This window comes from Pipra filicauda, unplaced genomic scaffold (assembly GCF_003945595.2).
Source record: "Pipra filicauda isolate LSUMZ 115617 unplaced genomic scaffold, ASM394559v2 scaffold364_size791107_pilon, whole genome shotgun sequence".
Lineage (NCBI taxonomy): Eukaryota > Metazoa > Chordata > Aves > Passeriformes > Pipridae > Pipra > Pipra filicauda.
Window position 1 is genome coordinate 235109 of NW_024104492.1, and position 136810 is coordinate 371918.

General features: G+C 50.5%; 9 protein-coding genes across 12 annotated transcripts in view; 5 read left to right on the forward strand and 4 right to left on the reverse strand.

The window, feature by feature from the left end:
• Positions 1-6563: 6563 nt before the first annotated feature.
• Positions 6564-12604, reverse strand: TMEM230 (transmembrane protein 230). 2 transcript variants are annotated; one of them, XM_027736656.2, is made up of 4 exons: positions 12290-12604; positions 9785-9912; positions 9256-9378; positions 6564-7747 (listed from the first exon to the last, which is right to left on the reverse strand). In XM_027736656.2, exons 2-4 carry the CDS (start codon positions 9881-9883, stop codon positions 7607-7609), a joined length of 363 nt encoding a protein of 120 aa, XP_027592457.1. In that variant the 5' UTR covers positions 9884-9912; positions 12290-12604; the 3' UTR covers positions 6564-7606. The 2 variants fall into 2 exon arrangements, with proteins under 2 accessions (XP_027592457.1, XP_039240566.1); XM_039384632.1 differs by lacking the exon at positions 12290-12604 and adding an exon at positions 11240-11744.
• A 2992-nt stretch (positions 12605-15596) lies between these two features.
• On the reverse strand, positions 15597-20327 carry PCNA (proliferating cell nuclear antigen). The gene is made up of 7 exons (XM_039384630.1): positions 20240-20327; positions 19741-19962; positions 17684-17781; positions 17194-17261; positions 16820-17014; positions 16213-16336; positions 15597-16111 (listed from the first exon to the last, which is right to left on the reverse strand). The coding sequence occupies exons 2-7, from the start codon at positions 19959-19961 to the stop codon at positions 16029-16031; spliced, it is 789 nt and encodes a 262-aa protein (XP_039240564.1). The 5' UTR covers position 19962; positions 20240-20327; the 3' UTR covers positions 15597-16028.
• A 432-nt stretch (positions 20328-20759) lies between these two features.
• Positions 20760-46324, forward strand: CDS2 (CDP-diacylglycerol synthase 2). The gene is made up of 13 exons (XM_027736632.2): positions 20760-20851; positions 33388-33530; positions 34490-34586; positions 34979-35076; positions 36285-36424; positions 36813-36871; positions 37917-37999; positions 39037-39124; positions 39483-39551; positions 40114-40266; positions 40536-40655; positions 41249-41352; positions 41995-46324. The coding sequence occupies exons 1-13, from the start codon at positions 20789-20791 to the stop codon at positions 42122-42124; spliced, it is 1347 nt and encodes a 448-aa protein (XP_027592433.1). The 5' UTR covers positions 20760-20788; the 3' UTR covers positions 42125-46324.
• A 3049-nt stretch (positions 46325-49373) lies between these two features.
• Positions 49374-68735, forward strand: ARHGAP25 (Rho GTPase activating protein 25). Of its 2 annotated transcripts, none has more exons than XM_027736630.2 (11): positions 49374-49916; positions 54468-54652; positions 57175-57262; positions 57677-57796; positions 60004-60211; positions 63005-63137; positions 63544-63617; positions 64189-64310; positions 65168-65361; positions 65858-66432; positions 67013-68735. In XM_027736630.2, the coding sequence occupies exons 1-11, from the start codon at positions 49511-49513 to the stop codon at positions 67221-67223; spliced, it is 2316 nt and encodes a 771-aa protein (XP_027592431.2). In that variant the 5' UTR covers positions 49374-49510; the 3' UTR covers positions 67224-68735. The 2 variants fall into 2 exon arrangements, with proteins under 2 accessions (XP_027592431.2, XP_027592432.1); XM_027736631.2 differs by having other exon boundaries at positions 49614-49761.
• Positions 68736-82197: 13462 nt separating this feature from the next.
• BMP10 (bone morphogenetic protein 10) lies at positions 82198-87272 on the reverse strand. The gene is made up of 2 exons (XM_027736640.2): positions 86939-87272; positions 82198-83454 (listed from the first exon to the last, which is right to left on the reverse strand). The coding sequence occupies exons 1-2, from the start codon at positions 87270-87272 to the stop codon at positions 82511-82513; spliced, it is 1278 nt and encodes a 425-aa protein (XP_027592441.1). The 3' UTR covers positions 82198-82510.
• A 13003-nt stretch (positions 87273-100275) lies between these two features.
• The window catches only part of GKN2 (gastrokine 2), a 39649-nt gene continuing 3114 nt past the window's right edge, over positions 100276-136810 (reverse strand). The window contains exons 2-8 of one of the 2 annotated variants that reach the window (XR_005564796.1): positions 110358-110477; positions 104659-104712; positions 104066-104197; positions 103459-103569; positions 102556-102709; positions 102137-102310; positions 100276-100335 (exon numbers count right to left, since the gene is read on the reverse strand). Coding sequence is in view for 1 of the 2 variants with exons in the window: in XM_039384631.1 (XP_039240565.1) it covers positions 102219-102310; positions 102556-102709; positions 103459-103569; positions 104066-104197; positions 104659-104712; positions 110358-110360 (546 nt within the window). In the remaining variant the exon portion in view is untranslated. Of the gene's footprint in view, positions 100336-102057; positions 102311-102555; positions 102710-103458; positions 103570-104065; positions 104198-104658; positions 104713-110357; positions 110478-136810 lie in introns of those variants that run through there. The other variant, XM_039384631.1, reaches the window with a different exon arrangement.
• LOC120323888 (gastrokine-1-like) lies at positions 110823-114315 on the forward strand. The gene is made up of 6 exons (XM_039384633.1): positions 110823-110903; positions 111789-111842; positions 112406-112504; positions 112915-113022; positions 113782-113923; positions 114251-114315. The coding sequence occupies exons 1-6, from the start codon at positions 110823-110825 to the stop codon at positions 114313-114315; spliced, it is 549 nt and encodes a 182-aa protein (XP_039240567.1).
• LOC113996024 lies at positions 115429-125121 on the forward strand. The gene is made up of 12 exons (XM_039384634.1): positions 115429-115479; positions 117325-117489; positions 117710-117820; positions 118959-119097; positions 119930-120021; positions 120471-120629; positions 120850-120960; positions 122099-122237; positions 123070-123161; positions 123610-123768; positions 123991-124101; positions 125020-125121. The coding sequence occupies exons 1-12, from the start codon at positions 115429-115431 to the stop codon at positions 125119-125121; spliced, it is 1431 nt and encodes a 476-aa protein (XP_039240568.1).
• The window catches only part of LOC113985006, a 13470-nt gene continuing 1858 nt past the window's right edge, over positions 125199-136810 (forward strand). The window contains exons 1-16 of the mRNA XM_039384635.1: positions 125199-125325; positions 125603-125694; positions 126143-126301; positions 126524-126634; positions 127189-127327; positions 127976-128256; positions 128705-128863; positions 129086-129196; positions 132307-132445; positions 133017-133108; positions 133557-133715; positions 133938-134048; positions 134604-134742; positions 135321-135412; positions 135850-135990; positions 136213-136323. Of these exons, the coding sequence (XP_039240569.1) occupies positions 125199-125325; positions 125603-125694; positions 126143-126301; positions 126524-126634; positions 127189-127327; positions 127976-128256; positions 128705-128863; positions 129086-129196; positions 132307-132445; positions 133017-133108; positions 133557-133715; positions 133938-134048; positions 134604-134742; positions 135321-135412; positions 135850-135990; positions 136213-136323 (2163 nt within the window). The remainder of the gene's footprint in view (positions 125326-125602; positions 125695-126142; positions 126302-126523; positions 126635-127188; positions 127328-127975; positions 128257-128704; positions 128864-129085; positions 129197-132306; positions 132446-133016; positions 133109-133556; positions 133716-133937; positions 134049-134603; positions 134743-135320; positions 135413-135849; positions 135991-136212; positions 136324-136810) is intronic.

A 136810-nucleotide genomic window follows, 5' to 3' on the forward strand; every position in this document is an offset into this window, starting at 1 on the left:
CAGGGATGAGCACAGGGCAGGGCTCAGGATCCAACCCAGGTACAGTGTGGAGGAAGGAAGTGTCACTTCCTGATCCTTATCAGAGCTGAGCTCTGTCCAGTCAGGCCACAAACAGATCCCAGTAACTGCCCCACTTCCCATGGAAAGGAGTTTCTTAACACCTTCCTTGACATGGAGAGAGCAGGTAAGGAAAGGCCTCAAGGTAACAAGAACCAAAACAACACAAAACGAAATCTGCCCAAGCCCAGAGAAGCAAATCAGTCAATTAAATCATTTGGGAACAGTAATTCCTAATCCACAATTAAGTTCCCCCCCCCTTGACCCTTGGCTCCATCTCAGGACAAAGCCAACTCTCTTGGGAGGCAGGAACCTCTCATGGCCTTGCTGAACTGTCCAGGCTGTTTTTAGTTAAATCCAACATTCCTAAAAACCCTCAAGCTGTTTGTGTACTGAGGAAGGAGAAAGGAACTGCTGTGCACGTGCACATCCACATTTCCCACGGGAGGCTGGAACAGAAAGTGCCACCTGCCCTGGAGCATGGAAGCACAGCTGGGATTAACTCAGAGCTCTGGGAAAAAGGCAAGGAATGTTTCTTTTCACCAGGTTGAGAAGGCAGGAAGTGAAGGCAGGACTGCTGACTTCCCTGAGCTGGGAGAGGGGAACCAAAGGTTCTGCTGGTGGTTGGGAGAGCAGAGAGAGCCGAGGGCTGGGTGGTTTCACTGACCTGCTGAAGGGATGCAGCTCCAAGGGCAGCGACGAGGAGAGACCGCGTGGAAAGGCAGGATCAGCCAAGGAGTCCTGGAGGGGCTTTGCAAGTTGGGAAAAGTTCTCAAGAGAAGGGCCAGGAGAAAGCTCAGGGCTGGTTCAGGGACAGGCACAAGGCGTGAGGAGCAGTTGTATGAACGGGCTGATGTTGGGACTTTTAAGGATCAGGCACGAGGGGGAGGAGTGTGGAGAGCACGTGGAGACACGCATTTAGGGCAGGATTGAAGCACAAATCCCATTAGAAGGGACAGAGCTGTTGTGCTGAGTCATTTCCTCCTGCCCCAAGGGGTTTTTACGTGTCTTTTATGCCACACAAATCCCATATTTCTGTCCCGAGCCTTTCTGTGCAGCATGATGCTGAATTTGGCTGATTGGAGCTGACAGAAAGCAAACCCAGGCTGGGCTGTGAATGTTCCTGCAGGATGGGCTCCAGGGAAGCACCAGGGATGCTGCTGCTCATTGTGCTTGTGTGTTCTCACCCAGGCTTTGGGTTGGGGCTGTATTTATGGCCCTGACATTGTCTCTCCCTCATTTCCACAGGTGTTTCACACAACTTCCACTGAAATGTTTGCAGGAGCAAGGTCAGGAACCTGCTGCCCAGCCCAGGCTCCTCACACCACCCCAGGTAACAGGACAACACCCAGGAGGAGGAAATAGAAATCACTGCAGAGAAAACATCAACAAGGAGTTACAAACTCATGTTTCCTCTTTCTACATCACCATGGGACCAGTGAAGGGCTTTGTTCTTCTCCCCATCCCATGAACCTCCATGTAGTGGTTTGAACCTTGTTCTCCCCAGAAGCTAAGAGAAGTGGTAGACCCCAAGGGGTGGAAACCCCTGGAAGTTTTGAAATTCTGCCCAATGGACGCTCCTGCAGAAATGTAAACATACCACAACCAGACCGGAAAAGAAGAGTTGTAGTTGTTTGGTTGTAGGAGAGGTGGCCATGTTGTAGAGCCACGAGGTAGGGGCTCTGAGCCCCTTGGGGCCTCTGGCCCCCTTCCCAGCCCCTGGCTGGGGGCTGCAGGGACCTGGAACAGCATAAAGCTGGGCTAGGTGCCTGTAGTTATGCCGGGAGATGTTTTCTCCATGGGCACAGAGCAGCAGCCGACGCTGACCAGAGAAACGGTGGCAGAGAGCCAGAGATAAGAACCTGAACTGAAGGAGCAGAGAAGCAACATGCAGCACTGCAGAGGAGACTCCTGGAAGGAGAGTCGAGGAAAAGGAGAGCCAGCAGCTGAGAGCTACAGAGTTCTTGGGGGTAAGACTGATACCAGATCCCCAAAACTCCTTTGAGACCTCCTGGAAGGAGGAAGATGATGGACTCTTACTTGAAAGAGCCTTGCAGTGCGACATGCACTGTAGAAAGGAGCTAGAGAGCTCCGAGAGGAATGCAGGGGGAGTTGACCTTGGCTCCCCCCCCCTCGCACTGCTGCCACGGTGGCAGCCTGAGAGACAGGGCACAGAGGCCCTGCAAGAGATACCAGACCGTCACGAAGACCCCCCTGTGTCTTCGTGATATGACCTGGTGAAACGACCTTGTCTGGGGTTACGAAGCCCACGGAAGACCCCTCGGTTGTGAGGCGATGGGGCCAAGAGAGAGGCTTGGATACCTCCCTTGTGGATGCTGGCAGAAATCCAGCTATCAGCTGCTGCATGCATGAGAAGAAGAAACCTGCTGCCTTAGAAGATGCTGCTGTTCAGAGACTGGAAGGGATCTGTCCTTCTTTCCCTCCTGGACTTTTATTTGGAGGGGAGAAGAGATCTGATCCATTGTAAATACTATATGTCATGGTAGAGATAGTTATGATCATGTGTATAATGTGATATGGTATTTATTTGTACAGTCATTGTAATATATTCCCTTTCCCCACTTTGAGTCTGGTGTGTGTTTTGTCTGGAAAAACCCATCTCACATTAGGTTGAGATGTGGGAGGGGGAATGGAGCTAGGGAATTGGATGTTGGGGCTATCTCAAACCATGACACTCCACCTGCACAGGGAGAATCTCAGAGAGAAGGATCGACAGGGAGGCCAAAACCATCCATAGCACAAGTCAAGTTGCTGCCTGGAGGACTTGCACCTGCTTTCCCAGGATTGGGCTGCAGTGCCTGCAGCTGCTTCCCTGCACAGGGAATTCATGGCTGGACTCAATGATCTTAATTAAAGGTCTTTTCCAGCCTAAGTGATTTTATGATTCTGTCTTTTACAAGGCTCTCTGTATGGACAGAGGCAAAATCCTGAGTGTGTGAGACTCAGCATTGAGGCTCCCCAGCCTGAAGTTGAGACTGAGAGCCCAGGACAGGGTGAGGGTCTCCCCAGGGCTGTGGCCTCGAGCTCACACAGTCTCCAGGCTGGTGACACTCCTCACCTTCCCCTCATCACTTCGGACAACCTCCAGAAGCACAAGTTCTGCCTCTTCCTGCAAGGGTTTCTGGGACCATTCGCACACCACCTCGGGTAGTTCTGGCCTTTCCTGCTGCTCCTTCCCACTGCTGAGGTTTCCCCCATCCCTCCTGCTTTTGCCATGTGTAGAGGCCCCCTCTGGGGCAGGGTCCTCCATGGGCTCTCCCAGCGGGGCATTAGCCATGACCCTGGGGAGCAGCACGGGGCGTGGGGCTGCAAACCCCTGCTGTCCCCACTGCCCCCCAGTCAGCAGCATCCCAGCACGTGGAGCCTCTCCTGGAAGCTTCTGTGTGGGCAGCAGGTCCCCCCCTTGGCTCTGCACTTCAGTGCCACCACGTGGTACCAGTTTGGGGCCAGACTGGTGGCAACGAGCTGTGGGAAGGGTGAGAAAAGGAGTCACACATGGGATCTTGGAGCCAGGAGCCACTGGTGGCCACATCTCTGGGCTGGTGGCCACAGAACCCCCAACAACAGTGAGGAGCCTCCTGGAGAGGAGGGGGAGAGGCCCCACTGTGCCCTGGGGAGCTCAATGTGCTGTGAATGAGCTCCTGCAAATGGGGAGCAGGGAAAGAGCCCCTTTGGACCTCCAGGGCTTGTAGTTCATGTTTGCAGCTCCCCAAGACTGTTTCCACCACTGCCCTGAGTCTCCCCCCTTTATTCCCCAAGATGTTTCACCCAGCTTTGCTACAGAAGAGAGGTCTCCTCTGCTGTGATGGTGCCTGGGAACTCCAAATAGCTTTGTTCACTCAAGAAAAGTCATGAGATTGACTTAAAATGAGTCTTTGCTTTTATATAAGAATATATATATTCTTTATTATTTATATCTTATAATATATAATTATATAATATATAATAGATAAATGTAGAAAATAAATATAAATATATATTTATAGATCTAAAAATCTATTTTTATATAATATATATAAAATATAACAGATAATAAAGAATATATAGAATACAGAATATATATACAATAAAGAATATATATTTTATTTATATATTATATATTATATATTATATATTATATATTATATATTATATATTATATATTATATATTATATATTATATATTATATATTATATATTATATATATAGGAATACCCCAGGGGAGTTTCTCTGGGGCTGCTGAGGCCAGAGGGCTTCAGAGTCACGTTTCCAACTGTCTTTCCAGCAACTTCATGGTATTGAATTAAGCAGGTAATTGTGTAACTACTCCCTGCAACAGCAACAGAAGAACATCACCGAGGAGACACAAATCCAAGTCCTCAGAAACCAGGGAAAAGCCTGGAATGTGGCTGCCTGTTCTCTCTCCAGAGCTCCTGTGCATAATAAACCCCTCAAGCTCTCTAAGTGCTGGCTGGTTTTCCCTGAGACAGCTGCCCTGCCAAGGGCCCAAGTGGAGGATGCTCCACAACGGGGATTCAGTGTTATCCTCATTCGGGGCCTTATTTGTCGTTCCAGCCCTGCTCCAGAACCAGAAACTCCTTCCCAGGCCTTTCCCTGTTCCCCTCATCCCTGCAGTGGGTCAGTCAGGGCTCCCCAAACCCACAACACCCAGGATTTGGGTGCAGAAGCTGGGCTTTGGCAGCAGCCCCGGGACGCTCCTCGGGGAAGAGGCAGCTCCACGTGCAGGGAGCTGGGGCAGCAAAGGAGCTGAGCCAGGTGTGCAAATCCAGCAGGTCCAGCGGGGCAGAGTGGGAGGGAAACCCAAAGGACCTCACTGAGATGTATCAGCACAGAGAGACTGGACCAACGGCCCCCTGGGGAGGAGACTTCATCTTTCTGAGGCGTTTTGACAGGAAAAAGAGCTGCAGCACTGAGCCCCTCAAACCCACCCCAGCAGGAACCAGGCTCAGGGAAACGACGTGTTTGCAGAGAAGTTTCTGTATCTCTTTAAATAAATGTGAACTCATGCTATATTGCAAAGAAGTGTGAAGCCTGGCTATGAGGTACAGTACAGCCAGAAAATTAAGAGAGATTTGAAATCAATAGACAGGGAGACTTTGCTCTGGAGGAAAACTGCTTCAAATGCAGTGTGTTAACTCAGAGGATGAAGTCCTCTGGACCCACATATTTCCAGGGTTCAGAATCTCTTTTTTTCTTTTCCAGAAGTGTTTCCTTTTTTCCAAATTAGATTTAAACTGACCCCTGCAAAGGATTCTTCCCTGTGGTCACCCCTCACTGAGCCCTGGGAGCATGAGGGCAGGCCCTGCTTTATTTATCCACTGAGGACTTTGCTTCTGTCAAATAAAAGTAAATTCATTGCTTGCCTTTCCTCCAGGAATGTCAGCATGTTCTTAGAACCACAGAATATCCAAAGCTGGAAGGGACCCACAGGGATCATCAAAGTCCAGTTCCTTCTCCTGTCCCCTGCATTCATTTATCCTATTTGACTTCTATCCCACTTCCCAACTTTCTGCATCTCAGCCCCACTTAAAACATCTCCCTCCCCCTCTTTGCTTTTTCCATCTAAACTTCCCTTCTACTCCGTCTCCCCTTTCCCCAAACCCAAACAAACCCACGTTCCCATCCCCTAATAGAGGCTGATTCATGGTTTGACGTCAGCAGTTGCTCTCCTGGCCAGACCCAGCTCTAATTGACACGTTCCAGCTGCTGCCAGCAGCACGTGTCCCATCTGGAAGCTGGGCAGAGCTGGGAATGTGGGGGCTGGAGTGACACAGCACAGAGGGAACTGCTCAGTTGTGCCTTCAGAGGAGGAAAGGGAGATCCTGAGTTTGATCAGTTATTTCTCCAAGTGCAGCACTGGAATTAAGGCAAATGAGGGAAGAGATGGGGGTTAAAAAAAGAACTTGGCTCGGGGTTTGGGTTTAATCCAGAACACTGAAGGAGGAAAAAAGGCAATTTTAGGAGTAGGTTCAGAGCAAGGCTTTTATCCAGCACTGATCTCATCCCCTTCTCCATGGACTGCTCGGCACCAGCAGCCACACCTGCCCCCTTCCTTCCAAAATGTTCAGCCCACCTGGGAATTGTGGAGCATCACATTCCAACAGACACTGCTCCTGCTACCCTGTCCAGCAAAAGGAGCTGGGTGCTTGGACCCTGAAACAAAGCAATTCCAGCTCTGGGGTCTTTCCCATTGAACCAGGACTGAGGGGCTCAAAAAGCAAACCCTGACCTTCCGAGGCAGCACCTTTTCCTGCCCCCCCAGGGCAGGCTGGATTATCCTCCCTGGTGCAGCAATCCCAGCCCTGCCCAGGGCAAGCTGAGGCTCCTGGAGCAGATGGAGCTGTTCCAGAGCTGCCCAGCAGAGCCCAACACCCACCCCATCAGCACTGGGGAGCTGGAGGCAGCAGCAGCTGCAGGTAAAGCTCAAATCTGGTTGCCCAGAACAGTTTTTAGTGCCCTCTGAAACCTGGGAATGACAACAAACTTAAGGTTACACAGAATATAGAACTTTATTCATGTTAAATGCACCCACTTGCACTCCCACTTGTCACACGTTCTCCAGGACACCGAGACATTCCCACCTCAGAGGAATGGAGCTGTCCCTCTGCCCTCCCTGAATGACACATCACTGATGCTGGCAAAGCAATCCAGAGGGAATTTGTTCAGCACAAACTATACAGGGAATTCCTTTTCGCTGCTCTGGGCAGCTCTGCACAGAATATTAGCTACACAAGGACTCCAAACATACAGACAGCTGGAATTCAAGTGTCTCCAATAACGTCTCCAATATCCACATTAGTCAAACCCAAGATTTTTGGCATTTAGACACTTGAGTCCTGGTCTAGATTCCAACCCTTCTCCCGGTATCCATTCAGTTGTTTAAAATAATAATCAAAATCCTTGTGAGGGGTAAGCGGATTTGGCCTGGGAAAAGCTCTCCTGGGAAGAATGTGTTTGTGGGGAAATGAGCTCGGTCAGCCTGACAAGGAGCTGTGCAGCAAGTGCAGCCTGTAAATCTCTCCCTACAAGTGCTGTTCTCCCCCTCCCGTGCACATCAGACTTTAGTTACTACAACGAAAGCTCAGCACAAGAACTCTGGAAGCATTTCTGATGGACAGAGAGCAGAGGGAGAATTGAACTATGGTGTTTGTCTGCAAAGGTAAAGCCAACAATAACCACAATCTCGTGGAAAACTAAACTCTATAAAATAGTCAGAAAAAACAAGGATCTGCTGCTGAAAGCGGCTCAGCTACTTCTGGAAACTGCAAGAAGTGCCTCCCCCAGGAAGGACTTCCCAGCAACAAGCAAGAGGAAAAAATACCATAAATCTCAAGTTCTTTGCAATTCCTTTTGGTCAATTCTGTGTTCCAGCCCCCCCCAAAACCCCCCAAACTGGACAACCTGCAACACCTCAAACCCAGGAACCGTGTGAGGGACACACGTGAGCGGGGACCTGCCAGGCCCCCGAGGCCCAGGGGGACAAAAACCAGCTCTGAGCAACTACTGAGGGTGGGATGGGCTCGTTGTTCAGTCGTCAAAGTCGGGAATGTCGTCGTAGGAGTAGCCCCGGTAGCCCTTGGAGGCGTAGTAGGCGATGCGCAGGTGGTAGAAGCCCGGCAGGAACACCAGGATGCCGATGATGAGCACGGGGATGGCACGGTCCGTTTCCTGCAGGGACACACGGCCCAGGCCAGTGGGAAGAGGTCTGCATGAGGGGCTTGCCTTTCTCTTACATCCTGGGCTAGTGGAAGGTGTCCCTGTCCATGGCAGGGGGTGGAACTGAACGGGCTTTAAGGTCCCTCCCAACCCAAAGCGTTCCAGGATTCCATGATTATCTGTGCCCAAGGCAGGACACAGAGGAAGGGCTCAGACTGGCTCTGGGCTCCTGTCTCTGAACTGCTGTGACCTGTGTGAGCACAGGAGCTGTGGGGGAGCAGAACTCCACCAGCCCTGTCTCACACACCTGAAGGACATGGATATAATATAATAAATATAACAGAATAATAATAATAAAGAAATATAATAGTGAGGGCAAAGCAGGGAGAGAGGGAGGAGATTCTCAGGATGACCATCCAATCTGGTCTAGTGGAAGGTGTCCCTGCTCATGGCAGTGGTTGGAACAGGATGATCTGTAAGGTCCCTTCCAACCCAAACCATTCCATGATTCCGTGGTTCATCCCCAAGGCCTTGCTGGCTGAGAAATAAAAATCCATCCTAAATCAGAAAAATCAGTTGTCATTAGGCTGAGCCTTTAATCCTCTCCTGGCATCTCCTCCTTGCTGCAGGAACCCCTCGAGGGACCTTCTCCTGATCCCCCCTGGATGTGCAGCCAGGGCTGGGAGCTCCCTGTGCCTGGAGAGCTCCCGACAGAGCCCAGACCCTGCTGGTGCCACTCTGATAAGCAGAGCTGCCGACTGACAGCGATTCCTGCAGCCAAGGGACAGGGGGAGAAGCACCCAGGCAGCTCCAAAGAGCAGATCCCCTTCCCATGGATCTACAGAGGTGGGAAAACTGCTGCTGTGTCCCGGACAGGCTCTGGCATCTCCTGCCTGAGTCACGAGAAGATCTGCACTGGAGGTGATGACCCCAGGCTGAGGTTTTCCCAGGACAACGAGCTGGACTCTGCAGGGACATGAAACTGGACCCCAGGGAGGGCAGGGACACTCAGCCCTCCCTGGCAGGTCTCCAGCCCAGCTCTGAACCTGCTCCAGACTGCAGGGATCACAGGGATCTGCTGCCAGGGAAATGGCACAGCAAGGCCGTGGTGGGAATGACTTTCCAGGTCTTTGGCTCTGGATTTCTACACTGAACATGATCACAGAATCATGGAATTGTTAAGGCTGGGAAGGACCTTTGAGGTCATCAAGTCCAACCATAACCCACCACCATGTTCACCATTGAACCATGTCCTCAAGTGCCACATCCACATGTTTTTTGGACACTTCCAGGGATGGTGACTCCACCACTGCCCTGCACAGCCTGTTCCAGGGGTGAATAACCCTGTCCATGGAAAAACCTTTTCCTAATATCAAATCTAAACCTCCCCTGGTACAACTTGAGGCTGTTTCCTCTGGTCCTGTCACATGATGGTTCATGAGGGCTCACGGCAGCCTTGAGGGCAGGGCAGGCAATGCAAAACTGATAACAAGTGTAATTAAAGTAATTAAAGCACTCACTCCTTTGCTGATGTACCCTGCCAGCAGCAGGGCTCCAATGATGATGAGGAAGGTCCCAATCATGAAGAGCACAACAGCCAGGGCGATGGCCTTGTAGGGGATCTTTGGTGGGCTCTTCTTGAACTGGATGGCAAAACCCCAAATATTGAAGAGGTTAACTCAGCACAGCTCCCCTCCCAGCAGGGCAGAGCTGGGAATCTCACAGGGACAAAGGGCTGAGGCAGCTCTTCCCCGAGGAATCCTGCCCATGGAGCCCCTGCTGAGCCAGCCCTTCCACCCATCACCTCACATCTGCTCCAGATCTCACCTCCCCCCATGGAAATGCATCTGTTAAGCAACCAGTCTTGTTTCCAGGGAAGCTCTATGGGTTTTCCAGAGGGGAAGGGCCGAGGTGGTGGCTCCCACCCGGCTTTGTCCCTCTCTGAGCTGCAGCTGCTCTACCAGAGATGCACAAACAAGCAGCTGCCCACCAGTGCAAAGCTACAGCTGCCTGTCCTCCTGCTTTACCATTTCCTTCCCCTTTTCTTACCTGCAGGTCAATGTACCCATCATCAGTGCTGGAGAGCTTGGAATATTTGACTTTGCTACTGGGAATCCCAGCAGAGAGGTTGGTGCGGGACGGCATCATTCCATGGAGGGCTGGGCATCACCTGGGACCTGGGAAACACAGGGAAGAGCAAAAACATGGGAGGAAACTGGGTGGTGGAGTCTGGGAGCAACAGATCAAGTTTCTGAGGAGAAACTAAAGAGTCCAGGCTGTTCCAACTAAAAAGGCATAAATCTGTTCTTCAAAAATTGTTCTTTGTAAATTAAAACTTTTCAAACAAAGTATTTAAGCATTTTATTTTAAGCTTAAAATGCAAAATGGATACAGCTGCAAGAGGGTTTACCAATTCTGAAAGCAAAAGCCAAGCTAAGGTAGAACCTGTGCTTAAAACCAGACTGAAAATCCAGAATATCCTCCCATGTCCAGCCCAGCTCTCGTTTCGCAAGGGGATCCCACTGCCAGCAGGGAGCTGTCCCAGCTCCAGCTGCTTCCAAACAGGGACATCAGCAAAGAAACCCAAACCAGAGTGAAACAAAGCAGCTTTTCAACCACCAGGATGTTTTGCAACAGAGCAATTCTGGGAATTAAAAAACAACCAGCCACTGGAGACTGGAATGAAATGGAGGTGTCGTGGATCCAGCAGGAGCTGTGACTCAGGGGGAGCATCTCAAGGGGATGGAGTGAGTGGGATGAGGTCACCAACACTCCAGCAAGGAGCTTGTCCCTTGGAGCCCACCTTCCCAGGGGCTGGAGCCAGGATCCATCCTGCCAACACCCAGGAACAGGGCCCAGCAGGACCTGGGTGTCTCCTCAAACACAGCCCAGGGCTACAATTCCCAGGAGAGGGGCAGGAAAGGGCTTCCCACTCTTTCCAGCCTCAGTGGTGCTTTTATTTGCTGAGAAAGTGTGGAATAAAGAGAACAAAAGTGCATATTCCAACTGTGCCAACAGAAAGGGATAAAGACACTGTTTCCATAACAGGATTTAGCATTAAAGGTGATGCATCTCCACAAAATCCTTTGTGCCCCCGTTGTTAATCACTGGCACGTTCCCAGGAACAAACTCAGGTTTGTTCCTCCTGCTGCAAATTTGACTTTTATAAAAGAACCAACGCCCTCTGATCTTAAACCCCCACAGCTGAACCTTTGGTTTGAACTCCGGGGCTTGTTTTGGTAGCAAAACCCAAATATAGAAAGAACGTCTTTAGGAAATACCTCCTACCCGCAGGGTGGTATTCCCAGCTCCTCACATATCCCTGTTTTTCAGGTCCCAGCACCCAAACACCCCCAGGGTCTCCTAAAAACTCCCCACATGCCTGGGGGTGGATGTGCAGGAGGGGAAGAAGCCCAAATAAATGAGCATTTCTGAAATGAAAGTCACATTTCCTGACTCTGCCCCATTTCCCCCTCTTTTCTCACCCACCACCCCATTATTTACCAGTTTTTTTAGTGACTTCTTAGGAATTATTTCTAATTTACACCTGCACAAGTTGTCTGCCTTTCCCATTACATCACCTATGAACAAGAAAGAAGCTATTCATGACAAATGCATAAAAAAATACTCTCTCAGAGAGTTTAAAGGCCAGGTTTGACCCCATTAAGCCTCATATCAAGCCTACAGTGCATTAAATCGTGCTCTGCAACGGTCCAGCAGCAGAAACAAGAATATTTACTTTATAAAAATAAACAAGCAGGGCCTAAGCAACTTGGCCAAGACAATTAAGGCTCCAATTCCAGATTTCAGTTGTGTTTTAAACCCGGGGAGGATCCGGGAAACACAAACCCGGATTCCCGATTATCCCCTACAGCGGAGCAATGTTCCAGCGGGACACGCGGAAGGGCTGGGGGGTCACTCCGGCCCTTTTGGGAGCTCAAACCTCAGCGGGGACACCCGAAGCACAAGAGCTGTGAGGAGAGGCTGAGGGAGCTGGGGGGGCTCAGCCTGGAGAAGAGGAGGCTCAGGGGAGACCTTCTCACTCTCTGCAACTCCCTGCCAGGAGGGGGGAGCCGGGGGGGGTTGGTCTCTTTTCCCAGGAACCATCAGCAAGACAAGAGGGCTGGGTCTGCAGCTGTGCCAGGGGAGGGTTAGGTTGGAGATTAGGAAGAATTTCTTTGCAGAGAGGGTGCTCAGCCATTGGAATGGGCTGCCCAGGGAAGGGGGGGATTCTCCATCCCTGGAGGTTTTTAAGCAGAGATTGGATGTGGCATCAGTGCCATGGGCTGGGAACCACGGCGGGGTTGGATCAAGGGTTGGACTGGATGATCTCAGAGGTCCCTTCCAGCCCAGCTGATTCCATGATTCTATGAAAGTGTCCCCGGACATCCCCAGGTGTCCCCGGGCCGGTCCCGCCTCTCCCGGGCGCTCCCCCCGCGCTCCCGGCCTCGCGTCGCTCCCAAACACCCCCAAACCCACCCCAATCCCCCCAAACCCACCCCAAATCCCTCCAAACCCACCCAAAATCACCCCCAACCCCCCCCGCCCCGTTACCCGGTGCCGGCCCGGCCCTTCCGCGCTGCCCGGGAAGTTTATCCCGGTGACGGCGATTTCCTTCCAGGTCACGGCCGCGCCCGCGCCCCGCCGGCCTTTCCCGGCCCGGCGCTCCAGGGAAACCCGCTGGAATTCCCGCGTTCTTGGACGAGGGTGGTCCAGGCCGTGTCCTGCGAGGTCCAGCGGGGCTCATCTGGGGTTCGCAGGGGCTTTATGGACCAGCGGCTTCGTCCGCGCCTTCCAACAAAGCTGCTTTTCCAGAGGATGCTCCCGGCTCTCTTCCAGCCGGGAACGTCCCGGGACATTCCTGGGGGCGTTGGGAAGGGCTGAGAGGGGACCCACACACAGCCAGGGCGTTATTTCAGCCCCGGGAATGTTAACTCGGGTGGGGTAGTGTGGGGATGTGCCTCCTTCGGGGAGCTTCCCAAGGGAACTGCTTCCTGTGAATTAATAAAGTACGGGCTGGATTTGGAGCCTGAGAAGCCCAATCTCCTTAAATTCCTGAGAATTATCCCTCCCCCCTTCTTATGTATTACCTCCTTGGTGAGAAAGTCTAAATATATAAACTTCTAAAACTTCCTCTCTCAAACGGGGAGAAAAACACGGCATTTATTAACCCTCCCAGGCATTTTTTTGCATTTGGTTGGGGTTTGGGGTTTTTTTTGTTTGTTTGTTTGTTTGTTTTGTTTTAAAGGGAACATCCTTTAAAATTTTCATTATTTGGGCCTGGCAAAGTAAAGGTCCAGCTGCTTTCAGGATTTATGCAGAGACCAGACAGGACACAAGTGTGTAAGGACCGATGTTAAAGGATGTTTCTTGCAACAACAGGCTGCTCAACTTGGTCATTTCAGCTGTAAAAAAAAGCAATTAAACAATTTGGCTGATTTTTACAATGTGTTTATGGGTAGAACAGCACAAAGGAAGAGTTTGGTGACCTCTGCTACAGCTGGAAGTTGCACCAAAAAGAATTTGCTTCGATCACTGGCTTTACACCCCAGAATCCTTCCCTATTTCCATGTCACAAACCTTGGATTCCCCGCTGAAGCCAAAGTTTCCACAAAATTCTTCCAAAGCCAGTTTGCCATGGGCACCACAGGGCTGATCCCGTCCCAGCACCACATTTGGAGGGACAAAAAGCTCCCTGGTTATTTAAGGCTTCTACCACTGCTCTGGGCAAGAATTCTGTGACTGTTGAAAAACTTCAGGGTCAAAGATCTTCCTTTCCAGACTTTTCCTGAATTAACCAGCCAAGGAAGTTGAGGATAAATGGAGACACGAGACAGCTCAGCATGGGAGGCACCTGCAGCACAGCAGCAAATCGGGGTCTAAACCACAGAATCCCAGACTGGTTTGGCTTGGAAGGGATCAGAAAGATCCTCTTGTTCCACCCCCTGCCATGGGCAGGGACACAGTCCACTAGCCCAGGTTGCTCCAAGCCCCGTCCAGCCTGGCCTTGGACACCTCCAGACCATCCCCAGGAGCAAAGCAGTGCTGCTCCCAACAGGATCAAGGTCCAGGGCACAGGGAAATCCTGTCCCCAGCTCCGAGCAGGGCCCAGTGTCCATCCCAGGGCAGCACCACCGCTCTGACCCAGCGGGATTCGTTTCCTCGCCGGCACTGCCACCTTGTGCCATCCTCCTGCTCCGTGACTCGGGGCTTCCAAGGGACTGGTTTTCAGGCAGTTTAAGCTCAAGCTACTCCTGAGTTGCTGAGCAGTGGGAAGGACACAGCCCCCTGAAAAAATATACTTAAAATCATGGGATTGTTTGGGTTGGAAAAGACCTTTAAGATCGGCAGGTCCAACCATCAGCCAGCACCACCACCGTGTTCACCATAACCCATGTCCTCCAGTGCCACATCCACACGCTTTTTGGACATTTCCAGGGGTGGGGACTCCACCGCCTCCCTGGGCAGCCCCTTCCAATGCTTTACAACCCTTTCCATGAAGAAAGCCTTCCTGAGGCCCATTCTGACCCTCCCTTGGCACAGCTTGAGGCTGTTTCCTCTTGTCCTGTCCCTGGTTCCCTGGGAGCAGAGTTGGACCCCAGCTCCCCCCTCCTGTCCTGGATTGCAGACCCCAGAGCCCCCTCAGAGCCCGAGTCCCCCGGGCCCCACAGCCCCGGCCGGGCCGAGCAGCCCCACAGCTCTTGGTGGGTCACTCGGGCTCAGCAGAGACCAAAGGGTTTGTGGAACCAACAGTGAAGAAAAACAGCAACTGCCTGGAACTGCTTTGAAACCGTTTTTCACGATCAAACACCTTCAGGTGTTAACTGTCACCCACAGCAAGAGGGTCACAGACACCCTGGACGAGGGCAGGGGTTGCTGGTGCCCAGGGTGGGGACAGCAGCAGGGGGAGGGGTGGGAGAGGCTCCCACTGACCCACCACAGACCTTCCCCTCAGAGCAGCAGAGGCAGAGCCAGGAGGGGTCCCCGTGTGACCTGTGGGTCCCAGTGCCACCAGTGCCCTCAGGGGAGTCCCCAGGGCAGCCACAGGGACAGGGACAGCCCGAGGCAGCTCCGGCACCCCCAGGGTGATGGTTGTTACAGAAACCTTTCACAGAACCCCTGCCCTTGAATCACAGGCAGCAGGTCACGGGAGGTGACTCTGCCCCTCAGGTGAGACCCCACCTGCAGAGCTGCTCCAGCCCTGGAATCCCCAACATCAGAAGGATTTGGAGCTGCTGGAGCGAGTCCGGAGGAGGGCCTGGAGCTGCTCCCAGGGCTGGAGCCCCTCTGCTCTGGAGCCAGGCTGGGAGAGCTTGGGGAGTTCACCTGGAGAGGAGAAGGCTCCAGGGAGAGCTGAGAGCCCCTTCCAGGGCCTGAAGGGGCTCCAGGAGAGCTGGAGAGGGACTGGGGACAAGGGGTGGAGGGACAGGACACAGGGAATGGCTTCCCAGTGCCAGAGGGCAGGGAGAGATGGGATATTGGGAAGGAATTGTTGGCTGTGAGAGTGGGGAGGGGCTGGGCTGGAATTGCCAGAGAAGCTGTGGCTGCCCCTGGATCCCTGGGAGTGTCCAAGGCCAGGGTGGAGCAACCTGGGCTAGTGGAAGGTGTCCCTGCCCATGGCAGGGGGTGGCACTGGAGGAGCTTTACAATCCCTTCCAACCCAAACCATTCCAGGATTCAGGGAAACAGCATCAGGGACCAATTAATTATCCAAAGTGTAACCACACCCTCCATTCACAAATTAAATGACCAAGGCTGGGAATTCTGGGTCTGCAGTGCCGTGAGAAAGGAGCCCGAGCACCTCAGCACCTGACAAAGATTTGATTCACTCCCCCATCCACATTTCAACAGGACAAACCCCATGAAATTATATCTTTTATTTCCAAGTATCAGTTTGAATATCAGCTTCAAAAATAAATGAAGTCAAAGTCACACAAACTTGTGGCATAATAAAAACATCAACCCTAAACTACAGCTCCACAGGTGAAACTCCAGGAGTTGACTCATTAAATATTGTCCCCCTTCTCCTACACAAGTTGAGAGGAGTCAGAAATTTCACCTTCAGACAGCATCCAAGAGATTATTGGGAGTACAGGAACAGACTAGAAAAACCCAAACAATTCCTATTTCCAAAGATGCCAAGGATAGCAAAAGAGTAAGTTGAAAAATATTTACAAAGATATCTACAAGCCAAGCCTAACAGTGCTCCCAGGATGCTCCAAGGCACTGGAATTGCTATCACCACCATTCCCTTCTCCAAGCCACGAGCAGATCCCCCTCAGTCCTGCCCCAGTTAAGAGCCTTCCTGCTGGTCCTCGATCTTTGGAGCCAGGTAGTACTTTAGGTGTCCCATGTCAGCGATCTTGTACTCCACCACTGGGAAAGAGAGAGGGGAAAAAAGGGTCTTCACAAGGTTCTACAGCAAATTCAAGTCACAAGTTCTAATCCTACAAGATTTCTCTGGCAGAGCCACTCACCCAGAGGAACGTCTGCAGACATGCTGAGTGTGACTGTAGGGGACAGGGGGGTGGCTTTGGTGAAGAAGTTCAGGTACCTCAGGGCAAAGGTCAGCTGGACTGGCTCGTTCATCTCTATTGTAACCTAAAAAACCAAGGCAGACCTCAGGAAATGCAGCTGCAGGAGCTCCCTCCACAGAACAACTCAGACAAGTAACTCGGACGTGTCGGGCAGAGGTCAGCACTGCTGGGGCCCAGGGCAAGGACCTCACATGGCAGGGACTCGTGGTCCACAACCCACAAGCCAGGGGCAGAGACAGCTCTGTCCCTGCTCATTGCAGGGGCTCACAGAATGTGCTGAGCTGGGAGGGACCCACAGGGACCATCAGTCCAACCCTCAGCCCTGCACAGGCCCATCCCCACCAGTCCCACCCTGTGCCCCAGAGGATCAGCCAAACCCTCCTGGAGCTCTGGCAGCCTTGGGGCTGTGCCCACTGCCCTGGGGAGCCTGGGCAGTGCCCAACCACTGTCTGGGTGCACCAGCTGCCCTCTGAAGGTCCCTTCCAACCCAAACTGTAACTCTCTGACCCAACCCCGCAGCTTCAGAGAACGAGTTGTGTGCACTCACAGCCTCCTCCTCCTTGTCCACGTTGCTGGTCTGGGACAGTTTGATGTTGCCGTTGCCCAGCTCCCCGTTGGCCGAGAACTTGACGCCGTCCTTGGCGCAGGAGATGACGACGGCGTCGCCGATGTGACTCAGGTCCCGGCAGATCCGCGCGAACTCCGCCGACGGCATCTTCACCACACAGCTGTACTCCTGCTCCTGGGGACACAGCGTCACTGCCCTGCAGCCTGGGCACTGCCCTGCAGCCTGGGCACTGCCCTGCAGCCGGGGCACTGCCCTGCAGCCTGGCTGCCCTGGCAGAGCCACATTCACTCACCCTCGAACCCGACACTTATTGTCAACACGTTTAGGAATCGGCCATTTGGGCCCCGACTTACTGGAATCCCGAGCTGCTCCACATCCAGATCCATCAGCTTCATCTCGTAATCAGAGACCTTCTCCTGATCTAAAGGAACAAAGCACAGTGTGACCAAGTGTTCCCAAGAAGTTACCAACCTGAATTTGACTTTTGTTACTCTTCCCCCACCCCAAAACCACCTCAGTGATGACAGTGTGATCCACCTCGTTTCCTCAGAGAGGAAACCTGGAAGTGCCCCAAACAGCCTTTTATAGGCTGAAAAAGTACAGATAAGGGCATTGGAGCATGGCCTAAAAAAGTCTTCTTCTTACAAAGAAATTACTGGTCAAGTTGACTAAGTTTCAATTCCCAGACTGTTCAAAGAGTTTGAGTATCAGGTGTCCCCTCCCACTTCCCTGCTATTTATTGTTATTTCCTTCCCTCTGTGTGGTTTATGAACCCTGTGTGGGGTTTGTGAGGCTGCCTGAGAACATCACACCAACAAATGAGCCCCCAAATTCAACACTCACTTGGTGCCTCGAACACCAGAGCCAAGGTGTCTGCGTTGTCCTCTGCCCGCAGGGTTATGATGTCCTCATTCCCTGCACACTTCAGGATTTTGGACATGCTGGAAGGGAAAAAAAGGCAGGTGACCCTCAGCACTGGAAGCTGTGATGTTACAGTTGTCTGACTAAAATACTCCAATCTGTGTTTTCAGCTTAGGATGATGTTGTGACTGTCAGATTCAGCAAAACATGAGATTTCCAAGTGCCAGACACAGCAGGGCAGGACATGACACCTGTTGTAGAGCAGAACTTGCAACCAGGAGATGCTTTGTGACACAAATTAGAACTGCAGTGTCAGTAAAGTAATGACTTATCTTTATTTATATCAGCCAAGATCTGTGATTGAGTTTTATTAAAATTTATTATTTGCTGATTGGGATAATTCCTGGGTGGAATTTTCAAGATCCATTTGATAGTTAGATTTGTATGAACTTTAATAAAAACTTTAAAAATATGAACTTTAATAATTCTTTTTAGGAATCAACCTTTTGGATGCTGCATTCCCAGAGAATCTCAGCTATCAGTGACAGCTCTCCTTTTAACCCTGTTGGAAAAACGGGGGGGGTGGGGACTTTATTCCATGTCAAATCCTGATGTTATTCAGCCTTCAAAGTGCCTCTTGCCCCAAGAGCAGCACAGGGCTGGACAGGCAGAGCACAGGAAGACATTCAGCTGGACAGTGACAGAGTTGATTCACAGAGTGGGTGAAGTTTGCAGGGACCACAGAGGGTCACTGGTGCCACCTCAGTGCTCCAGCAGGGCCATCCCAGAGCACCTGGAAGAGGGTTGTGTCCAGGTGGTTCTGGAATATCTCCAGTGAGGAGACTCCACAGCCTCCCTGGGCAGCCTCTTCAGTGCTGGGTTACTGCACAGCAAAGAAGTTCTTCCTCACGTTCAGGTGGAACCTCCTGGGCATCAGTTTGTGCCCCTGGCCTTTTGTCCCATTGCTGCCCCCTCACCCCCCTGCAGCAGAGCCTGGTCCAGCCTCTGACACCTCCTTTAGGTATTCATCTCCCACTGAGGAGGTCCCTTCTCCAGGCTGAGCAGCCCCAGCTCCCTCAGCCTTTCCTCTGAGGAGAGAAGCTCCAGTCCCCTCATCACTTCTACAGCTCCAGGAGCTCCATGTGCCTCCTGTCCTGAGGAGCCCAGACCTGGACACAGCACTCCAGGGCTAAGCAGAGGGGCAGGATCAGTCCCTGACCTGCTGGCCATGGTCTTCCTGACACCCCCCAGGATTCTGTAAGGACCAAAGAAGGGCAACGAGGCTGGGGAAGGGACTGGAGCACAAGTGCTGTGAGGAGAGGCTGAGGGAGCTGGAGGGGCTCAGCCTGGAGAGGAGGAGGCTCAGGGGAGACCTTCTCACTCTCTGCAACTCCCTGCCAGGAGGGGGGAGCCGGGGGGGGTCGGGCTCTGCTCCCAGGAACCAGCAGTGGGACAAGAGGGCACAGCCTGGAGCTGCCCCAGGGCAGGTTTAGGTTGGCCATGGGGAAGAAGTTCTTCCCAGAGAGAGGGATCAGATACTGTAATGGGCTGCCCAGGGAGGAGGTGGAGTCCCCGTCCCTGGAGGTGTTTAAACAGAGCCTGGATGTGGCATCAGTGCCATGGGGGGGGTGACAAGGAGGGGTTGGGTCACAAGTTGGACTCGATGATCTCAGAGGTCTTTTCCAATCTAAGTGGCTCTGTGATTCTTTGACTTTAGAGCCGTAATTAGTCTCTCCAAAGGTCCATGGCCGCGGCTCCTCCCGCCCCGCACCAGCTTTTCCCGCCACTCGGCGCCGGCAGTGACGTCACGGCGCGCGCCACGAAAAAAGGCGCGAGATCCGTGAGGGGAATTTGGGGGGGGAAGGGCTGAGGGGGCTCTGGGCGCCCCCCACACCCCGGGGCCGCTCCCTCGCCCCGCATCCCTCCTCACACCCCCACACACCCCTCACACACCCCCTTCCCTGCCGCCCTCAGCGCCTCAGCCCCCGCTCGGCCGCCCCGTCCCAGCGCGTCCCGCTGAGGCCCCGTCGCCGGCCGACCTGGACAGGTTGACGCCCATGGCGATGTTGCGGTCGCAGCGGTACGTGTCGAAGCCCTCGGAGCGCAGCGTGAGCTGCACCAGGGAGACGTGCGAGGAGTCCATGCTCTGCAGGCTGATGCCGCCCGAGCCCAGGTCCCAGCAGGCCTCGGTGATGAGGTCCTTGAGGGCCTCCAGCACCCGTTTGAGCACCGAGCCCTGCACCAGCCGCGCCTCGAACATCCTGCGCGAGCAGCAGCAAAAGAAAACAGACAGTCAGCGATCGAAGACTGAACGGGGCCTCACGCCAACAGCCCCCTTTACAGCCTCTGTCGCCCCGCCCACTGCCGCGCGACAGCCAATCGCCAGCGGCGCTCTCCTCCTTCTGCCCAACCCCATCCACGCTTTCATAAAGCCCCCCCACTGCCGGCCAATCACAGCGCCGTTCCGCCGCGTAGTCCCGCCCCGCCCTGCGTCTCGAGCCAATCACCGCGAGCGTTACACAGCGCCGCGGTCCCCACCTCGCTGCGCAGCAATGGCGGCGGGGCCCGGCTGCTGAGGGCGGGACCGATCCCTGCAGGGTCCCCCCGGGAGGGTTCCGGATCCCTGCAGGGCCTCGGCTAAGGGGAGCGCTGACCCCTCAGGGCCCGTCCGCAGGGACAGCGCGGCGGGCGCGCCCCTCCTCAGATACGGCTTCCTGACGGGAACTGCGGGCCGGGGTGAAAACCGTCCGCAAGCCAAGCCCGTTAGTGCCGTTAAAATAAACACCTTCCCGCGCGCGGGGCTCCCCCCCCGCTCCCTCCCTCAGTGACGCACTCTCTCTTCCATCATGGCGCCCCCCAGCATCCGGGTCGGCTCCAAGCCCCGCCCCCTCGCCCATCCCGTGCCGCCCATTGGTCGCCGGCGGCGCCGCTCCCTCCCCAACATGGCGCCCATCATGAGCCCGCCACACCTGGGCGTGGCCAGCGCCGCACAAATCCCGCCCCCCAGCCCATCCCGTGCCGCCCATTGGCCGGTGCGCGGCGCGGTGTCGCCCCCTGTCGGCGGCGGGCGGCGGGCGCGGGTCCGGCATGGCCGAGGTGCGGCAGCGGCCCGGGCGCGGCCCCGGCGGGGCCCGGGACCCCCAGGACAAGGTGCGGGGCGGCCCGGGGGGACGGGAGGGGGGGCGGAGGGGCGGAGGGTAGGGGGGCAGCGGCTCGTCCCGCCGCCTTGTGTCGCGACCGCTGCGCGACCCCCGCGTGGCGGGGGCGGTGGGGGGGCGTTTATTTGCCCCTCGTTGGGTTTATTTGAGCCCCCCCGAAGGAGCAGCTCCCGCCCCCGGGGGGATCGACAGCCGGCCCCGGGTCCGCTGTGTGGGAGCGCGGAGATGGGGATGTGAACTGTGTTTGTGGGGTATCCCGGGTACAAACCTTCCCTTGGGGGGATTTGGTACCCCCGAAATCACCCCCCGGGAATGAGGGGGGGTTACAAACCTACTCTCGGGGGGGCTTTGGTGCCTCCCGAATCGTCCCCAAGGAATGAAGGGGGTTCCCAGAGCTTCCCTTAAGGAAAGACTTTGGTACCTCTGAAGTCATTCCCAGGGAATGAGGCTGGGGTTCCAGACCTTCCCTTAGGAATAGCTTTGGTCCCTCCCAAATTATCCCCAGGGGATGAGGTGGCCGGGGGCGGTTACAGACCCTGCAGGTTCCCTTTGGGAAGTCTTTGGTACCTTCTAAATCATCCCAGGGAATGAGTCTGGGGCTCCAGACCTCCCCTTAGGAAAGATTTTGGTACCTTTTAAATCGTCCCCAGGGAATGGGGGGGCGGCGGGGTCACACACCCTGCAGGTTCCTTTTGGGAAGACTTCAGTACCTTCTAAATCATCCCCTGGGAGTGAGTTTGGGGTCCCAGACCTTGCCTTAGCAAAGACTTTGGTACCTCCTAAATCACCCCCAGGAAATGCCCTCCCTGGGTGGGCTCTGTGGGAGTTCAATGAGGAATGAAGTTGTGTTTCTCTGAAGGAAAAGGTTTGTTTTTCCACAGCAGATGAGCCATGGAAAGCCAGCCTGGCTCTGTTTTCCTGTACCTGAGCCTGGCTGGATGCTCGTGGTCACTCTCTGTTGTCACCCTTGTCATCTCTGTTCCTGCTCCTCCCCGAAGAGGAAAGGACCAAGAGGAATAAACAGCCAGGGAAAACTTTGTAAATAACATTTGCAGGGTCACAGAGAGCAAAAACTGGAGGGAAATGTGGTTCTTGCTGCCTTGGTGTTTAATGCATCTGTGTTGGGAGAGGCCCTGGGCCCTCAGCACCATCACAGGAGTGTTTTCTCTGTTGCTGCACCAAGGATGCAGTTCAGAGCAGCAGGAAACCATTAGACTAAACTCTTCTGCAATTTAAATGCGATTTTAATGCTATTTTAATGCTGTTTGAGTACCAGTGAAACACCTGCAGGAGCTGTGCAGGCAGGATGGAGGGAGGTTTGTTGTGCTGATGTGATCAGAGGGCGACCTGGCACACACAGAAGGGAGAGTGGGTAGCCTTGATGTAGATCTGGAGGCTCTGCCTTTTTCAGAGTTCCCTGGAGCTCTCTGATCCCAGGTTCCCTGACCTGAGTGAGGGGAGCACCAAATGGCTCCTGGGTTGTGGTTGTGCAGAGGATGAAACCGTTGTCCTCGACATAAGTACCTTTGTCCCAGCTGGAATTTTCTTTGCAGCAGAAAATCTTCAGGGAGTTTTCTATTCCAGAACTTTAGTGGGAGTTGGAAGACCTCCCTCAGCAGGCTGGGGGGGCTGGTGCTGCTTAACTGGAGCACAGCCAACCCCCCTGAGCCAAGCTGGGATCCGCTTTAGCTCCTAAAAGGAGTTCAGAGGCCACTGTTCCCAGTGCAATCCTGTTATTTCCAGGCAAGTATTGTCATGTGCAAGGAGACTTCTGAAGGACTCCTCAAATATTTCCTTGGAGGCAATGACTTGGAGTGTCCTTCCTAGAGAGAGGGAACGTTTCTGTTTTGCTGCTCCTCCTAAATCAGCTCAAATGAATTGCAGGAGGGAAAAAAATAGAAAGATGTTTCCAAGCAGTGAGGAACAGCTCCTCCGAGGTGCTGAATGTGATGTTTCTGAGGAGAGAGGAGTGCTGGGAGCAGGGAATTTCCCCAAATTGTTCAATCCAGCTGCTGGGAGGTGTTACCTGGTGACTAATCCTGCTGCTGTGAATCCCTCTGGTGCCGTGCTTTCCATGGCAGCTCAGGGGCAGGATTTGCTTTCCTCCCCTGAGATCCAGCCCTTGGGTTTTGAAATGCCTGGAAAAGCCTGGGAATAACAGCAGGGAAGGGCCAAGGCAGCAGAACTGCTCGTGGTCCTGGTGGTCTCGGCCTGCCCAGGGCTCTGCTGCAGGTGCTGCTGGGAGAGGGGACATTCCCATTCCTGCTTTGTCATGCACTGAGCCCTGCCAAGGAAAATCACTTAGCAGCAGATATTTTATTCTCCAGAAACCCTTGTGGCTTCTGGAAAGAGCTCTCAGCATGTTTAAAGAAACGAGATGTAAACACCGAGGCGGGTTTCAGGTGGTTGTGTTTTGTGCTTGTTCTCACTTCTCTGGTTTGAGAGTGGGAATAGGGAGGTTGGTTTCATTCTCTGCTCCTCTTGCCTCTGCCCAGGGTCCCAGCTTTGGTGTCCCTCCCTGCTGGCACAGCTGCCCCTGAGCTGCCCCAGTTGAGCTCCTCATGCCAGAGCGTTTGAAAATCGATTTTTGTTCAAACTGTTGTGCAACACAATCTTCATCTCAGAGGGAACAAGGCAACATCTGTTTGTTCTGCTCAGTGAACTCCCCCTCATCTCCCCAGTGAAAAAACAGGCAAAATTGCCCTGGTGTTGTTTGTACCCATTTTCTAAGCCCAGAGCACTGGGGTGCTGTTACCTGTTGGTGTTTGTGTGGTGATATCTGAGATCGTGGAATCCTGGAATGGGTTGGGTTGGAGGGGACCTTAAAGACCATCTCATTCCACCCCCTGCCATGGGCAGGGACACCTTCCACGAGCCCAGGTTGCTCCAAGCCTCGTCCAACCTGGCCTTGGACACTTCCAGGGATGCCACAGCTTCTTGGGCAACCTGTGCCAGCGCCTCACCATGAGAGAAGTTGTAATTGTTGCCTTGCAGGTCCTTCTCCCTTGGTCTCTGTAGACTCGCTCCTTTGCTCCATAGCCTCATTCATTACCCAAACCCTGAGGTCAGTGCCTCTCTCCTGTGTTCAGTGCATCCCAGGAAACCACGTTTTCTCTTCCAGCTCCCAAGGAGAACAGAAGTGCAAAATAAAACTGTTTCCTGATGCCTGCAGAGCTCCTGAAGGCTCCTGCTGCTTTAGGGGGATTTTATGATCCTTTCTCAGTAGCTGTTTGTGCTTTGTGTGACTGCACAGTGAGGACTGAGGGATTTTTCCTTTTCCATCCTTTTGCTGGGATGTTGCACTAGTAGTTGAAACTGGGGGGGTTCTCAGACATCCCAGGGCCTCTGCCCGTGGAAGGGGGGGCTGCAGGTCACACCCCCCATCCCTTTGGCTTTGTTTACCAACCCCTTTGTCCCCTGCAGTCAGTGCCTGGCTGGAACTGGAATGATTCTGTACTTGAGAAGTGTTGGCTGATGGAAACTCTGGTTCTTTCCAGCCCAGCTTTGCAGTGGACTGACAGTGTGACTTTTATCTGGCTGCATCTGGTTCGTGTGGTACAGAAAGTGAAAGACTGGCATCCAAGCCTCGTGATTTCTTGTGCTTCCAGGCATTTATTTCTCGTGTTTCCAGGCATTTTGCAAGAATTCCCTGGTGATCTAAGGGCTTTGAAGCTGCTGAGGCAAGTGGATGCCATGCTGTCCCTTAGGTCTGCTTGGGAGGGTGAAGGGTGGCAGGGAACAGCTGCCTGGGCTGGGCTGGAGCAGCAGCAGCAGCTCCAGTTTTGGAGTTCAGCTCAGGAGAGGGTTCAGGACACAGAGAAATAACAGTGCAGGTGCTCTGAAGGTTTAGGCAATTTCAAATCCCGTTACTTCCCATGTTCCAGGAGAGCTCAGAGCTCCCACTAGTTGGGAGTTTGTGATAACAAGATGAGGTTCTTGTAGGACCAAACCCAGTAAACTGCTGCAGTGATGCTTCTCTTGATCTCATCAGGATTAAGAGAGGCTGAACAACAAGTCTGCTTCCAGACCCGCTCCAAAAGCTTAATTTTTAATAGCTCTTAATGTAATTTTAGGCTCAATTCCAGGCACCAGTTTGCTTGGCTTCTGCTGAAGCACGAGCCTCGTTTATTGTGGAGAGATGTTCACAATCCCAGCTCTGCTGGGAGAAGACACTTCAGCCTTCCCTGCTCTTGGATGCTGAGCTCTGTGTGTGCCCGACAGCTCCTGGGCATCCTTAGTTGTGGCCTGGAGGGACTGGACTCACTGTGTTCCTGATGGAAAAGGGACTCAAATTGGACACCTTTGCCATTGTTTCCTTTGGAAGGGCTTTGACTTGGCCTCTACTCCTTTCACCTGTGTCCTTCTCATTTGTGGTGATGGCAGAGAAGTTTGATCCCAGGAAGATTTTGTCATTTTAAGGGTTGGGTGACTCTCCTTGGGCTGTGAGGAGATCCTTTCCTTCCCTGGGAGCAGCTCCTCACGGGCACTCTCAGTGCTCTCATCAAACCCCCCAAGCACACCTTGCTTTTCCTGTTCCTCAGCCCTTTGGATAGTGCAGGCCTGGCTTCTGTTTCCCATCCTTATTTACTGAGTAGATTTATTCCTGGCTGGTCTGGAGGGCCACACAGGTGAGTGTCCCTCTCAGCAGTGTCTGGAAGTGGCTGTTACCCCCAGACCTCCCTGTTTTCCCAGTGTTCCTGCAGGATCTTTGTGGATCTGTGAGCTTCTTCCCAAGCTCCCTCTTGCTGCTCCAGTGGTCTGTCCTCAATTCCAGTCATTTGTTGTGCACAATATGGTCAGGATAGCATGGGGTGATGGAGGGAGGCACATCCATAACTCCCTAGGGATACTCCTCTGGCTTTGACCCCGTTGCAGGTTGAGGTCAGTGCTCAGATGAGTTGCTTTGTACAGAAGTGATGTCTCTGCTGAGGCTCCCAAAATCCTGTGCTCTCAGTGATATCTGGGAGTGATTCCTGTGGGGGGAGGGATGTTTGGTGCCGAGAAGAGGGAAGTTGGGATGTTTGTGTGTGTCTTCCAAGCAGGAAAAAATCCTAAGGACCAGTGTTACTGTCTGTCAAGCACAAACCACAGGTTAAGTGGCAAGAAAACCATTTTCTCCTCCTGCCTGCCTTTGGTGAGCAGTGATTAACACCAGAGGTAAAAGTCCTTGCAGGTAAAACCTATGGAATCATAAAATCCCAGACTGGTTTGGGTTGGGAGGGACCTCAAAGCCCCTCCAGTGCCACCCCCTACCATGGGCAGAGACACCTTCCACTAGCCCAGATTGCTCTAAGCCCTGTCCAACCTGCCCTTGGACACCTGTGACTTCAGCAAAGCACTGATGTGGGTTCATCAGGATCATGTCTAAAATATTCATCCAAGTCCTGCGTGGTTCCTTTCCTTGATTAGTTCAAATAAAGCCAAGGGGATTGACTGGCAGGACAAGATTGTGGCACCACCTCACAGTCAGCAAATTAAATGGCCTGGTGAGATTTTTTTTTCTGATTGTGTTTTGGAAAAATATGTGTTAACACCAGAGGAATTGAGGGTCAGAAGCCACTGGCCTTGGTGTGATGCAGACTCTCATTTCAGAGGCCAAAAATAGCCTTTTCCTGCACTAACCTTCAGAGTGAACAGTTGCTCCAGAGCTGTTTGTTCTCCCTCTTGTTTGTCCCAGCTCTTCCAAACAACAGCAGATTGAAATGTCTGTGCAGGCTCCAGCAGACACAGCTCCAGCCTCTCCCAACACCAACTCCCAGAGGCTCTTGGAGCTTTGCTTTCCTGTTCCTGGCCATGTTTCTCTGTCTCTGCAGGGGTGACAAAGTGCCAGTGTGGAAATGCCAGGAGAGCCCAGGGATGCCAGTTAAATCCAGGAGAACCCAGGAGCCTCTCCCCAAAACATCTCCATCCATGTTTCAGAGGGGGAGGCAGGTTCCTTTCTTAGCAGGAGGAGATTCTGGGGGAGTGCCAGAACCACGGAGCTATTTTTGTGCCCGTTTGTACACAATAGCTGGTCCCTGCTGCGTTTCCCTCCTGGATTCCCTGGAATCCACAGACCCTGGGGTGGGTGCTGGGGGTGCGGGCAGGGGATGAACTGATGAGTCAAAGGGAGGTGTGACTTCACAGGGATCAGATTTGCTGACATGGAAATCAGGCTCCTGTGCCAGGCTGTTGTTGTGCTGGCTCTGAGCACATCCCACTGCTGAGGGATGGACTCCCTGTCCAAACAAAGCAGGAGCTTTGGGAGAATGAGATGAGTTTTCTTTGCTCTTTCAGCCACTGTACAAACATTTCTGCTTTTTGTGATGTTATTTTAGGCATGTCCCAATTTCCATTGCATGCCTTCAACTGGAATATGGCTATTTTGGGATGGGGAAGGGAGTCCTTTATCAACATAAACGAAACCTGAGCTTTGTTGGGTTGTTTGAGACAACAAATCTCGCAGTCAGCACGAGATGCCAGCTTGGAGTGGGACATGACAATCTTGAATTTAGTTTTCCTGCAGGTGACCTCCCAGCCTGAGAAGTTCAAGCACTTTCTGCAGCACTTGCAACAAAACCAGTGTCTTTTTGGGCTCTTAGTACAAATCAAACCCGGCTGGTTGCTTGGTTCTTCCTTCCCGTGTTAATGGTCTCCAAACTTCTCCCTTGTTTCACCCTCCTGAGCTGTCAACCTCTGAAAGAGAATCTCCTGTGATTTGGGAGTGCTTGGGTGATTTGTCACCTTGATCTCGCCCAGAGGGGGGTTTGGTGGGGCCCAGCAGCTGGGGGAGGTGGGCAGGTGCCGTGTAGGAAAGCAGGGAGAAGGGGAGAGAGGAACAGCAGTTCTCCTGGATGTAGGAATTAAAACCCCTTCTCAAAAGCACCGAGATTTTCATAACTGAGGCTGCTGGGTTTGTGTTCATTAAACTAATTATCTTGGCTTTGATCCTGCCGATGTGCTCGGAGGTGAGAACAGCAGAGGCTGTGGTGCAGTTGGTCCCTTTTGTTCCAGCTGTCAGGTTTTTTTGCCTGAAAAAGCAACTCTGTTTCTCCCTTCAGCTTTCATTTCATATTAACATTTTCTGTCACAGCTTTTTGTTAAAATCTGGCAGGAAGTCTAAACTAACCAGCTCCTGGCTCTGAGGAAGGTGCCCAAATAATGGCATTTCTTGCACAAATTTAATCTGCCAGCATTGAATGCTTAACTGTGGATCTGTATTGGGCAGATTTTTGGCAGGGAGGGAGCTGACTCGTTTCTATGACAACCGAGATCGTGTCATGGATATTTGGGTAAAAAACCTGAGCTTCCTCTGTGAGAAAACCATTGAAATGTGAGCGCAAATTTTGTACCACAGGGTTGATGGAGTTGGGTTGTTTAAAGAAAGCTCAGACAACTCATTTCTCCATGTATCTTTCCTCAGGGTGATAAAATATTTGTTGACAAATGTTGCTTAGATCTGCTGATTTCATAAATGTAAAAAGTGAGCAGGTATCTGGTTTTTCCCCCATCTGCTCTGGTTCACCAGGAGAAACATCCCTTGCAGAGATTTGGGGTTTTACTCTTTCTTCTCATCATGACTTATGTAGAAATCAATGAATTAATATAAAATGGGTCTTGTTATCTTGACTTTATTCCCGCATTCCTTTTGCCCTTGATTCAGTAAGAAGCCTTCAATATTGAGATGATCAATTGAAGAAGGAGCCTTGGGCTTGCCAAACCTCCCCCGTTCAATTTAGTAACTCCATGTTGGGAACAAAAGCCAGTAAAAGCTGCTGATTGTGTTTTAATAGATTTAATGCTTGCCCTGTAAAATAAATGGAAAAATAAAGCCAGATCCCAAGGTAACCAGAGAGAAGATTTGCTTTGCTCTTACTGAGGAGTTTTAACTGTTTCCCAGCTCTGCATCCTGCAGGTGGATGTCTGACATCCTGGGAGCTCTCACGTGGATGTCTGACATCCTGGGAACTCTCACGTGGATGTCTGACATCCTGGGAGCTCTCATGTGGATGTCTGACATCCTGGGAGCTCTCATGTGGATGTCTGACATCCTGGGAGCTCTCATGTGGATGTCTGACATCCTGGGAGCTCTCATGTGGATGTCTGACATCCTGGGAGCTCTCATGTGGATGTCTGACATCCTGGGAGCTCTGCCCTCCTGCCTGGGAGGAGAAGAGCAGAGGGAATATCAGGAACCAACAGGAAAAATCAGCCAGGGAGAGCTGTGGTAAGGGAATATGGAATAACTACAGCTGGAGAAGCTCTGTGCCCTGCAGGAGCAGCAGTGGGAAGTGCTGGGATTGCTGGGAGGTGTCTGGGCTGTGTCTGGCTCAGCGGGGTGGAAGGTTTTAGGCTCCAGTGTCGTGCTGTGTTAGTTGGTACCTCAGAGTCACCACTGGGTCAGGTGTGATCAGGACCTCATTGTGAGGTCCAGCCTGGGGCTGAAGAGCTTTGACTGTGGGCAGAACCTAAACAACAACCAAAAAAAGGCAGAAAAACAGTCCATGGAGGGGTAAAGGAAAGACTATGGGAGAGAGAACAGTCCAGTGGCTGAGGAAGGAGACAAGTCATGATTTCTGGGGTAACTTTCTGCAAGTCTGAGTCTCTCCAGGCTTTTTTTTTCAAGGGCAGGAACAGGAGAAAACAGATGAGGCATGAAAAAGCTGCTGTTTCTGTGACAAAATGCCGTGTATTAGACCCAGCTCCCCTGTCAGCCCTGGCATTGCAGGGCACTGTTGGCAGTCCTGGGCAGTCACAAACCCTTTGCAGCAGCACTGACTGTAATGAGCTTTAATGTGCCCCGGGGAGCATCAGTGCCTGGGAGAGCAGTGCCAGCTGATGGGATCTGTCTGCTCAGATGGAGCCCTGGAAAGAGCAGTGGGAATAGGCAGGAGGGTGTCACCAGGGCAGTGCCACAGCTGGGTTCAGTAGCCCAGCCCAGGATATATCAAGCTCAGGCTTAAATGAGTTATTTAGCATCCCTTCAGCTGCTTAAAGTGGTGATTTGTAGGCTGATGGGGGCAATTTGCATAAAATGTATAAAAATAGTGTCAATTCCTGAGTCCTCTCCGTAGCCTAAATCTGGCACAGTGTCCTATATAATCTTAATGCTCTGATTCAGAGAGAGCTGAGCAGGGAGGAGAGCTGATTCCTGATGCTGCTCAGCTGTTTGCAGCGTAGATGTGAAATATCTGCCAGCCCTCACTGTGACTGGTGATTTCTTCCATCAGGGAAAATGTTTTCTTCCTCCTCCCATCAGGCTTAAACTGAGCAAGGAAGGCATGGCAGGAATGGGTCCTGCATTTCATGTTGAACCCTGAGAACGCCCCTTTATTGTGACAAACCTCTGGATTGCCTTTGTTGTGCTCCCTGGGAACAACCTGGCAGTGTTTGTGGGGCACTGTGTGTTTGGTGCTCGGCCTCTGCTGTTCCTCTGCTGGGGATGAACTGGGGACCCGCTGCACTGACCCAGGGGGGCTTTGCTCCTGCTCCTGGAGACCCAAACTCTTTGCAGCACAAGGGTTGGTTTGGCCTTCACTGCAGGAAGTGCATCAGGGACCTGGGGATGTGCTTTACATGGATTTACCTGCAATGTCTGTGTCCTGAACTGGGTGCAGGGAATCATGGCAGGGAACAGGCTATGGCAGGGATCACAATCGGGATATGGCAGGGATCGGGATATGGCAGGGATCAGGCTGTGGCAGGGATCAGGCTATGGCAGGGATCAGGATATGGCAGGGATCGGGATATGGCAGGGATCAGGCTGTGGCAGGGATCAGGCTGTGGCAGGGATTGGGATATGGCAGGGATCACAATCAGGATATGGCAGGGATCACAATCAGGATATGACAGGGATCAGGCTGTGGCAGGGATCACAATCAGGATATGACAGGGATTGGGCTATGGCAGGGATCAGGGCTGCCAGTTCCAGCAGCTGTGGGATCAGCTCAGTTGTAGCATCACATTCCTCAGTCCCCTGAGCTTTACCTTCACCCCTTGTGTCCTTGGCAGGAGTGCAGGGCAGGAAGGCCCGGGAGGGGAGGGCAGGAAGGCACAAGTGCTCTTTGCCTTCCTTTTGGTCTCTGAGCACTTTGCAAAACTTCTGATCCTCTGGGCTGCACCCAGGAATGATTTGCCTGCTTTGCACTTGGCCTTTGGGGAGTAAAACCTGGGAATGCTTGGATCTGCCTCCTCCTTTCAGTGCTGGGCCTTTCACTGGGCTGGTGACCTGTGTGAGGTGCTGGGTCCTTGGACTGCAGGAGGAATCTGCCTGAGGCTTTTGGGTTTAGCCTGTACAGAGGAAACACTGATTTTGGCCAGGCTGCAGCTGTTTAGATTGCTCCCAGGGGAATTCTGCAGGGAATCCTTTCATTGGAGAAAGCATGGATTGCAATGGAAACGTGGATTGCAGCTAAATAAGTGCAGTGATTTCCCAAAACCTGACTGTGAGATGCCAAACTCGTGGTCTCCAGGGAGTTTTATCATTTCCAGTCTCTGCCTGCTGCCATTTGCAGCTGCCTTATGGATTTGAGTTCTCAGCTAAATGGCACTAAATCTCTCTGAAGTCTGAGGGCAGAGTGGATTTCACGGGTCACTTGAAAAATAGCTGAAAAAAAGCCAAGTTGCATTTCACTGCCAGCTCTCCAGACCCACGTGGGGGCTGACAGCAAGTTTGGTTGAAAGCAAACCCAAACTCTTCCTTCCCAGCTGATGGGAATGGAAAGGAGCGTGGAGGGAGGTGAGGAGGAGCTGACACCAGGTGCTGCTGGTGTGGTGGCCAGAGCTCTGCTGTCCCTGGGAGTAATCCCTGACATCACTGTTGTATTTTTAGCTGCCTCCACCTGACGATGCCTCGCTGTCCTTGCCTGATTTAAGAACCTGGCCTGCAGCCACTGACAGTTCCAGCTTGGGCAGTAATTATCTTTTCCTGCTTTAAATAAGGGAGCTGCTCCAGCCTTCCTGCTCCACTGAACTACAAATACCACAAACCACAGATTACACCGGAACAGTCCCCTCACATGATTGTTTTGGGGGGGGGGGTCCAGTGGGGCAGCACTGCCTAGGACCCAAAGAGATGAAGTCTCTTTGGTTACAGAGCTGGGACCCCAGAGGGATGGAGTCCCTTTGGTTACACAGCTGGGACCCCAGAGGGATGGAGTCCCTTTGGTTGCAGAGCTGGGACCCCAAAGGGATGGAGTCCCTTTGGTTGCAGAGCTGGGACCCCAGAGGGATGGAGTCCCTTTGTTTGCAGAGCTGGGACCCAAAGAGATGAAGTCCCTTTGGTTACAGAGCTGGGACCCCAAAGGGATGGAGTCCCTTTGTTTGCAGAGCTGGGACCCCAGAGGGATGGAGTCCCTTTGGTTACACAGCTGGGACCCCAGAGGGATGGAGTCCCTTTGGTTACACAGCTGGGACCCCAGAGGGATGGAGTCCCTTTGGTTACAGAGCTGGGACCCCAGAGGGATGGAGTCCCTTTGTTTGCAGAGCTGGGACCCCAGAGGGATGGAGTCCCTTTGGTTACACAGCTGGGACCCCAGAGGGATGGAGTCCCTTTGGTTACAGAGCTCCCAGTGTTTGTCAGCTCAGCTCCCTCGGTGCTTTTCCTGCAAACATTCTCCCTTTTCTGGGAGTTTCCAGTGCCAAGTGCAGGCTCTGCCTTGCCTGAGTGCTCCCCAGGGAGTGGCCTTTTCCTTCCTTGCTTCAAGGAGCCAGGAGCAGGATGAAGCTGTGCTGCTGAAATGAGGGGCAAAATGTTTAAGTTTGGACTTGTCCTGTGTTCAGGATCTGGATTGGAGTGAAAACTGCCACTGGGAAGAGGCACAGGACTTCTGGGGGGCCAGAACTCACCTGGAATCCTTTTCCCACCACCGTTGCAGAGCCCTCAGTCACCTGCCTCACCTGTACTTATTTCCCCCTAAACCCGGGACTTTGCTCTGAGCTGAGTGCTGGAGCAGTCCAAGGGGCAGGGAAGGCACAAAGTGTCTCTTGCCAGTATAAGGTTTCCCCTGTGCCAGAGAGGATGTTGGGCCTGGGTGATAAGCTGGGCTCTTCCTCTTCAGCTGCCTGAGGATGGGCTGGGTGTTATTTTTAGTGTCCCGTGCAGTCAGCACTTCAAAAGTCTGTCTGGAAGCCTTGAGCCCTGTCTGCTTGGAGGCCTTTCTTCCTGGCTAATTTGGGCAGTGTTACATTCTTGGAGATCTGCTTGGGGATTGGGAGGCCTTGTAAAAATTCCTGCTAACAAGGCTGTTTCCCTGAAGCACTTGGAGATACTCGTTAATCAACTGCGAGGCATCTTTGGCTGTGCAGAGGGAACACACCCTTTTCTGTGGCTGCTGCTGAGACTGAGGGACATCCCACCCATCATGGATGGCGCCTAAAACACTTGATGATGTTTCTCGTGGGTTTAACCTCGTGTAATACCCAGAATATTTTCTCCTCCCCTTTCTCCAATGCAGAAGCAGAGTGGTGGTTGGTGTTACACCCAGTGGGCTGCCCTGAGTTCCTTCAGAGTGTGGCTGGTAAAGCTCCTTGTCTGTCTTTCACTGGCAGGAGTCAGAGTCTGAGAACAGGCTGGATGGAGAGACAGCATCAGACAGCGAGAGCAGATCGGAGTTTGGAGGTTCATCCACGGTGCAGACATCAGATGACACCCCAGAGGTCCTGAACAGAGCTCTGTCCAACCTGTCCTCAAGGTAACACTCCCTGAGCATCATCCCCCTCCTCTGCCAGGGCCCTGCATCATCCCCCTCCTCTGCCAGGGCCCTGCATCATCCCCCTCCTCTGCCAGGGCCCTGCGTGCTCCCCGTGCTCTCCTGGCCCAGCAGCACTTCGGGGGCTGCTGGAAGTGGAAGGAGCAGCTCTCCAGCTCTTTTCCTGCCTCCAAGGCCACGGGAAGCAGCAGGGAGCAGGGTCAGGGCTGCTGTAGGTGGGAGGGGAGGGGGCTGTGGGAGGGTCTGGCTTCCTGCTGGGTCCTGACAGGTGGAGGGGCCTGAGTGGGACAGACCACAGAGGTTGTGTGTGGCTTTCACAGCACTCAGCAAAGATTTGAGCTGCAGAGGTTTTTAACCAGCAGTGTGACTGACTTGTGCAGGAATGCACAAGAAATCACGCTGGGGAGGACAGGAATTAACAACAGACTGGATGTTCTCTACAGACTGTAGTGGGGGGAAGTGTCTTGTTTTTATCACAGGCACAGAAAGTGTCTCTCCTGGGTGTGCTGTGAGGATGGGACAGGCTCGGGGCAGGGCAGTACTGAGGGTACAACACCTCACAGCCCATCTCTCCTCCTTGAAAGGAGTGCAGAGAGGGGAGGTGGTCCCTATTTTATTTAAACTTGTCCTGCAGCTTGTCCGGGATGTGGGAAACCTGTAGCAGAGCAGGAGCAGACGCTCTCCTGTCCCATTTTCAGTGCCTTGGAGATGCCCAGCACCTCTCTAGTGCTTTCTGCAGTCAGTGAGGCTGAACTGAAGCCTTGCAGCTGCTGCAGCCAGGCCTTTGGCAGCAGCCTGAGCTCTCTCTGCAGCCCTGAGAGGAAACTTGGGGTTTCCAGGGCTCAGTTTCCTTCCTGTGACACGCAGAGAGCAGAGGTGCTGTTCGGCTGCTTTGCTCTGCTTTGACTTATCTCTGACATCTTCCCTTCTCTCTGGCCCAGATGGAAGAATTGGTGGGTGAGAGGAATCCTCACGCTGGCAATGATCACCTTCTTCTTCATCATCATCTACTTGGGGCCCATGGTCTTAATGACAATAGTAAGTGCTCCAGAGAAGTGTCCTGATGTTCACAGCAATGGTGGGGAGGTTACTGGGGCCACTGCTGGGGTGGGAAGCTCAGAGCCTCATGCCTTAGAAGTCCCTATTCATCTTGCTGGATTTCTCTCTCTGTGGATAAAGCCTGGCAGGAATCTGCTGGTCAACATTTGGCTGCAGTTGGAACCAAGACAAGAGGTTGTTGGAAACCTCCTGCAGAGGAAAGGGGGGGGAAGAACAGCGTGGTGAGATTCCTGTGTTGGATTAGGAGGCTCCTGCCAGACTGATATCGACTGTTAAAGTACCTTTTGCTCTGCACATGCATGGTTTTTGTTTCCCTGCAGAAAAGCTGTTTAATCACAGTGGATTACAGCTCTGCATGTCTTTCTGTGCAGGTGATGTGTGTCCAGATCAAGTGTTTCCACGAGATCATCACAATTGGCTACAACGTGTACCACTCGTACGACCTGCCCTGGTTCAGGACACTCAGCTGGTGAGTGAGGGGGTGCTCCCCTGCCCAGGCCTGTGCAGCAGGAACAGCCCATCCCAGGGCAGGGGACACCCCCAGAGACCCTGGGGTTGTGTGTGTTCTCAGTGATGTGTGTTAACAGCTCTTGTAAAGGAAAATCACAGAACCATGGAACAGTTTGGGTCGGAAGGGGCCTTAAAGATCATCTCATTCTACCCCTCTGCTATGGGTGGGGACACCTCTCACTAGAAGGAAAAGCCCCCACGAGTCTTGATAGATCAGTATCTTAGGAGAGCCCTTACTGATGAAGTTTGTCCTGTTGTTAATGAAGTGCAGAGATGAGAATCCTGTGATCTGTGCAAGGGACAGCACTGACAGGAGTCACCACCTGGAGATGGATGTGGTTGCGTGGGTGGGATGGTTGTGAAACAGGGCTGAACATGGCACAGAATCACAGAATGCCAGAATGGTTTGGGTTGGGAGGGGCCTCAAAGCCCATCCAGTGCCACCCCCTGCCATGGGCAGGGACAGTTTCCACTAGCCCAGGTTGCTCCAAGCCCCGTCCAACCTGACCTTGGACACTTCCAGGGATCCAGGGGCAGCCACAGCTTCTCTGGGCAACCTGTGCCAGGGCCTCCCCACCCTCACAGGGAGGAATTTCTTCCCAATGTCTCACATAACCCTGCCCTCTGGCAGTGGGAAGCCATTCCCCCTTGTCCTGGCACTACATCAGGGCTGGGGAGAGGTCAGGAGTGGGGCTTTCAGGATGCACAGAGTGGGTGCTTTTGGGAGCCACAGGATAGGAGGCACGGGATGAGGGATTTTGGGAGGCATGGGATGGGGGATTTTGGGAGGCATGGGATGAGGGATTTTGGGAGGCATGGGATGGGGGATTTTGGGAGGCATGGGATGGGGGATTTTGGGAGGCATGGGATGGGGGATTTTGGGAGGCAGAGGCCAGTTGAGCTGTGCCACATAAAGGCAGAGTCTTTGTGCATCAAGGCCAAACCCAGACCCCAGCTGTGATCCATCCCAGAGCAGAGCTGAGAGATGCACCCACTCTTTGAAATGTAGGTGACATTCCCAAACTGAGGAAATAAAGTTCAGGCTGTCACCTGAAGGAGTCCTGTTGGCACTGTCGCAGGGCAGTGATCCTCAGGGATCAGTCACTTCCCGTGTTTCTCCAGAAGCTTTCCAGGGTTCCTGCTAACGAGCACCCACGTCCTCCACAGGTACTTCCTGCTCTGTGTGAACTATTTCTTCTATGGTGAGACTGTGACAGATTATTTCTTCACCCTGGTGCAGAGGGAGGAGCCCCTGCGCATCCTCAGCAAGTACCACCGCTTCATCTCCTTCGCCCTCTACCTGACAGGTACACACACTTCTGCTGCTTCACCTGGGGAGGGAAGCCTGGAATTACTCTTACCTTGAGTGCTGTGTCCAGTGCAGTGTCCATGGCAAACCATCTCTGCTCTCCAGGGATGCTGTGACTTGGCTCAGGGGGAGAGCAGTGGTGGCAAATCTCCCACACAGGGCTGTGTAGGAAAAAACTCCATAATATGTATGGGACAACCAGATTGTTCCTCTCTCCAAGGGATACCTGTAGGCAATGGTGTGACTTCCAAAATAGTGCTTTCCCTACTTAACATTGTTCTTTTATTCAAGTAAAATCCTCATCAGCTGTACGATGTCACGGTACAAAATTATTTGACTGTAGAAGGTACATTCCCACCTTTGACTTTTCTTCTGTCTCTCCTCAGGTTTCTGTATGTTTGTCTTGAGCCTGGTGAAGAAACACTATCGCCTCCAGTTCTACATGGTAAGGTTAAATTTAGGGCCTGATAGGTTAAGTTCAGGGCCTGGTAAATTCAGGGCCTGGTGAGATTAAATTCAGAGCCTCGTAAGGTTGAGTTCAGGGCCTGGAAAGGTTAAATTCAGGGGCTGGTAGATTAAATTCAGGGGCTGGTAGATTAAATTCAGGGCCTAGTGAGATTAAATTCAGGGCCTGCTGGGTTAAGTTCAGGGCCTGGAAAGGTTAGATTCAGGGGCTGGAGAGGTTAAAGTCAGGGGCTGGAAAGGTTAAATTCAGAGCCTGGTAGGTTAAATTCAGGGCCTGGCTATTTAAATTCAGGGGCTGGTAGGTTAAATCCAGGGCCTGAATGGCTGGCCCCATTTGGAGGCACAGGTAGGAATAATTTAGGCTGTTTGAAAACACGTGGAGGTCTGTGTGTCAGCAGATGCTCCTAAGCTGGTTGTGCATTGTCCTGCTGCCTGGAGGGAAGGTGACTGAGAGCAGACTGTGTTTTTAGGAAGCTGACTGAAAGAATTCCCCTTCAGACATGTATTCCCTTCCCTCTGCACTTGTGGATGCTGTGAAGAAGCTTCCTGCAAGCTTAGAGGGCTGTACAGGGCTGGTCCTGAGGATAGGTTGACTTTGTCTCCCTCTTCCCAGACATCAGTGAGGTGTTTCTCATGTGTGACCATTGACACAGCTGGCTTTGCTCTCCAAAATATTCAACAAACAGGGATGCAGCTTGGATATCTGTTAAGTCTTCTGCTCTTCTTATTTAGTCAGAAATCTGAGTGAGGTGTATGGGATAGGGTGGGTTAAAGGGCATTTGCTCCAGCAGAAGTTCCCAGTGAAGGTCACAAGTGGGATTGAGCTGGAGAACTTGCCCATAAGTTCCTCAGGGTGACTGTCCCCTGATCTTTGTGACTGTTGCTGTTGGTCCTGGCAGAGGTGCCTGCCAGGAGTGCCCTTTGCACGAGCAGCTCTCTGAGGGAGCTCACAGCCCCTGAGCTCTGCCCCCAGAGCAGGGCAGTGTCCCTGGGCAGGCTGGACTCCACCCTCTCTTCTCTTCCAGTTCGGATGGACCCACGTGACATTGCTGATCGTTGTCACCCAGTCCCACCTCATCATTCACAACCTGTTTGAAGGGATGATCTGGTGAGTTTGCTCTGACTTCTGAGTGCTTTATTTTTTGCAGCCTGAGATGACTGACTGTGTTTTCATAGAATCCCAAGATGGTTTGGGTTGGAAGGATCTTAAAGCCCATCCAGTGCCACCCCCTGCCATGAGCAGGGACACCTTTCACTAGCCCAGGTTGCTCCAAGCCCAGTCCAACCTGGCCTGGAACACTTCCAGGGATGGAGAGTCCACAACCTGTCTGGGCAGCCCGTGCCAGTGGTGTGCCAGCTCCTCATTTCATCCTAATATCTAATCTTTTTTTAATCTTAATACTCAGTTTTGAGTTAAAACTGTTCTTTTACAAAAGCAAATGGCTGAGGAGAAGGTGCTCCCTGTGAGGGACCTGTCCAGAACAGAACAGCAGAAGATTGAGTGACACCTCAGTGACTTAGGACTTGCTTTGTGCCACTAGAGAGACGTTGTAAAGGAGCATCTGACAATATGTATGGGATGCAGGGACCTTTCAGGTGGCGTCAGGCCCGGGTAGATGCTTTCTCTTGATAGCCACCCCTGGCAAATGGTTGGGAAATGCTGCTGGGTTTGGGGCTGGGCTGTGGAAGGAGGGAGGTGGAACCTCCCACCTCACTCCAGCTGCTGTGCAGAGGGGAAGCCCCTTTGGTGGTCTTGCCAAAACCAGCAGGGCCAGGAACTAATTTGGGCCACTTTAGTACTGCACGTTCCTCTGTGTGTCACAGCCAGCCCAGGGGACTCGGGAGCCTCCTGCTTTCTGCTCCAGTGGGGTAGGGAGGTCAGTGTCCAGCAGCATGTCGTGTGTGACGAAAGACAGTGTGCTTGAAACAGGCCATTCTGGGTGCACAACCCACTCTTTAGTCCAGAACACTTGAGTAACCCCCAGATTTGCCTTGGAGCTCCAAGTGGGTGCTCCTCGCATTGCCCAGGAGGAGGAAACGTTGGTGTGCTGGCCCTGCAAAGCCCCTTGTCATGGCAGCTGCTCGTTAAGTCTTGGAGTTGTCTGGTCTTGGCACTTCCAGTGGTTTGATCCCTCTGCCCTGCAGGTTCATTGTGCCCATCTCCTGTGTGATCTGCAATGACATCATGGCCTACATGTTCGGGTTCTTCTTCGGCCGCACGCCGCTCATCAAGGTCTGTGACACTTCGGGGAGCAAAACATGGATTTGGGCTTCTTTGGGCCTTGGGCCTGTGTTCCCTCAGCTCCTGCTGTGGGTCTGAAGCAAGCCTCCAAATTAAACCTGATGTGCATCCCAGCCTGGGAGGCTATAAAATTAAATAATAGAATATTGAGGTTGGAAGGGACTTTTAAGATCATCGAGTCCAACTGTGAATGAATGAGAGGTTTAAGACTGAAATGTTGGTGGCAGCTTCTGACCAAACTCTTATTTGGGGATGGTGGCACCAGCTTGTATTGGCCTCAGCAGTTCACAAGTGAGGAAGGGCTGCAGAAGTGTGTAAATAATGACCTCCTCCTCTTTCTCTCGGGCAGCTCTCCCCAAAGAAGACCTGGGAGGGTTTTATTGGAGGATTTTTTTCCACTGTTTTGTTTGGATGGCTGGTAAGTTGGTGCTTATTTCATTGATCTTTTCCCTTCATGGAGTGACAGTGTTTTGTTTTAAAAATGCAGTCAGGCTTTAATCTCTGCCAGCTCTTGTCAGAGACTTCACCTTTTCGTTGCTGACCAGAGTCTGAGTTGGTCCATGGCTGTGTGCAGACACTGGGGGAAGTTTTTAGTCCCTGATAAACCCTGTGACATGTTCACTGCAGGGGGAATTTGGATGGGTGCTGTGCATCGTTTCACAGGCTGTGGAGGGAGTTCTGCACTCTTGGAGTGTTCTAACTAGTTTTATGACCATCTCTGACTGCCTGTTGCTGTCCCCTCAGCAAGGGGGTGCAGCCTGGCTCAGCTCTGACACTCCTTGCTGAGCAGATGCTCTTACTCTGCCTTTAGCCAATTACTGCTGCTCAGGAGGGTAATCTCCTTAGGGAAGCTGGAGTGTGGCTCCCTCCTCTCCTCATCTCCTTGCATGGCCTTTTCTGTGAGATCAGCTCTGCTGCTTCCCTCAGGAAAATATTAATCCTGTTTTCTTTGCCACGTCTCCCCTCGTGTCCCCCTGGAGCTGTCCTATGTGATGTCTGGGTACCGCTGCTTCACCTGCCCCGTGGAGTTCAACAACGACACCAACAGCTTCACGGTGGACTGTGAGCCCTCCGAGCTGTTCCAGCTCCAGGAGTACAACATCCCCCTGGTGCTGCAGTCTGTGGTGGGCTGGGTATGACACTCCCTGTTTATCACATCTTATTTATTGGGATAGGAGCCCTAGGAAAGGAGAACGGGGTTTTATTTTGATGGTGTGTGAAGGAACACGACAGGGGATGATGGTGGTGGTCTGTGTTGGTGGACATCCCGAAGGAGTTGTCCTGGGTCTGGTGGGACACTTGAAAACAGCTGAGCTACAGCCTGGGGAGCAGAGAAGGAGGGGCAAGCAATGGACAGTGCTGTTCTCGTGGAAAATCCCTCTCTGCCATGTCTTTCCTGCAGAAGACGGTCCGGATGTACCCCTTCCAAATCCACAGCATCGCCCTCTCCACCTTCGCCTCCCTCATCGGGCCCTTCGGAGGCTTCTTTGCCAGTGGGTTTAAGAGGGCCTTCAAAATCAAGGTGAGGATGGGGAGGGTCAGTTCCATTTTAGGAAGGGAAAACCAAATGGCTGCTGCCGCTCGGAGCAGTGCCAGGAACAGCAGGGTGGTGCTCTGGGAAGGGAGGGGCATTCCTTCAGTCACAGATAAGATGGAGCAGGATCTGGGTTTTTTCGACTGAATGGGAAGAGACCTTAAAATTTCAGCTGTGATGTTCTAAATGCTGCTGTGGTGCAGAAATTGGAGTAGAGGAGGAAAGACCCAGCCAGGAAATTTTGCAATCTGAGGCTTCCCTTGATGTCAACAGGCTGTTTTTACATGTAAACGGTCTGTGATCAGTTAAGATGCCTTGAAAGGCAAGACAGGGTGACAGGAGATAAACAGCAGCCTTCCCTGACCTTTGAGTGACAGTTAAGCCTCACTGTCCCTCAGGCACCAGCAGCTTCATACAGGAGAAACTTTTAAAACCAGGGAGAGATTAAACAAAATGTCTCCTTAATCTGACTTTGCCTTCTGGGAAGAACTGGAGCGCGGGGATGAGTGCCATGTGGGGAGGCACAGAAGCAAGTTACAGGTATTTGGAACTGCCCAATGCAATCCCTCTGCTTTGCTCAGGACTTTGCCAACACCATCCCGGGGCACGGAGGGATCATGGACCGCTTTGACTGTCAGTACCTGATGGCCACCTTTGTCAACGTGTACATCGCCAGCTTCATCAGGTCTGTGCTGCTCTGGGGGCCCTGCAGCTCCCAGGGCTGGACAAGCTGGGAATAAGAGGCAGTTTCCTCCTAGATTAACATCTAAAAATAACAAGACACAGAGGAAAGGCTTGAAGAAAGGAAGGATCTTTTAGTGGGGTCATGCAGAGCTAGAAACACAACCCTCGTTCCCTGTTATTCCAGTCCCACTGAAACTCCTCCTTCTGCATCCCTGTGAAGGTTGGACAGGGTTTCCAGAGTCAAACAAGCAGGGAAATCTAATTTTGTAGCATTAACAAGCATTCTGTAGCCAAGCACAGAAGAAAACCTGTAGGTACATCAAAGATGCCTCAGGGAGCCGAGGAACTGTCTGTATGTGGCTGCTTGGATTTGTGAGGGGGAGCATCTGCTGCTAAGATGCACAATCCTCTTTAAACACACTGGATTTGGGGTGTTATTTTGTGTTTACAGTTCAGCATCCCGTGCCTTTTGAAATGATTTCCACATCCCAAATGGAGTTAAGCTCCCCATGTAGAACTGGTGAGGGAATGGACAATGTGGTTATTAATTTAAGCCCATTATTTTGCTGAAATGGCACTTGAGCCCCCAGCTCACTGAGATTCAGCCACCTGCCTCACAGATAATGATGATTTTGTGTTTCAGAGGTCCCAACCCAAGCAAACTGATCCAGCAGTTCTTGACCCTGAGGCCAGACCAGCAGCTCCACATCTTCAACACGCTCAAAGCACACCTGGTTGACAGGGGAATTTTGGGGAGTCTGGAGGACGCGTAGGCACCAGGAGAGTGGGACAGGACTGAGCACAGACAGGCCTCCAAGAGGAAATCCCTGGCTTGCCTGATTTAAGACAATAACAAGGCCTCATTTCACTGTAACTTTTCTTCCTTTCTTGGTAAATGTTTGCATTTGTGGTTTTTTTAAATAATATATTTATAGAGCTTTGGTTCAAACGAGCAAATCTTGGGTTTGGAGCTGAGGAGGAGTAAAGGTTTGGAAGGACTGCAGGGTGAAGCAGGAGGGTAGGACTGTCCTCAGGGACTGTTCTGAACCTTTGCAGTGTTTGGGCAGTGCTGAGCTTTTCCTGTGAGTGAGTTTTTGCAGGGAATACAGAGCGTTGTCCGTGTGGAGCTGGCAGGGAAGTGACTCCGTGCCCTCCCCTGGCTGCTGTGCCAGGCTGGTGGCAGCTCTGGGGACCATCCTTCTCTCCAGTGGGACCTGGGAATGCAATGGGAATTCTCCCAGAAAGCTGGGGGAATCTCTTGCCCAGGCTCTGGTAATTGGAAGAGGATCTTATACTAACCCAGCCCTGTTTCCTCTGCCCAGCCAGGCACCTGCAGCTGCTCTCACTTGCTGGTTTTTGCAGTGCCTCTCACATTCCCTCCTTTTGTGGCTGATATTTTGGCAAATGAGACTTTTATAACTAATTAAACCAGGAACAGACTGGGGACAAGGAGCCAAGGAACTGGGAGTTGCGTGTGGGAATGTGGGAGGTTCAAATTGCTTCAAAACTGCTTGAAGTAAATAAGTTTTAAAGAACATTAAAGCTTCATTAATTCCTGCCAAGAACAACCCTTAAATAACTTGGTTCATTTTCCCCCGTTAAATAACCTTTAAGAACCACCCTTTTCCATTTCTTGATGGTTGGAACCCCCTCACTGGGATATTTTAAGTAATTTGGGGAGCAGTTTCCAGCCTGTTCTCTTGCTGGTTGGGCTCCAGCTCTGCTGGGGCTCCACTGGGAGTTTTGTTTTCTTTCAGGGATCATGTCTGTTTGTTACTTGAGTTGTAGATGTTGTGCTGCTGAGTTTACCACGGTCTGTGTTGCATTTCAGTCTGGGTTCATTTCTCTGCAGGCTTCTGTCCTGCTTTGCTCACTGAATCTTGTCAGAAATAGTTTGTACTTAATAGCTGCAGTTTTTATTGAAGTACTTTCCTTTATTTTGTCATACTTTTTTATTATTTAAAATTGAGAGCCCTAAAGATTGTAAAACTTCTCTTTTTTCTTTTTTTTGTGCTCAGATAGCAAAAATATCCCCATTTCCACCTTATGCAATGTTCCCAAACACGAGGTGACTCTGATTTTCCTTCTTTCCATAGTTTGTGCATGGGAGAGAGAAACTTTACCTTTTTTTAACCTGGGGAAGGAGTGACAGGGAGAGTTAATACAGAAGTACATTGGTGTTTTGCAGCAGTTGCTGACACAACCCTTAGGCACAGACCCCCCATAAGAGACCTGTACCTGCTGCAGCCTGGCTTAGCCTCGACAGAAAATAAACCGCCTGAAAATACCCCAAAATCACTTTTTCCTCCATATTCTGGTTCTGCCATTGCTTCCATTTCCCCTGAGTGTGCAAGAGAGCTTGTGTGTGTGTGTAAATATATTGAACAGATCCAGCCTCTCCCCTGCATTTCTGTAGGACCCTGTGCTGGGCTCTGCTTCCTCTCCCCAGACAGGATCCACAGGGCAGGAATTTGTACAAATGCAGGGATTTGATGGAAAGCACAGAGGAAGGGGCTGTTTCCAGAGAGTGTTTTCAGTGTGGTGCTGGCAAAGCTGCTGAACTGGTTGTAGTGTCTGTTCCTTCCCAGCTTGAATTAGGCAGGGATTTATTTTCTGTCCTCTTAGAGAATATTGGTCCAAGCCCCTCATTTGCATCCTGGAGAGGAGGATTAAGGTGCTTCCACCTTGCTTTGCCCAGGGAGAATATTTGGGCTGTGTTTCATCACATTTTGGGTGATTTCAGCAAGGCAAAGTGAGGGCACCTGCCAGGAGCATCCATGGGAATAGGTGTGGGGGTGCTTTGTGCAGTCCCTGGGATCATTTTGCCCTGTGGGGTTGGACCAGCTGGTGCTTTTCAGGGTTCCCCTGCCCACACCTGCCAAAACCCCTTGTGGGTACTGTGGGGTCACAGGCAGAGGTGATGGTGTTGGTAAATATTCCAAAAGTGTGCTCTGTTTATATTGAGAAGTTTTTCCAATGGGTCTTTAGTCTCCTGCTCGTCTGCTTTGACCCTTCTCTGTACCTCTTCAGTTGTGATTAGTGGGGCAAAACCCGACCCAAGGCTTTGCTTCAGGCTTTGGTTTGAGGCAGATCTGGGCCTTTCTGGAGGGTGCAAGTGCTGTGTGTGGGCACTGGAGGGCAAAGTGGTTCCGTTCAGAGGCTGCCCGGGCTGGGAGAGCAGCAGCAGCTCTGCCTGTGGGTGGCTTCCCTGATCAGCTTTATTCCTACTTCCTTCCCAGCAGTGCAGGAAAAGGGTGAACTTCCAAGCCTCTGCTGATCTGAAGAAGGCTGAGTGGAAAGGGTTTAGTATCCTGCATGGAAGTTTATTAAACTGAATGGAAACAGTGGAGCCACAAAGGAGGAAGGGAGGGAGATGGGGGTTGTTAACGATATTTGCAAGTTGTACAGCTGGACTTAGAGAATCCTGGGATGCTTTGCGTTGGAAGGAGCCTGAAAGATGATTTTGTTCCAACCCCTGCCATGGGCAGGGAACCTTTCACTAGGCCAGGTTGCTCCAAGGCACATCCAGCCTGATCCTGAACACTTCCAGGGGTGGGGAGTTCACAACTTGCAGAGAAAAAATGAACAGCTGATGTTTCTGGCCTTGGTTGTCCCTCAAGGGATGTGCACGTGGCCCCTCTTTTCCATTGTGTTAGGCCTTGCAGGACCTTGGTGATGCTGCAGCTCTCAAGAATTCCAGTTTGAGGGGAGGCTGATGTAGAGAGGCCAGAGTGACCCCAGGGATGGCTAAGAAGGAGATGCTCAAGGGAAGTTTCTCCAGCTCAGGGCTCGAGCTCAGGTTGCACCATAGTTTTGGTTCCCAGTGGGCTCCAGCACTGGAGAAGTTCTTCCTGCTTGTGCCAAACAAATAGGAAGAGCAGAGCAAGGGGGAGGTCCTGTGTCAGCTGGAATGTGTGCTTGGATTGAGAGGAAGAGGCAAGTCTGATTTGGCCAGTGTGGAGCTTCTGAGGGCAGGAACAGGCTGGTGTGGGAGCCACCCCTGCGCCAGTGTCACCAGAACAGGCAGAGAGGCATGTGGGAGTGTTATAAAGGGATGGCATGTGGCTGGAAAGCTGCTGTTGTGTGGAGTGAGGGGCTGGCTGTGCTGGGGAGGGCACTGAGCACCCCCAGCTCTGTTTGCCAGTGGATGGTTTGGGTGGAACTTTTGGTTTGGCTGGGTTTGATCCCCAGCCTGAGCTGGCACGGGCTGGGTCTGCGAGACAAGCACTTGGCACGCTGGGGTAGGAATTTGCTTCTCCACGTCTGGTTGTGTCCCAGATGAGTTTGCAGATGGGATGCAGGGCCAGCCCATGGCCCAGTGCTCAGGGAAGCCCCAAACCTGGTTTGTGCAGTCGTGTTGTGTCCTGTGTGATCAGCCTGTGTTAAATAGATCCTTTGGGGTGAGGGGCTCAGCAGTGACACCGATTCCTGGGGTTCCTGGTGCCCCGTGTGGCTCACGGAGCTGGAGATCCCCCAGCATCGCCTAAAGCTCGGCACCAGGCTGTGAGATGCCAGTAACATTTTCCAGGGGATGTCTCCTGTTTCCAGTATGTGCAGTGAGCTCCCACAGGCCTGGCTGTGGTGGGATCCCACCCTCTCCTCCTCCCCCAGCTCTCTGTGTGGGAGCAGGGCAGAGCTGTGTGTCAGCGCCCAAACGGCCCCTCCAGCCCCTCCTGGCACAGGTCAGTCACAAAAGGCATCATGGGGAAGCTCCCGGGGTTCCTCCCTCCGTGCCCAGCCCTGGGGTGGCACTTTGTGCTCCTGTCATCCCTGTGTGCCCTGCTCTCCAGCCCTGGCGTGTCCCCACCATCGGCTTCTTTCTCTGTGCATTGTTCTTTTGGTTCCTGTTTTAGCTGCACACGTAGAGTTGCCTTCCTTTGACCGAATGTTCGAATGTGATATATTGTATATTTTAAAGTATTTACCCTATTTATATACTGTATGTTACTGTTAAATAAATATAAGTTCCATTATCCGCAGTGGAGTTTTATTCAGTGGGATGCTCCAGACCTCCTTTCCGTGCTCTGTAGAGCAGATCCATCTGTTCCAAACTCACATTCCCTCATTCCTTGCTCCTCCCTCAGGGATTTTCCCAGGAGCAGACCTGGTTTTGGCAAAGACACAGGTGGGCTGAGCACATGGGCATCCTGCATGAGAGACAGGCACAGCCACATTCCCAGCGGGATTTGCAGTGACCCTGGGGTCAGATCATCCAGGCCCTGTTTGATCAATGGTGAGGGAAGTGTTGGCACTGCTGCCCCTGTAAATCAGCTCATTTTACCCCAAAGATTTCACTGGGAATGTGAAGAATACTTAGTATAAAGTATTCCTTCATTTCAGCTGTTTTTCCTGACCTGCCTGGGGTTGGGAGGGCAGAATCCTCTGTTTACCCAGAAAAAGGCTATTTTTAGCTCTGGTGTTATTTTGACTGTTTCTGACTTATCAGCTAAGCCAAACCAGCCCCTGAGCAGCCCTTTTACAGCTTCCTGTCACACTGTGTGGGCACTTGCAGACAAATTCATCCTCCAGCAGCACCACAACCTGCCACCCTCTCGATGGCAGCGGTGCAAAGTGACTCCAAAGCCCCAAATCCCACATTCCAGCGCCTCACACCCAGTTAAGCAGGAGCTTGCTGAGACCCACCGTGCAATATTCAGCAATGTGTGACGCAATTCGAGGTCTTAAATGATTCCTTGCTGTTAAATCTGTTGGCGAATGGACTCTGAAGCCCTGAGGCAGCGGGGCTGTGCTGTGACCCTGCTGTGAGTCAGGCACAGCTGATGGGGCCCAGAGCCATGTCAGCCCTTCAGCTGCAATCCCACCTTGTTTCTCCCCATCCCGGGCCAATTTAATTAAACATGGAAAACTGCACGTTCCCAGTGGAAATCCTGGTGCTGGCTGTTCTCCAGACCCAGACAGCCCATGAGCCTCAAACCAAAGCTGCCTCTGTGTGACCCCTGTCCAGACATGTTTTCCATGAGATCCTGATGGAAGAGGGTTGTAAAAACTAACAATGTTATGGGCTGAGATTTGCCTTTTTAAAGTTCCCCTGTGGCATGGTAGGTTTAAGTGGGATATTGGGAAGAAATTCTTCCCTGTGAGGGTGGTGAGGGGCTGTGATGGAATTCCCAGAGAGGCTGTGGCTGCCCCATCCCTGGAAGTGTCCAAAGCCAGGTTGGACAGGGCTTGGAGCAACCCGGGCTAGTGAAAGGTGTCCCTGCCTGTGGCGGGGGTGGAATGAGTTGGTCTTTAAGGTCCCTTCCCAACCAAACTATTCCATGACTCAGCTCAGGAATTCAGCTTGATTGCTAATTAAAAAAGCAATCTTGTGTTGTCCTTTCCCAAACCCAGAGGCAGCCAGCGGGTGCCCGAGGGGCCCAGGCAGGAGGCAGCTGAAGGGGCTCTGGGGGTGCTGGGAAGGGCTGTTTTGGGGCGTTGGGGAGGGCTGAGCCCTGTGGTGTGACCGCAGCGCTGGGCTGAACGGCAGGATTTGGGGCTAAAACAGTTTCCGTCCTGGAGGAGGGGAGAGGACCATGTGACATCCTGCTCACACAGCGCGGTGGGAAAGGGCTGCTCCAGGCTGCTGTAAAAAGACCAGGCTGAAGGGAAAAAAGGGTTCAAAATGTGTGAGCCCCTGGAGCTCCTGTAGCTGGCTGCTGATATTATTAAGAGGAAAAAACAGTGTTTAATTCAGGGCTCCTTCAGTACTCTCTGCTTGGGGCACAGCAGAAAGGGAGCTGATTGAGGAGTTTGAGTCCCAAGCAGGATATTGGGTTAATCTCGTTCACTCTGGGCTGCTCTGCTGGGTTGTTCCACAGTGTCATGTTCTCTGGGCTCTGGGCAGTGGAATCTGTGAGCTGGGGATCCCTGAGCTGGCTCCAGTCACTGCCCAAAGCAACAAAGTGGTTTTTTGGCTGTGATTAACCCAAATTAGCCCAGAGGGTCCACCATGGTGTGACCTGGGCACCCAGTGCAGGCTCCAGCTCCTTCCTTTTCTCAACTTATGCTACAAGACTAAAAAAAAAACCCTTTGCAAGTGGCTCAGAGCATCCTGGGCACAACCCTAGGCTGGAAATCACAATGGGAACCAGTGGCCACGTCCTTGTTCGTCCCCCTGCGCTCCCCCCGTTGCTGTTCCTGATTCTGCCTGGGGCAACTTCCCTCTCCACAAGGTCTGGGCTTTCCCAGGATGGGGGGAGACGGGGGCTGGAGCCTCTGTCAGGCCTTGGGGGAACCCTACATGGCCTGGAGCCCCCTCACTGCTCATTTGGGTGTTTGTAACAACCCTCCTGTGCCTCCTCCCTGCACCTCAAGAGCTGCAGCTCAGTCCAACCACATCCCAGGCTGCTTTGGGGATGCACAGCCAGTTCCTTGGAGGAAAACCAACACCAAGCAGGATACGCCCGCTGTTGTGGGCAGGGATTTTGCTTGATCCAGTGCTCCTGGTGTGTCCACATCCTACATTTGCCCAGAGAAGCTGTGGCTGCCCCATCCCTGGAAGTGTCCAAGGCCAGGTTGGACAGGGCTTGGAGCAACCTGGGCTCGTGGAAGGTGTCCCTGCCCATGGCAGGGGGTGGCACTGGATGGGCTTTGAGGTCCCTTCCAACCCAAACCATTCCATAGTTCTGTGAGCCCCTGGCCCTCACTGCTCGATCCCCACAGCCTTTCCTCCAAGAGCTGCCTCATTTCATCCCCATCTGGCTCACGCTGCTGTCACAACGTGGGTGTAAAACCCTAAATCAGCTGTGGGGACTCAGCAGTTAATAAGAAAGATGAAAGGACGCCGTGGTGTGCACAGGGGGATGCACCAGGACAGGCACATCATCCTGAGCCACAGCCGGGTCTGCTTTGCTGCCGAGCAAAACATTTCCCGAAACTCCGGGCTGGGCCGTGTCCTCGGCGAGCGGCTCCCGCTGCCCCACCGGCCCCGGCAGGCCCCACTTCCTCAAATGCTCCGAGCCGAGCGCGGGGAGCCCCGGGCAGCGCGTCCTGGGCAGGCCGGGCCGGGCCCTCAGAGCCATCAGAGCCCTCAGAGCCCTCAGAGCCCTCAGAGCCCTCAGGACGGGCGGCCGGGAGGGGAGCGCGCCGGGCATCGCCCGAGCGGCGTCGGGGCAGCCGGGGCAGAGCTGTGCGGGGAAGCGGGGCAGGAAGGTACTTTTATGGGGTTGTTCTCGGCCGCTCTCGGAGGGAGGAGGAAGTTCGTTGGCAAATCAAGCCCTGCCGAGCTGTTGCTCTTCGTGGGGGCATCAACCCCCGGCGCAGGATCCCCACGGGACCACCGGAGCTGCGGCTCAGCCCATCTCCTAAGCAAGCCCACCTTGGAAAAAAAAGAGCCCTTCCTGGTCCAAAATGTCCCTCAAGCTGCCACGGAACTGGGATTTCAACCTGAAAATGGACGCTGCAAAAATAGGTACCGTCGGTGTTTCCTCGTGCCGGGGTCAGTGTGCAGGGGCCGGCAGGGGCTGTGGGGTGTCTGTGGCCAAGCCCGGCTGCCATTGCAGCCGCGGCCTTGGAGGGGGGACCCGGCCCTCAGCTGCTGCCTTCGAGACAGTGGATGGTTCGCAGGTGATTTGCAAACGATTTGCAAGAAGTGATTTGCAAAGTTGTCCCCGAGGGCCGTTGCGGGAGCAGGGCCGGGGCTGCGGCTCGGTGGGGGGGGGGGGGGAGACCCGGCAACGTGGGGCTGCTGCCCCTCCAAAATCCGGGCTCGGGGGGGTTTAAAGCACAGGGGCTCGTTCTGCTGGCCAAGCCTTGCAGGGGGAGCAGAGCAGGCCGAGGGGCAGCGGGACAGCACCGGCTGCAGGAAACAATCTCGCCCTGGCTCAGGGATCTGCGCCCACTCCGGCATCACTGCTTCCCTCTCACGGGGGCCAGGAGCCCTCTGGCTCCCACGGAACAGCCTCACCCTCTGACTCCCATGGCCACGGAACAGCCTCACCCTGGGATTTCCTGACCCACCTCCCACCTCTGCCCAGGCTTTGCAGGGCTCTCATCCACCATCTCCAGCATAGGAACCACTTGGGAACCCCTTTGGGAAGGAGTGTGGGATCCCTGTGTGGGCTCTGAGGCAGGGCCTGGTCTGGGGTCAAGCAGCCAGAGAGGGGGTTCGGGGTGAGGATGGGTTGGTCAGGGAAGGGGCGCAGGAGCCCAGCCTTGTGCACACACTGATGCCAAGGCCCTCCGTGCTCCTGGCACTGGTGCCAAACTCGGCCCAGGCACACACTGGATTTCTCCCTGTGCAGAGGTTTGACCCAGCTGGTCTCTGCCAGGCTCTGTCTCCTCCCCACTGAGACAGATTCCAAGGCTGACCTGCCTGGATTTTCCTGCAAGGTTATTTCAATTTCTGCCCACTTTTCTGGGAGTGGCCAAACCCTTCCCTTCACACAGAGCCCCAGATGAAGGGGCACAGCTCTGACTGGGCTGGAGACACCCAGTGATGGGCAGGATGAGACCTCAGGTGGCCCAGAAACTCAAGGAGGACAAAGAAATCCCCACACAGTTATCATCGAAGCATCCTGGACTCCTGCATTGCCCATTCCGAGGATAATTCATACCTTTTTGCCCAGAGGCTGTGGAGAAATGGGTAAAGTCAATCAGCAGCTCAGAAAAAAAGGCCAGGGGACACCGAGCCTGCAGGGGAGTGAAGGGTGGAGATGGGACGGAAGCTTGAACTTGTGTTGGTACCAGGAATTTCTTTTTTTCCAAGAAAATCTACTTGTGATGAAATTCCTGGTGCTTTTTGCAGCCTCTAGCTGCTGTGAGCTGCTGGATGAGGGTGTCTGTTTGTATCTCCAGGGGTGCTGTGACTTTACTTGTGGAAATGTAAAGTCATATTTGCAAACATTTGCAATAATTGCAAATGAGCTGTCACTGCTCTCACTGGCTCCTCCTGGCTGTCCCCTCCTCATCCCCAGCCCTGGCAGCGGCACAGGCAGCTTTTGGAAGCCCCAGGACAGGGCACCAGCTCCTTCCTTGTGCTGAGGAAACTGCAAAGCTCTTTATGTCAATTGGGATTTCACTGTGAAACCTCCTGTGGCCCTTTCACTGGTTTTTATTCCAAGTCCCCGCTATCCTTCCTGCAGGGCAGGAGCAACAGGAGGGCAAGGAGGGCTCTTGCCCAGGACAGGGTTTGGAGAAGGAGCCAAATGTTCATGTGGGCACCAGGGTGGCACCTTCTGCCATTCCTCCTGCAAGTGCCCTCTGACAGGGCTCCTCTTTCTGGGGGGTGGGCAGCAGGACAAGGACACCCTGCTGTGGCCAGTCCCAGGGCTGGAGGGAGAGTGAGGATGTTTTGGAGGAAATATTCAACCTTAGAGGTGGTTGCCACAGGAAACGCTTTGGGGGCACCACGTTTGCTCTTGGTGGCTCCTTCCTGCCCCGTGAGAGCGCAGAGAAGAGCAGAGCTGAGGGTGCAGGGCTTGGCAGGGCGAGGAGAGCCTGGGAAAAAGCTTTGTGCCCACCTCACCTAAAATGTTGAGCTGGGCATCACACCTGAGCTGGTTATCACAACTTAATTGGACATCACACCTGAGCTGGTTATCACAACTTAATTGGACATCACACCTGAGCTGGTTATCACAACTTAATTGGACATCACACCTGAGCTGGGCATCTCACCAGCCACAAAAGGCAGAGATGTATAAAAGTGGTGAGGAAGGAGCCCTAGCCTTGGTGGTTCTGGTTCTGTGAGTGCAGAGAAGTTTCCACTGGGCAGAAAAACCTCATTTTGTGCAAAGCCAAGGCCCAGAGCAGGGCCCTCCCCACGCCCCCGCTCCAGCCCTGAGGTGGGGCTGGGCAGTGACACTGCTGGGGAGGAGGTAAAAATAGCAAAACTGCTCTTCTGGCCCTAAACAAGCCCAAAGTTCGGGCAGAGCTGCCTCGTGCAGAGGGAAAATACAGCCCCATGTTCACACGGGGGCACATGGATGGGCACAAACACAGCTAAGCCAGGGATAAGGCCAGGCCTCCAGCTGTACCTTGATCCTGGAAGGGCTGATTCTAAGGAAAAGGGACCCCAGGGGACCCCTCTGAACCCACAGTCCTGATGGGCCTGGGAAAGGCTTCAAGGAGGGAGAAAATAAACCTGGTTTCCAGCAAGGATGGACAATTTAAGCTCCAGGCTGAGAGCAGGAGGGACCCCCAAGCAGCAGCACCCACTGGGTGCTTCCTTTCCATCTGCAGACCCTGATGGGCTTAGAGGGAGGTTGATACCTCCCATAAAAAGTAGAAAACCATTGCATTTTTCATAAAAATCCCAAAATTTCTCCTTCCAAGCCTTGTGCTACTCGAGTATCAGCACTGCTGGGCTGAGCTCTTTGGGGAAGGCTGGACACGGGGGTGGATGGAGCAAATCCCTGATTCCCACCCGTGTGAGTGAGTGTGAGTTAAGGACCCTCTGAGTTGAACAGGTTCACTTTGGAATAAGCCCCCACAGGAGGCAAGCAGGGCCCTGAGGATCGTTCCCCAAAAATCCTTCGTCCCCAGGAGTCGGCAGCAGCCACAGGACATGAAGGGATGTGATTTATGGAGGGGAGCGATGCTGCTCCTGAGCACTTTGCTGGGAATCACTAATATTTAGGAGATCTGAGTAATGCAGATGTTTTGGCAAGGAGCAGAGAAGGTGCCAGAGCTGGAGGAGCAATTTGGAAACCCCGCTAGGTTTTTCATCAGGGTAATCCCCAGTACCAGCATTTTTCTGGGGAGCTCACTGGCAGTTCCCTTTGGAAGGTCCCTGCTTCCAACCTCATCCTCTGCAGGACCACACTGAATGTGCAGCATCCTTGTGGCACTTTGAAGGCTGATTTTGGCATTCACAACCCTTTTTGGGATTTTTGGGGAAGTGATTTGCAATCCTGTGACAGGTTTGTAGTGGAGGGTGAGCTCAGGGTGCCTACCCAGGGTGAAGGGAAAACACAGGGGGTTTCTTGCTCTGGGGGATTTTGGAAGGGAAAGTGGGGACACACTTGAACTGCAGCACCCCCTGAAGCACCTGCCCTGCTCGGCCCTGGGGGCCAAGTGTTCTCAGGCTGGTGCTCCCTGGGGCTGTCTGTGCCATGTGCCATCTGCTCAGGTGTCCCCAACATCACAAGGCAATGACAGATATTTTGAATTTGCACTTTTTTCAGGTTCTCCTTTGCACTCAGGCCCAGGCCAGGATTCCTGATGCTCATATCTAATGCAGCTCTTGCAGTTCTCTGCTCCACTGGCCAACATGGGGAGAAGAGGGTGTCTGGGGGCAGAGATTTCTCCATCCCATAGTGTCACACCCCTTCCCCCACAGCTCTGACTGTGCCCAGATCTCCTCTGCCAGGAACCACCACGGGGCTCTGGGGCCCAAATCCTGCACAGTCCTCACCTGCAGGACCCAGCCAGGTGCCACCAGCCCCATTTTAGCAGGGGAGATGCAAAACCTCAGGAGATCACCACGGGCAGAGGCCAGGGAAGCCCAACTCCCCTGGAGTCAGGAAATGGCTTTTGCCCTGCCATAAATGCTGGCTCTGCCCAGCTGGGTTGGCACTGGGGGGCTGCAGTGCCTGGTCCAGAGGCAAAAATCCCTTCTGGAAATGATCCCTCCCAAGGCATTTGCTGTCACAGAGGCATTGAGAGGTGGCACAGGGTCCCTGGCACCAGTGGGGCTCATCTGTGCAAACAGGAGACAGGAACACTGCTCTGCCCAGTGGTAAATCCACACTGGCACTTTTGCCCTCCTTGGAGACTTTCCAGTCCCATAGTGTTGAGATCTTCCCCGCTGGGAACATCAGGTTCTCCCACAGCAACTTCCAGGCAGTTTTTCCCAGCCAGGCCGGGGTGGGTAGGAAAAAACACAAACTCCCATTTAAAAAACAAACAAACGAGCAAAAAAATCCACCAAAAAAAAGCTAATGATTTTCTTCTCACTTGCAAGACAATTACTCCCACGCAGGAAAAAGGAAGCACAGCCTGACAGATAGTGCAGCCACTTCCTCTGAGCACTCAGCCAGTTTGCTCGGTGGGGCCGCGGGGCCGAGAGCTGCTCTCCCTGCCGGCGGCTCGTCCCCGGTGTCCCCTGTGTCCCCCACTCCCCGGCACTCCCCAGCACGCCCCCTGTCCCATCCCAGCCCTCTGTGTCCCTGGCAGCCCGATCCAGGAGTGTGATGAGCGGGGACCCCCGCCCGGGCTCCCCCAGTGCCCTGGAGCGGCCCCTGAAGCTGGGCTGGCTCAAGAAGCAGCGCTCCATCGTCAAGAACTGGCAGCAGAGGTACTTCGTGCTCAAGGGCCAGCAGCTCTACTACTACAAGGATGAGGATGATGCCAAACCACAGGTAGGACGAGGCCACTGGGCTTTGCTGGTTCTCAAACTCCCCCCATGTTGGGAAATTCAGGCTGAGAGAATTGGGGTTGTTCAGCCTGGAGAAGAGAAGCTTCAGGGTGACCTAATGGTGGCCTTCCAGTGCCTGAAGGGAACCTGAAAGAAGGAGGGGGAAGGACTATTTACAAGGGTTTGAAGTGACAGGGCAAGGGGGAATGGCTTCAAACTGACAGAGACTAGATTTAGATTAGATATTAGGAAAAAAGTCTTCCCTGGGAGGGTGGGGAGGCCCTGGCACAGGTTGCCCAGAGAAGCTGTGGCTGCCCCATCCCTGGAAGTGTCCAAGGCCAGGTTGGATGGGGCTTGGAGCAACCTGGGCTAGTGGAAGGTGTCCCTGCCCATGGCAGGGGGTTGAATGAGATGAGCTTTAGGGACCCTTCCAACCCAGATCATCCCATGATTCTATGATATGGTTTGGGATGGATCTAGAGTTGGGTATTAAAGGAGTTTTCTGCCTCTGGGCAGTAAGAGAGATGAAGGATCCTGATCAGGAACTTCATCTATTCTCTGAAATTCTTTGGATGCCTGCAAGCCCTGTCGAGGCCTGGATGCCCCTGTGCCCAAGAATTGGGGTGCTGGGAAAAAACAAACCAGTCAGCAACTGCAAAGCTGTTATCTTTTCCCAGGACAGGAGAAGGGAGCTGAGAAGACCTCACTTCCACACTGGGTGCACAAGGGGATGGGAGCTTTGGGAGAGGTTTTAGCCCTGCTCTTGATGGGAAAGGCACCTGACAGGATGCTTGTAGGGAAAAACCACAGGACTTCCAGCATAGCCTGGGTGTGAGGATCGGCCCAGGCCAGAGCTCAGGGCAGGGCTGAGGGCTGGGCAGGGGCCAGCCCAGGGCAGCTGCTTCCGTGGGACCTCCTGCCATGGGAGAGGCAGCTGGAAGGGAAGGAGATTTCTGTTTCTCTGGCCTGTGGGCTTGTATCCCAGCCCAGCTCCATCCTCAGTGGTGCAGGTGCTGCCCTGGCCCACCCTGCATGGCCAGAAACCTCCAGTGCCTTTTCCTCTGAGGGACAGGGCTGCAAACCTGCTGAGCACTCGGATTCAGAGCAGTTCTGGTGCTTTTATGGGGTCCTCAGGAGAGCACAACAAGCACCTGCTCCGCTGCACACAACTGGAGTGTGATCATTCACTGTGGCAGGATTTGAATGTCTGCACCAGTGCCCAAAGTCTGCAGCCCCCTCTGGCAACACCATCCCACCCTTGGACCCCTGGGAGCACCATCCCACCCTCGGCCCCTCCGGGCTCTGACAACCCTCTATCCACCCCATATAAACCATTTCTCAGGGAATGCATCACAGTACACCTGCCTGGAAGGAATCAAGTGGTTTCCCAAATTTATATGGATAACTTTTTCGTTTTTCATTTGTTTTATCCACATTGTAACTTGCTCTTTGAGTATCTGCCACCTTTTCCTCGTTTGGAGAAATTCCAGGGAAAAGCAGTTTTCTGGAGGAAGTGTCACCAGGAGCAAAAGACAGAAAACATTCCTAAGGGGAAGGTGATCAGTGGATCCTCGGGGTGGAAGCACAGGGGGGATCCAGGTCCCATTTCTGGCTTTGCCCCATTTGAGGGTGATGGGGAGGAGGAGCCCCCTCCCCTGTAAATGGGATGTGGGAACAGAAAGTGCTGGGAGAAGCTGATGGCTCTTCATGGCACTTTTGGCAGCTCTGGCTGTGACCCTGTGGCACCACCCTGAGGTAGTTTGAGCCCCTTTGATCCCATCAGTGATACTGATGGATCCATCAAAGATTCTGATGGATCCATCAAAGGTTCTGATGGATGCAGCTGCAGTTCAGGCTCTTGGAGTCTGAAATCACTGAGAAACTTCATTTCTGGGGCACAACCTCATTTCCTGCCCTGGGAGGCCTCCAGGACTGACTCAGCCCAGCCCCTCCACCAGCCCTCACAGCCAGGGGAGAGAAGGTCCAACAGAATGGCTGATTTCCACTTTAATTTTTGATTTCCCATCCCTTTTCTTCTTTTCCTCTGCTCCTCTCCTGCCAGCTTTGGGTTGGTTTTTGGGTTTAAGTGATGCTGTGTTAAAGGAACAGTTTTCCTGCTCTGTCACAGCAGAAAGAGGATCCTCTGTGGTTTTGCCAAGTCCCTTCTCCTTTGTTCTCTCTCTTTCCACTCCCAACAGGGGCTAAAAAAGCATGAGAATGGAGAAAAAAAAAAAAGAGAGCAAAAGAAGCAGTCTTTTCATTCTGAGAATCACTTCATTGGAAAAACTGGCATTTAAGAAGTGGCCCTTATTGTTTGGAAAGCCATTCTAGTGTATATCTATCTATCTATCTATCTATCTATCTATCTATCTATCTATCTATCTATCTATCTATCTATCTATCAAATATATGAAATATAGCTCCTGTTTGAAAGCAGGAATTCTGCCCTCTGTGCTGACACACGTTTGTGTGGCCTTGCAGAGGTGGCACACAGGTATTTTCAGCTGCTGCTCTGCTCTGTCCTAGGGCTGCCTGTCCCTTCAGGGAAGCACCATCAAGGAGGTGGCCAGCAACCCAGAGGAAGGAGGGAAATTCATCTTCGAAATCATCCCAGGTGAGGAAGCCTCACTCCTCTTTGTTGCACACTTTTGGGCTGGACTGTTCACCCAAAATCATTTGGGCAAGTCTTTTTCCCCAGTCCTTTTGCTCCCACTTTTTTCCAAGGTCCCCACAGTGCTGTTTCCTGTGAAAATAAATATCTCAATATTCAGGGCTGGAGCAGGGCCCTGTGTCAGTGCCCATGTCCCATGGTGAGAAGGAGCCCTGCCAAGCTGCAAAGTGCAGCAGTTTCTGTTCCTTCTTGCAGACCTTCCTCAAGTGAAGTGTCAGAGCTCTGCTTCCTTCGCAGCCAGGGAGACGTTACCGGGGAAATCTGGAGCCAGAGGCATTTAGCAAAGAAAACAGCAAGAGTGTGTCTCCTCTCCTCCAATGCCCTCCATAAATGATGCATAAATGTTATTTTTTGCAGGGGTGGCTGGAGACCAGCCCCGGGCAGGGCAGGACCCCTGTGTGCTCATGGCCAGCTCCCAGAGTGAGATGGAGGAGTGGGTCAAATCCATCCGGCGTGTGCTGGGCTCGGCCTCAGGAGGTAAAGGGGGGCAGGGCAGCTCTGGGAGGGGTGATCTCCTGCTGTCCTGTGGTCTGAAGCACTTCTGGGCGAGGATTTCAAAGCTGGGCTCACAAATCTTTGGCACTGGAAAAGGGAGCTGTGTCACTTGTGATGCCCTCGAAACCTGGAGCAGACCCTGGTGCTGGGGCTGCTGCAAACACAGGCAGTGCTGAGGAAAAGGCAGCTGAGCGTGAATGAACATTTCTGGGCTGGTTTCATCTTCTTCTGCCGACTTCCTCATTGACTTACTGACCCTGAAAAAGTTGTTCTTGAAAACAACTCCCATTCAGGGATAAAAGCGTTGAAAAATCTTGCCTTTCACCAGCCAATTTCCTCACTTTGCTTTGCTTTTCTTCCAGCTTTTCTTGCTCACCCCAACCTTTCTGCCCCCATTTTCTCTCCAGCCTGCCTTGGTCACACACTCAGGCACCCTTCAGCCCCAGGTCTTCTCTTCCAGTCCTGAGATCCTCTTCCAGACCCCCAGCCATGCAGTTATTCCATTATAAAATTGCAGTCAGGGAATTATAAAGCATGGATGGATCATAAAGGATCACACTGTAAATTTGACACCACAGATGAAACCACAAAAGAAGCAGCAAAGGTCACTCCATCCACTTTTCCCATCAGGATGAACTATCCAGCCTTTTCCTATAAGGATTTTCTGCCTCTAAACTGAACCAGGCTGTGCCTCCCCCAGGGCAGCTCCACCCAGTGAACTGAGGATTGTGAGCCAGAAATTTTCAGGGCATTGCCCCAGCTGGCAATAATAACTCCACATCTGATCTCTACTTGAACTTAGGAGGCTGTTGGTTCCTTCCAGAGAGATGAAGTGACTTTATAAGACAGAAAATGTAATTTATAACAGCACAGACACCCCTGAGGACAGCAGAGAAGTCAGGGACTGCGGAGCTGCATTTTATGTGAATACCTGGGTTAACAGACCCCAAAACTCACACTTTAGGTTTTTGGCTTCAGTGTGAGCTGAGGCAACATGAGGTTTTAGAGCAACCCACTGTGCAGTGGAGGTTTTGGCAGCCCTGTGACCCAACTCACTGTGAGCTTGTTGCAAACCAAGAAGCAGAGAAGCTGCAGAGTGTGAAGAAACAGCAAAAGCATCTCCAAAATCTTGGAGGGTTTTGCAGGGCTGGTTGTCACCCTCTAACATTGGGGTGGTGTCCCCAGATTAACAAATCTACCAGCCTGCAGTCAAATAACCAAATCATTATCAGCTACCAAAGCAGAGAGGAAAAAAAAAAAGAAGATATTTGCTTTTCCTGTGCACAGTGTCAGGTTTATATTCTTTATTTAAAAGTGTAAGCGAGTGATAAGTGAAAAACCCCCATGACCAGGCAAGTGCTGACAGGCCTTGTGGTTCCAGATGAGGGTGTTTACCTGCTTTTTCCTGGGCTGGAGGATGCACAGGAATTAGTTCAGCCTTCAGAGCACAAAGTGAACACATCAAGGCACTGCTGGGGCACAGATATGATAGAGGACCAGAGGACCATGTGCCATTAATATCCCAGAGCCACTTGGAGTTGGGATCTGTCTGCTCATGGCCCAGGCTCCGAGGAGGAAGAGCTGGGTTGAAGGCTGCTGCTTTCCCACCACCCAGTGCTCCCTTTGCTGGGAGTTCAGGAGGAAAAAGCCATTTCTCCAAAGGAAAGGTACCACCCTCTGTGGAACTTTGCTATTCCTTTGCACAGGGGAGTTTCTGGAGGGGAAGAGAGAAAAAGAGCAACTAGATCAGTGAGAATTCCAGCTCCAAATCCCTTCAAGGATCCGTTCTTATTTCTGTGCTTTTTATACCTTGCCTTCCCTCCCTGTGCCTTGCTCCTGTCTCCTTCTGTATCAGGACCCTGCTTCTAGGCAGGCAAAACCCAAGGCTCACTGCCTGGCTTTAATTGTTTCAAGAACTGTGAATTATTCGGAGGAGGAACAAGGTTTTGTTTCGCTGTCGTTTCTTTGGGAAAAAAGTTCTGCTTTCTGTGGAACTTTGTCTCAGCAAAGACTCTTCCAGAAACTTTCCTGGGTTTGAGTGTAGGTTTAAAAAGTTTGCAGGCACTTGGTGTGTCCTGTGCTGTCAGAGCAGCAGGTGCTGCTGGAGCACTTGCAGGGAGCCCCTTGGGTGGGTGCTGAGCCTTTAAGCTGAGCTTTGGGGCTCCTCTGACCGTGTGTCCTCTCGCCAGCGGTGTTTGGGCAGCGCCTGGCAGAGACCATGGCTTACGAGCAGAAGTTTGGGCAGCCCCAGGTGCCCATCCTGGTGCAGAAATGTGCCGAGTTCATCCGGGAGCACGGGCTGAGCGAGGAGGGGATTTTCCGCCTGCCCGGCCAGGACAACCTGGTCAAACAGCTCCGGGACGCCTTCGACGCCGGGGAGAGGCCGTCCTTCGACAGGTAACGCTGCCTTCCCCCTCTCCCGCTCCCAAATCCCGGGAAAAAGCAGCCAGTCTGACCCCCCTGCATGCCCTGCAGGAACCTGGACCCTCCAGAAGGGCTTGACCAGGAGGCAGGATTCAGCAGAAACCACGAAGGGAGGCACAGGCAGAGTCAGGGGCTGCTGAGATGAGATTCATGGAAATAAAGGAAAGCATTTACAGAATCACAGGATGTGCTGAGCTGGAAGGGACCCACAAGGATCATGGAGTCCAGTCCTTCGCCCTGCACAGGGCAGCAATTAGGATTTGCAGGAGCAGCCAAGGAAGGAGCAAAGGGAAGAGCCTGCACTGCCCATCAGCTGAGGGTTTAGAGAAACCAGAGCAAGGAGAGGATCCCAGATGAGTTCAGAGAACACCCTGATGCACAGCAGAAGTTATTCCTCTCCCTGCCAGCCCACAGCCATGATATTTTCCTCCTGCTGCTTTTCCCTACAACACCACACAGAGATGTGAGAGATTTTTGCTGCTGCAAGGCAGGTCAGGCCCCTGACCCTCTTCCTCTGCAGGACCGAGAGGAAATGGAGAATTCCCTGAATCTGGGAGAGCTGCCTGTCCCTGCTCATGGGTCTTGGAGAGGTTTTGGAGAGAGACATTTGCAACTGCTACCTCTGCTATGGCCTGTGCAAAGTGAGAGGAGGAGGGTAAAGCCCTGGTGCTTCCTTTCCCACAGGGATCCCAAAGGGATGCAGCTGCTCCTCAGGTGCCTCCCTGTCTCCAAGGGAGTTTCCCACCTACCCCACCTGAACCCCTCGGGTTTGGCCTCAATTCCATAAGGAATTCCATCCCTCAGTTCCCACTCTGTCCTGTTCACCTGTGCTGGGGTTTCACCTGGCAGTTTGTGCTGGTGAAATCCATGATTCCGGACCTGGAATAATGGAAAAGTGGGTCCTGCCTTTGCATGGCACCAAAAGCGAGGGTTTGGGCTCAATTCCTGCCTTGTCCTGCCCACCAGACCCGAGACAAGGAGTGCCCAGGCTGCTGCTGTGTGTGAGGGTGACACTGGCCATGGGGATGCCCCACTGGGGCAGAATTTGGGAGCTGCTCCCTGTGGCAACACCCGAGCTCTGAGAGCTGCCAGCAAGACCTGGGATGTTGGTGGGAGGGGAGCCCCAAACCCAGGAGCTTCCCTGGATTTTTGTGCAAAACACCTTGTTTAAGTGGTGTGCAGGGGCCTCCTCTGTCTGTTCACTTGTCCCTACCATAAAACTTTTCCTGCTTTAATCCAGTTTTCTTAGGAGAAATCCCAGCACCTTGATCTAAATCCCCCCTGCAAGTCAAAGCTGGGGAGGGAAAACATCCCACCAGTGGCTTTGCAGCTGAACGTTTCTCACTTCCTGGGCACTCAGCCTGTTCCTGTTGGAACCTGTGGGAAGGTGAAGCCTTTTTCCAATTTTTGCAGAACTTTTGCAGCAGGGCCTGGCCAGGGAGCTCAGCCCTTTCCCAGCACCTTGTGATGTCCCCCCTGTCCCACAGGGCTGGGAATGACATCCCAGGGTGGTCCCAGGAGGACTGCAATACTCTGGCACCTCAACTAAAACATTTTCCCGGTGAGGAGGAAAGCAAATAACAGAGTTTAGAGTGACCTGAGTGCAGCAAGGGGTTGGCTCAGCCTTCTGTGCCGCCTGTTTGGGTTTTCACGGGCACACTCACCCTGGACTGAGTGGGGAGTGTTGGAAAACTGTTGTTGCAGTCCAGGCACCTGGGATGACTAAATCGTGTGTATTGGTAGGCCCTACAAAAATATAGCTCTGAAAAAATCCCTTCATGTTTATGTGCATTTGTTAAAAATAATGGTGTTTTAGACCCCAAACCAATCCTAAAAATAACTGACCTGGGGGATTTTTGCTCGAAATTTAGGACAGTTTAGTGACTTCAAGGTGGGTCAGATTAGAGGCTTCTGATCTTGACAGTGTCCTTTTGACATAATGTCAACTCCAGGGGCTGCAAAGCTGCAAACATCTGTCCCAGCAGAACAGCCCCAGTAACTGCTGCTGGTCTGAGACAGGATCTGAAGCCCCACAGTGGGGACTGTGGCCAAACATGGAGTGCCAGGATGGGCACACAAACCCTCCAGAGCCCAGTGTGGGCTGGGATGGCTTTAATTGAAGGAGTGGGAAGGTGGGACAAGGGTTTTGCTTACTTTTTCTTGGTTTTTTTATCATTTGACTGCAACAACAAGAGCCAGTGTAGAACTGCAGATATTCAGCTCCCATTCATTAAATAACGTGGCTTCAGAGCTGTCCAGTGGGTGAAGAAAAGTGATTTTAGGTTTAGAGTGTGAAGGGGAGAGATGGAGACAGCAGTATCTGACCAGGAGAAGAGCCTGTGTCATGCCAGGGGCAGCTGCTGCTGCCTTGGCTCCTGCTTTGCCCAAAATTGTGATGGAGCAGCCAAGGAAAGGGACTGTGTGCCAGGGCCCAGGGGCAGGGAAAGGCAGCTGGGAGAGCTGAGGCAGTGACTGTGCCTGCTCAGAACTCGGTCTTGGGAGAGAACAGGAGCCCTTTTACTGAATTTCTGGCTATCCCAGCTCAGACACTGGGACCTATCAGACCCATGGTAGTGAAAACCTCCACCAAGCCTTTACTCTCCTGCCAGCTGGGGCCATTCCCTGGCTTGGGGTGCCCTCCCCATTTCCATCTCCCTGTGTCCACATCTGTGCACGGAGCTCAAATGGAGCCACGGGCAGGGTTTGCTCCCCTGCTGGGACCTTCTGGGGCCGAGTGTCACCTGAGGGACCCTTTGCACCTTGCAGGGACACGGATGTTCACACTGTGGCCTCCCTGTTCAAGCTGTACCTGCGGGAGCTGCCGGAGCCCGTCGTGCCCTGGGCGCAGTACGAGGATTTCCTGCTCTGTGGGCAGGCACTGGACGCTGATGAGACAAAGGTACAGATGTTTCTGTTTTGCTCCTTCTGGCCTCAAAACCAGCTGTGTTTCATACCCAGGGCTTTGTGCTCCCTACGGAACTTCTCCATGTCCATGCTTGGTCTGATGGAGAAATGTGACTTCCAAGGAGAGCAAATGACAAGAGAACCATAATATCATGGAGTTATTAAGATTGGAAAAGACTTGTAATATCATCAAGTCCAACCATCAACCAGCACCACCACGTTCACCACTAAACCACGTCCTCACGTGCCATCCATGTGTTTTTTGAACACTCCCAGGGATGGGGACTGGAAATCACCAGGAGGCAGGAGCATAACAAGGGTGGATGGAGTGACCAAGAGCTGTTCTTGAGTCCATGTATATCTGTGAATCTTTCTAGAGCTGTTTCTTTACTTGCCTTTAGGGCCATCAGGAGCTCCTGAAGCAACTGTCCCTCCTTCCCCGAGACAACTACAACCTCCTCAGCTACATCTGCAGGTCAGTGCTGTGCACAAGGTGTGGACAGCTCAGATTTGGTCTTGGGGAGCAGAATTGTCACCCCAAAGGCCAAAGCTGCCTCCTCCAGGCAGAGTGTTCTAAAGCCATGGTTTGGTTCCCATTGAGTCACCAGATCCTGACTTCTGCAGAGGGAGAGTTTCAGGCACAGGAATAAACACCTCAACAGTGTTTGAGCATAAATCACTATCCTAAAACTCACTTAAAAATCCCTGAGAATTAAAATCAGGTGCAGTTTTCCTGGACAAAACCTGGTGCACCAAAACCTCTGGGTTTCACCCACCCTGGGTGGGTTTATTCTGAGGTTTATTGGGGGTTTCCCTTCCTTTTTGGTTTGTTTTGGAGGTGAGCAGCTCATCACATGGTGAGTTTTATTCTGATACCAGTAAGACCCAGCTCCAGTTCGCTGTTCTAAGGTGAACTGTTTCTGTCCTTGTGACAGAGAGGAAGAGCTGAAGGATCAGATAAAATCAGGATTTATACCAATGGGTGTGTAAGGCTTTTTGCAACCTTCCTCCTCTGATGGGAAATATTTACCCCTGAATTCTGGCAGGTTTCTACACGAAATACAGTTGAACTCCAGTGTCAACAAGATGAGTGTGGATAACCTGGCAACAGTGATCGGAGTGAACCTCATCAGACCCAAGATAGAGGATCCTGCAACTATTATGAGAGGTAAGAGGGACTCCTGGGATAATTGGTGTAGGAGCACCTGGCATGCTGGAATACTCAGGTGCATCAACAATCTTGAAACTGCAATTTTTCTATGGATGGACCAATGGATATCAGCCAGAAACTGGCCTGGGCCTGTGCAGAGCAGAGTAAAGCCATGTGTAAGTGGCTGTAAAGGTGGTGATGGTGACAAAAACGTGTTTGGAGTTGCACTGTTTGTTCTGTCCAGAGAGCTCAAACAATTCAGGAATTTGGTGAGGTCATTTCTGTTGCTTAGAGCAGGAAGGTGTCAAATTCTTCTAAGAGAAACAAAGGAAACACAGAGAAATTAGTTTTTAGCTGAGCCAAACTGTAACCCCGTGGGCAGGGACAGATGTAACAGAGCTGATAAAAGAAGTTATAAGGCCAAAGGCTACTTTATTCTACAGACTTCACATGCAAATTATCCAGATATTCATACACCCCAAACCTGGGCTTGGCTGTTGAGCCAAAGGGCTGGTTTGTTGTGGCCTGGTTGTGGCCTGGTGCAGCTGAGCAGACTCACAGCGTGGTTGCTCCATATCCTACTCCTGCTATTACTATATATATAAAAATAATGTCTAAATATTAATATTTATAATTACACAATAATATATTATAAATATGGTATATTTATAAGTATACCAATAAATATATTAATAGGGTGATATAGAATAAAAGGCAATATAAAAATCCCTCCCTTTATTTGTCTTTATGATCCTGCTCCTTGTCTTCACCTGCAGCTCCATTTTAGACACCGAAAGCCCAACCAGAACATCCCAGTGTGGGTGAAGGAATCCCTTTGTGTTGGGTTTGTCCCTGACAATCTCTCATCCCTCCAGGCACTCCCCGGGTGCAGAAGGTGATGACTGTGATGATCAGTGACCACGAAAACCTCTTCCCCCTGTCCAAGGATGTACCACTCTCCCCACCTGCCCCAAAAAATGACAAGAAAGCCCCTGTCCCTCGCAGCTCCGTGGGCTGGGGGGCTGCAGAGGACCCTGCCGTGCCCAGGGCCGTGATCCAGAGGCGAATGGTAAGGACAGATCCCCAGGGAAACAGTCCCACCCACCTTTATTGAACGTGTGATTAGTTATTATGGGCTCTGACAGGTCGGTGAGCCACTAAAAGCACTTGCTGTTAAAAGGGGGAAGAGCTGTATCTGTCAGCTCTGGAATATTTACATCAGGAAAATGATGTAGGTAAACTTTCCACTTTCCTGTGGAAAATCTACTATTCTGAGAAAAATGAAAATTCCCAGTGCTTTTCATCTAAACAGCTGAACAGGAGAAACCTTTTCAGTTCAGGCTGGTGAAGGCAAAGCACTGAGGATTAAAGGCTTTTCTCAGAAGAAATCTCTGCAAAAAGTTCTTTTTAATGGGAAAAAGGGTCCAGTCTAAAATAATTTTAATGGAAAACTGTGGCTGTGTTCAAATGTGCCTTTTGGAAATCTTGCAGTGCCGGCAGTGGCTACAACCTGTCTGCTGCCAGGGCAGGGCCAGCCTCTCCTAATGCCATGCTCTGCTTTCCAGAGGGATGGCCCGAATTCCGGCGATGCCCCTGGACCAGCTGCGAGCTCAAGTGCCCCCAGGGAAGATAAGGAGCCCAAAGATACCCTGGGAATGTGGAAAATGCAGCCAAGGAAAAGAACTCAGACTTTACCTAACAGGAAGTCCTTCCTGGCAGCGGCCCCTCCGGGGGACAAAGGCAGCCCGGAGAAAAGGGATGTCTTTGCCAGTGACTTTTGGAAGAGCTCCCCCGGGAGCAGCTCCCGCTCCGTGGTCCCCGATGGACACAAGAGAACGTTGTCTCATGATCTTTTTAAGCTGCTCGACCTCCACCGGGCTGCGACCTGCGACAGCATTCCCCCCTCCCCGCCGGAGAGCGGGGACGGCAGCGGCTCCAGCCCCAGCCCCTGCGGCAGCATCTCCGACAGGGAATTCCTGCCCTGCCCCAGCCCCAGCCACGAGCCAAAGGAACCAGCCAGTCCCGCCGCTGAGGTGCCCAAGCCTGATCAGGAGAGCAGGGAGTTCCTGCAACACATGGTCCTTAGGCTGGAAAAAGAGATGGAAGCACAGAAGAATGACTACGAGGAACAAATCAAGAGGTAACTCCCTGCAGGAAGCTGCTTTCTGGGGAGCAGGAAATCTGCAGCTCGGGTGGTGACAGCAAATATTGCCCAGATTTATGTACCAATAATATTATACAGTATGCAAGAGTAATGATTAATGCTAAAATACAGTATTTAGTAGGCTCTCTAAAAATCAATGTACTGTGTGTACTGTAGTGTCATGACATAGTTGCTAATGTTAAATCACCACAATATTAATACTTTATGTTTCTTATCACATCATTGTATGGCACTGCAATGCTCCTGCCATAATCAAACTGCCATAATTCCTGTTATTACCTTAATCTTTACCATCATGCTCTCCAAAGTTCAGTAGTAGCATTATGACACTGTTAGTTGTAACCATCATATAGTGATTATATTATCACTGTTATCACAGGATCAATACACATATTGACTTATTGCATCATTTTATGTGGCCATTGAGGGAATCAGGGCAGGACCTTTGGCTTGTTTTATTCCTTAATGACACAGAGGTCGGACTCCTTAAGAGCCAAATGATGGTTTTCCAGCACTTTTCTGATCCAATCCTTTCATGCTCCGTTTTTCTTTGCAGTCTCCAGAAGGAAAACTACGAAGTCTGGGCCAAAGTGGTGAGGCTGAACCAGGACATTGAGAAGGAGAAGAAGAAGTCTGAGGAACTGGAGCTGAAGTTGATGAACGTGGAGCGCTCGCGGGAGGAAGTGGAGAAGAAAAACAAAAAGCTTGAGGAGGAGATAAAAAAATTTAGTAAACCCACAGGGAAAACTGATGCCAAAACCAACTAGGAGGAGACAGCCAGCTTTGCACAGGCACAAAATGCAGCTGCACAAATCCACAGGAATTTCCAAGCAGGTTCAGAGCCAGGGACTTGTATTGTCCAGTGTCTTGCTACCGACCACGGGCCCATTTGGAGGGAGGAGTCCAGAGTTTAGAGGCTGGTTAATGCTCTGAAAATGGAACTTTCAAAAATATCCTTTAGCTTTTTCTGGTGTGTTTATCTCAACTCCTCTTTCAGCTGCTCAAGTTACCTGGAGAACAGGCCAATACTTCCTGCTGCTCAGTCAGAATGCCTTGCACGTGGGAGTTTGGGTGAGGGACACGTTTTGCCTTTACGGAAAGAAATCCCTCCTCCAGCCCCCTGGTGCCTTGCTGGGGATCCCCACCGTGCAAAACATCCATGAATCCTGGATCCAGGGAAACAGAGGAGCCCCAGGGTCCAGGATGGCGCAGCCCATTGCCTGGTGGGCTGCAGATGCTTCAGCACCTCAGCTGAGGTGTTCATGTTGATCCCACAGCTGGTTATTGCTCTTATAGAGCAGGACAAGCCCAAAGAGCTCCTCAGGTCAATCGGAGATCTCCTGCAGAATCACCTGCTGTGATCATCAACACCGAGGCTCCAGCTGGAAAATCCCAGTATCACAGAAACCTCTTCAGTTCAGAGGCTGTTCAGGTATTTGAAGTTGCTGTTCCCACGTGCACAGAAATCCAGCAGAGCTGACAAAGCTTTGGAGAGCACTTTCACACACCCCTACTCGGAGATCTTTGTGCAGAGGGAGTCCATCAGCAACTTTCCCAGCACAGAAAATGGGGCTGCTACAATTTCCCTGATGGGCAGTTTTCAAGGAATGACAGATCTGGATTTATTTACTGCCCCTGCTTTGGTTTCTCATTGTTTCTATAGCACAGAATAGGATTTCCTCAGCCAGCTGGTGAAGACCTGGGTTTGCACCCCAACCATGATGTTGGGACTCTCCCCAGCACCTACTGCCACCACCATAAAGATAAACTGGACCCAAAAATCCCATTGTGACTATTTATGACCTTGTCTGCTTCTTCCCACCCCTGCCAGCAAGTCGTGGTTCCAGCAGTACCACGGTGTTGCCAAAGCTTTTTGGGGGAGGAAAGAAAAATAGCAGGACCTAAGAAAACCTTTCACTCCCCATTTATGTTGAGAAGGGGGAAGAGCAACACCCAGGCTCAGCTCAGCACAGAGCCTTCGTGGGGATGGAAAGGAGAAAACCATGGAGACTTGCAGGAGTTTTCAAGCAGGACCAACCACGTGTGTCTGTGCCAGGCACAGGGAGGTGAATCCCAAAATACTGGATTCATGCTACTGAGGCCTTGGCTTTGATGAGGCAAAATTATGTTCAAGACAGGCTGCAGAGCTGTCTGACAGAGCCTGGGGAGGAAAAAGAACTGTTGAGAGGAAGGGACACAGAGGAAACTGTGTGAAACAAAGGGAGATGGGAGTGGGAAAACATTGTTGGAGAATAAAAGTCAATATTGGGTATAAAGCACTTGCTTCTCTCAGCCTTGCTGGGGGTGGGGTGGTCTTGTTTAGCCCTAAGACTGAGCCCATACTCAGTCTCAGACTTAGATTCAGTTTGGTGCATTGAACCCACCTTTGCTCAGCTGTGGGTATAAAGCACTGGTGAAGGAGAGGTTTGTGAAAGTCGAGCTGCATTTAAAAATCCAACCCATAAATAACTCATTGGACCTATAGATGCTGATTCTGGGTGTCCTTCCTTTCCATGGGATCCCCAGAGACTACACAGCTCCTCACTGCCCTGCCTACAAACCTTCACACCATGGAATTGAACCTTCTGGAGGCCTGTGTGGGCAAAATGTACAAAATCCCAGTGCCTTCCCAAGGATCCACGGCCAAGGTCCTCTGCTCTTCCCAGGGATCAAATCTGAGTTCCAGAGGTTTCCAACTTGAGTATAAGGTTTCAAATCTGATTAAAATTTTTCAAATCTAGTGATGTGAAATCTCAGTGAGGATCTCAGTAGCCCCCAGCATTGGACCAGCAGGCCTGGGTGTGCTGGTGCAGAGCTCCACAGCTTTTCAGAGGGATGGGCATCATGGAGAAGGGCCCCAAGGAGGGCAGGGTAGTCTCCACCAGGCTTAGCCACCTTCCCTCCCCTTCCCCACCCAACCCTCCCCTTCCCCACCACCTGCATATATCCCACACTCCACAGCATCCTGAGTTGCCTCCTAAAGTCTCTTTCCTCCTCCACTGGTGCTGCAAGTCAAAGTCCCCCCATGGGACCCACAACCTCCTGACACTCAAATCAAGGGGTTTCCAAAGTGTCTGCCACCATTTCAGAGCACCTGCTCCCCTTCACTAGTCTTTTCTGTGATTTCAGATGACCTTGACAGAGCTGCTTCAGTGTTTAATTTAATTTTTTACCTTTGCAAGAGACTCATCACGAATCTGAGCATGAGGCTCAGGAGTCACTAGGGAGAAACTTCTCCCTTGAATGTAGGAGAAACTCTATGAACATCTGGGCTGGAAATGCCACACGCTCCTTTCTGCAGAGATCAAAAGTGTGAAGAGGCAAATAATTCCTTCACAGCAGATTGTAATGACGTGCAAAGGCTTGGCTGAGGCTCAGAGACCTCCATGATTAGGACAAGTGCACGTTATTTTAGTATAAACTGTGCATTCCACCACTTCCGCTGCAGAGGCCAAACAACCTCGTGGCTGTTTCTGAAGATCAGAGTGACTTCTTTGAAGATATTCCACCCATTAACATTTGGAGTGTTTATAGAGGTCATCTTTAAAAGATAGACTTTGCAATGGAGGTCGGGTGGGCTGGAAATTCCTCAGTGCCTGGAGGGAGGAACAGACACGGGCACCTTGTGAGCTGGGGGCTGTAAGATAAGGAGAGTGTTCCTTTTGTTTTAAAAGTGAGCTTTTTCCTGAGAGAGAACCATGGATGTGCCCATGCCAGAGCTGTGAAACTACATCCTTTCCTTCCCTGAAGGAGACTCCTCTCTGCTCAGCCCAGAGCACTGTGTCTGAACACTGAACACTGGCACTGCCCAAATCCTTCTTTGGATTTTTTGCACTTCCACATCTTCTGTGGAGACACCACAATATGAGACCCCTGAAAACTGATTGATGCACAACTTATATTTCCTACCTCCCTTTTTTCTTTTTCTGCAGCCAAACCATGAAGCTTTTTGGGGAAGAAGCAGCAGAGAAAGTGTCTCCTGCACCTGCAGCAGGGGTTGCTGCTCCTCTGTGCTGCGAGGGGCAATGTAAACTCATGGAGGGCTGTTTGGTGGCTTCTCAGCTCAGCAGGATTTGGGCTTTGATTCTGGATCCTCTAGAAAATCTGAAGTTACTACTGTCATGTAAAGGCACAACAGACTGTCTACAATAAAGAATAAAGAATAAATCCTATAGAAAGGTCCTTTTCAACCCTATCCTGGGCACTGTGGGCTTGGAAACTGCCAGAAGGGCAGTTTTTCACCCCCTTAACCCTCAGTGCACAACCAGAGGACACCCAGAGCATCACCAAGGTGACAACCCATGAATCAGACCGAGGATTTTCCTGTCCCTTTAAATGTGATACAACTTTCCAAATTAGAGCCATTAAACCACAGACCTCAGTGCATGTAAAGCTGTTCAATCGTGCATTTTGGGGTGAAAATATGACACCTTTTGGGCTATAATTTCAGTCCTTTCACTGTTTAGGATTATTTGTGTTAGAGCAGAAAATCTGTTTTGCTCTTCTCAGGTATTTACTGAATTAATTTTAGGAATTCACTTCGTTGTATCCAAGGGTTTGGAAGGCGTGAGAGGCAAAGAAATAAAATTATCCTTCCCACATTATTCTCTCTGGATCCCGAGCCAGCCCCACTTATTCTGCCTTATCCCCTCATATTTATCAAAGTTGCATTTTTGGCATGAGGGAACTTTCCTTTTTTAGCCTGGCCACTGCTCAGAGGAGCACGTTGCTGGGGGAGGCGAGGTGGACGTGCGGGAAGTGTCCGGCCATTCCTGAGGGGGGATTGTCCCAGCCCGGAGCTTGTCCAGCCCCAGGAGCAGTGGGAACATGTTGTTCCCCGTGGCAATTCCAGAGTGATCAGTCTGTCCTTCCTTTACATGGGAGCTGAAAGATACCCCCAGAGCAGGCTGCTTCTGAGAAGAAAATACTGCCAAAGTGAATGTATGGATAACTGTTCACCCAGGTGGGGAGAAGAAATGTCCCAAACTCTGGGAGCAGTCCCACTGTCCCGCTTTCCCTGTGTTTTCCTGCCACCTTGCTGCAGCACAGGGATGCCACAGGGTCCAAATGACCTGGAGGAAAAATAACCTGGGAAAAAGCAGCATCCTGGTAACGCAGGAGGAAGCAGCCATGGTAGCAGGGACAAGAGTTGTCCAAATAAGAACTTCTTTGAAGAAAATCCTCATCTGTTCTAGTCCCCAAAACCCTGCAAGTTTAGGAATTCTGAGTTGCTCAAGCTGGGAGATGCCTTGAGCATTTGCATGGTGAATAATGCACAGAGGCCCCAGCTGGGACAGCTTCTTCCCTGGATAATTCATGTTGCCAAAAGCTCACCACATGCATTGTCCCCACCAAGAATAGTTCACCGAGTGTTTTCCTTTGCAAGAGTTTTCTCAGGAGATATTTCCCATAACCAGAAGTGCTCAGTGGTTAACTGGGAATCAGGTTTCTTAAGAAATGAGGTTTCTTAAGAAATAAGGTTTGTAACTTCAGCTGAATACAGAGGGACGAACTGGGTGTGATCTCCCTGGCTGTGGGCAGAGCAGGGCCCTCGGTGGCACTGCCACAGCAGGACTGCAGGGTGTGCTCGACCTTTAGCAAACACCAGAGCCCTCAGCAAGCTGAACAGCCCAGCGAGCAGAGAGCTGGGTGGGAAGGAAATATCCTCATTATCCCGAGCCCGTGATGTGGGGAAGCCTCACAAAAAGCCCTTTTCATGTCTAACCCTGTCCAAAATGCCTCCCTGTGCCCAGAGCACCCTGGTGAGCCCTGCCCAGCCCAGGGCACCGACGCTCCCGGCGCCGTCAGCGGCCGCTGCTGTGGGCGGTGAAAATTTGCTTTATCACGTGTAAAAGCACTGTGATATTTCAGCTCTTCTCACACAGCGTGCTGATAATGGGGATGGGGACACGGCAGAAGGAATCTCACCAGCTGGCCCAAATGTTTGCTGCATCCAGGGAGCTGTTTCCAAGCGGGTGGGTTCCCGAAGCAGCCAGGGAGGCAGAGGCCAGGCTTTGACCTCTTATTAACAAAACAAGGATAAGCGTCAGTTTGGCACCTGCTCTCTGAGCATGTGAGAGGTAAATCTTTCCTTTCCCCACAGCACTGCCTTGTTTCCTTCCTCATCTCCCTGATAAAGGCTGGCACAGGCTGCCATCCAGCCTGAGAGTCTCCCCTTGCCCTCCATGTGCTCTGGATGAGATCCGCACTCAACCCCGAGGGCCATTGGCAGTTTTGAGTCTTCTCAGTGACACCTTTACCCTGTGTGTCCCCTCCTGGGGCTCAGAGGGTGGATTTTTGGATGCTGCTAAGTGTTGCCTTCATATGCATCCAACATTTCTGATGCCACTAGAACTCTGGTGCTCATTTTAGGTGCTGAGCTCTGTGGAAATGCCATTCCAAAAGGAGTCAGGAGGTCAGCCAAGCACGCCAAGGACAGTTGTTCCCAACATGACAGCTACAGACAGTGAAAGGTCAAAATGTCCACTGGAAACTGGAGTGTTGTCACACCCTGGGAAGGGATGTTTCCATTAGGGGAGTGGGAACATCCTGCTCCTTCACTGTATTCCTCTTATCCAGTGTAAAGAAAGCTCCGTAAAGTCTGAAATGGGGATAAATCCCATTTACAGTTTGCAGAAGGCATGTTTAGAAACTCATTAGCTCCAAAAGACAGGATCTTTTCCCCAGCTGGCAGTGGAAGGGCATTGGCTTGGGGTCAAGGATAGCACAAGAAGGTATGGAAAGGTATCAGCAGATTAAATTGCTGTCATCCACTGTGACCCGCTTGTGCTCACTCAGACATCAGCCCTCCCTGATGATGGCAGCAGGGTGGCTTTAGAAATAAAATTGCAGCAGAGTCTTTGTTCCATTCGTCCCTTTGCTGTTCAGGATTCATGTGCAGGAACAGCGAAGCTTCCTCACATCCCACCAAAGGGGGAGAGGGAACTTTAATGTGCTTTGCACCTCCGGTGTTTTCAGCACCCTGGTGAGGGTCAGAGTGCTTGTGCTTCTCCTGCCTGACCTCCCCACCCTCTTTTAGCTTCAACACCAGAGCAAGGAGCCCGTGGCCTGTGGAGGTGACCGTGCACCAGGCAGAGTCTGCAGCAGAGAGCTCAGCACTCACCATTCAAACCAGACTAACTCAGTCTTCAGTCCCAATGAAGGTCGAGCCATCGAGGTCACACGTATTTACTTTCCAAAATGCAGCACAGAAGAAACGAAGCCTTTTGAAAATGTTTGCAGGGCAAACATATGAGGCACTGCCAGACCAAGTCTTGGGACACCTAAATCCCATTCCATAAATAAATAAATCCAATCTATAAATGTTTGTGATAGTAACTTGGTCTCCAGTCTCACCAGGTGACCTTCGTTTTATTAAGCTCGGCCTGGAGGTTTGAGGCAGAAGTGTTGACAACATTGGTGCTGATGGTGAAGACATTGGTTCCTTCCCTGAGAAGAATGATGCAGAAGGAAGATGGTTATTGACAGAGGAACAGCTGGGATGAAGGGAAAGGTGCAGTTGTTCATTCCTAGAGGTATTATTGTGTCCCAGAGGATCCCTCAAAGGCCGCCACACCCCTGTGTGTGCACCACAGCCTGCGGCAGGTCTGGCTTAACCAAGCTCTGCCCTGAAAGTTACTCCTCTCTCTTGCAGTCTGAGCAGGGGTTAATGCAGCTCCCTGAGGCCCCTGTCTAAACAGTTTCCCTGCCCTGGAGCTCATTAGTGCTGCAGGCAGTGCCCTGAGCACTGTCAGGGGGCTGGTGTGTGGCAGCCCCGCAGGAAGGACACTTGCCCTGCCAAGGATGGGCTGCTCTGCTCCCCTGACATTAACTCCTGCTCGGGGCACAGGGCTTATCTCAAACCCGCTAATTAGGGTGCACAGAGGAAGCACAAACATGCAATCAATATTATTGGGCCAAATTTGCAGCTGGTGCAAGTTGTCGATGGGCAGAGGAGTGGGAAAGAACAAGAAACCTTGTGAGCTGGAGAAATCCTGAGGGAAAGGGAGGGAGTTCAGCAAGGAAATCAACTGTGGATGAAAGGAGATTGCTTTCCATGCCAGAATAACTTCAATACTGGTACAAAGCTCTAAGGGAAATCTTGGATAGCAGGTGGTATTTGCACAAAGTCACTTTGTGTCCATCTCAGCAGCAACCAACTGCTGTAAGTCAGAATCAAATCCCTTCAACTCTATCAACAGCTGCATCAGCCCAGGAGCCTCCAAATGGTGTGGGACTCAGTTTCCTGTGGATCCTCACTGTCATTTTAACCCAGGGGGAATTCAGGGTGGGGTTGCAGAGAGTGGCTCTGCTGAGGGAGCAATGACTGGTGAACCCAGCTCCCAGTGCTTTAGAACTGCTAAAAGGGCTCCTCGTTCCCCCAGTACAACCTGTGCTCTGCTTGCAGCTCAGCTGGCTCATGTGTCAGGCTGGATGGAGGCTTCTCTGGGCCAGGATATGGAGCTGGGCATCTAAAATCATGCAATCACAGGATGGTTTGGGTTGGAAGGGACCTTAAAGAGCATTGAGTTCCAACCGCCCTACCATGGGCAGGGACACCTTCCACCAGCCCAGGTTGCTCCAACCTGACCTTGGACACTTCCAGGGATGGGGCAACCACAGCTTCTTGGGGCAACCTGTGCCAGGGCCTCCCCACCCTTAGAGGGAGAAATTCCCTTCATACATTTAATGTAAATTTATTTTAACCTAAATTTTATAAATAACCTAAAACCCGGTGACGATAAAAGCAAACAGGGCATGATCAGTTCTGCAGTTTTGCAGCTTTGCTTTCCCACTCTCCTGATTAGCCAGCGGTGACAGCTCAGGAAACGGATTCCACCAAATCTCACAACAACTGATCTGAGCTGCTCTAATCTCGGGGGAGATAAGGAGTTGCTACAGCAAAGCCAACATAAACCTGAGCTCTGGAAGGCTGGGCTGTTGTTTAGCCCCTGTTGCTAGTCAGCTACTGTACTTGATTTCAGAGACCACCCTGTATTTAAACCTTCTCACTTAACTCAACACGTATATTTTCAACACCATCTGCAGCTCCCAGCCTGGACAGCCTCAGTCACACGGGGCTGAAGGACATTGTTTGGGGAGCTCTAGTGCTGCAACGAGCATCCCCTCAGCCTGAAGTCGCTGCAGATACGACTGACAGCAGCTCCTGCAAAACAGTCATGTTAATACTGAATTAATGGTCCTGCAGTGGCCCATCTAAAAAAAACCACAACCCATTGTCTTCGCTGGCCTTCACAGAAAGTGTAATATTTGGAGATAGGGACCCCCCTTCTTTTCAGGAAGCATCGCTCCCTGGCACGGAAATCCATTCCTCTCATATAATTTCCTTTATTGCCGACATGTTGATTGCTTTTATCCCTCATATTTCCTTTGTTTACTTAAAAAAATGCAGTCAAAGGTCCTGCTAAACCCTTGAAATGCTGAGCAGGAGGTGGATCAATTTGTGATGGGCATGTACCAACAGCAGAAAACGAGCAAACTTCCTATTCCCAGCAGGAGCTCTTTTGCCCTGAGCTGGCTATTTTGCAGGATATATTGCAGTAGAGATGTTTGCAAAGCTCTTCTGCATTTTCTGTCATTATCTACCCCAAAAAGTACCTCAGTTTTCAGGGAGAATGCATCCATTTCCCACCAAGTTTTGCCAGCAATGTTGTGTGGTGGGTTGGGATTTGAGGGAGAAACTTTCTCACCTGATCATCAGCTCCAGTTCTGCTCTTACTGACATCTGAAGTGACTCCCTGAGGGGCAGGAGGGTAAATTGGGATTTACTAGGTTGTATCTGAAAGCAAAACCCCTCGGTTGCTGCAGGAGAAGTCCAGGGAGAAGCAGGGAGAGCTGGACCCCCTTCCACTATTCATCTTCTTGACAAGGGTATCAAAAGGTGGATGTTTCTCTCCACTTTTATCGGGGGAAAGAAGCAGCAGTTCCAAGGGCTGCTCCTTCCACTGCTCTCCAGGGCCCTGCATTTCTCCAGGAAGCTGCTCCTGCCTGAGGAACAGACACGGACGTGCCTCGAGTCCCGTTCCCGGGAAGGACGGAGAACACACGGAACGAGCCTGGGATGGGGAGGGACAGAGGGATGGGGGCGAGCAGGGAGGGGAGAGGGGGGAAGGAGAGGGAGGCAAGATCAGCCAGATCTGTTCCCAAAATGTTCCCTGGGGCTGTGAGGTCATTCCAAAACCCACCCCTGTTGTGAGATGTGGAACTGTGACGATGACTCTGATAAAACTCCTGCCTTTGGAAATCACTGCCTTTGTGGTTTGGAGAGAGACAGTTTGAGTTTGATTTTTCAATGGGTGTCTCTTTTTCAGTGGGCTGATAGAGCAAAAATTTGCTTTTTGTTCTTATTAAGAAGCTTTTAAAGAAGTCTTCCAAATCTTCCCAATGTCTTCATAGATACGAGAAAGAAATTCCTCCCTCGGAGGGAGGTGAGGCCCTGGCACAGGTTGCCCAGAGAAGCTGTGGCTGCCCCATCCCTGGAAGTGTCCAAGGCCAGGTTGGACGGGGCTTGGAGCAACCTGGGCTGGTGGAAGGTGTCCCTGCCCATGGCAGGGGGTGGGACTGGATGAGCTTTAAGGTCCTTCCAACCCAAACCATTCTAAGATTCTGTGATTCTAAGTTCCTTTGTGCAGTAGGTCTGACAGTCTGTTTCTTTTGGGGATGTCCAGGGGCTCTGGGCCATCACCTCAGCTCCTCTTTGGGTTCCAGCTCTGCCAACTAAACGTGTGACCAGCCCTGTCCAGCTACAGCAGCTTCAGACCAGGCTGTGCCAAACCTGCCCCTTGTGTCTGGAGGATGTTCCAGGCAGACACATTTTGGGGCCTTTTATCTGTCCTCATTCAGACATTTAAGCTCTAGAAATTCGAGTGCATCTGTGCTGTCCTTTTACTCTCAGGGCAGAGAAAGGGGTGTCACCTCCTCTCTTTATCCAGTGGCAGTGCCAGACACACCTTGGGTCATTCCTGAGCTGTGCCAAGACTTTCCCTCAAATCTGTCTCATTTCACACCCAGGGAAATCACACCATTACCCTGAGTGAGTCAATACAGGAGGAAAAACTTATTATTTCTCCTTTGAACTTCAAAGCAGGAGTTTGGAGTAAGATGAGGGTCGTGTTTTGTGGCTGGTTTGTGCTTTCTGTGACCAGAAGCACTTCCCTGTGCTCTGCACTCCTGACATTGCCTGTGCTAGAAATACACAACTCTGTCCAAAATGCCTGCTCCCAGCAGCAATATTCAACAGTAATACTCTCCACATAATAAACCTCTTCTTCCAAGGGGCGCTGATAAGAATTTCCATTTTTAGTTGAGGGCAAATGAACCGTTCAGCCTTTTATTTGTTACTGCTGCAATTGAAGAAGGAGCAGAAGCTAATTTTTTAACTTTTCCTGTAAATAGTGCATTAATGAAGACAGATGGGTCAGCAATATAAACAAAAGCTCTATCTCAAGCTGGTTTTGTTCTGGTTTTGTTTCCCAATATAGTAAGCAAACCACCATCCCCCTGGTTCCCATCCTATTAACCGTGTTTGCACTCCAAATGTTGAACTGGGTCCTGAGGAAGTTTAAATTAACACTGGGCTGTAGTTTTTCAAACACTCAAAGCAGATGTTCAAGTGCCAGGAAATCTTCCTGTTTTGGGTTTTTTCCCCCCGAAAATGAATAGATTTTACTTTTTTTTTGCTCAATGTGTTTCACAGAAAATCCCAAACTGCACCTCTCCCTGTAGGTGACCCAGGCACCCAAACTGCCCAGGGCTGGCAAAAACTTCATGATCCTTTGGTATTCTTACACTGCTGGAGGTTCTGGTTTGCTTTGCTCTCTGAGCAATCTAGGAAGGGCAGTGCAGCTGCTGGTGCTTGGGAGGAGAAGTTGGGAATAAGTTCTGGCTGCTGCTTTGGATGATGATTTCTTTAGGAGATGATTTTCCCTAAGTGACCTCAGCTTTGGGGAGGTTCATCCTCCTGTCTTCAGCTCCAGCTCACCTGGCAGGGCACAGTGACTTTGGAAAGAGATATGTCCACAATATTCAGAAATACTTTATTCCCCAGGGATTGGCATTTGGGCACCTCCAAATGGGAACAGCACGAGCCAGCCCAGGCACTGCCAGGGAGAAGGGGTGCCCTGCTTTCCTGCCAGAACAGTTCCTTGTCCCCAGGCTCACAGACCACCCCAAACAGAGGGGTCTGCCCAGAGCAAGGGGCCGGCAGGGCTGGGGCAGCCGGGGCAGCAAAACGACGCTGGGCTGTGAAGCTCGAACACCCAGAAAGCTGGGAATTCGTATCCTCAATCAGCTACAGAGGGCACTGCAGAGCCAGCCCGGACTCCAGGGATCACACCCAGGAGAGGGGCAGGGAAAGGAAGCTCTGGGGAGAAATCTATTGGCGGGATTTTACCCGACCTGCAGAGAGCTGAGATGTGGATCATTCCAGGGAACCTCAAACTTCCAAGAGCTTGGTGAAATCTGGCCCTGGTGCTGAGTGTTTGCTCAGGAGACACAGCTGCCAGGGTTTCTTCACAGGCAAAGAGATGAGTGAGATATCTTGAAGTTCTTGCTCTCCCAGAGGCATGGTGGGAGTTGATTTAGGAGCAGCAATCTAAGACCAAAGCTCTTCCCTCTGCTCCCTCCCTGATTTGCTCTCCAGGCTCTTCCTCTCTTTGGATCATCTGTTTCTGCTCCCAACCCTTTGCCTGTCCTTTTTACACAGCATCCAGCAAAAAAGGGGCTCCATAGCTGCTCACACTTCCCTGTTCATATTCAACTAGAAACAGATGAAAGCAAAAATCCAACTGCTGTTGAGGATTTTGGTGAGAGATGATTGCTTTGGTTGCACACAATAATTCAGAGGTGGATTGATGGATGGATCGATGCACACCAGTATTTAATGTGACAAATAAAGTTTTTTACAAACAGAAGTCACAGTATTAATGTAGATGGATGGAAGGAAGGAGTAAAGAAACAAAGGAAATGAAAACATGCAGTGAAATATTTTTTCAGGGGCTTGGAACATTTTTCCAGGGAGTCCTGACATTACCAGCACTCCCAGCTCAGCCCTGGCTCTTGTCACACACTCACCATGTTATTTGTGAGTGTCATGTCTATTTGGACGGGGCATTTAAAGCCAAGCACTTTTGAGCTTGCAGAAACAACCTCAATGTGCTACTTAGGGAAAGCTCTTTATAAAATAACTGTTCCCATTTCTTTTTGGTGGTATTTTGTCTAATCTCTGCCATCAGCTGCCTGAACATCCAACAAATGCCTTTGTATATTCAAAGGTAAGGGAAAAGGAAGGCGTGGTTTTGCTCAAAAGGCAGGTGTGCAATGCTGGCAGAGAAATCATAAATGAAACACCACCCTCAGCAGTTCCAGTCTCAGGTTCTGAACTGCACAGGGGCAGCTGGAGGATTCAAGGGATGCTCAGTTTTCTCCCAAAACAGCACAGTGAGACACAGCTCATGCTTTACTTCTTTCACCTCAGACTCTGCTGAAATGCTCCTCATCCAGTACAGTCCTCGTCTCTTTATAAAGAAAAGTTACTCAGAGCAAGAGACTGGCTGGCCCCTGACTCTAAAAACTATCATTGATATTTATTGATATTTTCACTGATCTTGTAAGAGTTCAGACATGCAGGTTCACTGACTGATAACTGACCCGCTGCCCAGGTTTGCTTTGTGCTGTAACACCCCCCACACTCTGCTCTGTCACAGCAAACCTCTGCCAGACAGAGAGAAGGCTCTTTCTCTCAGCCCCTCTGCTTTGCTGCTTGAGAATTTATAGTGATTATGGGCAATTACGGTGGGTTACACATTTTTTTTAAGGCACAGACCCTCCTACTCCCTGTTCAGAGACGTTGGTGCTGTCAGGAAAGGACAGTGGTGCAAAAAGCAAATCACTGCCACGGGACCAGTCGCAGAAAAGAGATGATAAAAGCAAATGTCGGATTATCTCCCTAATGCTGGATTATCACTCCTAACAAGGTGAATGGCTTGTCTTGGCAAATGGCTTCATAAGAATCATGGATAGTTTTGAAAGGGTCTGTGTGGTCACACTTCAACCACTGGCTGCTCCAGTTCATGTCAGCAGAGCAAATATCACACCTCTCATGAATTCCTCCAGCGTGCCACTAACCACAGGCTCAGATTGCAGAGTGGCTCAGGGGAAAGGTCTGGGAGCGGTGTCAGTCACTCTCAGGGTGAGGAATAAAGCAATATAACTATCTGGAAACAGGCAGCATGAGTGGAGGCTGCATAACTCTACAATAAACTACACAGCTGGGCACTTAAAGCCATGATACCCCTGCAAGAGGAGTCATACATTGAACAAGACCAAACGTGCTCCAGAACGCTCCTGAAATCACTGCAGGGAGGGAACAGCCCTGCAAACAAGGGAGGAAACTGTGGCCTGTGGGATTTACCAATATCTAGGGGAGAAGATAAATCAGCAGCCCCACCCTCTGTGCAGCACCACTCAACAGAGAGATTCCACGTCAGATAGGATCAGTACAAGGTTTTATCCAAGTGGGATTACACAACAGCACAAAAATAAAACATTCTGTATTCTACATTATATTACAAAGGCAGACAGTCAATAAATAGGTCAATAAATTATGGGAAGCACAGAAGAGTGTGTGTGAAAACAGGTGAAACTGGGTTTAGTTGGTGCCTGATAAAGTCTTTTGTGTTCATTCCCATGAAGTGTTGGAGTGATTCTTTCGAAGACCCTTATCACTTCCAGGGAAGATAACTTTCCCTTAAAAGTGTAAAACAGATGCAGGGACAGTACAGTAGGCTCTGGTACGGGCTAAAAGAGTCAACATCACTTACACTTTCCCAAGAATCTGACAAATTTGCAGCTTAGTATAAATAAAGTGACGGGTCTATTGTTTCTCAGCTCCGACACCTCCTTATCACCGGGATTTGTTGCGGAGGAGTGGCGGAAACATGGCATGTGACTCCTTCTTTATGGTTTGGGGAGGGGGGCAACGTCTTTATGAATTGACAACTCCAGCACTCACAGAAAGGGAAGATCCTCCCTGTCCCACTGGGTCGAAGGGGTTTGCTGTTCTGCCCTGCTCTGTGCAGACGGTGCAGCACTGCTTGGCCACTGGAGTGGGATTGTGTGGCTGCATCATCTGGAACTTACTGGACTGAGTAGGGGGATAAATTTCTTAGCTAGGACAATTTTAGGTGGTACAATTTCAGGGATTCAGGAAATGTTCAGCACCTCTTTCTGCCACTCAAAGCTCTGGCCCTTTAGAGACAACCCATGGCCACCACAGCAAAACCAGAGCTTACACAGAGTGGTTTTGGACTAATTACCCCTGCACAGGGGTAATTTCTTGCCATGGCCCACAACTGGCACTGCTTCTGGACTCCTTGTTTTCCTAAGGAAGGTGGGAAAGGAAATGGTTCCCTTCAGCTCCAGATACCAAATCATCCCTGCCACTTACCTTGAACTGAGACAGGGAAAGAGTAAGGAAAGGAATAAGAAAAAAGGGAAAAAAGTCTAACTCCTTGTTATATAAATCACTCCTTAGTGATTTAGAATGATCAGACAGAGAATAAGATCTACAGAGATAAATTTTAAAAATTGAGCATGTAAAGATCTTTATAAAGATTTTACAGAAAACTGAACAATCTAGATGTGACAGGCCATAGCTCACCTATCTTTAGCAGCCCTGTAGATGCCAATGAACACTGAGAAAGTACAAAAATATGCCTTTATTTCTGAGAGTTTAAATGTGCCCCTTTGGCACAAAGAGCTCTTCCAAACAATCCAATGATCTGCTCCATGCCCTGATGGGAGGAGGGACTGGGTCATAATTTGGACAGCGAAGAACAGCAAGAAGGAAGCAATGGACCAAAATATACAATCCCTGCGGTCGTACGACTTGCCCGTTCCCCAGAACAGGAAACACACAATTATCTGTACATGCCTCATTAAATAACCTCATTAAATAGCAAATCTGAAATGTACAAATTTACAGACTGAATCATTAAATACTCCCCCTGTGCCCTCCCCTGTGCCTTCCCTCCTACTATCTGCAGCCACACTCTGAGACCACCATGCCCTCGTATTTGAACTTGTAGGTGACCACCCCTGCATCCAAGTAGAGAATAGAGATGGGGTCGAGTTTGGTGGGCACGCAGCAGGCCTTGGAGGCTTTCTGGGGGTTCTTCAGGTGAACCAAAGTCTTGACGATGGCGTGCTTGGTCGGTGTGACGTGCTCTGTCAAGGGGTAGGAGCACACTCCGTGGCACTCGTAGGCTTCGTACCCCGCCGGGGCGATGATCCAGGAATCCCAGCCGATCTCCTTGAAGTCGATGTAGAGCGGAGTCTTTTTGCAGTAGTTGCCCTTTGCGTTCCTGCGGATGCGGGCGGTGGAGTCGTAGATGATGTTGGAGCGCATCTGGAGCAGCGCCTCCTCGCCGGGCTGGCCGTGGAAGTGGCCAACCTCCAGCTGCTCCAAGTCCATGAGCTGCTCGTGGTCTATCATCTCGTTCAGCTCTTCCTTCTCCTCCTTCTTGTCGTTGCTCTGGTCGTCGGAGTACACAACCAGCAGGGGCACGTGCTTGGCCTCGGAGTTGATGTCGATGTCGAGTTTCCCCTCCCCGTCCCGCTCCTCCCCTTCCCTGCCCTCGATGTGAACCTCCAGCCGGTGCGTGGTCAGCCCGGCCCTTCTCCAGCGCCGGATGGCCTCGGTGACCTCAAAACTCTCCCACTCGCTGCTCGTGCCGTAGATCTGCCTGGATGCCAGGGCCATCAGCTTTCTCTCTTCTCCTACCCCCACGTGGACGTTCTCCAGCACTTCAAAAATGGTGACTTTCCTGTCCAGCCCCTCATAGAGCATCTGGTCCCGCTCCACCAGGGTGTAGAGCCTCAGCTCGGCCATGGTGACCTCCTCATGGTGAGGGATGGAGACGTTGAAGAGAAGAGGGTATTTCCGAATCCCTGTGACACCAGTAGGATGGGAATCCAAGTCTGGAAAGGACAAAGATCAGATACTTTAGAAGGATGTCAGTACATCCAGAAACACATGCACTGAAGTTTATCCCACATGTTTTCCATTGCTTGGTTTCAGCTAAACAGCTCTAGGAAAGTGTTTTTTCAACAATTCCCAAAACTGTACTTGGAGAAAAGGCCAACTTTATTTTAGATGTCAAAGGACATGCTACAGACCATAAACCTGGATTTAGACATTTTCCTACTAGCCCCAACCCTTCCAGAGACTTCCTTCCCAGCTGGAAGGATTATATATCAAAAATGTGTGACCTAATACTGAAATACAAATCACTCCTAGGTTGCTGCACAGCAACTATTTAATAAACAGGGAAAAACTTTCCTCAGTGTCAGAGGAAGGGAAGAAGGGGGTGGCACTGGAGTGAATGTGAAATGGGCGATGTAAAAGCTGCATGTGCAAGGATCTGTGTCTGCTCGGTGTTTCTGAGCTAACAAGTATTCCCTGCTGCTCAGACATCCCTCAGACACTGCAAAGGCCAAGCACTGGTGGAGGAAAAGTTGCTCTGAGAGATGTAAAGGCTCCTGGTTGGGAAGAGCAGGTGGTGAACACCCAGTGTGACCCTCCAGAGCATCAGTCCTGCCACAGACCCAGTGGGCTTCAGGGGAGCAGTCAAGCAGGGCACTCAACCAGGCCCCCGTGGCAGCTTTAGTTGACAAAACATGTAAGAAGTACAATATCTGCCAGTCCTGTCTGTGCTTGTTTGGACACAGACAAGGTGCAGTTCTGCCCCAGTGCAGGAACCAACTCCCTGGGGAGATTCACTGCCCCCTCAGAACCCAGAAAACACATCAGGACACAGCCACGGTAATTTCTGCAAAGGCAAACTCTTCATCTCTGACTACTCCCTTTTTCATATCTTTGTAGAAAACTGACACTGATAAAGCTGCAAGTACTGGCCATGCTCCACCAGTGCACTTAGGCAAGCAGTTAATTACCATCAGCACGTGACTTGTCCTGCTTAATTCCAGTTTTGAGGCTTTGAGGCACCTGCCTTTTTATTTTTAATTTTTTTTTTCATTCTGAATTTTCATCTGTTCATAACTAAAAAAATGAGGGGTGATTCTGCTTCCATTTCCCTGCATGTCAGTTGGTAAAGGTGGTGCACAGTGCCAGGGTAGGAGCAGACTGGGAGCTAAAGACAATGTTATCTAAGGTGAGCTATAATCTCCACACTGGAAGTAATCTTTGGGGTCTCCTAGACCTTAATATGCTAAAACAAAGCTTACAAATAAGGCCAGGGTGGAGAAATTCCACTTGATCATACGGAAGATGAGCACAAGGAATTTCCCAGGAGGAAGGGGAAGGCCACACCACGTGTAAGAAGCTGAGTGAGTGTTAGCAGGGCAGGAGAGATGGTCCATTCTAAGCCAGGTTGTGACTCTGCTCTTCAACTGGAAAGTGCATGGGGTGAAAGATCTCCTGCTGTTCCCAGTACATCCCTAGGAGGGTCAGGAAGGAAGATTTGGAGTCCACAGGAAAATAAAATTTTCCCATGGGGCTTTTATTCAGGTATTAAGAACTGATTACAGCCCCATTTACAACATTATGGTCCATGGTTTAAAACAAAGAGCAAGTTCCAGTCATACAGCCTATTTCTATAATAAAGGATTTAATAAAAAATAATGAAACTACCGTTACTGCCAATTTTCAGCAGGAAAGGAAACAACAAAAATGTCATGGTCTCTTTCTCCTGTCCTCATCATTACAAATAATGAATTTCTCTATCAAAAGAGCTCTTTAGCATGAAATGGATGGTTCTTGGTTTCACAGACTTTCAGGACACATAGCAAACATTGACTGCATAGTCCTTCAACCGCGTGCAGTTACGAAGCTGGGTTAACATCAGCAGTCTGACTTCACATCGTGCTGGTTTGGACTGGAGGAGGGGAGAGAAACACTGAAATGGCAGAAGTTTAAGCCAAGTTTACCTCATCTGGTGTAGAACTTCTGCAGTGATGACACAGGTATGGGATGGCAGAGAGCTGCCAACCCCACCTGTGATGCTGGCAAAGGTCAGTTGGTGCCACTTCAGTGCTGCAAACCTGGATTTCGGTTTTGCAGATGGAATGATTTCAGAGTTATGTCCCTAAACTATTTTTTCTTGAGTATATTGTTCTTGGCATTTTTTATGCCATTAATTTTTTCCAAACAGTGCAAACTGAGAAGAGAACAACCCCAGTCCTGTGCGTGTCCTCACTCCTGCAGGTGAGCAGAGACGGGCACGGCTCTGCAGGTGAGCATCTGGGCACCACTGGGCATAACTGGCTTGCCACCAACCCTCCAAAGAACTTCTCCACGCTGGAGAAGGTGTGTAAAGAACCTTTAAACCACAAAGTAGTGCCTCTTCAAACCAGAAACTCGCTGCTGGTAAAAGGTGCCCGGGCCTGGCAGGAGGTCTGAGCAGAGCAGGGCTTTGGGATTCTCTCCTGGCATCTCACTGCAGTGCAGAACTCAAATGACTTCCATGGAGCCTCCTCTCATAGCTCATCATTTTGAATATGCAAATGTTAGAGAAAAAGCAAAACTATCTTTGACTTCACTAATTAAAGTAACAAAGCATGAGAGAGGCCCCGTGGCAGTTTGAACAGCTGCGTGTGCCCCTGAGAAGTTACACGTGAATCAAGTGGAGTAATGGGAATTTGGAATTGGTTAGTTGAAAAACATTTTTAACATAAAACCTGTGTTGGTGTAAAAAGGCATTGGCAAATTACTGATTGTTAGTACTGAAGAATTATCTCATCCTTGTTGAACTGAGAAGGGATGATGAAGGAAAAACATACAGGGAAATGACCTAAGGGCACAGTTAGACTTCTTCAGATTTTGTTTGTTTGTTTGTTTGCTTGTTTTTATTAGGAAATACTTTGGTCCTCCAAAGTAAAGCCTAAGGGTTATCCAATATTCCACTTCACATATTTCTATGTATTTGCTGGACTGTGCTCCAGTGCCAAAGGAAGAAACCATTACAAACACCACAGGGATCAATAGTGAGAGGATATTAACAGAAAGCTGTATTTGGTTAAGCTCATAATATGAAAATATTGCACCTCTGAACAGTGTGTAAAAACATCTCTTGCCTTCATTTCAAATATCACTGAAGGTACCCATTTGAAAAACCAACCAGCTAATTGCAAATGATGGGTGTCATTATGGGGATAAAGAAAATGATGCACCAAAATTATATGTGGTGCTGCCCAAATATGAAAGGCATATTTTCCCCCAAAACCTTGCAGTCTCCAGAGCAAAGAACAAGGGATCTGTCCCACAAGATGTGGGATCTGGGCAGCCCTGGCACACCCAGTGTCAGCTGCCGATTTCCAAGACCATCCTCACCTAAAGACCTTTTTCTCCAGCTCAGCTCATGCTCAGTGACTGGCCAAGACATTTCGCTCTGACTCTAAAGACGCTCGTTTCTATTCTCTTCTCCCAGAGATGCACATTTCTTACCTTCATTTTTGAAGCTCCTGATGATGTTTGCAGAAGGCATCGATGTCCTGTCTGTGGCAAACCTGTTGTACAGCTCTAGCATGTACTCTGGCGGGTCCACCTTGGCCGACTCGTGCAGGGGAATGTCAGAGAGGTTCAAGGTCTTCAAAAACTCATTCTTCATATTCTGGAGCAGCGTGTTGAAATCAACCCCATCCTGCTCGGAGAGAATCTCGTCAAAAAGAGGCGCATCTTCCTCCAAGGAAGAGTGCTCCAGGCTCAGGATGGGACTGCAGGCAGCAAGGTGAACCAGGAGGGAGAGGACAGCCCACAGCTGGAGCACTATGGAATCCATGGCGCCGCTCGAGCCTCCAACCTCAACGGGCTCTGGCTCCCGTGAGGGCGAAGTGGCCGTTTTATCCCCTGGGTTGTGCGCGGCTCGTGTCACACAGAGATGACAAGTTTGGAAGCTCTTGTCTTGAAACTTGTGATCCGTCCTGTCTGTCTCCCCCTTCCCCCTCCCCAAGACCAGGGCCCGGTAATTGGATCTGACTTGCTCTCTGCTATGGCCGCCTTGCCTCCCTTATCTCGGGCAGCGTGAGCTGCTCACCAGATTTGTTGCTATCTCGCAATCCCCTCTCCCTTAATGAGCGTTTTGTAAACATTCTGCGCAGGACACTCAGAGATAGGACAAGTTTCTCCTCGGAGAGGAACTGCCCTTTCTCTCTCCCTCCTGGTTGCCGACTTCCTCCGCCGTGCGTGAACGACTTTGCTCCACGCAGATTTCAACCAACACGTAAATTCCACAGAGCCTCTGTCCAAGTGCATCCATTTCACACCAAGGGCAAACAACAGCTCCCTCAAGGTAACAACCCTACCCTTTTCCAAACTATTTTAGAGTCAAGTCTTTATGGTACACTTACAAAGGAATTTCTTCGGGAAAAGTTCCGTTCTGTGCTTGTCCAGCACAAAGCCCGGGACAAGAGCTCTCGGTTCACCCACAGCACCGGAGTCACGAGGCCCTGGATGTGGAGCAGCACATGAGCTCAAGATGAGCAAGGAGAATAGCATCCTGCAAGGAGCAGGGAGTTGGCCTTGGTGTTCCTTATGGGCCCCTTCCAACTTGAGGTATTCCATGATTCTATGACTGGAGTATTCACGAACAATTCAGAAAATCTGCACTTCCTTCTTAGTCACATATATGTGACTTGGCAAGTTACAGTTTATTCTCAATCAACCCCAGCATTGCCAAACAAAAAATTATTAAAAACATACAAAGGCCAACAGACAACTCTGATTTCAGCTCCACGCCAATTCAAACAGCTCAGACACAGTGTGGGGAACGTGGAAATGATTTTGCAAAAACACATGCTAAAATTTGCATGGCTACACATAAAAACACGTGGCTACAATTTTATGCTTTAGTGTGCAAATATCAACAAAATGTGAGCATTGTGAACGCAAAAATAGGTCTGGTTCATACACGTTGTTCACTTAAATCTGCCTCTTCTTCCCAGGCTTTTCCCCAGTGCCCTCGTTCCGGCGGCACGGCCGGAGCTCAGCTCCTGTCCCCGAGGGGTTCAGCACTCAAGATAAAGAGGAATTTCTGCCCCTGCTGCAGAGTTTTTCTTTTCAAGCACTAAAAACTTTACCCAAAGACTAAACCACTGACCTGCTGGGTTTTCTGGACTCTGCTTTTTGTCTGAGCACATCCATTGATTTGTTACCCCATCTCTGCAACCTTGCCCCTACTTCCTTAGCCCAAATCTAGCACTGGCAAAATGGCCATAAATCCAGCTCACAATTGCAACCATACTCAGGTCATGCCTGGTTTAAATTAATACTGTATTATTTATTAAATATCAATGTAACAGAGTGAATTATATTACATATATGATAGAATAATTAGATAATAAGCATATAAATACATAGAAGTAATGTATAAATATATAAAACAAATAAAATAAACAAAATAAATATATAATAAAGATACAGTAAAGATATATGACAGAATAAATAAAAATTAATATATAATAAAGATATATAATAATATAAATAAATATATAAAATAAATATCTCTGTGAAAATCACATGCAGTGTTGATGTCATGGAGGCAGACGTTGCTATGGTATTTTAACCTCATTTTAAAATATGCAAAATAAATATATAATTTAAAAATATAATAAAATTAATATCTTTGTGACAATCACGTGCAGTGCTGATGTCATGGACCCAGACTTTGTCATGGTATTTTAACCTCATTTTATTCAACTTTTCTTCCTCTGAACAGGGGGACCCTGACAATAGAAGGCAAGTGTGTTATCAAGGTCCCTGTTTTTGCTACACCACATCAGAAGTAGGTATTTGAGCTTAGCAAGATTAATTTAGACCTCGTTGTGGAGTTTGTGGTTACCTGTGCAAGTTTATCTATAAATCCTCTGCAGCCTTATCAAAGGCCCATCTCTGGATATTGTGGCTTTCCAGGGCTAAGAATGGAAAACTCTGGGAAATTTTGGAGCAGTCACTTTTGTTAATTAACTTTGAGAGAAAAACACAGTCTTCTTTTTGTTGGAGTTTCATCACCCAGGTAAGGGTTTTACTGCCAGAGGAAGTGAGATTAATAACTGTGAGAATAGACTTTGCCTTAACTCTTTGATGCAGCACAACAACAGCTCCTGTAAAGGGAAATCTTTGGGATGGACATTCATCCTGAGAGTGATAACGCCTACAGAAATGGTTTCCCTTTTAGTGTTCGAATATTCACTTCAGAAATGCACTGATTCCATGTAAGTATGCAGATATAATTAAATTAAAGAGTGAAGCACACTGGAAGAGCTGCTGCACTGGGGTCTGTGGTGCTACAGGGCTCCTTTCCGAGGGGTTGGGGTTTTCTGTGACTTTCAGAGCTGAAGGGCTTGAATTTAAAAGGGTGTCTTCAGCAGGTTTTTACCTGGGTCTCCTCTCTCCCTGTGAACACATCAGCTTTTTGGGGGACTGCACTCAGTAAGACACTGAGTGAAATTCTTCTCTCTGTTACTCTGTTAATGCAGATGAACAGTTCTAGAGCCAGAGGAGATTTCCTGTGTTCTCTCCCATTTCCTATGAATTAAAACTTAGCCTGTTGTGCAATCCTGGATCCCTGGGTTTCCAGCAGTGACAGAAGCAGCTCCGACCCTGCCCTGGAGCAGAGGCTGCCTGGGACCTCCCTGAGCCCTGCTCAGCCTGACACATTTCCTGTGAATCTGTAACTTCACACCCTGCAGATATAACCATGTAAAGTAAAAAGCAGTGTGAGCACAGTGCTCTGACATCGATTTCCTAATCCCCAAGTGTGTCATCTTGCTTCAGTGCCTTGTTAGGAACAATTCCTGCTCAGACATTCTGCGTGTCTTTGCATTTCCACTGTCATTTTGATAACTCCCTGAACAATACAGAGTGCAGGGAGTGCAGGGTTATACACAAACCAGCTTCTGCTGATTTTCCTGACTTATTCCATTTAGACCCTGCTGGGGATGTGCCAGATGAGGAATACCCAGAGAGTAAATCTGATATAGAAGCAGCTTCCTGCTTCCTGGGGCTGCAGGCTGACAGATTCAACACGTACATAATTATTTTTTCTGAATTAAATTGTTTAACACAAGGGTTTTATTTCATGTCACCAAAATGAAGAGGTTTGTCCTTTTTTCCCACATGAACTGCAATTTCCATGCACAAAAAGTGTTCTAGAGAGGAATTGCTCTCAAGAACATCTATGCCAAGTAGATTACCTGAGGTAGCTGGAGAGGGAACATTAATAAGCATCATTTGTTAATCATGATTAAATCTGTGGCATAAACAATGACCCAGTTGCATTAGCAATAAATGGTGCATCAGGGTCACAGAATCCCAGAATATGCTGAGTTGGAAGGGACCCCCAGGGATCACCAAGTCCAACCCTCAGCCCTGCACAGGATGATCCCCAAGAGTCATCAGGCAGGCTGAGCTACACAAAGGTCTCTTGGCCCTCACTCCTAGGAAGTTGGTGTCCATCTCTCCAGTTAATTTGCAGTTGTACATAAGAAAATGCAGCTTCTGAAAGCTCAGGGCTCCGCACTGAACCCTCCAGCACCCAGCACACCCAGCTCCAGGGAATTCGTGCTTCGCCCTTCCTGTTGATCTGGCTCGTGGTGGAGGTGGCACTGCAGGCTGGAAAAGTTCCATTCTTGTGCCATGGTAAGAACTGGAGGGTGAAATCATCCCAGGGAGCAAAGAGAAGCCTTTCCTGTTCCCAGGGCTCAGCAGAGAGGGCAGGAACACACGTGTGGCCGAGGCTCCGCAGCCGCTCCCGGGAACAGCTCGTTTGTCCAAAGGGTCAGTCCTGAAGATTGTGGGGCTCCAAAATAGCCTCTAATCTCGGGCACCCCACAACTTCCTCCCAGCTGATGCCCCCAGGGCTCCTCCTGTCAAGAGGCAGCAGGAGAGCCCAGCTGGAGCAGGAATGTGAGAGGCAGGAGCGGTGCTGAAAGGCTGGGAAGTGAGGCTGGGCTTCACCGAGTGTCAAGGTCGAGGATACACGAGATCCAAAGGGTGTGATGCTCCTCTGGGCCACAGGAAGTGGGGAGAAGGAATGTGAAGTGTTTCTGAAGCTTCCTCAGCCTGGTTTTCAGGATGGAGGAACACCTACTCCCACCAACATGCTCAGATGTTGGATCAGCCTGGGATGTGGAGCCTTTCATTGGAGAAAGTGGATAATGTTTGCTTAAATAATGGTTAATGTTTGTGTCCTGGGCTTCCTGGAAATGAATAGTTCCTCAGGGAATAAAAAGCAACTTTTCCAGTTAGTTACATAATGTCACATCTAATTTCCCCACATGTAAACTCAGGTGGATTGGGGTTCATCAGTCCACACCTTAACAAATTTAATTAAGACCTTTAAACTAGATTATTATTATACATTAGAGGTTTTTTAAAAATGTGAAAAAAATGTTTCTTTGTTTCCAATTTTTTTTCCTTTTTCTCTAATTGTTTTAATGGAATCTATTGAAAAAATCTCTCAGAAAACACCACCAAGCAAACCCACAGAGATTAAGGTTCCAGTAGAGGGAAACAGAATTGTTCTCGGATTAAGTACAGAAGCATTACTTGAAGGAAAATATTCCTTTGAGTTGCTCTTTTTTTTTTTAATATTTTAAGATATTTGCTGAAAAAAATTCCATAAATAATATATTGGAGGGGGAGAGGATATTAAAATGTTGCTTGTCCTTCTTGGATATGAATATAAAAATCATAGGTAAATCTGTGGCTGGACTGTGGAGGTAAAAACATTTCATTTCAGATTTTACAAGGCAAGGACTCACATCCACTGGCAGTTTTTGGGGATAGAACTTCAATCTGCTATTCCAAATCCCCACATTTAGGGCAGGTGAGACAGAAAACCTAACAAGCATCAAGCACTTCCAGTATCCTGTGGTCTCAAAGAGCTTTGTGAATTTAATTTAAGCTTTATGTCTGTTTGTGTCAGCAGCACAATTAGGCACTTGCATTTGAAATAGATGATAAATAAATCCTGTCCCCCAAGAACATGCACTGTATGTGAGGAGACCCCCAAGGTGGCAAAGGGACATAAAATTTATGAAATTCCTTGCCCAAGGAAGCGGAGGACATGGACATCCTATCCCACCCTGCTCCTGCAAGGGACCTGCTCTCCAGCACAGGGGAACTGTGCTGGTTTCTGTACTAAAACCTTTGAGAAAACCAAAAAAAGTCAAGCCACCACACTGCCCCCCACGAGGGCTTTTGCCCATCAGTTATGGAGCACTGATAAAGAACAGGGTGTGTTCAATGGGAGAACAGGAGTGACTTTGGTGATGTTAATCAGGACTGGAAACCACTGGGGTCAGTTGGAAAAGACCCCCACTGCCCAATGTAAGGAGCTGTAAGACACATCCTGCCACAGCACTTGGATTCAGACTGAATCAACAGCAAGGCAGCTTGCTGAGGAGCTTCTAAAATTTGTTCAGGATAAACCCAAAATCCTTTTCAAGAGCCATGGAAGCACAGGATTTGAGTTCCAGGACACCTCAGGCACACACGAGGTTTCAGGGAAGTAGGAGATGGATCCAAGGGTGCTTCAGCAACCACCACGGCATGTGATTTGAGGTTCTCCAAAATACAGGGATGAAATTATTACAAAAATGCCCCCCACTGGTCCCTGTCAGGAGATGGCTCTGGCATGAGGTAACTGCTGGGTGTGATATGGGAGATAAGGAAGAGTGTGACACTGACAGTGTGATGAGCTTGCAATGGAATAACTGAAATTAGTTTCCACTCCTGCCTCTGCCCAAGCCCTTATTCCCATATGCCTCAATTCCTGGCTGCTCTGGATTCCCTTCCCATAAATGGGCTGTTCCCTGTGGCTCTATTCGGGTTTCCATGTCACTGGAAAACGAGAAGATGGTATTTAATGAAAGAGTGGGGGGAGAGGAGTGAGAAATGTGTTACAGCCTGTGTGGGCAAAAAAAAGGAAACAGGGAGAAGGAGGGAAGTCACTGGGCAGCCCCAAGGGCAGGGAATTGTTTGGACTGTGTGACACCAACTCCTGACCCGGAGCACCAGTGGCTTTCTGTGGGAAGCCCAGGGCACGTCTTCCCCAGCCATTTCCAGGCCAGGGAAAAAGATGGGGCTCACACCCACCAGCAGGGCACACGAACCACCTGCACTGCCTCTGGAAATTCCCTTTCCTCTCTCCTTTTTCCTCGGGAGTTGGCAAAAGGCCCCAGGAAGGGAGTCCACCCCTGCAGCACCAGCGTGACCCGGGCTCAGCCGCGGGGCAGCGGCCACACAGATAAATAAGGATAAGCTGAGATTTCTCAAGGCAGTGCAAAGCCTGAGGAACTGAAACAGAAAGAAAAGAGCTGGAAAAAGCTGGACATGGCCTTCCTGTCAGTGTCCTGGCAGTCACAGGCAGCAAATTCTCTGCAGGCTTGTTGTTAGTGGGGCTCCCAGCTCCCTGTGGGCTCACTCCTTGAGCAGATATTTGGGAGAGCTGCTGTTTTCTAGTGTGATTGAGTGGGATTTGTACTTAATTGGGAAATTTCTAGCACACACTCACGTTCACAGCCCAGTCCTGCAGTCAGAGAGTGATACACAGGGAATTCCTAGATCCTTACATGAGACAGTCAAAGTAAATCCTTTGGTGTCTCACATTCCAGCATTGAACCTGCCTTTCTTCCAAGTCAACCTCAAAATGAACAAACAGGCAATAAAAAACCCCATGTATTTCCAGGGACAGTATTTTTTTTATACACATTTGCTTGTATCATTTATGGGATAGGAGTTATCTCAAGAAATCTATTGACCTGTCTCCCATTAGTTCAGGATGTGCCCTCATGTGGATGCGTGGTGGCTCTAACTAATATTAAAAAGTCATTAAAAATTTAATACTCTTAAAGGTCACACGATTTATTAATTCAGTCCTGAACTAACTCAAACCTGGGGAGACATGATCAAATATAAATCAGTTCCTATTTGAGATCTTCACACAGAAAGTGGGAGCAGTGCAGGGCTAATGAACAGAGAGGAGGAGTTGTTTAATCCCAGGAGTTTGCACTCCACAGGCTTCTTATCACACTCCCTCCACAGAACAGTTGGACAGAAAAAGGTCAAGAGAAAGTTTTAATTTTACATTTTTGAAATTCCTTCTCTCATCATGCAGTTATTTGACGGTGCTTTGGCATTCATGTGGGTGTTAAACTTCAGGGAACTCTCTGAGCAGCCCCAGTGACAGTGACAAAAGCAAGACGGCCCAACAAAACCTCACAGAAACCTCCCAGACTGGTCCCCTTTCCTTGTCAGCCCCATGTCCAAACAGGCTGTTTGAGGAATACCATTCTTTTCCTTAATGAGAACTCCCCTTAAATAGTCCCACAGCCCTAAATGAACAAATTTCTTGGGAATAATTCCTAAATGTATCTTGTCCTTGGGTTTGAGAACTGTGGATTCTTAATCTTCAACAATAGGGAAAAAAACAAGCTCTGGCCACCAGAAACCATTTTGTTGACAATTTTGATTAATAACTTGAAATTATTTAACTGACAACTTGAGTACTGAGCAGAGGTGGAATATTTTCTGGTAACTTCAGTCGATATCTCAGCACGAGATATTAATTACAAAGTCAACAGCTCGTAAGCACACCAACAAAGCATGAGGATAAATTAGACAAGCCTGGCTAATATTTGCTCTGTTTATTTGATGTTAGGGCTGGAATCAGAAAGGGAAAGCAGGTTGTGTGTAACAGTAGAAAAGATTGATTCAATAAGAAGTACTGTTTAAGTGCAGCCTTAAAAATGCAAAGATGAAAATGTATTACATTCCCGTTTCTGTAACTTGAAGCCTGGAATTATACTGGGTAAATTAAGGTTGTCAGCAGCCTCTCTCTCTTTTGAAGGCCATGCAGCCGAGTATCAAATTTTGTCTTTTCTATCCCTTTCGAAGGGAAACTGTCTCCAATGTCTCATTAATTCTGACTTCAATTGCAGCAAAAATTCCAAATACGGTCTTTTCCTCTTAGTCTGGCTTCTGCAACTTCATGTTTTGGGATGCTCAGAATCCTTGTGTATTGGTCAGCATGACCAAGGGGTCTGATCAAACCCTGCCAATGCCTCAGTTCACAGGGCAACTGCTGAGCCCTCACCTGAAAACTCTTGCGTCTGTCCAAGACCAACAAAGTGAATTGCTCTCCAAATTTAATGAGTGCTCAAAGATGTGACTTTGTCTTGTCAGCTTTTAAAAAGCTACTCACAAGAGGCAGGGAAAATGAGGGTCCATTGGCAACAGCTCTATGCAAATGTCTTTACAGCAGGAAAACTACCTCATAGCTACACAGATTGTTTGGGGATTAACTGTCACATCAGTTTGAGACCATTTTAGTGGCATCTGGATAGAGAGAGTCCTCTCTCTCAGGCACTATTTGTACTGTATTAACACTTGTGAGGCTCAGGATCATGAAAACACCTTTTAATTGGAGATTTTTAAATCAATCTCCCACTTTTCAGACTCCGGTTGTGCAAGACCTGTCATTGCCACGTTGTGCTGTGCTGATCTCCTCCTCAGCTCTTTCACACCTGTAAGCTGTGCACAAACACTCCCACCCCTCTGGCACCCCCTCATTTTTAGTTAGGAACCCCCCACACTTGGGACTGGGGCTTGGGGGAGCCTGTACCGTGCTTGAAATCACGCTGCACATCCCCGTTTTCCCTGCAGCAGCCTGGCAGGTCGGAGTGTCCCGTGAGGCGCCGATGGCAGCTTATCACATGGAGAGCATGGAACAAGCCCCTGGCAGGCCTGGTGTTAAAGGGCTCAACTTATCTGGGCTGAGTGGCAGAGCCCTGGCTCAGCTCTCAGTATGTTCACCCCGGGACGGGGCTCGATGTGCTGCTGTCAAACACCTCCCGTGTGCTCAGGGCACATTTCTGACTCACGGAGCTCCTGGAGGTGAAAACAGCCTCTGCTTCCCATCACGGCGGGTGGAAAAGGGGACTGGCCACCCCTGTTGGCTCAAACCTCAATGTTCTCAGTTTAAACAGATTTTTAAATGCTTGGCAATCCCTACAGGACCATCTGTCCAGTGGGAGGAAGGAGAAGCTCCCCAGCAGCTGTACCGGGGTCTGTGTGGGAAGGTGGATGCTCCGTGTCCCACCTGGACAGGGCAGGATTTACAGCCTGCAGCCTGAGAAAGGTCTTCACTACATTTATAGTCTGGGCTGTCCTGGAAACCCCCTGAATCACAAGAACCTCCTCAGAAAATCTCACTGTACTTCCTCACCCCCCCCCCCCTCCTTTATATATTTATTTTGAAGGTTGGATTTGATGATCTTGGAGGTCTCCTCCAACCTTAATGATTCTATGATTTTATGATTCTCTTTCCATAACAACTCTCATCCCAGGACTGGCCTTACAAAGTGATTGTTTAAGGATGTTTTCTCCTCTCTCAACACAGTCACAGAAGGATCAACTTTATGCTACATTTGCTTTTCTACCCAATAAGAAATGGCCAGAGCAACCTGAGGTTTGGTAGCTCTGAATCACCTTCCTCTCTTTGTACACACCCTCAGAAAATTAAATAAACTGGGAACTGCCCAGCCACAGGAGTTGGCTGCCTCTTACTGAGCTGAGAGAAAGGGCAAAGAAAAGGACTTGCAGAAGTGTGAGAGGATGTGACCATGACTGGCAGGACCTGTCTGCAAGGAACAGAGACCTGGCTACAGAATTCCAGCCAGTTTTCCATCCCCTTTGCCCCCGGTGTCCTCCAAAAACCCCCACATCAAAAGCCACATAACCCCTCTGTGGGCTCTTCATTCCCAAGGAAGGAGCCTGGCTGAGCAGGACTGGGCAGGGGCAGAGACAGAGGAGGCTGCTTGGATTTCTCTTGGTGGCAAGAGGGCGGTGATAAGGAGAGAGATAAAAATTCAGGAGTGTTGGGGCTGCCCCCCCTTACCTGTGCTCAGGGTCAGCTTGGGACTGGCCTTTGTCAGATTGATCCTTAACCCGTTGCTGCGTCCCCTTTCTGAAAGGGAAAAGACTTCACTCACATTAGAGCTTGGGAATCTTTGCTATGTGGAACACTTTGGAATACTTGATTAATAAACCTCATGCAAATGCAATGTCTTATTATATAATGGAATATATACATACCTATATCTATTAGAGAGAAAAACTAAAAATATTAAGACATCAAAAATTAGTTTAGTTAATCACCAAGTGGGGAATAATTACATGTGAAAATAAACATTACACTGGTTGAGAAATCTGAAAGAAAGAATCCTAATCCCCTGTATCCTGACTCCGCTTCTATTTTCTGGGGAACAGGTTGATAGGGATTAATTGCATTTTATTTTTAATTTATGCTTTGCTCCTAATCGGTGCTTTTACCAGCCTAATGACAGCAAGATCCAGACTGCAGTAAGAAAACCAGGTTGAAGTTGCTGTAACAATTTGCCATCTAGTGGTCAGTGGGAATCTCATTCGTGCTTGACTCGAGTAAAGACCAATGTGTCTACCAGGATTGGGCTGTATTCCTTGGAAATCTGGCTAAGACAACCACTTAGTTTAAAAAAATAACGGTGCAAAACCCAGCTCACCTCCTAATAATTTATAATCTGAGTATTTACGGTCAGGCACCTTGAGTCAAACTGAACTGAGGAATGTTCCCTCTTTTCCTCTTGCACACGGATCTTGTTGTGTTGTTCAGTGCTCAGCCACAGCAATTTGCTCCTTGCTGGTTACACACACCCACTCCAAAGGCAAAGCTTTTTGCCTTCTGAAATGAAGGGATGACTTTTTTCCCCCTCACAACTATGCTCTGTCAGTACAAACAGGGTGGAAAGACTCAGCAGACAAGGACACTCAATCACACCTTTGGCCTGCCAGCCCAGCCCACACGATTCTGATTTTAAACAGTAGGTTTGATTCTCCAGTCTGGCTTAATTTTATTCTGCCAGTGAAAATTCTTCCTGTAAGAGAAAATTTGCCAGTGTTAGCAATTGTGCCTTTTCATGACTTGATACTAACTGGAAAACTTGCTTTCACATCTCAGACAAGATACATGAAAACCTGCCACTGCTCCTGATGTAAGCAGTGCCTTAAATTAAAAAGGTGCTGCTCTCCAGGGTAAGAGTTTCCACACTGAGCCCTGGTTTTGAAATGATCACAACTGGTGAAGGTGTCATACTCTGGCCTTGGTCAACAGCCTTGTACCCTGGGAAACTGAGGAGCTGGGAGGTTTTTGGGAATGGCTTCAGGGGTGAAAGCATCTTGGATTAATGTGCAGCACAGGTGACCAGAAAAATTGGTATCTGTCCTTGGCAGTGAAGGACCACAGAGGCTTCCTGCCCACAGGGACCAGGGAAGTTTAATGCACAGGGGTGGAGATGTGACCAGTTTAGGCTCATCCTGCCTGCCCCAAATGCCTGACGTGTTTCAGCTGCCTGTCAGTGGCATCCAACGATACCATTGCTTGGATTCCAGACGTGCCTTCAAACACCTTCCAGGCTTTTTAAAAAAAGTTGGGAGCAAACAATCAGCATTGTCCTGGTATCCCAGCCAGGGATAAAACAGTCAGCATTATCCTGATATTCCAGCCAGGGACATATATTGTTTTAATTTACCAATGCACATGCACAGGTACTCCCTCAGGCACACCCAGGTATGCTCCCACCGAGCTCTCTTCTACAAAAAACAAATTCCCCACTTTTTACAGAACAAGCCTGACTGAGAAGGCAGGTAAACTTCCAAAACGTGCATATTACTTTGGTGGAGAAAAACTCGTGAAAAGATCAGGTAACTTCTAAGATCATGAGTCCTGACACTCTTCCTCCCTGGACTCTTTCAGCCGATATGTTTTTAGGATCCGAGCTGGTGCACTGGCTCCTTTTTCATTTCTGGGACAGCTCTGGATTGCAGTGCTGGTGGGATCAGGGCAGCCCTGCCCCTCTCCTGGTGCAGATACCAGTGGCTCTGCTGCTTCCAAGGTGTTAACCTTGTGCTTAAAGCCAACAAACTTCTCCTTCTCCACCTGCACATTAACCTTGGGCGGTTATCGCGCCACGCTCCGATTGCTCCTGAGAATGTGACTCCACCACTGTTCCTGAGGTGTAGGACTGCAGTGCTCTGTGGGTGCCTCCCATGGAAATCAGTGGGAATTTTCCATCCATCCCAGTGGAAAATCTCATGGATCACAATGCAAAAAGATCCTCCCCAACAGACAAGTCACAAAGCTACTGATACCCGAGGGGGTCTAGGACAGATGTTTTGTATCATATAGAGCATGTCGAAGTTAATTGAGAATTAACTTAGAATTAACTTAGCCGAGGGAGTTGGGGGGGCTCAGCCTGGAGAAAAGGAGGCTCAGGGGGGACCTTCTGGCTCTGCAACCCCCTGACAGGAGGGGGGAGCTGGGGGGGGTCGGGCTCTGCTCCCAGGGAACAAGGGACAGGAAGAGAGGGAACGGCCTCCAGCTGTGCCAGGGGAGGGTCAGGTTGGATATTGGGGAAATTCCTTCCTGGAAAGGGTTGTTAAGTATTGGAATAGGCTGTCCTGGGCAGTGGTGGAGTCACGATTCCTGGAGGTGTTCAAAAAACATTTGGATGTGGCACTTGAGTGGTTTAGTGGTGAACATGGTGGTGGTGCTGGTTGATGGTTGGACTTGGTGAACTTAAAGGTCTTTCCCAAACTTTACAATTCCATGATTCTGTGATTTCCTTTGGATCATGACCATTCAGAGCAGACCCTTTGCTGACAGACTGATTTAAAGATTGCCAACATTTTCAGGCTACAGTTATTTAAGGCAACAGATGGACCTGATCTTCAGGGACACTTTACCTGTTGTTGCTGCTTTTTACCTCCTTGGTCTTTCCCTGTAGTTCAGTAATAATATCAACCACCTGCAAGATAAGAAAAATAGATTAATTACAGTGTAATACATGTACATAGAACATACTGTAAACTGTGGCCTAGTCAGCAAAGAGTGAAATGGCAGGAAATCACAAGGGCAAATACAGTGTCAATAAATAAAATATCAAATTTCTTCCTCCTGCATATGTCCTTTTCTCTGCTTTGTTCAGAGCTGGGTGTACATTCCTGTTTGCCCTGTAATTAGTTATTTTAAATTGGGAATAAATTTCTTTTGCTCTGCAGCCTTTTCTAGCAGGACCTTTCAGGCTGTTGGTGATACCAACAAGCTGGGCTCAAGGGCAGTAAATTCAGAGCTACAACTTGCCCATGTGTGCTCACGTGGGAACAGACCATCCTGTAAAACACTGGGGGAAGCAGAACATGGCCAGGTGGGTTGTTTGGTTTATGATTCTTCCTGCACTTCCTTCTGTCTTTGTTGTGAACTGGACCCCAAAAGGTGCAGCAACACCACAACAGATTTGCCTCGGGGTTCTGCACCCAGAAGTTTCCCATGAGCTGGACATGTGGGCATTGGAGGTGCTGTGAGTGGATGGAGAGCTGGAGCTTTATTTACCAAACAACAAACACAGCAGTCAAAATGCAAATATATTCCTCACAGGCCTGACTGATACAATGAGGCTGGCAACTAAAATTAAAGCTAGAAACAATCTTCTTCCATTTTTGAGTACTTGAAGGGCAGGAACACAACTCCCTAACTCAGAATTCAATGGCAGATAATGAGGTATATTGAGGCTTGTTTCAGAGTTCATAGAACATAAAACAAGTATTCCTGGATTTAATTACCAAAATTTGACTCTCCAGAAACATTCTTTGGCTCACCAAGAACCCGCAGCCTGTTCTGGATACAAATAATCCAAAAGGACAGCTTTCACCATATGATAAAATGTTCCTTTAATAAACAGCAGATGGTTTGACCAGGAGTCTGATTTGAAAATAACAACTTGCAGACCTGGAACCCGTTTTCTCCAAAGGAATGTCTTGTCCTCTGGCAGCCGCCCAGGCTCCAATAAAGAGTAAATATTCAGTTTTCAGCCCCAACATATCCACCCCTTCCAAGCACTGATGGAAAGGATGTGGGAGTTCCACCATTCCTTGGGATTAGCACAAGAGCAGGGAGGTGGCAGCAGTGCTGCCTCATCCTTATTTCCATCAGCCCCTGACACAAAAGACTCTCCAATGTGGGCCACTCAGCAAGTGGTCACAGCTCTCTGTGCCCTAGCATTGTGTGAAAGGGAAACTTCATTCCAGGTGACAAATTGTTTAGGACTGGGACAGTCTCCTCTATCTAGGTTTGAAAATGGCAAAACAAAACCTCTCTGCACTCATTCAAACCGCTGCAAACTCCCACTGGCCCCACAGAATTCAATTCATTTATTTGCAAATGTTGGCAATGTCGATCTGCTCCCTTCCTTTGTCTCCGTTCACCTGTTTGCTCCCTCCCTCCAGCAGTTGTACCTAAGGTGAACCAGCACCTGAAGAGGCTGGATGTTGATGCCAAAGTGAAGTTCTCCACTATTCAGCTTCTGATTCTTCACTGGCATGAAGCAAAAGCAACGCCTGGGCCACGCTGCAGCCTGAGCACAGCAACAAACCAAAGGGAAATGTGTCTCTTCTGCAGGAAAACTGGCAAGGCCCACTTTAATTCTGTTCTGATTTTGGATGAATAAAAAGGGCAAAGCATTTTACTCGATTATTAAAGCATTATCTTTATTTGTATATCATAGCTTTGTCGTACATCAAAGCCTTGAATAGGCAAGTTGAGCCTCATACCCGAGCTCTGTTCCAGCTGGAGAACATGGTCTCCATCAGAAAAGCATGCAAAGAAACCACGCAATTCCTAGCAGCAGGAATGTCAAGATCCAGTTGCAATGAGCTGTTCACAGATGTTAAGGCCCAAAATACTTGGAATTCCTGCACTGGCACAGCCATCAGTGTTCTCTTGTGCTACAAGAAACAAGAAGACGAAGATATGATCAGTGATGAGATCCCTGTATCCAGTTAGGAAAAAATCTCAATCCCCTGTTCAAGGCTCCTGTCGGTCCCAAAACTGCGCCAAACATTTGTGGTGTAACTGAGTGGGAGGAAATGTCTGCACAGCTCAAAGGTACCACGAGGACTTAAAGGACAGGAGGGTTTGAGGGGCAGGTTATGCACCGGACCAGAGCAGCGTGTTCTGATCTGTGACTCACGTTCAGTGGCTGTGAGCTGGTAGAGGGGCAGCCCCGAGCAGAGCTTTTCGATGTGTTTGCCATAGAGAATCCAGTCCTTCAAACGCCCCAGCACAGAACTGCCAGTTTGAAACAGGGTCCACACATTATTTGGAGAGTAAACATCCTTCATGGTCTGAAAAGGAGAGGTTACACAGCATGAGTGATGTAGCTTTGGTTCCCAAACCGAAAATCACCTTCCTTTGCCTCACAAAAAAACATTAGCTAAAGAAGCTCCATGCCTTTAAAGAGAAATAAATGTTTTCAATCTATTCAGAAACAAAATTCACTAGATAATAATTCTGCCAACACAGCAAACCTGAGCTGTATTTCTGTCATATTGAATTACATTAATTGGCAGTAAGTTTTGCTGTAAATGTGCTACTGCTGAGTTGGCACAAAATGAGCCAGAACTCCAGGTCATCTCCAAGAAATACTTCCAGTCACGTCCTGAAACCTCAGTCTGAATAGGGAAGTCAATGTCTGGTCAAAATAAATTGATCTCTAAGCTCTGTTCTGAAGAAAAAAAAAAAATTCAAGCTGTGTCAAGCTCAAAATATCAGCAGGACAATGAAAAAAAGGGCAAGTCTGCCCAGACTTATATTGTGATCACCTCAAAATAGTCAAATTACGTCTGTTTCAAGCACTGGGGATTGTACAGTTCAAGACACCTTGACAGCCTACTTTAAAACTGCAGGGGGGCCGTGATTGTTCATTAGAATGTTCTACATGATATTCCCTGAAAGTTCTATCTTGTCAGATCAGCTCCATCATCGCTAAGACAGCAACAGAGCAGCTGTTTTTGGAGGCAGAGTGGGGGGCTCCCACCACACCCCACCCATCCTGCCCTCCTTGTGAGCAGTGAGGGGTTCACTGCAGACTCACCCGTTTCTCAAACGCCAGCCGTCCGATCTCGCGCAGCTCGGGGATGTATTCCTTTTTGATCTTCATGATGAAACAGGCATTTCGGGAGAACAGCCTGGTGGCAATATACCCCTGGGACAAAAAGAATGACGGTTAAATATTTAACTAAAAATGGCTACCACTGATGTTGGTTGATGGTCTCCACTTTAGGGCAATCCAGAAGAAACCCCGAGTGGCCACACAGGCTGCTGTGGGATGACTCTGCATTTACATTGTCACCCCTGGGAATGGAAGCCTGTCCCAGTGTCTGTCTGTAAGACTGGAAGCATCATTTCTGGCAGACTTTGTTGCACCTGAGTGCTGGCAGCCCATCTTCAACTCTGCTCTCCTCGAGGCCAGAGACATTCTTCTCACTGTCATGAAGTGCCACTGCAGGTTTCATTACAAGCCTTTTAAACCAACCCATTGTATGGATGAGACAAGGACATGGCCTAAGAGGGGAAAGGCGATGGGAGGCTTCAAAGAAACGGGTTTCAGGGCAGCACGTGGTGAAAATAGACCAAAATAATTTCTGAGTTTAAAAACTTGCTCAGAGATGAAGGGGAGGCCGGTTCTTTGCTTTACTTACACGGGAGTAGTCGAAAATGGTATCGGAGGAGTAGACGCCGGAGCGGACGTGGACGTCGACGATGTGCTCCTCGTTGTGGATGGTCATGGTCCCAGTGACATAGTTACTGCCAGGCTCCCGCAGCACAAAGGTCTGTGGCAAACAGCACAGGGTCATTGCTCATCATCTGCCTTCATCTTGAGCAGGTGCAACAAAACCCAATTTGCTTTAGGTAAACACTAAATCCCTTCACAACCCTCGAGCAGTCTCAGGAGGCTCCTGAGGTGGAGATCAGTTGTGCAACGGGCCCTCCTGCAGGTCGAGGAAAACCACAGTGGGACGTACCAGTCATCTGGGGCTGGCAGGACACTGCACTAGTTTCCATATTTTAGCAGGAGCTGGGGGGACCTGTGTTCCCCAGATTTCCTTTACTCTGCACCTGCACAGAACCACCTCTTTGCCTTGACTGTCACCTCTGGCAAAAGCTCTTTTTCTTTGGCAATAACCAACTTCTTAGTTCCTTCTGTGCTTTTCTGCCTATTTTATTCCCCCTGCCAAGGGATCCAACACATTTTAAATGAGCACATTCAGGAGAAGGTTCATCATCTACTTACGTTCAGTGCAGAAGTCTGAGCCCAGAAGACTCCCAGCAAAACAAGGACTGCAGCCTGTAAAAGGAATGAGCATCTCACTCAGCAAAACACCAGGCAGTGACTTCAAAACACTATGAACTGAGGGCAGCAGCTGTAGCATCAGTTTGAAAAATGACCCATTTAACACGTATATTAGTTGAAAACAATTTCCATTGCAAACTTCTCGCTATTTGGGTCTCTTTTGCCTGTAACTGAAAAAGTAGAATAACTTAACCAATAGTTTTTTTTGTATTTTCAGAAGTCCCTCCTTGATGCCTTGTTACTTCTTGATTTGCCTCTACAACTGCAATTATTAAATCACAAATAAACTCCCCTTGTGAACGGTAACCATTTCTTCACTCTTTGCTCAAGTGATGCTGCAACAGACTGCACTGACCCAAGGAATGCAGGTTTCTTACTGAACCACCAAAGAAACAACACACTGTACCCTGTACTGTACCACTTGAGCATCTTCTCCTCTCTCCTTTTGTTTCTAAGAATTAGGAACATACAGTATTAAAAGTTCAACAGAAATGGAGATACTCACAAGTCTCTTCATTTTTCTTTCGGATGAGAACAAGACGCAGCAGAATAAAACGTGGGGAAATCTCAGGGACCTTCAACTTTTATATCTTGCTGGAGGTGTGGGAAACACTTGACAGAACTTTCCTTCATGACTCGAACAAGTCCATATCTACATGTCGTAAGCCTCCTATCTGAATTTTGGGTTGGCACAGATAACCTGACCCTGATATATTTAAAGCACTCAGTAAGACTCAGCAAATCAATCACTCTACAAATGGCTATTATTTGCTGGTTTAAACTTTAGAGGAGTTCCCAGTCTTGCTGGTTCTATTTTTTTAAATATTTAACAGGATATTAACCAGAATTAAATGACATTGGGAATAACTCTGCTATTTATTTGTACAAACTGCATTTTGTCTTCTGGAATACGATCCCTAAGAGCCCGACTGACGGTCTGCAGACAAATCCTGGAAAGAAACACCTGTGTCATGGTGGCCTCCACACCAGCCACCCAACAGAACAATTCCACAGCCATTTCCTTCATCTCATATATTGGGTGGGGCCTTGAGCAACTTGCTCCAGTGAGTGGCATCCCTGCCCATGGCAGGGGTTTGGAACTGGATGATCCTAAAGTCCCTTCCAACTCGAACCATTGTGGGATTCCATGATTCTCTTCTCTGTGCATGGTCTCTCACAAGAAGTGCTGCTCAGTTTTGATCAGTTCCCATGACGGACAGAACGTGCATTGAAATTAGTGACAGAATTAGGAACAACAGCTGTGCTTCACAGGCCAACCTGTGGTGACTTCTGGCCTCCTCAGCATTCAAAGGAATGATGGGAAAATTCAGAGGCTGCATAGTTTCAACACAAGGTCACAGAACCAAAGGACCAGGATGGGGATTCCCCCTTTAAAGGTGCCACTGATTGCTGTGTTTTATGAAAATCCAATGACCCCACGATTTTCCCATGAGAAGTGTTCTCTGGTGACTGCCACCTTGCCTGGGCTCCTCCTCACCCACGACTCCACCCCAGCCAGTGCTTGGACCTTGATGAATCACACTCTGCTTTCTACTAAAAGGTCATAATCGAGGCCGGTTCCCTCCAAATAAAACAAGAACTCAAACTAACAGCAAACACATTTCTGTAATCTCTGTTATCAGGAAAAAAGTGAAGGAGATTGTACAGAAATCTCTCTCAGCAAATAGGCCTCAGTGGAAAACAAAAAAAAAAGGAAATTGTACACATTTGCTTTATGCCACCTAAGTCCACACAAGAAAAGGTTATCTCCAGTGTAACAAAGCTGTGCTGCCAAGCAATGTATCAGAAAGCACATAAACAGATATCAAATTGTGATAAGCACAGTTAGACTAATTAGGTTGAAGTTGCCCTCCTCTTAAGAGCTGGCCCTGGCCCTTCTCAAAAGATTCTTTGTTTCTAAGATTCCAGTTATGTCAGAAATACTCAGTGCAGATTTCAGCAGTCAAATAAGCTTTTAACAGAAGGAATATAACAGGGTCAGGCACCACAAGTTAAAACAAAAAGCTTTAATAAGTTCCTAAATGCATTAAAGGGAAAGTTGAACTTAATTTTCCATTACTTTTAGACGGTTTTTTTTCTGTTTAATTTTCCATGCCTTTATATACTCATTTCTTCTGAAAAACACCCAAGAAACATGAGCTCCTGCTTTCCTAGGCATCAATGTGCTCAGACACAGGTAAGGGCAGAGTGACCTGGGAGATCCACAGTTATTCACTGAAGGAGAGCTTCACGATCTCACAATTTTCACCTTCCACTGGACTGGCTGGATTCTGCTCATCTCATCAGACAAGAACAAAAATTAAAGATTAATTTCTGAAAAACATTTGACTAATTAGCACAATTGCAAGAGAGAACACAGGCCAAGTTGGTTGTCTCAGGCAAAGATGTTATACTTCCAACAGGAAAGCCTTGCTTTTTGGAGGCTTTTTCCCCACAGTTTATCACATATCTCCCAGGAACATGCCTAAAATCAGCACAGAGTCACAGAATGTGCTGAGTTGGGGGGGACTCACAAGGACCATCAGTCCAACCCTCAACCCTGCACAGGCCCAGCCCCAAGAGTCACCCCCTGTGCCCTGGAGGATCATCCCAACCCTCCCTGAGCTCTGGCAGCCTTGGGGCTGTGCCCACTGCCCTGGGGAGCCTGGTCAGTGCCCAACCAGCCTCTGGGGGAAGAACCTTTCCCTGAGATCCAACCTGAGCCTGCCCTGGCACAGCTCCAGCCATTCCCTGGCTGCTGTCCCTGGTCCCCCCAGAGCAGAACTCAGTCCCTGCCCCTCCCCATGGAGTTGGAACTGCAGTGAGGTCTCCCCTCAGTCCCCTCTTCTCCAGTTGAACACACCAAGTGCCCTCAGTGTCCTCATGCGGCTTCCAATCAAGGCCCTTCCCCATCCTCATTGCCTCCTTTGGACACTCTCCAATGGTTTTGTTATATTGTGTCCCCCCAAACTGCCCCAATGTTGAGGTAAGACCACCCCAGGGCAGAGCAGAGCAGGACAATCCCCTCCCTGATGCCCCCAGGACACGTTGGCCCTCCTGGCTGCCAGGGCACTGCTGGCTCAGGAACAACTGGCCATGGACCAGGACCCCCAGGGCCCTTCCTGCAACTGCTCTCCAGCCTCTCACCCCCAGCCCACACACACAGCCAGGGCTGCCCCGGCCCAGGGGCACAATCCGGCCCTTGCCCTTGTTCCACTTCCCATGGTTGGGGATTGTCCATCTCTGATCTGTCATGGTCTCTCTGCCCTCAGGTCCCTTTCCTGGCACTCCTTTCCAGCATCTCACTCCCCAGTCTGCCCATGCAACTGTGATTGCCCCATCCCAGGGCCAAAATCCGAAATTTCCCTTGTCGAACTTCCCATGGTTGATGATTCCCAGGCCTCTGATCTGTCCAGGTCTCCCTGCAGGGCCTCCCTGCCTTCCAGGGACTCAACAGCTCCTCCCAGTTTTGTACCAAACTTGCTCTGTGTCCCTTCCAGTCCCGTGGCCAAGTCATTGCCGGAGATGTTGAAGAGCACAGGGCCCAAGGGGGAGCCCTGTGGGACCCCACCAGTGACAGGTCACAGTCTGGTGTCACCCCAGTCACTGCCACTCTCTGTGCTCAAGTCCTCGAAGCACCTTCTATATGAAGTAGCTGAAGGAAGGAGCTACATAAGAAGGGCTGTAACCCCTCTAATTTAACTTCCCCAGGCCTCAGGCAGAGGGAGGTTTGGCTTACGAAGCCGTAGCTCAGAACCTCTTGGAGAACGTGACATTTTCCAGTGATGTCACATTCTCAAAGTCCTTGTGCTTTCCATACTTCTGATCTAAGAGAAGCCTCTCACACCTTTCCCCAAATAAAACCACTCTTTCTCCAGCTGTTACACTTGCAGGCAGGTTGGTTGTATGAGGGAAGTGAGCAGAAAATGGAATCTGAGAAATGTGCAGAACACATAACACGGTGTCCCAGTGCAGCAACGATTATCATCACAGGAAGATTCATTTCTCCATTATTTTTGTAAGGACAAATACTTTCAAATACATTCTACTTTACCCTGATGAAAAATCATTAGGCTACAGAATTCTCTTAATATAAGAATTTGACCCATTAATTGACACTATCATCCACTAGAAAACATTTAAACCAAAGAATCTTGAGCATCAAGTGAAAAGAATAATTGCACCATTTCAGTTCAAGTCTGAGTGCTCAACAAGGGTTTTAACATCTAAAGGAGAAGGATTCAATCAAGTCAAGGGGAGATTATATGATCATGATAAACTCTCCTGGTGACTCACAGGGTATTTCTCCAGGTACTTTTCATAAATATTTACTTTATCAGGGAGTGAGGAGGTAGTGGGAGAAAAGTAAAGAGTGAAGCAACACCTCAAAAAACCAACATAACTCTCCATGCTCCCATTTGCACTCGTGTGGGCCACGCTCTAGATAAAGGTGGGGTGACATAGCCTAGAAAACTATGTCTCAAGGACAGGTCAAGCAGAATTAATAATGTTTCATAGTTACAAAGGAAAATATCAAACTCAAGCTTCCAGGATGAAACCAGAAAGAATTCCAGTAGTTTTACTCTTGCTAGACAGTAAGGAGCAAAAAACCCACATGAAAATGTAAGTGTGTGTTCAGAACAAAACACTAATTTGAGGAAAGGGTGAAAACTGGAACAACTCTTGCCCTTAGGAGTTTGCTGCACAGGGGTACAAGAATTTTACTATGGAACAGAATGCCTTGAGCAGAGCTTGAAAGAGGAGACAATCTTTTATTGGAAGAAGACCGGGGGCTTACCCAGTCAAAGCCCCATTCCCTGCCCTTTTTCCTGGCTATTCTACTGGCTCATTAGTTCTGTAAGCCAACCTTCATGGCAAGTGCTCAAGCTGTGCCTTTCCCATACAAACTACTCAAGCAATCAGCAGCTGGTGGAAGATGTGCAGATTCAGGGGTCCAAGTGTGACACTTACTGCAATGGCCACGTTGGCTCTGGTTGTTGGAAGACACAAAGTTCCTTCCCACAGTTGCTAAGGACACTGCAGGGATGAGGATTATACAGCCCAGTTTCTCCTGCCTTTCTTGAGAATGACTCCATTAATGGAATTTACAGAGGCTATGAGAGGATTTTGTGACACATACTTGATAGGTATTTGGGGTCTTGGAGGCTAAGAACATACCTGACTCCATCCACAAATCAGTCCCATAAATCTTTTCATTCACCATATCTGACACCTCCAGCAAACTGCAAAGGGGATGTGAAAGAGATGAGAAGCAGAGCCAGACTGCTCCACCTCCTTGGCACTCAGGGAGTCCGAGTCAGGCATCAGGCAGGAGCAGAGGACCAGAAAGCAGATCCTGACTGAATGAGCTCAGAAGGGAAGGGTCAACAACAGAACTCAGGAATTTCTGTGATTTAGAACCAGCCTCATGATCTCCAAGGACTGGCAACATTTTTAACACAGCAAGATCACCACCTGCCCTGATTTGAATGGTGGTTTTGGTTATAGGTACAATGTCAGGCTGAGTCCTTTGCCACGCAGGCACAAAGTGTCATTACAAGTTTACTGGGAATCTGGTCTCTGGTTCTGATCATTATTCTTTTCCATTTAAAAGTTACTGTTAAATACTCGGGACTTACCATGACAAGTTTTCTTTCATCTCCCTCTATGCAATGAATTCAATCAGGCTGCTATCAAAGCCTCCTCTTATCAGAGCACTTCCTCAGGAACCCCGTCATGCTTCTGTGAACACAGGGCACCTGCCAATAGGATAAACCCATTTTCACATTTAACTTTGGGGTATTATGTATAAAAACTAAGAGTACACATCAATTACCAGCAGAGCTTGCCTGGCCTACCATCAAAATGAAGTTCACTGTAAGTAGACGAATCACTTTCTCATAAAACTCTTAAGGCTGAACAGTTTAAATGATTTTGAGTCTTTCTTGGCACCAAGTGACCTCTTAGTGATTTCTGCAGGATCACAGAGAGAAAATGCCAGAGGGGTGGGGACTGCATGGGTGAAATGTCCCTTCTGGCAGGGATGTAACTCCATCTGCCTACTCAAACATGAAAGAGAGAAGTGCTCTGTCTTGGGGTGACACATGCATGTGGAACGTCCAAAGGACAATATTCTCTCCTTCACAACTCAGAGGCAAGTCAACAGTCTCGGCAAGGTCCATAAAGTGAGGGCACAGCTGTGCTGAGAGCGTAGGAGAAGAACCATGAGAGACTCCACGTGCAGGACGGTAGTGCTGGGGTATTTACAGCAGCCTGGAACTGTGCAGGATAAATTCCAAAGTGTTAGTGTTAAATATTCTGAGTCACACTTGGATCTTTCTCACCAAAATCCTCCTTTGAAGGAGATGAAATCTGGGACTGATTCAATATTCAAGGGATTGTCTCCAAGAGAATAATTGTAAACAATAGTTATCGCAAAAGAATTTATCTTCATAACAGTATTAAATCTCTCCAAAAGAGACCAGCAGTAGTTTGGACAATAACAAGCACATGAGTCACTGAAACTCTGACTTTATAAAGGGGATAGAAATATTTAATGTCACATTTCTCTGAACAGAAAGGCTTCTGCCAACGCTTAGATTATTAGCTCTGTATTCGGAGGATGAAATCTCTGTGAGGGTGCTCAGGTCCCATTGCTGCTGACTACAGAGCTGGAGTTGGCATCCACGTTCCAGCTCTTCACAACAGGTGTTCCTGGATCTTTCATGGATCTGCTCCATGTCTGATCAAAAGCTCAAGGTGAAAAGCTCACTCTTTCAAAGAAATTATTTCAGAACACCTTTTTCCAAGGAGTTTACTGGACTGGGGCTGGGCAAGTTTTAGAACCTATTGGTTCAGGGCAATTTCTGTGCATTGATGATCTCATGGAAACTCATTTAAAAAAATTCTCCTGCATATTTAAATCCTCTTCAGCCAGGTCTTGCTGCAGAAAGTGCTGGTCCTGTGTACAAAGTTAAGTGGAAGTAAAAATTATTTAAAGACAGCAAATAACTTGATGCAAAATAAGCAGTACAATGTTAAAATGTTGTGAATTCAAATACTCATTTCAGATTGTGATTGCTTCTCTTCTTGGAATTTTCCTGGCTCCAGCTCTTGCCAACAAGGTAAGGATAGAGCTACACACAGCTCTTCACTTCTGCCACAAGAATTAGTGGCCTTTAGCTGTTGCTTCTGACAAACACAGTTCTGTGAGTCAAGCTGCATTTTTAAGTGTGTTGCTTAGAAAAAACCTACATTTTTATTATTATTACACACCAAGGGAAATATTAATGTGCTTGATGTACCAAGGGAAAAAACCAGTTACCATATATGAAATTAGGAAAGTCTGTCCTGAGATGAGCAAAACCCCTGTAAGTAGTGGTGTGGAGAGAAATAAATATCAGCATGAATGATCTGACCACAAAATCCAGGGGAATACTGTAAGTAATCTGGTGTCTGCAAACTCCTGGTGGGGAAAGAACAACAAGGAATTATTTTACTTACTTAGAAACTAAAGGGCTTCCAAGTCTTCGTTCTGAGGTCAGAAATTATCTCCCCTTTAAAATGATCTCCAAGAGCAATAATTTCCCAAAACATGTCTACTAGAACTATTGCTTTAATGAGTGAAACACTCCTGGGAATCCCCAAAGCTTTATCCTTATCTCCTTTAATCTTTTCCAAAAATCAGAACATTGAGAATGAGCACCACAGTGACAACTCAAACCACTCTGACACCGACCCAAAGGAGGGCTCTGAGGCCTGGAAAACTGTCTGGGACTTCAAGACTGTAAGTAGCTACCATTATGGCTCCAAAAAAATGACAATAGACAGAAGGTTTCTGAAAAACACCGAAGCTTCAACAAAACTTCACCAGATTTTAGGGGAGATTCTTAAAAATGTGCTCCTGCAGCCATGGGACTGGTTCTGCCTTACTGTGAGTGCACTGAGCTTTCCAGCAGCAAATTCCTTCACCTGCCTTAAGCAGGATAACACATCACACACGTGGCATTACTGGAAGAGGCAACAGCCTCCACGACACATTTACCAAAACAATACAATTGAAAGGACCAATATTTTTCTTTCCCTATGACTGTTTGCACTCCACAAAGCCTTTGTTTTGACCAGTGCCTCTCTCTAGCAATCCACTTCTCTTTCTCTGTTTGCAACAAAAAGGGGTTTTCTGTTTAATTTTAACAGGGCTACGTTGCAACTAAAGTGTTTTCAAAGAACACCTGCATCATTGCTTCAACGAGCAGGAGGTTTTGGCTTGGCAAACGGTTTCCTACACCACCTCAAGGAGACACGGTAGGATGGTGGATGAAAGTGGTGTGAAAGCCAATTGATTGCCTGTGAAAAGCCAATCAATTGCCTGTTCCTACATGCAAAGGAGAAAAGGCCCCAAGAGCTGAAGAGAATTTTCTTGGCTTTATAGCTGAATCTCTCTCAAAGTCCTTGCAGAAGTTGCATTGCCCATGAATAACCTCCATTCCTGTCCAACCTGGCCTTGAACACTTCCAGTGATGGGGCAGCCACAGCTTGTCTGTTTGAGGCTGTGGCTGTAGCCAGGGCTCACCACCCTCACAGGGAAGAATTCCTTCCCAATATCCCATCTAACCTGCCCTCTGGCAGTGGGAAGTCGTTCCCCCTTGTTCTGGCACTCCAGGCACTTGTAAATAGTCTCTTTCCATGTTTCTTGTGGGCTCCCTTCAGGTCCTGGAAAGCCACAATTAGGTCATCCTGGAGCCTTCTCTTGTCTAGGCTGATCAATCCCAACTGTCTCATCCTTTCCCCACAGCAGAGCTGCTCCATCCCTCTGATCATTTTGTGGCCTCTTCTGGACAGAACCACCCCCCTCATGCTGCCCACACTGTGGGACCAGCCCAGGGCATGGGAGGGCTCAGGGCTGGGAGTGCACATCGATGGGGCAGGTCCAGCCTCTCACCCACCAGCACCCCCAAAGTCCTTCTCCCCAGGGCTGCTCTCCATCCCTTCATCCCCAGGCTCTGAGCTCTGTTCTTGGTTTTCTTAAATGCTGTTTTCTGGGTTTGTTTCTTTGATGCTCAGGGATCTCAGCCTCACCCACTGCCACCCAGAGAGAATCGCTTCATCATCTCGAGGAACAGACTCCAGAGCTTGAGTCCTTATGGAAAACGCATCCAAGCTCTGTGCAGAGGAATTCCCTCTTACCTGGCTTACCCAGCTCCTGGTGAGTCTGCTGCTGACAGCCTTTGTGTTCCAAAATAAAGGCAGGTTAACAAGACCACAAAAATGATTCAAGCAAAGGTGAGCAAGTCAATTATTGAAATCCTGTGGTATTCTATGACTTTTTATACATCAGTGAATATGTACATGAGGAAATGCAGCAGGTCTGTCACTCTTCTGCATACAACCTGGACACCAGCTTTTTTCAAGAAGGTTCTGGGCTCTAGCTCTTGACATGTCTGGATTTTTTTAGTTGAAACTAGTTGGAAGCATTTCAGCTACTTTCTTATTTTCTCAGTGCAAATCTAATCACTTTTTCCTTTTCTTTCAGGATCAAACTTTTTAAGAGGATCAAACTTCTCAGGATCAAACTTCTTAGAACGACATGTTTCATGATTGAATGTCAGAATTAATGAACTGCCTGTTTATTACTGTGATTTTTCCTGACAAAGTCTGAGGAAGAAAATTCATAGAACTGTGTACCCATAAGAAAGATTTTTCTCCTTGATATTCTTCTCTTGATCATACTTTCAGTCATTTATCTGTCTCTCTTCTACTCTGTGTGGAGGCTGTTGGGTCTCAGTAAAATTTATCATCAACCTACCTTGGTCTATGCTGTGTTTTTACTAACTCTTTAAATTAAATATGAAGCAATTCCAAAGAAAAGTAGATAAACGAATGTTCTTGCAAAATCCCAATTTTGGCATTTAAACCTCATCCTGTACAATTTCCCAGGGAGATTTCACATGCTGCCTTGAGCAATTATTCATCACTACTAGAAGCAAATGGTGACATAAGCAGTGTCGTGCAATATGGCCAGTTGCAAATAGACAGATACACTACTGCTCTCTGATCAACCCAGAAATCAAGGAGCAAATGACAGAATTAAAAAATGTATTCAATGCAGTCTGGAATTGAAAAACAGAAATTATTTAAGAATGTTTCATAAAGGTTTAACACAGAAAGCAAAGAAACATCCCCTAACCAGTTAAAGTTGGAAATTTGAAAGAGTCAAATTAGGCCAAAAGTAAGGCAAAAAGGCTGGGCAGTTTCTTCATCTAAAACATCACTAACTCAGTTTGTGTGGGACACAGCAGATCTTCACCTTCCCTCCTTGCTCAGGGACCCTTTCCTTGGCCTTTAATGGGAGTTACTCCAAGAGACATTTTACCCACTCAGGAACAGCCCAGAGTTTCTCTAAAGAAAGGACACAGCAGCCTGGTCCGTTCAGGAAAAGGCTTTTGGGGTCTCTAAGGGTCAACTGACATTAAAACCAAAGCAAAACTGTACCCAAGAATATTTTAGCCCTTCCAAGGAAAAGCTGTGGGGTTGCAGTATTTAAAGAGAAGTTCCCGTCTGCCTTGCCTGGGGTTTCTGGAGAGACCCTCCTCTCCTTTTCCAGCTCTACACTGCATTTTCCCTGAGATCACACAGGCACAGCCCTCTTCCCTTATCCTATTGTGAGTCAATGGGAACGTCTCTCTGGGGGCTTTTGAACCCCTGGACACCATGGGCCAGACTGTCACGGATGATGATTTCAAGTGCCCCGAGGCAGCCGGGGTCTGACCTGAGCAGGGTCTGTGGTGCAGCATCTCGTGCCAAGAGCCTGGCAGCCTCGCGGGCAAACAGGGATACCCACAGCCAGGCTGCAACCAGAGCCTCCCTGCTCTCCGTGCAGGGAATTGCAGGGCACAGGTGCTTCTGGAAGGGACAGTGCCTTCTACAACAGGATCTCACTTAAAGTCAGAATTCCAACAGGAGAGCACAACATGGCAACTGGGCCCCACTGTTCACAAAACTGCTCTACTTTCATGCACTTATGAGGAAAAATATATAATAACAGCTGTAAATTAGTAAAACTGGAAAGGCACAAATTTGCCAGGGCTGCTCTGCCAAGTCCACTGAGGCACGGATGTCCCAGCCCCCACCGCTGTATTTTAGTGGGTGCTATGGTTACCTGATAACACACAGTACATTTTGGAAGGTGCAAGGACTTTTACTCATTCTGTCTAATGCAAATTTTTTTATGTCCTTGTTTAAACCCCAGGATATCTCCAGTCTTAAGTTTAAAGTGAATTTTCAAAAGTAATTAGTACATGTCAGAAAAATACTATAAACTTATTTAATTTTTCACTGCAAATGGATTCCTATCTGATAATTATGAGACTCCAGCAGGTCAAAATGTGCAAAAGTACAGTCCCCATGTTTATCAAGTAGTTACAGCAGGAAATAATTTTCAGTGACAAGTGACAGGGAAACAAATGACAAAATAATTTTATTTCAACACTCAACCCTTCCACCGTGAATTCAGAAAACATATATAAGGTGGGAGGTTCACATCACTCTTTCTACCTGCAGGAGCATCAGCTCTGCAGTCAGGATGAAGCTCCCTGTGAGTATACAAGCTTTTCTTCCTTATAAACTAAACCTTTCATTCAATCCCATTGCCTTTCTCTCAGAAGTGCCTCTGCCTGCCCAGAGCACAGAGGTTTCTCTGGGGACATTTTGCTCCTCCAGACTGAGCAGCTCAGCACTTATTAGCTGGAAGGTAAGGAGTTTTCCCACAGCTTGGCTCTCCATTATGCAGAATACACAAAACCTTGTCCATGTCCATTTTTGTCAATGCTTTGCAAAACTGGAGCACTGCATTAATGGATCAACCACTTCCCTGTATGGCAGAGCAGAAGAAATGGAAAAGCTTTCTCCTCACTCTTGTAAAAAACCTGTGTGTGCCTGTTCAGAAGCAACTTGAGATTCAGCTCTTGAAACAGCAACTGTGAAACGAGTCCAGTTTGTGGCACTCTGGGGCAAAGCGAGGGTGACTCACTTTAGGGCACTCTTGCAATCCCAGGATGAAAGCAAAAGAGGATCCAAGGAGGACACTTCAATAGCAGATTAGGAAAAGGGCATGAGGATTCTCATGACCAGATTCACCAGCCAGACCTGCAGTTACACTTTTGTATTTGATTTTCATTTCAGATTTTAACTGCAGTCCTTCTTGGACTCGTCCTGACTCCAGCCCTTGGTGAAAATGTGAGTACAGGGACCAATTCCCACCTGCACAGCTGCTGTTTCTATATCCCCTGCTTTGGGACATCTCCTTCATTCTTTCTTCATTTGCTGGGTGGATAGAAATTGAAATCTCCTCTCAGAGATGAAACTCTAAAGGCACCACACGGCAGCTGTAAGATGCAGCAATGATTCGGGGAAGGCAGGCAAAGAATTCTTATGGCTACTGCCCAACTTTGCCACAGCCTTGAGCCTTTGTCCTTGGCAAAATCCTCAGCTCACTGCTGGTGCTCCCTGTGGGAAGCAATTATGCTAATCCACCATGGATTTCTCTAAAGCTTTGGGGAGGTCACTGCAAAATTACGCAATCTAAAAGTGCATACTTTAATTTGCAAGAATCAGCAGATAAAAGGAAAACAGGAAATCATCGTCGATGGAAACACCCAAATCTCCATCACTGGCGTTGCACAAACAGTGAAGATCAATAGTCAAAAGCGTGTGGCAGTTATCCAGCAAACGGGCAAAGATTTATCATGGAAAACCATCTGGAACTACAACACGGTGAGTGGCAGGGAGCGCGCTTTGCCGGGCACTGTGCGAGGAGGCTGCCTCCCGCTCCAGCTGACCAAGGCACGGGGCTTCTTCCTTTCTTCTGAACCTTTTCAGTTCGCCCTTTGGGGTAGAAACCATCCGCATGCCTCACTGGTTCAATCCACACTTTCTCCCAGGCTTAACAGTTGCAAAACTGAACGGCCAGTGCTCAATAACTTTCTCTTTCCAGGGCGTCATTGCAACCAAAGTCCCGCAACAGAACGCCTGCTACATTTCCGTCATGAACAGAACCGAGATGCCCAGCTTTGACAATCTGGCCACACTCGCCAGACAGAGCAGGGTAAGAGTGCAAAGGAGCAGCAGTTTCTTGCCCTTGGAGTCCACTGGGCCCTTTCTTAACTGTGCTTCTTGTTGCTGGAGAGGAGCAGCTTGTCCCACGTGGCAGGACTGTCTTGCCCTCCACAGCAGTGCGGCTCGGCAATTTGCCCAGGGGATGGTTTGTCCAAAGAAAAGGGGGCCGGGGGGGTCCTCATTCCCTCTCTCAACTGCGCTTTCTCTGAGGAAGCTGAGCTCTGCAGCTTGCTGAGAAACCCTTTCTCTCAGGAATCCTGCAAGGGTTCCAATTCTTTGGGCATGGCAATCCTTCCAAGGCCTTCCGAGGCCCTGCAATACTACCCTGCATTTGTCAGCTCACACCTTTGCCTTGCAGCTGCCCTTGTCCAGACTCTCTTTTCCTTTGGGGTGGGAGAGAGCGTCTCCGTGGTGCCCAGCCTTTCCCCCACACCAGTGGCATGAGCCGCAACTGCAGGCCCGTGGCCGTAGCTGAGGAAGGAGTTAGAGAGCAGCGGGAAGCCGAGCTCATAGGAGGAAAGACAGGCATCCCGGGGCTTGGTGCAGGTGACAAAGGCCCCCAGTAGGAGACCAGAGTGGAAGTTCATGGGAAACAAAGCACTCTGGAGCCCTTCCGAAAGACCTGTCCCGCTCCAACCCCCACACTTCTCAGACAGGTCCTAAGCAGCACTTGCAAAGAGTCCCAGTGGAAAAAGGACCTGCGCGCTCTTGCTGCTGCCCTCTTTGCTTCCCTTTGAGGTGGCTGCAGGAAGAGACTTCTCCTGCCAGGCTTCCAGCCTCCAACCTGAGGAGCTCTGAGGGGCCAGGGCAGCGACTGAGCAAATGATTTGCTCGAACGTCTGCCTTAACACACTGGCAGCGCTCCTCCGCTCCGCCTCCGCGCTTGCCCTGCGCTGCCCCTTCTCCTTAGGCTCCCTGCACCTTGACTGCCTTACAAAGGGCTGCCTTAGGAACTGTCTTCAAGGCACACTACTGCTCCCATGGGCCCCAGGCCATTCAAAGGCACCACTAAAGGCAGGGGGCAGTCACAGCCCAAGCACCGGCTCGTCACTGCACAACTCGCCATATGCCCGCCATGAAACGCATCACGCCACTGATCTTGCTGAATGCTCTCTTTTGGTGTCCAGAACCAGGTCAGTCTTGGAAGAGTTACAAGGAAGCTCACCTTTGTGGCCAGTGGATTGGTCAACAACCTCAACTTCTACGGACAAGACATCACGACCATGTGCAGCGGACTCACCATCTACAGAGCTTATGAAGTTCACGGTGAGTGCAAGCAAATCAATTCTGTCTCTCTCTCACCTGGCACTTTTTTCCCCTTGGGGAATGACTACTGCACCAGTGGTCCTCTTCCAACTCAAGACGGACAGAAAGCAAGAGCTTCAGCTTAGGCAGAAAGCCTTCGGCATCTCTGCAGATCAGCACTGCACCAGGCTTGAGTCCCAGCCTGCAGAACTGACCTGCTCCAAACCCTTCCACCTCCCATCCGTCAAGTTTCATGTGGCTTCAGTTTGGGCCCAGACTTTTGGCCCACCTTGACCTCCTCTGCAACGCCCGGGCAAAGACAAAGACAAGATGCCCTGTCCTTCCCTTCGCACCTTGCTCAGGAGTTCACCCAGCAAGCCACCAAACACTTGTGTGTGCTTCACAGCACCAGGCCAAGTGGCTTCCTTCCCTGCCGGTTGTTCCCGGGCCAAGGATGGCATTGCCCATGACTTTCAGGACCTGCACTCGGCAGGCTCCTCTCACAAGCTCACGGCCTGACAGGGCCCAGCAACTGGCACCAGCCTGCCCCTGCACTGCCCAGCCCCCTGCACTCCCAGCAACCAGTGGAACAGTGCCCCGAGGGCTGCACGGCAACAGCCCCAGCGTGGGCAAGAGCCCGTCTCTGGGGCCATTCCTTCCTCAGCCACACGGCCCGTGCTCTTTGGGCACTCCAGAGGAATCTTCCCCTCGCACGTCTCCAACACTCCTCCTGCAGCCAAGGACTCACGACCTCGCTCGCTCCAGGCAACAACCACCCCCTCTTTGCGAGCGGCAGCAGAGGTCGCAGGCCTCACCTCATGGGCTTTGCATTTTTCTTGTCTTGCTTTTCCAGGACTCCAAGTCAACCAGGGACCATGCGTCACCCTCAATGTCCTGAAAGTTGTGGACCTGAAGTACTGCAACAACAATGGCAACATTGACCAGGTCTGAAACCCTTACTCTTCTCCACCCGAGGGCGGGGGCTGCCCAAAGCCAAGCCCCACGTCCTTCTGGTCCGGCATCTCCTCTTTGGAGAGCTTCTTTCTTGGGGACGCAGAGGCTGAAACACAGCAGGGGGTGACCAGAGCTTTCCCTTCAAGACCTTGAGCCTGCATTCCTTCTGGCTACTTCTCTTGCACGCCTCACACTCTAAAGGCACCACACGGCAGCTGTAAGATGCAGCAATGATTCGGGGAAGGCAGGCAAAGAATTCTTATGGCTACTGCCCAACTTTGCCACAGCCTTGATCCCTTGTCCTTGGCAAAATCCTCAGCTCACTGCTGCCACTCCCTGCGGGCAGCACTTCTTCTGTTCTACCAGGGATTTGGGGGCGAGATCACCGACTCCGTTCAAAGGCTGAAGATGTTCTGTCCTTGGTGTTTTAACCTCCCCAGGGTCAGGATCAGGATCAGGATCAGACTCAGGATGACAACCAGGAAGTCATCATTGCTGGCCAGTCCCAAATTGTCACCCTCCACAAGACATGGCGCGTGGCAGTTATCCAGCAAACGACCGTCAGTGGCTCCTGGAAAACCATCTGGAACTACAACACGGTGAGTGGCAGGGAGCGCGCTTTGCCGGGCACTGTGCGAGGAGGCTGCCTCCCGCTCCAGCTGACCAAGGCACGGGGCTTCTTCCTTTCTTCTGAACCTTTTCAGTTCGCCCTTTGGGGTAGAAACCATCCGCATGTCTCACTGGTTCAATCCACACTTTCTCCCAGGCTTAACAGTTGCAAAACTGAACGGCCAGTGCTCAATAACTTTCTCTTTCCAGGGCGTCATTGCAACCAAAGTCCCGCAACAGAACGCCTGCTACATTTCCGTCATGAACAGAACCGAGATGCCCAGCTTTGACAATCTGGCCACACTCGCCAGACAGAGCAGGGTAAGAGTGCAAAGGAGCAGCAGTTTCTTGCCCTTGGAGTCCACTGGGCCCTTTCTTAACTGTGCTTTTTGCTGCTGGAGAGGAGCAGCTTGTCCCACGTGGCAGGACTGTCTTGCCCTCCACAGCAGTGCGGCTTGGCAATTTGCCCTAGGGATGGTTTGTCCAAAGAAAAGGGGGACAGGGGGGCCCTCATTCCCTCTCCCAACTGCGCTTTCTCTGAGGAAGCTGAGCTCTGCAGCTTGCTGAGAAACCCTTTCTCTCAGGAATCCTGCAAGGGTTCCAATTCTTTGGGCATGGCAATCCTTCCAAGGCCTTCCGAGGCCCTGCAATACTACCCTGCATTTGTCAGCTCACACCTTTGCCTTGCAGCTGCCCTTGTCCAGACTCTCTTTTCCTTTGGGGTGGGAGAGAGCGTCTCCGTGGTGCCCAGCCTTTCCCCCACACCAGTGGCATGAGCCGCAACTGCAGGCCCGTGGCCGTAGCTGAGGAAGGAGTTAGAGAGCAGCGGGAAGCCGAGCTCATAGGAGGAAAGACAGGCATCCCGGGGCTTGGTGCAGGTGACAAAGGCCCCCAGTAGGAGACCAGAGTGGAAGTTCATGGGAAACAAAGCACTCTGGAGCCCTTCCGAAAGACCTGTCCCGCTCCAACCCCCACACTTCTCAGACAGGTCCTAAGCAGCACTTGCAAAGAGTCCCAGTGGAAAAAGGACCTGCGCGCTCTTGCTGCTGCCCTCTTTGCTTCCCTTTGAGGTGGCTGCAGGAAGAGACTTCTCCTGCCAGGCTTCCAGCCTCCAACCTGAGGAGCTCTGAGGGGCCAGGGCAGCGACTGAGCAAATGATTTGCTCGAACGTCTGCCTTAACACACCGGCTGCGCTCCTCCGCTCCGGCTCCGCGCTTGCCCTGCGCTGCCCCTTCTCCTTAGGCTCCCTGCACCTTGACTGCCTTACAAAGGGCTGCCTTAGGAACTGTCTTCAAGGCACACTACTGCTCCCATGGGCCCCAGGCCATTCAAAGGCACCACTAAAGGCAGGGGGCAGTCACAGCCCAAGCACCGGCTCGTCACTGCACAACTCGCCATATGCCCGCCATGAAACGCATCACGCCACTGATCTTGCTGAATGCTCTCTTTTGGTGTCCAGAACCAGGTCAGTCTTGGAAGAGTTACAAGGAAGCTCACCTTTGTGGCCAGTGGATTGGTCAACAACCTCAACTTCTACGGACAAGACATCACGACCATGTGCAGCGGACTCACCATCTACAGAGCTTATGAAGTTCACGGTGAGTGCAAGCAAATCAATTCTGTCTCTCTCTCACCTGGCACTTTTTTCCCCTTGGGGAATGACTACTGCACCAGTGGTCCTCTTCCAACTCAAGACGGACAGAAAGCAAGAGCTTCAGCTTAGGCAGAAAGCCTTCGGCATCTCTGCAGATCAGCACTGCACCAGGCTTGAGTCCCAGCCTGCAGAACTGACCTGCTCCAAACCCTTCCACCTCCCATCCGTCAAGCTTCATGTGGCTTCAGTTTGGGCCCCGACTTTTGGCCCACCTTGACCTCCTCTGCAACGCCCGGGCAAAGACAAAGACAAGATGCCCTGTCCTTCCCTTCGCACCTTGCTCAGGAGTTCACCCAGCAAGCCACCAAACACTTGTGTGTGCTTCACAGCACCAGGCCAAGTGGCTTCCTTCCCTGCCGGTTGTTCCCGGGCCGAGGATGGCATTGCCCATGACTTTCAGGACCTGCACTCGGCAGGCTCCTCTCACAAGCTCACGGCCTGACAGGGCCCAGCAACTGGCACCAGCCTGCCCCTGCACTGCCCAGCCCCCTGCACTCCCAGCAGCCAGTGGAACAGTGCCCCGAGGGCTGCACGGCAACAGCCCCAGCGTGGGCAAGAGCCCGTCTCTGGGGCCGTTCCTTCCTCAGCCACACAGCCCGTGCTCTTTGGGCACTCCAGAGGAATCTTCCCCTCGCACGTCTCCAACACTCCTCCTGCAGCCAAGGACTCACGACCTCGCTCGCTCCCGGCAACAACCACCCCCTCTTGCAGAGCGGCAGCCAAGGTCGCAGGCCTCACCTCATGGGCTTTGCATTTTTCTTGTCTTGCTTTTCCAGGAACCCAAGTCAACCGGGGACCATGCGTCACCCTCAATGTCCTGAAAGTTGTGGACCTGAAGTACTGCAACAACAATGGCAACATTGACCAGGTCTGAAACCCTTACTCTTCTCCACCCGAGGGCGGGGGCTGCCCAAAGCCAAGCCCCACGTCCTTCTGGTCCGGCATCTCCTCTTTGGAGAGCTTCCTTCTTGGGGACGCAGAGGCTGAAACACATCGAGGGTGACCAGAGCTTTCCCTTCAAGACCTTGAGCCTGCATTCCTTCTGGCTACTTCTCTTGCACGCCTCACACTCTAAAGGCACCACACGGCAGCTGTAAGATGCAGCAATGATTCGGGGAAGGCAGGCAAAGAATTCTTATGGCTACTGCCCAACTTTGCCACAGCCTTGATCCCTTGTCCTTGGCAAAATCCTCAGCTCACTGCTGCCACTCCCTGCGGGCAGCACTTCTTCTGTTCTACCAGGGATTTGGGGGCGAGATCACCGACTCCGTTCAAAGGCTGAAGATGTTCTGTCCTTGGTGTTTTAACCTCCCCAGGGTCAGGATCAGGGTCAGGATCAGACTCAGGATGACAACCAGGAAGTCATCATTGCTGGCCAGTCCCAAATTGTCACCCTCCACAAGACATGGCGCGTGGCAGTTATCCAGCAAACGACCGTCAGTGGCTCCTGGAAAACCATCTGGAACTACAACACGGTGAGTGGCAGGGAGCGCGCTTTGCCGGGCACTGTGCGAGGAGGCTGCCTCCCGCTCCAGCTGACCAAGGCACGGGGCTTCTTGCTTTCTTGTTGAGCTTCTGAGTCCAGGATGTGGGGTAGGAAGTATTGGTATTCCTTCCTGGTTTTAATCCAGACTTTATCCCAGATTTTCCCAGTTGCAAAACTGAACGGCCAGTGCTCAATAACTTTCTCTTTCCAGGGCGTCATTGCAACCAAAGTCCCGCAACAGAACGCCTGCTACATTTCCGTCATGAACAGAACCGAGATGCCCAGCTTTGACAATCTGGCCACACTCGCCAGACAGAGCAGGGTAAGAGTGCAAAGGAGCAGCAGTTTCTTGCCCTTGGAGTCCACTGGGCCCTTTCTTAACTGTGCTTTTTGCTGCTGGAGAGGAGCAGCTTGTCCCACGTGGCAGGACTGTCTTGCCCTCCACAGCAGTGCGGCTTGGCAATTTGCCCAGGGGATGGTTTGTCCAAAGAAAAGGGGGACAGGGGGGCCCTCATTCCCTCTCCCAACTGCGCTTTCTCTGAGGAAGCTGAGCTCTGCAGCTTGCTGAGAAACCCTTTCTCTCAGGAATCCTGCAAGGGCACCAATTCTTTGGGCACGGCAATCCTTCCAAGGCCTTCCGAGGCCCTGCAATACCACCCCGCATTTGTCAGCTCAGACCTTTGCCTTGCAGCTGCCATTGTCCAGACTCCCTTTTTCCTTTGGGGTGGGAGAGAGCGTCTCCCTGGTGCCCAGCCTTTCCCCCACACCAGTGGCATGAGCCACAACTGCAGGCCCGTGGCCGTAGCTGAGGAAGGAGCTAGAGAGCAGCGGGAAGCCGAGCTCATAGGAGGAAAGACAGGCATCCCGGGCTTGGTGCAGGTGACAAAGGCCCCCAGTAGGAGACAGAGTGAAGTTCATGGGAAACAAAGCACTCTGGAGCCCTTCCGAAAGACCTGTCCCACTCCAACCCCCACACTTCTCAGACAGGTCCTAAGCAGCACTTGCAAAGAGTCCCAGTGGAAAAAGGACCTGCGCCCTCTTGCTGCTGCCCTCTTTGCTTCCCTTTGAGGTGGCTGCAGGAAGAGACTTCTCCTGCCAGGCTTCCAGCCTCCAACCTGAGGAGCTCTGAGGGGCCAGGGCAGCGACTGAGCAAATGATTTGCTCGAACGTTGCCTTAACACACCGGCTGCGCTCCTCCGCTCCGCCTCCGCGCTTGCCCTGCGCTGCCCCTTCTCCTTAGGCTCCCTGCACCTTGACTGCCTTACAAAGGGCTGCCTTAGGAACTGTCTTCAAGGCACACTACTGCTCCCATGGGCCCCAGGCCATTCAAAGGCACCACTAAAGGCAGGGGGCAGTCACAGCCCAAGCACCGGCTCGTCACTGCACAACTCGCCATATGCCCGCCATGTTGTCTTCTGAATGGAGAACCAGCCGGTCTTGGACAAGCTCACCTTGTGGCAGGGATTGGTCAACAACCTCAACTCTCACGGACAGGGCCCAGCAACTGGCACCAGCTACCCCTGCATGAAGTTCACGGTGAGTGCAAGCAAGCCAGTGGATCAGTGCCCCGAGGGCTGCACGGCAACAGCCCCAGCGTGGGCAAGAGCCCGTCTCTGGGGCCGTTCCTTCCTCAGCCACACAGCCCGTGCTCTTTGGGCACTCCAAAGGAATCTTCCCCTCGCACGTCTCCAACACTGCTCCTGCAGCCAAGGACTCACGACCTCGCTCGCTCCCGGCAACAACCACCCCCTCTTGCAGAGCGGCAGCCAAGGTCGCAGGCCTCACCTCATGGGCTTTGCATTTTTCTTGTCTTGCTTTTCCAGGAACCCAAGTCAACCGGGGACCATGCGTCACCCTCAATGTCCTGAAAGTTGTGGACCTGAAGTACTGCAACAACAATGGCAACATTGACCAGGTCTGAAACCGTCACTCTTCTCCAACCGAGGGCGGGGGCTGCCCAAAGCCAAGCCCCATGTCTTTCTGGCCCGGCATCTCCTCTTTGGAGAGCTTCCTTCTTGGGGATGGAGAGGCTGAAACACATCGAGGGTGACCAGAGCTTTCCCTTCAAGACCTTGAGCCTGCATTCCTTCTGGCTACTTCTCTTGCACGCCTCACACTCTAAAGGCACCACACGGCAGCTGTAAGATGCAGCAATGATTCGGGGAAGGCAGGCAAAGAATTCTTATGGCTACTGCCCAACTTTGCCACAGCCTTGAGCCTTTGTCCTTGGCAAAATCCTGAGCTCACTGCTGGTGCTCCCTGCGGGCAGCACTTCTTCTGTTCTACCAGGGATTTGGGGGTGAGATCACTGACTCCGTTCAAAGGCTGAAGATGTTCTGTCCTTGGTGTTTTAACCTCCCCAGGGTCAGGATCAGGATCAGGGTCCTGGTCAGGATGGCAGCCAGGAAGTCATCATTGCTGGCCAGTCCCAAATTGTCACCCTCCACAAGCAATGGCGCGTGGCAGTTATCCAGCAAACGACCGTCAGTGGCTCCTGGAAAACCATCTGGAACTACAACACGGTGAGTGGCAGGGAGCGCGCTTTGCCGGGCACTGTGCGAGGAGGCTGCCTCCCGCTCCAGCTGACCAAGGCACGGGGCTTCTTGCTTTCTTGTTGAGCTTCTGAGTCCAGGATGTGGGGTAGGAAGTATTGGTATTCCTTCCTGGTTTTAATCCAGACTTTATCCCAGATTTTCCCAGTTGCAAAACTGAACGGCCAGTGCTCAATAACTTTCTCTTTCCAGGGCGTCATTGCAACCAAAGTCCCGCAACAGAACGCCTGCTACATTTCCGTCATGAACAAAAGCGAGATGCCCAGCTTTGACAATCTGGCCAGACTGGCCAGAGAGAGCAGGGTAAGAGTGCAAAGGAGCAGCAGTTTCTTGGCCTTGGAGTCCATGGGGCCGTTTCTTAACTGTGCTTTTTGCTGCTGGAGAGGAGCAGCTTGTCCCACGTGGCAGGACTGTCTTGCCCTCCACAGCAGTGCGGCTCGGCAATTTGCCCAGGGGATGGTTTGTCCAAAGAAAAGGGGGCCGGGGGGGTCCTCATTCCCTCTGCCAGCTGCGCTTTCTCTGAGGAAGCTGAGCTCTGCAGCTTGCTGAGAAACCCTTTCTCTCAGGAATCCTGCAAGGGCACCAATTCTTTGGGCAGGGCAATCCTTCCAAGGCCTTCCGAGGCCCTGCAATACCACCCTGCATTTGTCAGCTCAGACCTTTGCCTTGCAGCTGCCCTTGTCCAGACTCCCTTTTCCTTTGGGGTGGGAGAGAGCTCTGTGCCATGGCAAAGGCACCACTAAAGGCAGGGGCAGTCACAGCCCAAGCACCGGCTCGTCACTGCACAACTCGCCATATGCCCGCCATGAAACGCATCACGCCACTGATCTTGCTGAATGCTCTCTTTTGGTGTCTAGAACCAGGTCAGTCTTGGAAGAGTTACAAGGAAGCTCACCTTTGTCACCAGTGGATTGGTCAACAACCTCAACTCCTACGGAGCAAACATCACGGCCATGTGCAGCGGACTCACCGTCTACAGAGCTTATGAAGTTCACGGTGAGTGCAAGCAAATCAATTCTGTCTCTCTCTCACCTGGCACTTTTTTCCCCTTGGGGAATGACTACTGCACCAGTGGTCCTCTTCCAACTCAAGACGGACAGAAAGCAAGAGCTTCAGCTTAGGCAGAAAGCCTTCGGCATCTCTGCAGATCAGCACTGCACCAGGCTTGAGTCCCAGCCTGCAGAACTGACCTGCTCCAAACCCTTCCACCTCCCATCCGTCAAGCTTCATGTGGCTTCAGTTTGGGCCCCGACTTCTGGCCCTCCTTGACCACCTCTGCAACGCCCGGGCAAAGACAAAGGCTCGTCCCAAGATGCCCTGTCCTTCCCTTCGCACCTTGCTCAGGAGTTCACCCAGCAAGCCACCAAACACTTGTGTGCTTCACAGCACCAGGCCAAGTGGCTTCCTTCCCTGCCGGTTGTTCCCGGGCCGAGGATGGCATTGCCCATGACTTTCAGGACCTGCACTCGGCAGGCTCCTCTCACAAGCTCACGGCCTGACAGGGCCCAGCAACTGGCACCAGCCTGCCCCTGCACTGCCCAGCCCCCTGCACTCCCAGCAGCCAGTGGAACAGTGCCCCGAGGGCTGCACGGCAACAGCCCCAGCGTGGGCAAGAGCCCGTCTCTGGGGCCGTTCCTTCCTCAGCCACACAGCCCGTGCTCTTTGGGCACTCCAGAGGAATCTTCCCCTCGCACGTCTCCAACACTCCTCCTGCAGCCAAGGACTCACGACCTCGCTCGCTCCAGGCAACAACCACCCCCTCTTGCAGAGCGGCAGCAGAGGTCGCAGGCCTCACCTCATGGGCTTTGCATTTTTCTTGTCTTGCTTTTCCAGGACTCCAAGTCAACCAGGGACCATGCGTCACCCTCAATGTCCTGAAAGTTGTGGACCTGAAGTACTGCAACAACAATGGCAACATTGACCAGGTCTGAAACCCTTATCTTCTCCACCCGAGGGCGGGGGCTGCCCAAAGCCAAGCCCCACGTCCTTCTGGTCCGGCATCTCCTCTTTGGAGAGCTTCTTTCTTGGGGACGCAGAGGCTGAAACACAGCAGGGGGTGACCAGAGCTTTCCCTTCAAGACCTTGAGCCTGCATTCCTTCTGGCTACTTCTCTTGCACGCCTCACACTCTAAAGGCACCACACGGCAGCTGTAAGATGCAGCAATGATTCGGGGAAGGCAGGCAAAGAATTCTTATGGCTACTGCCCAACTTTGCCACAGCCTTGAGCCTTTGTCCTTGGCAAAATCCTGAGCTCACTGCTGGCGCTCCCTGCGGGCAGCACTTCTTCTGTTCTACCAGGGATTTGGGGGTGAGATCACCGACTCCGTTCAAAGGCTGAAGATGTTCTGTCCTTGGTGTTTTAACCTCCCCAGGGTCAGGATCAGGATCAGGGTCCTGGTCAGGATGGCAGCCAGGAAGTCATCATTGCTGGCCAGTCCCAAATTGTCACCCTCCACAAGCAATGGCGCGTGGCAGTTATCCAGCAAACGACCGTCAGTGGCTCCTGGAAAACCATCTGGAACTACAACACGGTGAGTGGCAGGGAGCGCGCTTTGCCGGGCACTGTGCGAGGAGGCTGCCTCCCGCTCCAGCTGACCAAGGCACGGGGCTTCTTGCTTTCTTGTTGAGCTTCTGAGTCCAGGATGTGGGGTAGGAAGTATTGGTATTCCTTCCTGGTTTTAATCCAGACTTTATCCCAGATCTTCCCAGTTGCAAAACTGAACGGTCAGTGCTCAATAACTTTCCCTTTCCAGGGCGTCATTGCAACCAAAGTCCCGCAACAGAACGCCTGCTACATTTCCATCATGAACAAAAGCAAGATGCCCAGCTTTGGCAATCTGGCCAGACTGGCCAGAGAGAGCAGGGTAAGAGTGCAAAGGAGCAGCAGTTTCCTGGCCTTGGAGTCCATGGGGCCGTTTCTTAACTGTGCTTTTTGCTGCTGGAGAGGAGCAGCTTGTCCCACGTGGCAGGACTGTCTTGCCCTCCACAGCAGTGCGGCTTGGCAATTTGCCCAGGGGATGGTTTGTCCAAAGAAAAGGGGGACGGGGGGGTCCTTATTCCCTCTCCCAACTGCGCTTTCTCTGAGGAAGCTGAGCTCTGCAGCTTGCTGAGAAACCCTTTCTCTCAGGAATCCTGCAAGGGTACCAATTCTTTGGGCACGGCAATCCTTCCAAGGCCTTCCGAGGCCCTGCAATACCACCCTGCATTTGTCAGCTCAGACCTTTGCCTTGCAGCTGCCATTGTCCAGACTCCCTTTTCCTTTGGGGCGGGAGAGAGCTCTGTGCCATGGCAAAGGCACCACTAAAGGCAGGGGGCAGTCACAGCCCAAGCACCGGCTCGTCACTGCACAACTCGCCATATGCCCGCCATGAAACGCATCACGCCACTGATCTTGCTGAATGCTCTCTTTTGGTGTCTAGAACCAGGTCGGTCTTGGAAGAGTTACAAGGAAGCTCACCTTTGTGGTCAAGGGATTGGACAGCAACCTCAAGTCTTATGGATCAGACATCTTCTCTATGTGCAGCGGACTATCCAACTACAAAGCTTATGAAGTTCACGGTGAGTGCAAGCAAATCAATTCTGTCTCTCTCTCACCTGGCACTTTTTTCCCCTTGGGGAATGACTACTGCACCAGTGGTCCTCTTCCAACTCAAGACGGACAGAAAGCAAGAGCGTCAGGTTAGGCAGAAAGCCTTCGGCATCTCTGCAGATCAGCACTGCACCAGGCTTGAGTCCCAGCCTGCAGAACTGACCTGCTCCAAACCCTTCCACCTCCCATCCGTCAAGCTTCATGTGGCTTCAGTTTGGGCCCCGACTTCTGGCCCTCCTTGACCACCTCTGCAACGCCCGGGCAAAGACAAAGGCTCGTCCCAAGATGCCCTGTCCTTCCCTTCGCACCTTGCTCAGGAGTTCACCCAGCAAGCCACCAAACACTTGTGTGCTTCACAGCACCAGGCCAAGTGGCTTCCTTCCCTGCCGGTTGTTCCCGGGCCGAGGATGGCATTGCCCATGACTTTCAGGACCTGCACTCGGCAGGCTCCTCTCACAAGCTCACGGCCTGACAGGGCCCAGCAACTGGCACCAGCCTGCCCCTGCACTGCCCAGCCCCCTGCACTCCCAGCAGCCAGTGGAACAGTGCCCCGAGGGCTGCACGGCAACAGCCCCAGCGTGGGCAAGAGCCCGTCTCTGGGGCCATTCCTTCCTCAGCCACACAGCCCGTGCTCTTTGGGCACTCCAAAGGAATCTTCCCCTCGCACGTCTCCAACACTGCTCCTGCAGCCAAGGACTCACGACCTCGCTCGCTCCCGGCAACAACCACCCCCTCTTGGAGAGCGGCAGCCAAGGTCGCAGGCCTCACCTCATGGGCTTTGCATTTTTCTTGTCTTGCTTTTCCAGGAACCCAAGTCAACCGGGGACCATGCGTCACCCTCAATGTCCTGAAAGTTGTGGACCTGAAGTACTGCAACAACAATGGCAACATTGACCAGGTCTGAAACCGTCACTCTTCTCCAACCGAGGGCGGGGGCTGCCCAAAGCCAAGCCCCATGTCTTTCTGGCCCGGCATCTCCTCTTTGGAGAGCTTCCTTCTTGGGGATGGAGAGGCTGAAACACATCGAGGGTGACCAGAGCTTTCCCTTCAAGACCTTGAGCCTGCATTCCTTCTGGCTACTTCTCTTGCACGCCTCACACTCTAAAAGCACCACACGGCAGCTGTAAGATGCAGCAATGATTCGGGGAAGGCAGGCAAAGAATTCTTATGGTTACTGCCCAACTTTGCCACAGCCTTGAGCCTTTGTCCTTGGCAAAATCCTGAGCTCACTGCTGCCACTCCCTGCGGGCAGCACTTCTTCTGTTCTACCAGGGATTTGGGGGTGAGATCACTGACTCCGTTCAAAGACTGAAGATGTTCTGTCCTTGGTGTTTTAACCTCCCCAGGGTCAGGATCAGGATCAGGGTCCTGGTCAGGATGGCAGCCAGGAAGTCATCATTGCTGGCCAGTCCCAAATTGTCACCCTCCACAAGCAATGGCGCGTGGCAGTTATCCAGCAAACGACCGTCAGTGGCTCCTGGAAAACCATCTGGAACTACAACACGGTGAGTAGCAGGGAGCGCGCTTTGCCGGGCACTGTGCGAGGAGGCTGCCTCCCGCTCCAGCTGACCAAGGCACGGGGCTTCTTGCTTTCTTGTTGAGCTTCTGAGTCCAGGATGTGGGGTAGGAAGTATTGGTATTCCTTCCTGGTTTTAATCCAACTTTTCCCGAATCGTCCCATTGCAAACGGAACGGGCATGCGCATAACTTTCCCTTCCAGGCGTCATTTGCAACCAAAGCCCCGCAACAGAACGCCTGCTACATTTCCGTCATGAACAGAACCGAGATGCCCAGCTTTGACAATCTGGCCACACTTGCCAGACAGAGCAGGGTAAGAGTGCAAAGGAGCAGCAGTTTCTTGCCCTTGGAGTCCACTGGGCCCTTTCTTAACTGTGCTTCTTGCTGCTGGAGAGGAGCAGCTTGTCCCACGTGGCAGGACTGTCTTGCCCTCCACAGCAGTGCGGCTTGGCAATTTGCCCAGGGGATGGTTTGTCCAAAGAAAAGGGGGACGGGGGGGCCCTCATTCCCTCTCCCAACTGCGCTTTCTCTGAGGAAGCTGAGCTCTGCAGCTTGCTGAGAAACCCTTTCTCTCAGGAATCCTGCAAGGGCACCAATTCTTTGGGCATGGCAATCCTTCCAAGGCCTTCCGAGGCCCTGCAATACCACCCTGCATTTGTCAGCTCACACCTTTGCCTTGCAGCTGCCCTTGTCCAGACTCCCTTTTCCTTTGGGGTGGGAGAGAGCTCTGTGCCATGGCAAAGGCACCACTAAAGGCAGGGGCAGTCACAGCCCAAGCTCCGGCTCGTCACTGCACAACTCGCCATATGCCCGCCATGAAACGCATCACGCCACTGATCTTGCTGAATGCTGTCTTTTGGTGTCCAGAACCAGGTCAGTCTTGGAAGAGTTACAAGGAAGCTCACCTTTGTCACCAGTGGATTGGTCAACAACCTCAACTCCTACGGAGCAAACATCATGGCCATGTGCAGCGGACTCACCACCTACAAAGCTTATGAAGTTCACGGTGAGTGCAAGCAAATCAATTCTGTCTCTCTCTCACCTGGCACTTTTTTCCCCTTGGGGAATGACTACTGCACCAGTGGTCCTCTTCCAACTCAAGACGGACAGAAAGCAAGAGCTTCAGCTTGGGTAGAAAGCCTTCGGCATCTCTGCAAATCAGCACTGCACCAGGCTTGAGTCCCAGCCTGCAGAACTGACCTGCTCCAAACCCTTCCACCTCCCATCCGTCAAGTTTCATGTGGCTTCAGTTTGGGCCCAGACTTTTGGCCCACCTTGACCTCCTCTGCAACGCCCGGGCAAAGACAAAGACAAGATGCCCTGTCCTTCCCTTCGCACCTTGCTCAGGAGTTCACCCAGCAAGCCACCAAACACTTGTGTGTGCTTCACAGCACCAGGCCAAGTGGCTTCCTTCCCTGCCGGTTGTTCCCGGGCCAAGGATGGCATTGCCCATGACTTTCAGGACCTGCACTCGGCAGGCTCCTCTCACAAGCTCACGACCTGACAGGGCCCAGCAACTGGCACCAGCCTGCCCCTGCACTGCCCAGGGTCAGATTTTTCTTGTCTTGCTTTTCCAGGAACCCAAGTCAACCGGGGACCATGCGTCACCCTCAATGTCCTGAAAGTTGTGGACCTGAAGTACTGCAACAACAATGGCAACATTGACCAGGTCTGAAACCGTCACTCTTCTCCAACCGAGGGCGGGGGCTGCCCAAAGCCAAGCCCCACGTCTTTCTGGCCCGGCATCTCCTCTTTGGAGAGCTTCCTTCTTGGGGATGGAGAGGCTGAAACACATCGAGGGTGACCAGAGCTTTCCCTTCAAGACCTTGAGCCTGCATTCCTTCTGGCTACTTCTCTTGCACGCCTCACACTCTAAAAGCACCACACGGCAGCTGTAAGATGCAGCAATGATTCGGGGAAGGCAGGCAAAGAATTCTTATGGCTACTGCCCAACATTGCCACAGCCTTGAGCCTTTGTCCTTGGCAAAATCCTGAGCTCACTGCTGGCGCTCCCTGCGGGCAGCACTTCTTCTGTTCTACCAGGGATTTGGGGGTGAGATCACTGACTCCGTTCAAAGGCTGAAGATGTTCTGTCCTTGGTGTTTTAACCTCCCCAGGGTCAGGATCAGGATCAGGGTCCTGGTCAGGATGGCAGCCAGGAAGTCATCATTGCTGGCCAGTCCCAAATTGTCACCCTCCACAAGCAATGGCGCGTGGCAGTTATCCAGCAAACGACCGTCAGTGGCTCCTGGAAAACCATCTGGAACTACAACACGGTGAGTGGCAGGGAGCGCGCTTTGCCGGGCACTGTGCGAGGAGGCTGCCTCCCGCTCCAGCTGACCAAGGCACGGGGCTTCTTGCTTTCTTGTTGAGCTTCTGAGTCCAGGATGTGGGGTAGGAAGTATTGGTATTCCTTCCTGGTTTTAATCCAGACTTTATCCCAGATTTTCCCAGTTGCAAAACTGAACGGCCAGTGCTCAATAACTTTCTCTTTCCAGGGCGTCATTGCAACCAAAGTCCCGCAACAGAACGCCTGCTACATTTCCGTCATGAACAAAAGCGAGATGCCCAGCTTTGACAATCTGGCCAGACTGGCCAGAGAGAGCAGGGTAAGAGTGCAAAGGAGCAGCAGTTTCTTGGCCTTGGAGTCCATGGGGCCGTTTCTTAACTGTGCTTTTTGCTGCTGGAGAGGAGCAGCTTGTCCCACGTGGCAGGACTGTCTTGCCCTCCACAGCAGTGCGGCTTGGCAATTTGCCCAGGGGATGGTTTGTCCAAAGAAAAGGGGGACGGGGGGGTCCTCATTCCCTCTGCCAGCTGCGCTTTCTCTGAGGAAGCTGAGCTCTGCAGCTTGCTGAGAAACCCTTTCTCTCAGGAATCCTGCAAGGGCACCAATTCTTTGGGCACGGCAATCCTTCCAAGGCCTTCCGAGGCCCTGCAATACCACCCCGCATTTGTCAGCTCAGACCTTTGCCTTGCAGCTGCCATTGTCCAGACTCCCTTTTTCCTTTGGGGTGGGAGAGAGCTCTGTGCCATGGCAAAGGCACCGCTAAAGGCAGGGGCAGTCACAACCCAAGCACCGGCTCGTCACTGCACAACTCGCCATATGCCCGCCATGAAACGCATCACGCCACTGATCTTGCTGAATGCTCTCTTTTGGTGTCTAGAACCAGGTCGGTCTTGGAAGAGTTACAAGGAAGCTCACCTTTGTGGCCAGTGGATTGGTCAACAACCTCAACTCCTACGGAGCAAACATCACGGCCATGTGCAGCGGACTCACCGTCTACAGAGCTTATGAAGTTCACGGTGAGTGCAAGCAAATCAATTCTGTCTCTCTCTCACCTGGCACTTTTTTCCCCTTGGGGAATGACTACTGCACCAGTGGTCCTCTTCCAACTCAAGACGGACAGAAAGCAAGAGCTTCAGCTTAGGCAGAAAGCCTTCGGCATCTCTGCAGATCAGCACTGCACCAGGCTTGAGTCCCAGCCTGCAGAACTGACCTGCTCCAAACCCTTCCACCTCCCATCCGTCAAGCTTCATGTGGCTTCAGTTTGGGCCCCGACTTTTGGCCCACCTTGACCTCCTCTGCAACGCCTGGGCAAAGACAAAGGCTTGTCCCAAGATGCCCTGTCCTTCCCTTCGCACCTTGCTCAGGAGTTCACCCAGCAAGCCACCAAACACTTGTGTGTGCTTCACAGCACCAGGCCAAGTGGCTTCCTTCCCTGCCGGTTGTTCCCGGGCCGAGGATGGCATTGCCCATGACTTTCAGGACCTGCACTCGGCAGGCTCCTCTCACAAGCTCACGGCCTGACAGGGCCCAGCAACTGGCACCAGCCTGCCCCTGCACTGCCCAGGGTCAGGTTTTTCTTGTCTTGCTTTTCCAGGAACCCAAGTCAACCGGGGACCATGCGTCACCCTCAATGTCCTGAGAGTTGTGGACCTGAAGTACTGCAACAACAATGGCAACATTGACCAGGTCTGAAACCGTCACTCTTCTCCAACCGAGGGCAGGGGTTGCCCAAAGCCAAGTCCCATGTCTTTCTGGCCCGGCATCTCCTCTTTGGAGAACTTCCTTCTTGGGGATGGAGGGGCTGAAACACATTGAGGGTGACCAGAGCTTTCCCTTCAAGACCTTGAGCCTGCATTCCTTCTGGCTACTTCTCTTGCACGCCTCACACTCTAAAAGCACCACACGGCAGCTGTAAGATGCAGCAATGATTCGGGGAAGGCAGGCAAAGAATTCTTATGGTTACTGCCCAACTTTGCCACAGCCTTGAGCCTTTGTCCTTGGCAAAATCCTGAGCTCACTGCTGCCACTCCCTGCGGGCAGCACTTCTTCTGTTCTACCAGGGATTTGGGGAGTTCACTGATTCACTTCAAAATCCAAATGTGTTCCATTATTTGTTGTTTTAGTCTCAGCAGAGTGATGACAACTGCCAGATCTCTGTTGGGGGAGTCTTCCAAAATATGACCATCAGTAGTCAAACACGTGTGGCAGTTTTTGAGCAAAGAAGCAACGATTTGTCTTGGAAAACCATCTGGAACTACAACACGGTGAGTGGCAGGGAGCGCGCTTTGCCGGGCACTGTGCGAGGAGGCTGCCTCCCGCTCCAGCTGACCAAGGCACGGGGCTTCTTGCTTTCTTGTTGAGCTTCTGAGTCCAGGATCTGGGGTAGGAAGTATTGGTATTCCTTCCTGGTTTTAATCCAGACTTTATCCCAGATTTTCCCAGTTGGAAAAGTGAACTGTGAGTGCTCAATAACTTTCTCTTTCCAGGGCGTCATTGCAACCAAAGTGATGCAAGAGAGAACTTGCTACATTTCCGTCTTGAACCAGAAGGAGATGCCCAGCTTTGACGCCCTGCTCAAACTGGCTGCAGAGAACAGGGTAAGATTAAAAGCAGAATTTGCCTCAGATGTTGTAGAGTAATTAATATTCATTTTTTTGTCTGCGTCATTGGTATTTTCAAAAACTTATTAATGATTGTGTATATTAAAAGCTATTTATTTTCACTTTAGTGATGTTTTGCAGGTACATAATTTGAAATCTTTTAAAATTTACAGTGTTATCCATGTTCAAATGCCTGTAGTGCAGGTTAATAATGTTTGTTCAAAGTTGCAGGTTATGTAGATTACTTTTACAATGCTTTAAATGGGTGTTTAAATTCAACCTTTGTTATACTGTCATATAATCCAAGATTTTACATTCTTGACTGAAATACATTTGCTTTTCAGAGTCTCTCATTTGCAGTGCAAAAACTATATTTTCTCCACTAGGTCTAATTCAGGAATGACAAATCTTGAAGCATGGAGAGTTTAAATAAGTTTAAATAAGCTTTCAATCTTTTTCAAAAGAACCTTACACCATATTAGCC

Bases quoted from the DNA above. Each gene is read 5' to 3' on its own strand.
- TMEM230 (XM_027736656.2), bottom strand. From the start codon at position 9,883: ATGATGCCGTCCCGCACCAACCTCTCTGCTGGGATTCCCAGTAGCAAA. The intron at 9,379-9,784 runs GTAAGAAAAGGG...TTTGCCATCCAG, and splicing joins ATGGGTACATTGACCTGCAG to TTCAAGAAGAGCCCACCAAA. The intron at 7,748-9,255 runs GTGAGTGCTTTA...GTGTCCCTGCAG, and splicing joins CAGGGTACATCAGCAAAGGA to GAAACGGACCGTGCCATCCC.
- PCNA (XM_039384630.1), bottom strand. From the start codon at position 19,961: ATGTTCGAGGCGCGGCTGGTGCAGGGCTCGGTGCTCAAACGGGTGCTG. The intron at 17,015-17,193 runs GTAAGTCGGGGC...CTGTGTCCCCAG, and splicing joins TGGAGCAGCTCGGGATTCCA to GAGCAGGAGTACAGCTGTGT. The intron at 16,112-16,212 runs GTGAGTGGCTCT...TCTCTTTCCCAG, and splicing joins GTCTGCAGACGTTCCTCTGG to TGGTGGAGTACAAGATCGCT.
- CDS2 (XM_027736632.2), top strand. From the start codon at position 20,789: ATGGCCGAGGTGCGGCAGCGGCCCGGGCGCGGCCCCGGCGGGGCCCGG. The intron at 39,552-40,113 runs GTAAGTTGGTGC...GTCCCCCTGGAG, and splicing joins CTGTTTTGTTTGGATGGCTG to CTGTCCTATGTGATGTCTGG. The intron at 41,353-41,994 runs GTCTGTGCTGCT...TTTGTGTTTCAG, and splicing joins TACATCGCCAGCTTCATCAG to AGGTCCCAACCCAAGCAAAC.
- ARHGAP25 (XM_027736630.2), top strand. From the start codon at position 49,511: ATGGGGTTGTTCTCGGCCGCTCTCGGAGGGAGGAGGAAGTTCGTTGGC. The intron at 57,797-60,003 runs GTAAAGGGGGGC...TCCTCTCGCCAG, and splicing joins GCTGGGCTCGGCCTCAGGAG to CGGTGTTTGGGCAGCGCCTG. The intron at 60,212-63,004 runs GTAACGCTGCCT...TGCACCTTGCAG, and splicing joins GAGAGGCCGTCCTTCGACAG to GGACACGGATGTTCACACTG.
- BMP10 (XM_027736640.2), bottom strand. From the start codon at position 87,272: ATGGATTCCATAGTGCTCCAGCTGTGGGCTGTCCTCTCCCTCCTGGTT. The intron at 83,455-86,938 runs GTAAGAAATGTG...TGTCCTTTCCAG, and splicing joins CAGGAGCTTCAAAAATGAAG to ACTTGGATTCCCATCCTACT.
- LOC120323888 (XM_039384633.1), top strand. From the start codon at position 110,823: ATGCATGTGGAACGTCCAAAGGACAATATTCTCTCCTTCACAACTCAG. The intron at 110,904-111,788 runs GTGAGGGCACAG...TACTCATTTCAG, and splicing joins GTCTCGGCAAGGTCCATAAA to ATTGTGATTGCTTCTCTTCT. The intron at 112,505-112,914 runs GTAAGTAGCTAC...TAATTTTAACAG, and splicing joins CTGTCTGGGACTTCAAGACT to GGCTACGTTGCAACTAAAGT.
- LOC113996024 (XM_039384634.1), top strand. From the start codon at position 115,429: ATGGGCCAGACTGTCACGGATGATGATTTCAAGTGCCCCGAGGCAGCC. The intron at 115,480-117,324 runs GTCTGACCTGAG...TTAATTTGCAAG, and splicing joins AGTGCCCCGAGGCAGCCGGG to AATCAGCAGATAAAAGGAAA. The intron at 124,102-125,019 runs GTAAGAGTGCAA...CCTTCTCCTTAG, and splicing joins CACTCGCCAGACAGAGCAGG to GCTCCCTGCACCTTGACTGC.